The sequence below is a fragment of the Aedes albopictus genome, chromosome 3 (assembly GCF_035046485.1).
Source record: "Aedes albopictus strain Foshan chromosome 3, AalbF5, whole genome shotgun sequence".
Lineage (NCBI taxonomy): Eukaryota > Metazoa > Arthropoda > Insecta > Diptera > Culicidae > Aedes > Aedes albopictus.
In genome coordinates this window covers 387934050-388078228 of record NC_085138.1, presented here as the reverse complement: position 1 = coordinate 388078228, position 144179 = coordinate 387934050, and the positions used below count along the sequence as shown (strand labels likewise).

The 144179-nt window shown below is 38.2% G+C and overlaps 1 protein-coding gene across 2 annotated transcripts; it reads left to right on the top strand.

Moving 5' to 3' along the window:
* The first annotated feature begins 24718 nt into the window (after positions 1–24718).
* Positions 24719–143789, top strand: LOC109401597 (chitin deacetylase 1). 2 transcript variants are annotated; one of them, XM_029875382.2, is made up of 6 exons: positions 24719–25359; positions 64734–65892; positions 91082–91239; positions 100959–101208; positions 125683–126004; positions 141865–143789. In XM_029875382.2, the coding sequence occupies exons 2-6, from the start codon at positions 65844–65846 to the stop codon at positions 142691–142693; spliced, it is 1608 nt and encodes a 535-aa protein (XP_029731242.1). In that variant the 5' UTR covers positions 24719–25359; positions 64734–65843; the 3' UTR covers positions 142694–143789. The 2 variants fall into 2 exon arrangements, with proteins under 2 accessions (XP_029731242.1, XP_062711916.1); XM_062855932.1 differs by having other exon boundaries at positions 24968–25198.
* The last annotated feature ends 390 nt before the right edge of the window (positions 143790–144179 follow it).

The window sequence follows — 144179 nt, the reverse complement described above, 5'->3', positions numbered from 1 at the left end:
CTACTTTTTTCCGATTTTCGTTGATTTTTTGGACTTTCATTATCCATGCTAGGTATTTCTTCACCAATTCCTTTGAAAACTCCTTCGGAAGTTCTTTTATAAATCGCTTCTAAAATTTAAATAGAAATTCTTTAGACAATTTCTTCTAGATTTCTTCAGTAATTATGTAAGGAATTCCTGCAGCAGATGATTTCAGAACATTTTGGGCATTTCCGATGTTACTTGCATTGAACATTTATTTGGGAATTTTATAAGCAAATCCTTTTGAAATTTTGGAAACTTTTAATATTACTTTAAGAACTTCTTCGGTAATTTCTTTGGAAATTGATTGGGCAATTTTCTTAGAGATTACCTTTGGGAATTTCTTTGAAAAAAATCTCTGGCGGTTCTTTAAAAAATCTGTCACTGCAATCACTTTTGGAATTCTTTCTAAATTTTGTTCAGAAATTCCTTTGATGATTTTGGAAAATTCTTTGAGAATTTCTTCGATTTTTTTGTGAATGTTCGTGTAAATTTTTATAGAATATATTTCGGCAATTTATTTTGAGATTGGATTTGGCCAATTTCTTTAAAAAGCCTTCCGGAATTTCTCTGGTGATTCTTATATGAATTCTTTTGGCAACTACTTTGAAAGTTCTAAGGTTATTTTGATGATTTTTTTCTGACAATTGCTTTGGGAATTTGTCAGGAAGGTTTTCGTGAATTTTAAGGATTTTTAGAGCAAGTCCAGTTGAGAATTTCTGTATTTCCAGTTCAGCAATTTTCGAAAGCAATATATATAAATACAACTGAATCATAGAGAATAACAAAAGTAATCACGATAAAATTGCCTGAGAAAGTTGCAAAATAACTGAAAAAGAAATTGCTGAAATAAATTCAGAGGAATAGCCATTGAAATTATAGAAAAAAAAACCAAAGAAATTGCTGATTAAAAACTACCACAGAAATTAAAAAAAAACATGCCGAAGGAACTCTCAAAGAAATGTTCTAGCGAATACGGAGGCGTGGGTTCGAATCCCACCAGAACGTGTTTTTTTACAAATTCATCTCTCAATTTGTCAAATAGCAACATACGGTGCCTTGTAATCAATAAGTTTTTCCCGTTCATTCCTATAGGATTTCACTAGAGATTTGTCTAGTAATACCTCCTAGGATTTCGCTGGAATTCCAACTATTCTCGAAATTCGTAAAGGAATTCCTACAGAGATTTCTGTTGGGATTCCTTCAGCTGGAATTCTTTGAAGAAGTCCTACAGAGTACTAGAAGTAATCCAGTTGTGTGTGTGACCGTGTTTGAGCTTGTACGCCTTTTATATTGCTGCCGAAAACTTATCCGATTATATGAAGAAATAGTTCGAAAATATTGTATCACGAAGATTATTCTGTTTTCACTCGTCATAAATCAAACATTGCTGCAGTAAGTCGTACAACATTAGTTCCTGAACCGTGGATTTTCTTCATTTCTCGCCGTTGGATAAACAATTAATCGCCCGATGTATTGTGTCATCGCTTGTGTGTACTGACCGCAATCATCAAAGCAGAGCCGATTGTTTTGCCGTGGCTACTATCACCATCTACTCCTCAGTTCGTGCAGTTGCTGCGGAAAGCAAGGGTTCCCTAAACCGGTACAAACATGCCTACCGTTTGTGATGAATGCAGTAATCCAATTGCTCTCAACGTTTTAACCATTCAGTGTCAAGGATTTTGTGATGATGAGAAACGCTATCACGCTGGATGTGTGGGCCTTTCATATGATAAAGCTGTCGCATGCCTTGACGATAGTATTTTGTGGATGTGCGTTAATTGTCGTCAATTAATACAGAATGTCAGATTTCGTAAGGTTGTAAAGCATATGGAACCAATTCAAAACCAACGGGATGAAATTGACCAGCTGAAACAAGAAATATCTAAAATCAACGATACTGTAGCTAAATTAGATACGCTACATAATGATATTTCCCGCAGTGTTAACGAAGTTGTGAGTGCTGAATCTGGAATCCGTGATGTAAAAGAGATTATATCATCTACGTTGATATCGCGTAACTCTTTGGTGAATTGCCTTCCGGTTGCAAAGAATTTAGTTTGTTTGTTTCGAATATTGCGCCTGACGTCAAAGACGATGAAATTGAAAAATTGGTTTGTAAAAGACTGAATATATCGAAGAAAGTGACGATCAAACGACTTGTTTCTCCATGGAAAGACCCTGCAACAATGCAGTATATTTCCTTCAAAGTGGATTTGGATAGGAAATATAGTGATATCGCGTTAAATTCGACAACTTGGCCGCCTGGAATACGATGCAGGGAATTTAGAAACCATTCAAACTATGTTTGGAGACCGGCATGTAGTTTTGATAAAACGGATCATGTATCTTGAATAGGTGTAAAATGTGTAAAGTAAATTTGTAATTTGAAAGGTTAATATGTAAATATTGTTGGAAGTCATTTAACTTGCCTTTGTCTCTTGCAAAAAGTAATGTAATGTGTTGCGCTTGTCTTTATATTGGTTGTCTATTAGTTGTTAAAATGTATTTTTTGTTAATTAAAGTTCTAATTAAGATAGATTTAAACATCATTGGGGCACCTATCAGCCTGTTGATGCTAGAAACAATAAAGAATAATCCCATGATTAGTTTTTAGAGTAATCCATGATTAAAAACTCAAGAGGAATTCTCAGATGAGTATTTAGAAAAATCGCTGAAAAACCCTAGAAGAATCCCAGCAAGAATGCCTGGAGAAATCCGTAAAGGGATTTTTGCAGGTATCACAGTGAGAATTCCTGGAGGAGACCTAGGAGGCATGCCTGAAACATTAGAAGCAGCAGAAATCGCTTTAGAATCCCAGGAGGAATTCCTGGATGAAAGTCAAGAAGAGTTCCTGGAGGAATCTAATGAGAAATATTTGGAGAAATCTCAGGAAAAAAAACCCTTTACGATTTCCAGGAATAAACACCGAAGGTACTTCTGCAAGGCTCCTAGTAAGATTTCCTTGAATAATCCCAGCAAATTTTTGAAGGAATCCCTGGAAAAAATCATAGAAGAATCCCTAGAGATATTCCGGGATGTATTATAGTAAGAATTTCTGAAGGAGTCCAAGGAGGAATTGCTGAATGAATTACAGCAGAAATAGCTTGAGAAATCCAGCTGAAATTCCTGGTGGAAGGCAAAGAGGAGTTCATGGGAGAAAATCTATGAGAAAATTATGAGCGAATTTTTGGATAAAATATCTTGGATTAAATTTCCTGGAGGAATCACCGGAGAGCTTCTGAACAAATCCCAAAAAAAATCTCAGGAGGTATTCTTAGAAGGATTCTGAGATGTATCATTGTAGAAATCTCAGCAGAAATTGCTGGAGAAATTTCTAGAGAAACCTCATCAGGCATGCCTGGGGGGAATCTAAAGAAAAATCCTTGGAATACCTAGAGCAGGGGTTCCCAACCTTTTTGAGGTGGCGACCCCCTTTAAGAATTGTCGAAACATCCGGGGCCCAATGAAATTTTATGGAATTTTTTTTTAATGAAATGAACGAAACCGAGTTTTTTTTTTTGGTACAGTGACGTAGCCAGAAACTTACTGTGGGAGGGATTTTCGACGGTCAGTGATACGTTTTTTTTCTATTCGACACTCACGTTTCGTAAACAATGATGTCAGTAACAAATTTTGAAAATGACGTATAATCAATGCTACACCATTGATTATACGTCGTTTTCAAAATTTGTTACTGATGTCATGTACATTCAATTTGTCATAATTGAAAAATAGCGGCGCAGCCGAAAATTTTTTTCTTCTGAAGGCGTTTTTACTGAAAATTTGTTCCTAAAGTTTTGGCTTTTGGGGGTGGCGGTTCACAAAATTAAAAATTTGTATAATTTGCACAAAGTAGAATAAAAATTTACCAAGTTTTTGGTAACTTCGCGGCCCCCTTGGACTGGCTTCACGGCCCCCCAGGGGGCCGCGGACCACCGGTTGGGAACCCGTGACCTAGAGAAGTCCCTGCTAGAACCGGTAGAGGTATTCTGGAAGAATATGTAAAGAAGGCCCTAAAGGAATCGCAGGAGGAATATAAGGAATATATGAAGGATTCTCAGAAAGATTTATCCGATATATTCCAGCCGCCACTATGCTAGGATAAATTCATATAGGAATCTCTAGAAGAATTTCTGGCCATATCATAGTAAGAACTTCTGGAGAAATTGCTGGTAGAACCACAGGAGGAGTTGTTTCAGATATTCTTGGAGGAAGGCCAAACGGAGTTTCTGAAGGAATTCCATGAGGAATTTCTGGAGAAATCTTTAGATAAAATTTCTTGAGGAATTCCTGGATGAGTTTTTAGGGAAATCCCTGGTAGAACAACCAAAAGAATTTCTGCATGAATTCCAGGAAGATTCTTTGGTAAGATCCCTGCAGAAAAGCCAGGAGAAAGCTCTAGAAGAATCCGTAGCATAATTTCTGAAGTACCACGGTTAGAATTTCTGGAAGAAGAATAGCTGGAAGAACCGCAGAAATTGCTTGAGGAATCCCAGCTGAAATATCTGGAGGAATTCCCAGAATTCCGGGAGGTATCATAGAAGTAATTTCTAGAGAAATCCTTGAACCAGGGATGTCGGGGGTATCCTAAGAGAAGATCCTCTAACAAATGCCTGGAGGAATACCTACAGTTCTCCTTGAAATAATCGGTAGAAGTATACTGGAGGAATCCCTAATGGAATCGCAGGAGAAATCACAGGAAAAATGCCAGAAGAAATCTTTAGAAGTATTTCTGAAGGAGTTTTAAAGGGAATTGCTTGAAGAGTTCCAGCTGGAATTCATGGAACAAGGTCAATAGAAGTTCTTCGAGAAATCCCTTGTGGTATTTCTAGAGGATAAATCCTTGAAGAAATCTCTGGAAGAATCACCGAAGGGATTTTTAGATAAATCACAGAGAGATTTTCCGGAAGAATTTCCAGAAGAACTTCCCTAGTAGAATTCCCAGTAGGAATTGCTGGAAGAATCTTAGCTGGAGTTGCTTGAGGAATTCTAGCCACAATTACCGGAGGAAGGCCAATATAACCTCCTGGAGGAATTCCATGAGAAATTTCTGGAAGAATCTCTGAAGGAATTCCTAGAAGAATCACCGGAGAAATTGCTTGATCAATCTCTGCAGACATTTCTTGTATGTACAACCCCATCAGGAAGCAGAATCCTAAGGAAAGTTTATTGAAGAAATATCGGGAGGAATCCATAAAGGAGGCATAGAGAAATCATTGAATAAATATAGAAGTCTGTTCATTGTTCTTACCAATATCCAAAACGGCAACACGTACAACAGTTGTATAAGTAATTATAGGTTTGTTTATGTTTTGTTTAAATGTGCCATCAATATTGGAATTATTGTGTGAAGTTTTAAATTTTAGGTGCCAGTCAAGGAAAAATTCTAGGGGGTGCCAAATTTGTTCTAGGGGGTGCCAGGCACCCCTGGAACCCCCCCTAGCTACGCCAATATGAAGGCAGTATAAGTTGGAAAATGACCCATAGATTCTAGTCATAAATTTTGACGAAGCAGTATTTGATCACAAGGATGACACGAAAGCCGCAACATTGAATAAGTGCCGCTAATAAATAGTAATAATTACTATTATCACATGGATGAACTGCAACTAGCTGTTTAAATTTTGGGGCTCTAAAGCTGATTGAAATCAGTTGATCAAGGATTTTTAGTGATTGGAAAATTCGTCCGAAACAAAACAGGCGTTTCGTTCGCGTTTTACATATGCCACTGCATTTTCATATACATAGATGAGAACAGTGTGATGAACCTGTATTGTTGTGCTATTCGACAATATCCGATCTGCATTTTTTTAACTCTTTGGTGTAATGTATTGGGAACTTGCCTCATGCACTTAATCTAAAATTATTTCACCAAGTGAATATCAGATATGTAAGTAATTGTAGTATATTCAGCTGTAAAACAAGTTAGAAAAAATATTAAGTTAACTTTCAATTGTTCCGTGGCAGGGGAATATAATCGTCAGATGCAAGGTCAAGATGCACTCGTTGAAAAGGATATAGCGGAATTTCATGGGTCGTCATCGGTGGGGATAGTTGACTTGCGCTATATTCCATACAAGCATCACAGTTTCGTACAACGGTCGTTATTTGATCAGCCATCCCCGGCCAGTACATGATTGCTCTAGCTGAACGTGATGCGCTCGATGCAATCGCTGCACTACCCAGTAAACCACATATCGCATAAGGATGTGTGTTCGAAATCGCAATTTATATTGTCAAAAATCGGAATCGGTAAAACATCCAAAATCTTACTGTACAAATGACGAAACTCATTGTATATGAATCGTCATTGCGATTCCTTAACGACAACCTGTGTTGGAAATAAATTAAGCCATAAATAACACGATTCGGAATCGCTTCATGTGGTATTATTTGACAGATCATAGGGTACGTGTACCAATTATGGCACTACCTAAGGAAAGCTATTTATACAAAAATAACAAGAAGACCAACAAATGTCATCAATAAGTTAAAAGACAGCTTAGTTCCCATACTTTACAGGAAAAATATAGAAACGGAGCCAAAACTACTTTTAGTATTTATTAGAGCGTGTGCCAATGATAGGAACCCTGTACCAGTTATGGTTACATTTTTTAACTTCGGTTCCTTTTCGCACTATTTGCATGCATTCCTTATGGGGTTAGCCATAACTGGTGCACTATGGCGAAAAAGGGTGCAAGGAAGCCGAAATTTTAAGGAAAATGATTTATTTCTACCATGATTTGAGGAAAATGTGGAGTTTAAATGAGTGCGACTATCTTTTGTAAACGTTATCTGTTGTTCACAAAATTTGTCTTGTTGATTTACATCGTTAAAGGGTGAAAATCAACTATAGCGAATAATTGGTACTATAGCCATAATTGGTACACTTACCCTATATAAGGTAGAAAAGTATTGAACGAAATCGCAGTGACTTGATGCAAATTGTTCCCCAAATATAATGCAATCATGAAAAAATAACAAAGCATATGATTGATAACTAGTTAGAGCATTCAATTTATTCTGTTGGTGAAACTCTTCCTCCAAATGCACAGCAAAAACTCACCGGATTCAGACTCAAAGACATAGTATCCAGTGGAGTGCTACTCACTTCAAATGCGGAATACCTTCATAATGGGTAGTTCCACAACAATGTTCGTGCCTACGTTGGAAGTCATCCACTTGGGCGTAGTTTGATTATAAATATGAATCAAGCTTCACCTCTCCCAGCAGCGGAGTGTTTCTCTCAAACCATGGCAGTACTTACTTTTTTTATGTTGAATTATGGGTTCAAAGAACTATTCAATTTCTCTATAAAATCCACTAACACTCCACAGTTTTCAGCTTTTGCCTCACCGGAATTCTGGAACGGTTTCAATATGTTCATAAAATACCAAACTAATGAACAATCACACCTAATTTGCACTGCGATACGGAACCGATCGAGAAATATGCACAAGCATCTGGATTACTGTGCATGGCTGAAAAACGGGTGCCTTGTCCGGCTCCGAATGTTACCGTTTAACCTGTGAGTGTTCCGGTCGTTCTTGTCACTGAACATTGCTTCGATACGGTGGGTTTTCAGGGGCTGATGGTCGAATTGAAGGAAGCACTGATTACGGAATACACTTTCACTGATGATACTGATGACCGGACCGATTAATTGATTCGCGGGACCATAAATTAATGCACTCTCGTCCGCGACGACGACGACGACGACGACGGCGACGGCGATGTGTACTCGATACTAATGATGTAAACAAGACTAGTCATAAGTGTCGCGATTCAAACTCGCCGCAAGTTGTATAAAAGGACGGGCCAAAATACTTTATCAGATCAGAGAAATTTTGAACAAACTCGCAATGACTTAGCTAGATTTGTGATAGTAGTCAAGAAGCTTTAGTTTATATTGACCATAGATTACTCCCTCTTCAAGAAAGGCTAGTTGGTACTGTGGTATGGTATCAGACTCAGACTCTCGAGGTTCTGGGTTTGAGACTGGGTTCCACCAACTTTTTTTTTATTTCTTCGGTAATTTAGGGTGTCGTATTACTAATCATTGAAAGTCGTTGTTTATGTCATCCCGTCGATATTTGTGGACATCGTATTACTAATCATAGGAAGTTCGAGAGCAGTCGTCGGTAGTATGTATATCGCCTCCACTTTGGTCCGGATAAAGCAGTTTCGCGCAGTTTATACGAGTGAATAGGCTCTTATATGGTGATGCATAACACCAAAATGTTAACTGGGTAACTTCTGCCGAAGAGACTTCGCCACAAGGACTCGATACTCTTTGAAGATCACTCTTCCAATGACCGATAATTCGTCCTTGGCAGGACTGAACATTATCAGTTCGTCTTGCAGTTCATCTTTTCTGTCCGGCCAACCTACTGCCAAAACGTCCAACAGCTTCCGCAACAGGGGATCCTTTTTAGTTTCATCTGCTATTTCTGCAAACCTTCGTCCGTGATATCAGAGTATTCGACCACGTTTACTTCCGCAAAACGCTTGAACAGTTTTTCTGTCGCTTTCAACTGAAACACCATGCTGTTGTCATCATTGTTATCTGATGTATTCTCGACAGCGGTTCTAGAGAGCAAGTCCGCAATGTACATCTGTGACCCTTTGCGGTACTGGACCACTATATCATATCGTTTTAGGGCCAACATCATTCTCTGCAATCGAATCGGCGCCGTGTGGATTGGCTTTCGGAATATTTCGACGAGTGGCTTATGATCTGCCTCTACGATGACACCTGATTTCCCTGCAACCTATTAACCCGTACACCACTACTGGCTTGTCACGTTGCAGCATAACACATCCAATTCCTGATTTGCTTGCGTCGCACTGAATGACCAACTCCTCACTCGTGTCGAAGTAACCCAAAACCGGTGTTGATATAGCTAGGTGTTTCAGCTTTTGGAAGGCCGCTTCAGCATCTTCGTCCCAGGTGAAATCTGCATCCTGTTTCAAAATCCTTCTAAGCGGAGCGCAGACGTCTGACAGCGATGGCAAAAACTTTCCTAGGTATGTTGCTAAGCCTAGAAAAGTATGCAGCTCCTTCTTATTGGTTGGCGTCAGGATGTCCAAAATCGCTTTGACCTTCATTGGATCCGGTTTAACCCCGTGTTCCATGACCGAAAAACGGCACCTCCGACAATGCTAGCTTCATTTTTGTTCGGTTGGTCCTCAGTCCTCGTTGCCTGAACCGCTGTAACGCCGCTCTTAGGTTGTTGTTGTGGTCTTCAAGGGCTTCGGCTTTAGTTTTCCCACAACCAAAAATCAACATGTCGTCTGCCAGACATCTGATACCTTTTAGCCCCGCAATCAGTTGCTGCTGCGCTTTCTGGAACATTTTTGGGGCCACGGAGATCCCGAATGGCATTTGGTTCCACTTGAACGTTCCCTGTGGCGTCCAGAACGCTGTAAGATCGGAACTTGCTGAATCCAGCTTCATATGCCAGAATCCGTTTTGTGCATCCAACACCGAGAAAACTTTAGCGTTTTGTAGATCTGGCAACGTTTCTTCAATTGTGGGTATCTGATGTCTTGCTCGCTTGATTGCTGTATTCAGCTCCGCAGGATCCAAACACCAACGAAGTTTCTTGCCGCGTTTGACTAGCACCAGGTTGCTCATCCATTCCATATGGATGACGCGAGTTCTTCGATTTTATCGCGCAACTCTAGGCGCAACTCGTCGTTGTACGCTACGGGAATCCGTCTAGCCTTCTGCTGCACTGGTTTAACCATTTCGTCGATTTCGATTTTGAACTCTCCGTCGAAGCAACCATCGCCTTCAAAAACATCGCTGTACTCGTTGACAATTTCCTCTTAGCTGTCCTAAGAACTTTGACTTCATCTACGTTTTGGATCTTGATCACCCCTAGTTGAACGCAAGCTTCAGCAGACAGTAGCGGTTTCTGCTTGATTCTGACGACGATGAACTCTAACACTTCCTTCTTGTTTTTCAACTTTATAGCTAGCTGCGTTGCTCTAATCGTTTCAATCAGCTGTCCACCAAAACATCTTAGATTCACTGCCGTAGGGTTGATCACCGGTTCAGGAACCACTCTTTGCAAGTCTTTCAAACTTATAATGTTGACACTCGCTCCCGTGTCCGCTTGACAGATCAGTTTCTTCGCGTATCCGGCACCCACTTCCAGGGTAACGCAAATTCTCACTTTTTTCCAATTTCACATGTTTCTCCACACAGAAAATATCCACAATGATCAGTTCTTCAGCATCAGAATCTTCGCTACCACTGGAAGATATTTCTTCTTCGACTTTGCGCACTGTACTGTTTCTCTTCTTCTTCATGGGTTTCCTGCTCTTGTTTCGGCAAACTTTTCGGAAATGGTTCGTTTTCCCGCAGCCATTGCATTTTTTCCCAAACGCTGGGCAATCTTCCTTGCGAGTGGGATCCTCCACAAAAATAGCACTTCCCATCTTTCTTCCGTGTAAGCGTCACTTTCAATGCTGCTCCTGACGTGCCTTCGCCTACGTTACTGCCCACATGTAGGCGATCATAAGCAAGGGAGAGATCCTCAATCCTTTTTTCCTCCTTGCATTTTTCCGCCATGTCGTTCAACGACAGCGCCTCGTCCCTCAGCAGCTCCTTCCTTAGGTTCCGATCCAGGATCCCTTTGACGAATTGCTCCTTCAACTCATATTCCTTCTCGTCGTCCCCATACCTACTTGCAGTGTTGAACTTTTAGCTTGAGACGTTTGACGTAATCATCAAGAGACTGGTTGTGTTGAACCATGTTGTGGAATTCCGATCGCTCCGTTCGTTTCTCTCGTTTTGGAGTGATTTTCTGTTCCAGTTTGTCCAGGATAGCGACTGTTGATGTTTTCTCTCTGCGCATCTGTCAACTCCAGATCTTCAACTACCAGCATTTCCTCAGCTCCGAGAATAGACATTAGAATCGCTACCTGCGTAGCAGCAGGCTTCGCCGTGATACCAGTGGCAAGCGCATAGTATCCCCAAGGGGGGCTCCGCATGAAGTTCTCTCCTTCTCTTTCACTCTTACATAAATTTTGTAAACAACAAGGCCAAGAAACGTCAAAATCCCATACAAAATCAAAACACTGCAGTGCCCTATTGCAGCTTAAACGTTCTGAAAGTTTCCTCCTACTTCTCGTCGAGTTGGAGTGGTGCTGGAGCTGGAACGTTCATTTTTTCCCATTTGCACTTCAACTTGAAAAATTCCACTGTCTAGTCGTAGTTTGTAGCTGATTTCAGCAAATGTGCTGATTTTTCGGAATATTAGACCGTTCAAAACGCGAATATTTCAACCACTTCCGGCACCATGTTGTATAGTAAACAAGATGGCGTGCTTGGTTGGTATATGACTGCCTGTTGTTTATTGATTTTGAACAAAATTTCACAAAAAATGGTTTCTGCAAAAGTGGAAAACATTTTCCAACTCAAAAAAAATTCAGAAGATACCTTGATCCATACTCTACATGTGCACGAAAACCGATTTTAAAAATATAGCGCCGTTATTTAAAAAAAATAAAACCGAAGAAATGAGAAAATGCTTCCAGTTTCGCCTTAAAAGCTACGATTTGTAATCTATTATGTCCAGTGAGTCTTTTGAAAGTAACAATGGTTGTTTTTATCAACTAACCTTCATAACAGTAGGGAAGCTCTTCTTCTTCTTCTGCTTCTTTATGGCTCTACGTCCCCACTGGGATTTGACCTGCCTCGCTTCAACTTAGTGTTCTTAGAGCACTTGCACAATTATGAATTGAAGGGCTTTCTTTGTCTGTCATTGCATAAATTTGTATATTGTGAGCCAAGTACAATGATACGCTATGCTCAGGGAGTCGAGAAAATTTTCTCGGCTGGAACTGGAATCGAACCCGTTGTCTCCGGATTGGTGATCCATAGCCTTAACCGCTAGGCTAACTGAGAAGCTCATAATATCCCAAAAATATATAACAACGCTTGTTGTTCCTCTAACTGCTTTGATAAGTACAGTGGATTATGTAACACTACTTAATAAAGTAATGGCAAAAGTTATTATCACAAGTGTAGACCTGAAGCTTGTAATGTCAGGAATGTAGTATACGGGGACATTCTTTCACGCGCATGATAAAGGGACCGAGTATGTCCGTAGTCAAATCTAAACTGATACTTTATTTCTGTTATTACCGTCATCTTCACTCAACTCAGCTTGAGAACCCTTTCAGAGGGTTCGGCACTTTTACCGAGTGGACTGGCCACTACAGTCCTTTCCCCTTTAGTTAAAACTATTTACAATCAATTTGTTTGGAAGATCTTGTAAAACAAAACAGTAAATTAAATTACACAAATTTTACGAATTTTCTCAGCAAACATTTCGAATGAACGGTTTGAATTCGAGATCTGGGAAACAGATTATTGACTTCTTTACAGCAACACATTCATGCAATTATCTTTTCATTATACAATAATTAAAACATATTACATATTCTTTCTTGATAAATCTGTACACTATTGAGATGAGGTTGCAATTTTCCACCGTAAACTTTTCACGATTGATTCACTCATCCTCAGAATCTGATTCTGCATCCATAAAAGATAGCTCCAAGCACGATTCTGAGACCATCCGTCACGAATTAAAACTGCAGCGAAATAATAATCCTGTTCCTAATCTCAGTAGCAGCTCCTCCAGCATATAGACGAAAACTTCGAATGCGCTCGATTCGTTTACAGCAACAACACAACAGCCGCCCTCTTCTACATATGTATATACACTGGAACCTCTTTTTATGCACATGGCTTTGACTGCATAAATTAAAAATGTGCATAAATTAAAAATGTGCATAAAAAGAGGGAAATTTATGCATAAATTTAGTTTGGGCTTCAATTAGAAAATCTAGTTTGCGAGAACAGATCTTGCTCCTGGGCAGATGAGGTGGGGCTAAGGGGGTTTTCAGAATGTTCCCAGAGAGCCCAAAAAGGGGGTTCCAAGGGGCTTCAGGGGCGTTTTAAGGTGTTGTTTCGGGGGGTTTGAGGAGCCTTACAAGGGTGTTCTGTCAAGATTTTTTGGTATTTTCATGGGATTACGGAGAATTCTGGGGTATTTCAATAGTATCAAGTGGGTTTCAGGGGCGTTCCAAAAGGCTTTAGAGGCAATTCAAGGGATCTCAGGAGACTTTGAAGGGCGTTGCATGAGGTTTGAGGGGCGATTTAAGGTATTTCAGAATCTGTTCTAAAACTTCCTGAAATGCCTCAAAAATCCCCCTTGAACCCCCCGGCGACCCCATGTAACGCACCTGAGAGGCTTCGAAACCCCATAGAACTTCTCCGTAACGCTACCGTAACGCATCTGAATCTCCCGAAAATGCTCTGAAACGTCTTGAAATGCCTCCAAAATCCCCCTTAAACCCCCTCGGACCCCATGTAACGCATCTGAGAGGCTCCGAACCTTACGAAAACTCCTCGTAACGCTTATGTAACGCCTCTGCATCCCACCGAAAATGCTCGGAAACGTCTTGAAATACCTCCGAAATCCCCCTTAACCCTTTGGAGCCGGATTGTTTTGCCTTGGCTGCCGCAATATCGTTGGTCTCGAACACGTTTCTTATGCTCGGTTTCATCGCCGGGGTCATATTGACCCCTTCGGCTCCAAAGGGTTAAACCCCCTCGGACCCCATGTAACGCACCTTAGAGGCTCCGAACCCCACGAAAACTCCTCGTAACGCTTAAGTAACGCCTCTGCATCCCGCCGAAAATTCTCTGAAACGTCTTAAAATGCCTCCAAAATCCCCCTTAAACCCCCTAGGACCCCATGTAACGCACCTGAGAGGCTCCGAACACCCCGAAAACTCCTCCGTAACGCCTCTGAATCACGCCGAAAATGCTCTGAAACATTTTGAAATGCCTCCGAAATCCCCCTTAAACCCCCTCGGACCCCATGTAACGCACCTGAGAGGCTCCGAACACCCTGAAAACTCCTCCGTAACGCTTCCGTAACGCTTCTGAATCACGCCGAAAATGCTCTGAAACATTTTGAAATGCCTCCGAAATCCCCCTTAAACCCCCTCGGACCCCATGTAACGCACCTGAGAGGCTCCGAACACCCCGAAAACTCCTCCGTAACGCTTCCGTGACGCCTCTGAATCACGCCGAAAACGATCTGGAACATCTTGAAATGTCCTCCTAAACCAAAACCCCTAAAACGCCTCCATAACGGCTTTGAAATCAGCCTAAAATGCTCTGAGACTCCTGAAATGACTCCGAAATCCCATTAAGACCCACTCGGAGCCCATGTAACGCACATGAGACCTTCGGAAACACCCAAAAACGAACCTGTAACCTTCCTTTGCTCTCATCTGTAAACACACCCCGGTCGCCGTTGCAATAGTTCCTGTTATTATTAAATATTCTTATGCACAATATTGGTTCTGAGTAGCTCTCCCTCTTTTTATGCAGGGCATAAAAAAAGGTGCATAAATTAAAAGTGCATAAAAAAACATGCATAAAAAGAGGTTTTAGTGTATCACCAAAACCAGTGGCAAATGGAATTGTTGCCTACGTGCTTTTGCAGGCATAATGCAATGGTTTCGTATCTATCCGCATGCAAAACCGCCGTTCGAAGCAATCAAAAATGCAACAGTCAACAATAACTATAAAATGCACCAAAACACCGTGCAGCATCCACGAAATGCACTTTCTCATGCTTTCCTTTTTCCTCGAGCAAAAAGTCAGATATGTACTAAAATCAGCACACAGGCGCAAATCATTTTACCACCCAGTTGATATATCATACATTGTGGCACAAGTGTATTGTCAACACTATCACACTAGCAATGTTATAATGCAATGTTAATGTGGTTGCGATCCTCTCTCCGTCTCATAGATCAAATGAAAAAAGTATTCAATAGAAAGTGTACCCAATAAAAAAAAGGCGGCGTAAAAAATGGGGACAATAAAAAGTCCGATAATGCTATTGAATATAAAAATCGTACCAATAAACAAAAGAACGTTTCTCTGTCTAAAAATACAAAATGGTTATCCACAAACATCACGCCAAAAGTATAACTAATACCGGGGTCGTGAAAAAAAATGATAAAAATAACAGGTACTCTAACACAAGAAATTTTAAAATCATTTAAAATACACGTAAAAATCAAATTTGTACCGAAAAAACACTCCAAAGGCACTAATTACCGGTGGTTGTGAAAAACACAGTACAAATTTGAACATTTCTTCTCTTTCATAAAAAAAAATAAAACAAAATGGTATACGCCAAAATTACGAATCAAAAGTGTCACAACAAACTTGAGGTCACTACTGCAATAGTAGGGTTTTTTTATGAATCATTCGTACAAAAAGGTGGACACAAATACTGCACAACACTCACTAAAAACGATGTTGACCAAATAATCACGCCAAAAGCAGAAAAAACAATGGTCGTGAAAAGTACGAACAAAACAAAAAACACATTTATCACGTCCACGATAAAAAGCATCCCAAAAAATACATATTTATAAGATTGGGAAATGCACAATATAAAAAAAACACTATAGCACGCTTATCACCAACATGTACTGAAAAAATCACGCCAAAAGTGAGCTATCACCGACGGCCGTGAAAGGCACAGTACAAAAATTGAAATGGTATCATCCCATCCTCGTCGCCAACTGTAATGTCAGGAATGTAGTATACGGGGACATTCATTCACGCGCATGATAAAGGGACCGAGTATGTCCGTAGTCAAATCTAAACTGATACTTTATTTCTGTTATTACCGTCATCTTCACTCAACTCAGCTTGAGAACCCTTTCAGAGGGTTCGGCACTTTTACCGAGTGGACTGGCCACTACAAAGCTATGGTCTCCGGAATAGTGTTGTTGATCTGGAATATCTCAAAACTATCTTGGAATGACTCATGATATGCCAGTGGGATTACAGATTACAATTTAAAGTTCATTGTGAGAATTACTATTGTTATTATCAAGAGCTAAACTTCAGGACAGTTTGGACGACTAGTTTGGTCCAGTCACCGCGATTGGTTATGAAACGTTACTCAGTATGTCAGATATAGCTGATGTTACGATTGTAGACCTGAAGTTCTGATTTCAAAGATCGTTTGGCTGACCGGAAACATTCCCATAGTAGTGTCTCTAAATGACATTTGAGGTTTCAAGAGCTTCACGGATTCCAAGAGATTATGCTATGCTATTGTTTATGATTGAAAACACATAATGTTTTAATAAACCAGCCTGTGGCAGAAAGCCTCACTAGTAAAGAAATAATAATAATTTATTATATAACAGTTTGGACGGTCCTGAATGTCCCAAAGGTATATAATAAAAAAAAAATAGACTTCAGATTGCTCCAGTAACTGCGGTTTATTATGCAGCGTTTCTCAGTATAACAGATATGGACATTGTTACGAGTGTAGACCTAGTAGTAGAGCTTCGCGGATCCCAGCAGATTATGCAATACTTTTATTTATGGTGAAACCACAAAAAGTTTTTTTTTGTAGATTAGTAGGACTTCATTATAGAACAGTTTGGACGAACTTGAATGTCCCAAAGGTTTATAATTAAAAAAAGTAGACTTCAAATTGGTCCAGTAACCACGGATAAAAATGCAAAGTTACTCAGTATAGCAGATATGGCTGTTGTTACTAGTGTAGACCTAAAGTCCTGAACTCCAAGGTAGTTTATCTCACCTGGAATATCCCTGTAGTGTCTCTAAATGACAATTGAGATTTCAAGAGCTTCGCGGATCCCAGCAGATTATGCAATACTATTATTTATGATGAAAACACATAAAGTTATTCTTGTACATTTTAAAGACTTCATTCTAGAACAGTTGGGACGACCCTGAATGTCCCAAAGGTTTATAATAAGCTAGTAGGCTTCAGATTGCTCCAGTAACTGCAGTTGATTATGCAACGTTACTCAGTGTAACGGATATGGCTACTGTTACGAGTGTAGACTTGTGAGGTAGTTTTGCTGACCTGGAATATCCCTACAGTGCAGTGTCTACAAATGACTTTGTAGATGTTAAGAGCTTCACGGATCCCAGTAGGTTATGCCATGCTGTTATTTGTGGCGAAAATACATGAAATTAATCTTGTATATTTGAAGGACTTCACTGTAGGACAGTTTGGAACACCTAGAACATCCCAGAACAAAAAACGTTTTGATATTCTTGACGTAACCCACGTCCAAGTTAGCTTTTAGAGCAACTGGTATGTCAATTATTTAGTTTTTTCAAATATTATGGTGTTCAGGATGTTCTAGGTTAGCAATGGAGTTCTTTTATCTGTATTGACGAGATTTTTAACCCTAGGCTAGTACATCTCGGGACCCACGCTTTACTTCCCTTCCGAAGGAAAAACTCACAATTTGCGAGTTTGCCGGGAGTGGAATTCGATCCCAATTCCTCGGCGTGATAGTTAAGTTTCCTAACCATCCCACCAGATTCGCTCCAACATTAGCAATGAAGTTCCAAACCAAATACAAATATTTCCGTTTTTCCTATGTAGAGAACTCAATTTGCTAAAGACAGTAATCTGTTTTATCGAATGGGTGAATTTATATAGCCGTTTTCTCTGTTGGGGTCATTTATGACCCCTCCAGTTCCAAAGGGTTAAAGGGACAGTTTAACTGCCACCTTCTCTCATTTTCGAGTTTAATAGACAGGTAAAGTTGAAAATCGAAAGACTATGAGGAAGTCAAGGAAATTTCGATTCCCCAAAAGCTTGCATGAAACACCTTGCATACAACACTCACAGTATGCTGCTAGAGCTTTTATCAAGCTTTGAGGAGAAAATGCTGGCACTAACAACTAAAAGCTGGCGAGGTTGGAAAATACACGTCAATATACCAAATTCTAAGTAGGGTTTTTTGCCCTATTCCCGGCACAACATGTAAACAAAAATATTTAGAACCTAAATTCACAACGAAACGACTGTTTTCAACCACTTCTTCCGTCTGAATCAGATACCTTATTGATTGAACTTGTTGTTAACAGTGATTGTTGTGAAGATTTTCTGCCGGAAAGTTGATTTTGAACGAGTTTACTGCACCTAGTCCAGCACCAATTCTCGGCATCAGTGCCGAACTTCCAGCAAAACCAAATGGGAAATCACTTGGGCACCCATCTTTGTGCTGCCGAAGTGCACCCGTCTGCGAGTAATATTTGTTGTGAGCACTTGTGCGGCTTCAGAGTGAAAGTGTAGCTCATTGACTGTGGATTCCGTTGCGAAAAGGTTGCGGGAGACGATTACCTACGGAAGGGCGTTTGGAAAATATGCGGCAAATGATATTTTGATTTGTTTTGCTGTGAGGTGCCGGAAATTGACGCGGGTGCCGAAGTAGTTCGAAACCCTACTTCAAATAAATCGGGATAGAAACCTTGCAAAGATTGTATTCGCAAGAAAACCGGATAATATAGTATAGCCAGTCCCTTTCGTTGTGGTAGGACCAATTGTAGGAGTAATGATAATTTATCAATTTTTCGACAAAATTTGTAGTAACTGTCATTTGTAATGGATGTATAATGCATCAATTATGAGACTGAATATTTTTTGCGTTTTAGATTTACTCAAAAACCTGTTTTAACCCTCGAGCGATCGCGCTGTTGTATTGTGAACAACTCGTTAAAAAAATCGATTTTTGTACTCAGCAGTAGCGTGGTGCTGACGGTGGTGGTCAACAGCGCGAGTTAAGAAAGGTTAAACAATTATTTTGCTTATTATTTGTCGCTTTTCACCTACTATGATGGGGTGGTATGGCAGTTTTTCTTTTTTGGTGGGTTTCACAAAAAAAAAAAACAATTTTATGTTGTAACCAGGGATGCCAGATGTTTTTTTATATGTATTACATTTGTCAAAAACCGTATTAATCCACCTAGTGGTGATAGTGTCTTTCTCGTCGAATATGTACTCATGATTTTTTCGTCGATGTAAGCATCCTGAATCCTGTGAATAATTTATTTATAAATGCAAGAATCCAAGCCATCATCGAGTTACTGATGGCACATATTTCCGGTGTTATGTTCAATGCATAGGAAGAGTTGAAAAATATCAGACCTCTTAGTTGACTGCGCGAGGAGCGCAGTTGGATCAAAATATTGCGCAGCAATTTTAGACGCAAAAGTCGATTGAATAGCTTTGCTCAAGGTTGATGCGATTAAATTTCAATTTTCTCATGGAATCCCCATTCTACTGTATATTTACACCTCAGGAATATAAGAAGATGTGACTTGATGAGCCTGCATCAGTTTTGTCAAGATTTTGTTACTTGACTTACACAAATTTATCGCTTGCATTGATTATTTTCACTGTTTTACAACTTCCTGTGAGATACTCGGAATCGGTTCTAAGACTGTACCTAATGTCTCAAATATGGTCTGAAACTAGTCTCTTGTTAACTGTTCAACAGGTTTTCTGAAAAGCCGAAAATTGATGTGCATGCATGGATTTGATTCATTGATTGATTGATTGATTTATCTTTATTTGAGAGACTTTCAGCCCTTGGCTCGTGATTTGATTCATTTTACATTTTGGTCATTCTGGCAGGACATACAAAACGGGTTCTACCGGTAGTCTCTAATATGATCTGAGAATATTATTCTTGCAAACTGTTCATCAGGTCATCGAATAAGCCGCGGTTTGATATGTCGCATGCATGGGTTTGGCTCTTATATGCATTTGACCACTTCCAGCAAGACACCCGGAACCGGTTCCGGAATACTACCGGTTGTCTCAAATATGGTTTGAAACCATTTTCTTGTTAACCGTTCATCAGATTATCTAAAGAGCCGCGATTTTATGTGTTGCATGCATGGATTTGGTTCACTTTTACATTTGACCACTTCAGGCGGGACATTCGGAACTGGTTCTAGAGCACTACCGAGAGTCTCTGTTGGCTATTTTCCTGCTTACTGTTCACCAGGTTATCGGAAAAGCCGCTATTTGATGTGTCGCATGTATGGGTTTGGTCAAGGGTTTGGTTCACTTTTATATTGGACCACTTCCGGCGGACAATCCGGAGCCGGTTCCGGAACACAACCGATAGTTTCTGCTGTGATTTAAAGGCTATTTTCCTGCTTACCGTTCTTCAGGTTATCGGAAAAGCTGCAATTTAATGTGTCGTATGCATGGGTTTGTTTCCTATCTACATTTGACCACTTCCGGCGGGACATCCGGAGCCGGTTCCGGAACACTACCGGTAGTCTCTGCTGTAATCTAAAGCTATTTTCCTGCTTACCGTTCTTCAGGTTATCGAAAAAGCTGCTATTTACTGTGTCGCATGCATGGGTTTGGTTCCCATCTACATTTGACCACTTCCGGCGGGACACACGGAACCGGTTATAGAATACTACTGGTTTTCCTAAATATAGTCTGATTCCATTCTATTGCTATTTGTTCATCAGGTTACACAGCGCAACATTTTTTTGTCTCAAGAGCAAACTTATGTGTCTCCGAAGGATTTTGGGCCGCTGAACCCGAATCCGGGCTCAGATTTGCTCCAACACGTCACAATTTTGAGCTATACCTCAATTTATAGGGCAAAATATGCGATTTTGGGCTTTTTTGACTGCAAACCATTTAGCTTGGAAATATTTTTTTTAAGCAATCAACAGGTTAATTGGTCAATTAACATCTAAATTAACGACTCATGCCAAATATTTCGTTTTACGAAATCAAATTTGATAGATTTAAGCATTTTATGTTAGTATGAAAACTTGCATGCAACTTTTGGAGGATGACTTGTATGGGAAATATCGTACCTAACATAAATCGCTTAAAACTATTAAATTCGATTTAGTAAAACGAAATATTTTGCATGAGTTGTTAATTTAGATGTCAATTGACCAATTAACCTTTTGATTGCTTAAAAAAAAATTTCCTTGCTTAATGGCTAGCAGTCAAAAAAGCCCAAAATCGCATATTTTGCCCTATAAATTGAGGTATTGCTCAAAATTGTGACGTGTTAGTGCAAATCTGAGCCCAGATTCGGATTCAGCGGCCCAAAATCCTTCGGAGACACATAAGTTTGCTCTTGAGACAGACAAAAAGTTATTTTTTGTTACGCTGTGTTATCTATAGAGACGCAATTTGATGTGTCGCATGCATGGGTTTGGTTCAATTTTATATTTGGCCACTTCCGGCGGGGTACTCGGAACCGGTTCCGGAACACTACCAGTAGTCTCTGCTGGGTCAAAGACTATTTTCCTGCTCACTGTTCATCAGATTATCAAAAAAGCCGCTATTTGATGTGTCGCATGCATGGATTTGGCTCACTTTTATATTTGGCCACCTCCGGCGGGACATCTGAAACCGATTCCGGAATACTACTGGTTCAGATATGGACCGAGAGTATTTTCCTGCTTACCGTTCGTCAGGTTATCGAAAAAGCCGCGGTCTGATATGTCGAATGCATGGTTTTGTAGCATTTTCATATCTGGCCCCTCCCTGGGGTACCGATCCGGAACACCTAAATGGCCATAACTCCGGAACGGCTGAATCGATCCGAACCATTTTCAATAGGAAACAATGGGACCAGATTCCGCGTCGAATGAACCGTCGGTCATAAAAATCGGTTGAGGTTTACTGTCAAAAAGTGATGTGAGTTTATTTTGTACACACACATACTCACACACACACATACACACACACACCCACACACACACACACACACACACACACACACACACACACACACACACACACACACACACACACACACACACACACACACACACACACACACACACACACACACACACACATCCCCCGAAGTAGTCGCTTCTAGTGGAATCCGGGGGAAGCAGGCACTGTAGACCTTGGTGGAGGTTAGAGGCGTAGGGTTCAGAGTTCTCTTCTCTGTTCTGAGTCCCTCACGAACTGGCACGCGATGGACGAAATCGGTAGCACTGGTCATGCTTATCGAACGCGTGTCGGGAAGGCAGAAAGGCTTTACCACCAGTTAAAAAAAAAATTAAAAAAAAAAAACACACACACACACACACACACACACACACACACACATACATACATACACACACAGACATCACCTCAATTCGTCGAGTTGAGTTTATTGGTATATGTGACTCGACCCTCCGCTTCTATCAAAAAGTCATTTTTGGAGTGAACATATAGCCTTTCCAGTACACTTAGTGTACGAGAAAGGCAAAAACCGTATCCCATACAAAATCCTGAGGAAAAATCTGCATCCCGTACAAAACAAATAAAAACCATACTAAATCAAAAATTTGTATTTCATATAAAACGTAATCTGTACTGATGTTCAAAAATCTGTATACATGGCAACCCACAACATTGAGCCTAAATTCGAATTTCGCAGTTAGTATAAGTGCGGGATCGTGAATAAAACTGCGATGTTGCATCAAATCGATCGGTGTCTTCTGCACACTTATCCAGCACCTTGTAATGCATAAGTGCACAGAAGACACCGACACGATCCGATGCAAAACCGCAGTTTTATTCACGATCTCGCACTTATACTAACTGCGATAGGGGTCCAGTGGGGTGGGAAATGCGCAATATGAGAAAAGCGTCATTTTGTGCCCAGTTAGCTATGATGAGATCAATAGAAGTGGAGGCTAGAATTGGCGGACTAATGAAAAAAAGTTATTCCCCATTTGTGATTCTTATTGTTCTGGTTCCAATAACAATGAGATTTAGAGCTCACAAAAGAATTCTTTCAAAGCAATATTCCACAAAATTCTCTGTAGCAAAAGTACTCCCCGCGAATAATGCTGTTCGCTATGTAAGCGAATAGATTCAATTCCCAACTGCACCACAAACAAGTTTTCATCAAGTCAAAATGAATCATTTCGTCATCCCTTATCTGAGCAACTGCTCTAACGAAAAATTTTTTGGATAACAGTCCACAACTGCACAAAATGAATCATCTCATATCCCAAGTAACAATGAATGCTGAATAGTGAGAATATTAGCTTAACATTGGCTGATTAGCAATTCTTCAGACCAATATTCAGCTGCCCATGTATGCTTGTTCCATCGCTTTAATCAGCAATACATAGATGGCTGAATATCAAGTTAAAAAGAATATTATTCATCTGTGTAACCAGCTTTAAAACATACACCAACATGCCTTTAATCGAACATTTTTTGACAGCTGACCCAAGCAATGTTTTCGTCGTCCATATAGCTTCTTCAGCCTCAATACAGGCTTAGTTCAACTTATGTTATTAATTATTCAGACACAACAAGCAATGCTCTCGTTTTCGAGTATATGTACACAACCGTGTGTGGTGTAGGTGCTGAGGTGAGCGCTTATAAACCAGAAGGTCCGAGATCTGGGAATTGGAGTTTCCCCTTAGATTAATTTGTACATTCATGTATTGTTCTTGAAATAGAAGGCCACAAATGGTAAAAATAAGTTTACAAAAGTGTTTCTTTTAATTTTTGACAACAACAAATAAATTTGTATGATTACTGATTAAGCGCATATTAAGCCTTGAATCAGCCATTCAATGCACCTCAAATCAAGACCAACAATTGAAAAAGCCACATAAACATTTTGCGAACAAACACGTTTCTGTCCACTTGAGGCCTTCTGAACTCCACCCACACACCTCACCACCATCGGAAAACGCAAGCATCAAGCTTTCTGTTAACGGTGGTGAGATGCGTGGGTGGAACTCAGAAGGCCCCAAGTCGACAGAAACGTGTTTGTTTACGCTATGTAGATGCGGACTTTTTATTGTTTTTCTTGATTAAAGGTTCATTGAATGGCTGATTCAAGGCTTAGTATGCGCTTGAAATCAGCTAAATAAAGGTTGAATAAAATCACCAAAACTAGATGTTTCGGAGCTTAATAAACGATTTTACATCTCGTGCTCAGCTTTTGTTCAAATGCAGGCTGCTTTAAATTAGTTGGAACAATGATTGCACTTCACACTTAATTTTGATTACCGAGTTCGGTAATTTTTTGACGAGATTAAAACTGCTGAGCACCGAACTCGTTCAGCAAAAATGCATTGTTTACCTTTTCCATACGATTTTGACAGTTGTTTTACTGAGCCTCAGTAAAATCGATTACCGAAACTACCGAGATCGTACTGCTGTTATAATCTCGTCAAAAAAGTACCGAACAGGCAATTCAGAAATAAGTGTGTTAACAAACAAAAATTTCAATGACATGACAAAAGTTCTATCGCCGAAAGTAGAAGGAATCCAGTATTGTAAAATGGCGCAACTTATAAAATCAGTTCCGAATGTGATTTGATCATTTAGGAAATTGGTTCCCTTATTAAGCAAGTGGCTCCTATTTTCTCCTACTGTAAGGACATTGTGAACCTACTTTAAAATGTCTATCATGTTGATATGTTTTTTGTTGTGCTGTCAGTTGCCATGCTGTCAGATGGGTGCAGCAAGTTTGACTGCAACGAAATATCGTAACTAGGCTGCGTACTTTTCAAGCTTACCGAAGACACCATCCAATAATGCGACACCTAGTGTTTGAACAAGTAAACCGGATGGAATATTCCAATATTCAGATTTATTACGCAGTAACATACCAAATTGCGTCGTAGAGAATAAATCGGTGCAGTATTGTATTAAGAATAGCGAGAAATGACTATTGCAATAAAATCTCTCTCTTAAATTAGCCAATAGATGAGATTAGCGCCGCAGCGATTAGGGTCTGCCCAATCTAACTCGCGTCGGGCTGATCATTATTGTGGAGTGCGTAGTACCAATCAGTTGGAAGATTGAAAGTTTAATTCCAAATTTAAATCAAGTGAATTCTTAGTACTTTTTACTAAACTCGAATTTTTTAAGATAAATTTGTCGAGAGTTGGTAGAAAAATACCATTTGTGCTTTGATATTGTAGTGTGTCCTAAATTCAGGACCATCAAGCCCGTCAACGTGGGCGGTTAGTGCGGAGTGACTACGGACCGGCGTCTGCGTGAGCTACGTGCGTCGTAGTTTGAATCGCCAACCGACGCTACGCCTAGAGGACGTCGATTGATCCGTTCGTCCTTAGAACGAAAGCTCACCTCTCGTCACCTTGCTGTTGCGACAGCCGCATGCAACATAAATCGGCGCGTGTGACACGACTCGTACGCCAATAAGTCGCGTGGTGTCGACCGTGTTCTCTCAAAACGGAAACACTCCACAGAACTAGGGGATATCTGTACCCCGAAAAGGACACCTGCGCGCGAGTCTGGTGAGTGGTGCACTTGGTTGGACCCGTGGCAAGACGACTTTGACGCACTGGTGGGTGAATTTGGCTTTGCAGTAACCGTTGGAGGACAGTGTCGCGTCGAGAGTTTGGCCGTGTCTTCTGCAAACCTGAGGACATCCAACACGGGATTCTCCGAAGAAAAGGTCAGATCTGTCCTTCAGTTGCTCGAAAAGTTTCTAGAAACAAATGCAATTATTCGAACAAGAATTAAAACGTGACGTCACACACGGTTAGGAATTAGGCTTTCCTTAATTTAATAAATTAAAATCTAAATATTGCTCGATCATTCCTCGATAAATTGATCGCTTTTTTGTTATTTCGTGATCGTTAATTTTTTTGAACTGAATTAAAATTACTTCTAGTTTAGAACACACTCCATTTTGCCTACGTCACGAATATTTTTATTAGATTTAAGGTTGGTATTTTCCTATTAGTTGCTAAGCTTCTTTCTTATTGTTTGATTTTTGGGATTTGTAAATATTTTTCATAGTTTTTAGGTTGGTTGGTAAGTACTGATTGGTTTATTGGCTACGACGTTTTGGTGTGTTGAAGTGCGACTTCGGTTCTGGTGGAACTTAAACCTGCCCTGAGTTGGCAGTCTCATCCGGGTGAAACTTAGCAGAGTTAACGGTCCTTCTGTAGAGGAGGTGGCGCTTAAGCCGCTAGCTTTTGGAACAGGACGGAACGTTACACTACGATAAACAAAGGATTTAAGTGCTGTTTGTTTTGTTTATTATTTTTGTATTTTTTTGAGAAGTGAGCACCCATGAAAACAAAAACAACGGAATCAATCGGTGCCGTAATCGCTTATTTTCGAATAGAATGAACATGGAAGCGTGAGATTACTGATGGCACACATACCCTAGTGAACAGTGTCAAGATATGTTTGCATAAAACATATTTCTAGAAGCCAGGCGACAAATCTACGGAAAATCTTTTGATTTTCCCGTGAAAATTGCCAACTTCCGGTTTCCTCCAAAGATATTGAGAAACACATGGAGGCGCATGGTTGTTGATGCGTACGCTATCCATTTTTGGGGTCATTCAAATATGACAACACTATCGTTTAGGAGCGAGGGGGTCTGTAAAAGTGTAACACTCCATTTATAGAGTATAAATACAAAAAAATGTGTCAGAGGGGGGAAAGAGGTCGGAGATTGAAGGAGTCGTCATTGATATTATCGTCATCATTTAAATTTCCAAAGTAGTTTTCTCGTTCAAAACACAATTCCATTTCATTTACCAACTAGAACTAGTACATTTGCATAAAAAAAATTTGTGTTTTGAACGAGTAAACTACTTTTGAAATTTAGCAATGAGCAATTGTTATGAGAGCGGTTATCGTTCGCTAAAAAGAAAACCGACTTAATGGTCGGGACAGTATGGCCTCGGACGTTGTGATCCAGCTCCGCGATTATCATATGGCAATGAAATATACAGCTGGGGATAACAAAAGCGCTGTCCATAAAGTTCAAATTTGACTGAGTTAGAGCGGAAAACATACGAAAATAGAAGCCACCGCCCAAGTGGCGCGATTCCCTACTATATTTTCGAAATTTGTATGAGGCGTAGACTTTGGCTAGACCCTCCTTTGGCCCCCCCTATGAGTCTACGTAGTTTATCGACAGACCCCAAGGAAGTATGCCTCTATAATATTGGATAATTTCTTGCATTTTCAACTAACTGCTTTTACAAACCGGATTAATTTGTAAAGTCATAGATAATTGCTTAATTCCACTATTAGGTACGTACTTTGTCCTAATTGGCGCTATGCCTATGGCTCAACTACAAAGAAATCTAAAACAATAACCTTAGCATGAATCATACTATGCCGATGAAGTGCATTTTGCATCAGCCCTAAACCGTTCATATCTACTGGGTAATTCATGCTTCCTTCGGTCTGTCAAAGCTGCATCAATTGCGCCAACCGCAACGCTGCCATTGCAAGCAAAATGGTTAACAATTCGTGCCGAGCATCGGTAATTCTGAATTCAAATCAATCTACAACTTCTCTATTAGGGGGTCTTCTTTAAGCCTAACCTAACGAATGTATCATCATCGGCAGTGCACAGTGGGAAAAATGATAATTAAAATCGTCACAGGACGATGAATCCGAGCTGGATGGAATTACACTGCATTTTGACGCTATGTTGAATCAACATCGCAAAAGAATCGCAAAGCTGGCTACGAAAACATGGTCTTTTACGTATTTTCAGATTTTTCAAATATTTTCAGTATTCAAATGTAAAGGTATCATCAGCTGTAGTGTTTGCTTCTAAAAAGTGCCAGTATCACAAGTTTACAAAATAAAACGAAAGTCGTGAACTTCTGTCAACGACCAAAATTTTTGAAGCACAATTTAGTGTTGATTTCGAAACCGACCTTCAAAAAAATTAAAGTAGAACAGTTATGGAGTTTTACCTCAATATCGAGTTTTGTAACTTTTCAAAATATGTGATTTACTAAAATTCAAATATATTGCGTTTTGTTCAATCAATTTTAAATCTTTTTCCATAAATTATAAGCTGAATACAATACCATTCGATCATCTGAATACAGGTTTTGCGTCAGATTGATGAAATTCAAGATATTGGCGAGTTTTGGGGACAATCTTCTTAAATTTTAGCAAAATTTCCAAATTTTTTTGAAGAAATGTATTTTTTTCAATAAGAAAAAACGAACTTAAAAATTCTTTCTTAACGTTTATTTGACATATCATATGTAGGCGAGTTACAGTAAAAAATTCAGCTCAATCGGAGCATTGATTACGGAGAATGAGATGTGTGAAGTGAGCGACTTTTCTTAAAAATAGAACAAAAATCGATTTCAAAACATCAACGTTGTATGGGAAGTCGAAAAATTTTCCACTCTACTGTATTTTTTTTCCTTCGCGTTTTCGAATTCAGGGCATGATTCTACACCAAAAATGACCATCAGTTTACCGAGTTCAAAAATGCTGTAAACTAGTGTATTTAAATAATTTTCCTTGTATTTGGTTTCGGTGACATCTATTTACATTATTCAGACCTGCCTGTACATCTTAAAAAAAAACCAAAATAATCCACCTAGTGGTGATAGTGCCTTTCTCGTCGAATTTGTACTCATGAACTTTCCGTCGACGTTAGCCAAAATGTTCATGAATCCTGAAAACACTTTATATAGAAAAGCAACAATTTTAATAAAATCACCATCGATTTGGGAAACTTATTGATGGTACATATTCCGATGTAATGTTCAACAGCAAAACAGAGCTGAAAAATAACAGACCTCTCAGATGGCTGCTTGACCACCTTAACCCAAGTCGTGTATTGGGGTCATTATGACTCCATTCCTACGGCACTACGGCAGCGGGGTGAGCGTCAGCTAATGCATGAAGAAGGTTTACTTTATTCACAATCACAGATCATTTTGTGATCTTCGCCAATGTTCGTCTCGTCGCCAGTTCTGGAACACGATCGGTTCTCCCAAATATGGCCTGAGATTGTTTGTTGGCTAACCGTTAATCATGTTACTGAATAAGTCATTTATATGTCACATGTATTGGTTCTCCTTTACATTTGTCCATTTCTGGCGGGACACCCGGAATCGATTCCGTAACATATTGCTGTGTGCATTCGAAATGCAAATATCAAATGCGGTAAGATTTTCTATTAAGTAACCCGATGTCAGTGGGAGCATTTGAATCCAAGGTTGGCGGTAGTTTTGGCTATGGTTGCTAAGTTGCCTTTGGTAACACTGTGTTACCGCATTTGAAGCGTATTTGGGCACCGTTTGCATCTTGAACGCACACAGCAATACTGATATGGCTTGTGTCTATTTCCATGCAACTGTTCATCATGTTAACTAAAAAGCCGTGGTTTGAGATATCGCATGCATGGGTTTGGTTTCACTTCCGGCCCGAAACCGGTTGCGGAACACTACCGATAGTCTCTTAAATAGTCTGAGCCTATTTGCTTGCAAACGTTTATTAGGTTATCAAAAAAAGCCGCGCTTTGCTGTGTCGCATGCATTTGTGTGGTACAATTTTATATTTAGCCGCTTTCAGAGGGAACCCCGGAACTAGTTTCGGAACTACTGACAGTCCATAATGTGGTCGTAGCATTCTTCCTTAATAATCGGTCATCAAGGTGTCGGAAAAGCCGTGATTTGATGTGCCGCATGCAAAAGTTTTGTCAAATTTTATATACGGCCACTTCCGGTGGAACTCCCGCAACCGGTTCCGTAACACTACTGGTTCAGATATGGTCTGAGTTTTTTTATGCCAACCTTTCATTATCAAAAACCCGTACTTTGATATGTCGCATGCATGGATTTGGTTCACTTTAATATCTGGACACTTCCGGCGAGACACCCGGAACCGGTTCCGGAACACTACCGGTTCAGATATGGTCTGAGACTGTTTTCATGCTAACTGTTCAGCAGGTTATCAAAATTGCCGCAAGTTTGATGTGTCGCATGCATGGGTTTGAATCACTTTTATATTTGACCACTTCCAGCGGGACATCCGGAACCGGTTCCGAAACACTACCGGTTCAGATATGGACTGAGTTTTTTATGCCAACCTTTCATTGGTTTATCCAAAAAGTCGCGCTTTGATATGTCGCATGCATGTATTAGGTTCCCTTTTATTTTTGGACACTTCCGGCGGGACATCCGGAATCGGTTCCGGAACCCAACCGGTTCATATATGGTCTGAGACTGTTTTATTGCTAACTGTTCATCAGGTTATCGAAATTGCCGCAATTTGAAGTGTCGCATGCATGGCTTTGGTTCACTTTTATATTTGGCCACTTGCGACGGGACACCCGGAACCGGTTCCGGATTACAACCGGTTCAGATATGGTCTGAGACTGTTTTCTTGCGAACTGTACATCATGTTGTCGAAATTGCCGTTATTTGACGTGTCGCATGCACGGCTTTGGTTCACTTTTATATTTGGCCACTTGCGACGGGACACCCGGAACCGGTTCCGGATTACAACCGGTTCAGATATGGTCTGAGACTGTTTTCTTGCGAACTGTACATCATGTTGTCGAAATTGCCGTTATTTGACGTGTCGCATGCATGGCTTTGGTTCACTTTTATATTTGGCCACTTCCGGCGGGACACCCGGGACCGGTTCCGGAACACTATCGGTTCAGATATGGTCTGAGACTGTTTTCTTGCTAACTGTTCATCAGGTTATCCAAAATGCCACAGTTTGATGTGTCGCATGTATGTGTTTGATCCATTTTTATGTATGGCCCCTTCCAAGGGTACTGGACGGAGCACCTAAATGGCCATAACTCCGGAACGGCTGAACCGATCCGAACCATTTTCAATAGGAAACAATGGGACCAGATTACGCGTCGAATGAACCGTCGGTCATTATAATCGGTTGAGGTTTACTGCCAAAAAGCGATGTGAGTTTTTTGTACGCATACGCACATACACACATACATACACACACACATACACACATACACACACACATACACACACACAGACATCACCTCAATTCGTTGAGCTGAGTTGATTGGTATATGTGACTCGACCCTCCGAGCCTTCTATCAAAAAAACATTTTTGGAGTGAACATATAGCCTTTCCAGTACACTTAGTGTACGAGAAAGGCAAAAACATTTTAACAATAATTCTGTGGTATCGAAGATTTCAATTTAGTGGGATTTTTATAATTTTATTTAGTCGCACGGACCTATGTTTCTCTAATTCATGGTTGTTTGAAAACTATTGAATTATAGAAAATTATCTTCGTTACAAATAGATTTTAACCACGTTTTGCAGTTAAATTCCGTCTTGTGCCACTCGGTGAATAGGTTGGGCAGTACAGTATTTAGGAATTCTGTATGTTTAGCCGCTTGCATCAGAACAGAAAACCAACCACCGTCGTTGCCTCCAGCCAGGAGTTTTGGTGCGGCAGTGAGAGATGACTCGATGACATTTGTCTCGGGGAAAGAATTAGCTTCATCACTTCGTCATGTAGACTGCACACCATCATCGCAGTTAGGTATTACAACAGGTGCGGTCGGAGTGGATGCAACAAATCGACAAATGGCTGAGCAGAAACCGAAGGAAGTGCCACCTTCCTCTGATGTTGAGGCATTAGGTATATGACAGTAGTGGGTGCGGGTGGTTGTTGGTTTGAAGACGACCGAAACAGTGCGCGAAACACATCCACCGTGGAAGATTGCGGCAGCGTGGCGCCGCGCGCTGCTCAGTTGCGACACATTGAAAATGTTAATCATTTCGTTATAAGGTGGCTTTATTTTTTGCATAATTTGTGCATACTGTGCGATTCGATGCCGAGACAGAAACTTGCGCCTCAGTGAATTTTGTCTTTGGGTTGATACTTTGAGAGTTTTGCAATGGATTGGTGATGACACTAGTGGAAGTGCATTGTTCATCAATTAAATATGATGTAGTGTGCAATTGCAACTAAGACAAGCAATCCTTCCCTTGTAGACACATTTTTGGCTATCTCAGACCCACAACCAATCATCAATCAGTATATTATTTCCGTTTAATGGCTACGACAACTACATTTTTTTTATCCTCATAAGATGATTTTTTTGTGATGTTCGCGTCTCATCGCATTTTTAAACAGTTTGCAAATTTTGTAAGTTTTTGTCATTTTTCATAAGAACGACTTTTTTAGGAATCTTTTGCAAATTTGTTTATGATTTCATTATTATTTCCTTTGGATATTTCTCATTAGAGCTTTCTATTATTTTTACAGAAATTTAACTGTTTTTCAAGAGATTCTGTCAGGATTTTCTTAAATATTCGATTTTCCAAAAAAAAATGATTTAGAGGTTCCGCCAGAATATACAAAGTTTTGCAAAAAAATGAAATATTGTCCATATACTTAAATTCAAATATCTTAGCTTCTAGACAATGTATTTTAAATTTTCTTTTAGGGAAATGACACATAAAAATAGTACTATCACTTATCAGATGAAACTTTCAAAATTGAAAATAAAAAATCGTGCATGTATTTTTTTCTCAAATTTAGATGAAAAAAATATCAAAAAAGTCCTTTTATTAACATAAAAATGGATCTGCTGTCAATATAAATATAATATTTCAAAAGCTTGATCCATCGAAAAATACAAAAAATATTAAAAAAAATTCAGAAATTGAAATTATATTACGAAAAAAAGCTCTTTTTGAGAATTTTCATGAAAAAAGGCCCTTTTCCAAAAATCGCCCTAGTGGAACCTCTAAATAATGTTTTAGAAAATCGAAACCTTCTACAAATATGCTTAAATATGCATATTGACTTTTCGAATATCGATTTTTTTTTGAGACAGTCTACTCCGGGCATTCTTTTAGAAAATAGATGAATTTTGATGAGAGATTCAGCCAGGAATACCCCTATATATTTCATATTAAATTGCTAAAGTAATTCCACCAAGGGTTTATCAAGCAGTTTTTCCAGGTATTGCTCAAGAAATTTCTTCCGCGACATTTAAGGATTTCTTTGGGAATTTCAGTATATTTTTTTCAAATATTCCTCCAGGATTTTTTCAAAGAATATCTCTAGTGATTTCTTCAGAAATTAGACAGAAGATTTACTCAGAACATCCTTCAAGGATTCGTTCAAAAGTTCCTTCACGAAATCTTTCTGAAACTTCTTCAGCATAGATATTTGCAGAGATTCCTTCAGTAGTTGAAGAATTAGTCTATTAGTGTCAACCAGTGTCATAAGAGATTCTTGTTTTTTTAGAAATTCAGCTTTTACAAACAATTTTCTGTGATTCTTCGTAAATTCTTTCAGGGCTCCTCCAGGAATCCTATGGGTAATTCTCGCTGAGACCGGCCCACTATTTACACCTTGTCTTCAAAAATGTTTAAGGTGCCGATTTTCTGAAAGCCCTCACTAAAAAAGTAAGAAAAATGCATTTGGTTACTCAAATTGATGGACCCCCCGTTAGTTTGAGCCACAACAATGTTTGCAGACCCCTCGATTTTAATCAAATGGTGGCTCACTCAAACCGTTATAACTCAAAAGTTTCTCCGAAAACCACCTCAAAACGAATTGCTGTTGAAAAGAGGAAATATAGAGCTACTATTTACAATAATAAAAAAATGGGTCGGCCATATTGATTTTGGCCGCCATCTTAGATTTTTATACCAACACATTTTTTTTCGCCATGAGGGCAACCACCGATTTTCAAAATCTTTGCATCAATTGAAAGCTGAGACATTTATACATAACATATCAAAAAATTAGAGATGTCTTTTCTTCTTTCAAAAGTTATCTGCTGTTTTGTAAATCATGCCACTTTTGCGCACTGGGCCCAGTGCCGGCTGTTTACATAAATGTAGCGTTATTTCGCAGTGTTTACGAACACGAATTTAAATCCTGAGTCCACTAATGGAAAGCTGAAGGTTTGAGCTTTTCAAAACACTATAAAAGTTATGAAAACAATGCCCCCATCATTGAGAAACAGTCAAAAACGGAAACAAACCTCCGATTTGGCCAAATTTTGCGGCACGCGCCTTTGTGTATACATGCAGGCGTAAACTCGGATGCTGTTGAATGTCGTTGCCGGTGCGCATGGAGATGTATGGAGAAAACGTGGCTTAATTTACAAAACTGCAGATAACTTTTGATAGGAAAAAACCAGATTAATCCACCTAGTGGTGATAATGCCTTTCTCGTCGAATATGTACTAATCCTGAGAATACTCTAGAACGGAACAATTTTCTTCTTTTGTCACACTGCTCGTTGACTCGTCAATGAGGGGGGGAGTTGATAAATAATAAATGTATTTGATGAAAAAAATACCCAAACAATTGAGCAAAACCGCTTAACCCATCGAATTTGGAAAATAAATTTTCTGGAGGACTCTAATTTCACCTTAAATTTTCCCATATAACGTTGATCCATTTTACTGTATTATTACGCCTCTTTAATCTAAAATGCTGCGATTTGAAAAGATCGCTTTAATTTTTATCAAGATTTTGTACTTTCACGCAAATGTATCGCTTGCCTCGATTTTGTTCACCTTCGTAATTTCAGCGATGCATCCAATCCTGATTCTGCAACACTGCCGGTAATCATAGATGTGGTCAGAGCTTGGTTCAGAGACTCCTGCTGCTCGTTTATCTGGTTATCGAACATGTTTGATGATTTGATATATCACATGTATGGGTTTGGGACTCTTTTTAAACTGATCACTTCCGGCGGGACACCTGGAAACGGTTCCGGAACACAACCGGTTCAGATATGTTATTTGTGGATTGATCAGTGACAAACAGCTTGTTTACCGTTATACGTTTCGATCTACTATTCTTCGGTCATCATCAGACGCATTCAGCTGGATTCACCTGAGTAACGCGGACTCTACCCCTTTTTGTTTTCAAGCAAATCATGAAACACGTTTTATGAGTTAAATTGATTTAGCTACATATGTCATTTGGGTTTCTCTTTTCTCCGGATTTTTCTCTCTGCGCTCTCTCAGAAGAGAAAAACCATGTTCAAGCTTGAATCTGTAAACAAAGTTTGTTAAAAAAAAATAAGACGCGGACACCGTCTTCAGCCAGAGGCTGTAAAGACTGAATGAAACTAAATACTAGACAAGGGACACACGCAGCATGCACCAGTGGATACGGAGAAGAAACTATTCTCACGAAAAGTTTCATCGCCCGGAGCGAGAATCGAACCCTCACCCCATAGAATGGTGCGATTAGAAGCTTCGTGACCCTAACCGCACGCCTACGAGGCTTCACGAAGATAATTAAGATATTTCCTGCAGTTCTTTATCGCTTATTTACGATTTGCACAGCTTCAGTGCCGACTTGTTTTGTTAGAATGTGTAGACATGGGCTGCAATGCGGTGCTCCGTGAAAGGTTGCCGTCGAATTGATCACGTTAGTATATTATTGCTTCTCGGCAGATGTGTCTCTAATCAATATGAGAGATAGAAAATGATTTAATCGTATGTGAGATACAGTTTGTTTACAAAAAAAATAAAAGTTTCAGATATATATTTTTAATTCCAATATATTACAACACTTCCTAATCGATCACACAGGTTGAGCATTACCTCAATCTGCAATGTTTGGCTCCCGATTTAGGCTCCCGCTGAGAGAATAAATTGAGTCAGTCCGCAAGACCGAGGGATGCACCCTATCAGTTTCGTATATTTCAGTTTCGTCAGTTTGATATATAAGCGGTTCAGATATGGTCTGAAACTATTTTCCTCTGGTTATCGAGAAAGCCGCTCTTTGATGTGTCGCATGTATGGGTTTGGTTCACTTTTTTAATTAGCTACTTCCGATGGGACACCTGGAACCGGTTCAGACAAGGTCTGAAACTATTTTCCTGCTTACCGTTCAACAGGTTATCGATAAAGCTGCTATTTGGTGTGTCGCATGCATAGGTTTGGTTCACTTGTCTAGTTGGCCACTTCCGGTAAGACACATGGAACCGGTTCCGGAACACAACCGGTTCAGATATGGTCTGATACTATTTTCCTGCTTACCGTTCATCTGGTTATCTCAAAAGCCGCAATTTATTGTGTCGCATGCCTGGGTTTGGTTCACTTTTTTCATTGGCTACTTCTGGCGAAACACCTGGAACCGGTTCAGGAACAGAACCGGTTCAGATACGGTGTGAAACTATTTTCCTGCTTACCGTTCATCTGGTTATCGAAAAAGCCGGTCTTTGATGTGTCGCATGTATGGGTTTGCTTAACTTTTTTAGTTGGCTACTTCCGATGGGACACCTGGAACCGGTTCAAGAACACAAGCGGTTCAGATATGGTCTGAAACTATTTTCCTGCTTACCATTCAACTGGTTATCGAAAAAGCCGTTATTTGACGTGTCGCACGCATGGGTTATGTTCACTTCTATATTTGGCCACTTTTGGCGGAACACCCAGTACCGGTTCCGGAACACTACCGGTTCAGATATAGTCTGAGACTATTTTCCTACTTCCCGTTTATCAGATAATCGCAAATGCTTTGGTTTGATGGGTCGCATGCATGGGTTTGTTGCATTTTCATATCTGGCCTCTTCCTGGGGTACCGGTCCGGAACACCTAAATGGCCATAACTCCGGAACGCCTGGACCAATTCAAACCATTTTCAATAGGAAACAATGGGACCAGATTCCACGTCGAATGAGCCGTTGATCGTTGAAATCGGTTGATATTTACTATTCAAAAGTGAGGTGACATTTTTGTACACATACACACATACACACGCACACACACACACACACACACACACATACATACATACACACACACATACACACACACATACATCATCTCAACTCGTCGAGCTGAGTCGATTGGTATATAATACTTGGCCCTTCCGAGGGTTCAATCAAGATTTCATTTTTGGAGTGAATATATCCAGCTTTTTACGCTATCTTGAGGGGTGATTCGATTTTGACAATTCTTGCCGACAGCCCTTGCAGCATCAAAGCTCATCAGAGTAGCCGTAAATTTCAGTTCAACTACAGCAAAATGTCAAAAATTTTCACCTTCGATGTTTTCAAGTTTATCTTCCAGTTTTATTTCTGTATGAATTAAATATTTTAAAGCTTTTTCTTTTGTTTTAGGTCCACGATTGCCACAACCATTTTTAATACCGAAACAAATGGTATAGAACATGCAAAGGATGTCGAAATAAGAAATGATTTTGTTCCAATGATCGCAATTCTATCAACTAAAAAGACAAATCCCAATTGCTCTAACCTTGTACCGCTTACCCAGTCAATCTATCGAAATAGTAGGTTGATGTTTTAATTGAATGCATGAAAGTATAATCGTATAATACCGTAATTATGTGGTGAAATTCTACCAAATTGGAATGACTTTTCTCTAGCTTTAGCTTGCTAGAAGAGGCTGGGAGATAGGATTAAGTTATTGAAAATAAACCATGCTTGATCAAGGTCTCAAAAAGTGGTCAATTTATATCATAACCACTTTGGCCACCCAACGCATTTAAAAAAAGGTTTCCAATAAAATCGTGTACCAATATCATTACATTAAGCAACGTTGCCCTAACGATCCTTTCCAGCAACTTAGCTGTTCCAGAATGTAATTGGTCAATGCAATTTACCTTCCGTAACTCACGCGGTTGGCCACCACCGCCAGCACCACGCTAATGCTGAATACAAAAAGCGAGATTTTCTTCAAACTGTTGTACAAAATACAACAGCGCGATCGCTCGAGGGTTAATTTATTATGAAATCTTTCTTCTCTGAATCTCTGCATAGAAAAAAAAACTCAAACTAGAACTCAAACGAGTTTCGCGCTTCAGGTTTTTTGGTAACCAAATTATTTTTCTAATACCCTCTACGTTTAGCCCTACGTTTAATGTAGTTATCCGCATGTTTAGGATTTATATGTAGTATGTTCCTCGGTGTGTACTGCCGAGTGAATGGATGGATGATTCGGCCATTAGAACAACATCATTTGGCCCATTATAACGTCAGCTCATGGTTTCATTCATCTACATATTTGATTTCATTCATTTCGGTACCACAAGTTGTGACGGCAATTACGAACCTAAAATCAAAGAAAATTAAATATTATTTAGAATCAAGTCCTGCACAAAAACTCAAGCAAACAACAATGGTGAAAATTTTTGACGTTTTGATAGAATTGAACTGAAATTTTTTTGGCTACTCTGATGTGCTCTGCTGCTGCAAGGGTTGTCGGCAAGAATTGTCAAAGTTGAATCACCCTCAGCATAGCGTAAAAAGCTGGATAGCCTTTCGGTACACCTTGGTGTACGAGAAAGGCAAAAAGACATCTTTAATTTTTTGATATGTTATGTATAAATGCCTCAGCTTTCAATTGATGCAAAAATTTTGAAAATCGGTGGTTGCCCAACTTTTTATTACTGTAAATAGTAGCTCTATCTTTCCTCTTTTCAACAACAATTCGTTTTGAGGTGGTATTTGGAGAAACTTTCGGGTTATAACGGTTTAAATGAGCCACCATTTGACCAAAATCGAGGGGTCTGCAAAAATGGTTGTGGCTCTAACTAACGGAGGGTCCATCAATTTGAGTAAACAAATGCATTTTTCTTACTTTTTTAGCGAGGGCTTTCAGAAAATAGTGGGCCGGTCTCAGCGAGAATTGCCCCTATGCAAAATTTTATCAGAGGTTACTTGAGAAATTTCTAGATTTTTTTTGTACTGCTATTACGATTGTTTCAGTTATTTCTTTCAGTTATTCCTTCACGGATTTCACAGAAATATCTAATGAAATTACACAAAAAATACCGGAGAAATTTGTCAAGAATACCTTAAAGGAAATTCCAAAGGAATTTCTGAATACAGCTCTGGAGATTCTAAGAGATTCCTTAAAAAAATCTCTGAAGCAATTTTGAAGTAATTTTTGGAGAAGTTTCTGTTGAAACCTCTGGGTTATCCCTGGAAGAACTCCTTGAGATGACTCTGGAGGAATTCCTAGAAAAAAAAAACTTGAGGAAAAAACTGAAGGAACCCTTTGAGATAGCTCTAGAGGAATTCCTAGAAGAATTTTATGAGAAACTTTTGGAAGAATTTAAGGAAAAAATTCTTGAGGAGTTCCGTTAACAAATCCCTAAATATAATTTTAAAGGACACTTTTGAGGAACTTCTGTAGTAAAAAAATCTGGGAGAGTTCTTGAAAGAGTTTGTGCAGAAAGCCAAGCAGAAAGTGCTGACAAATGTGGTGGAGGAGTTCCTGAATAAATCTTTATATACATTTTTGAAGGGATTCTTAGCGGGTGTTCTGAAGAAGTAAGAACTGCTGGAGATACTTCTGGATGAGTTCTTATAGGATTTCTTGTAAAATGTCTGCAGGCATAAGTGGACATAAATCCTTGAAACATTTTCCAAAATACGCTAGAGGAACTTTCAGAGGCAACCCTGCAGAAAGTTGAAACAAATCTGGAAGAATTCTTGGAGGAATCACTAAACTATGCTTCTGAAGAAATTATTTTTTTCGAAGTAATCTCCAAAGGAGTGCCTTGAAACGTGGAGAATGTTTCAGGAGAAACGAAACGAAAACGATCCGGAGGTGATTTCTGAAAGGATTCCTGGAAGAATCTCCGCAGGTATTCCTGAAGTGTCCCCGGAAAAAAATCAGAAAAAAAATCCCTAAGGTCTCAATGAACCCCAACAGATGTTCGTGGTGCACTTCCTAGAGGAATGTTCAATAAACTTCGGAGACGAATCTCGTGAGAACTTTCTAGAGGGATTGCTAAAGAATTATTTTAGAGAATATCCGGAAGAATTTCAGAAAGGAACCTCTTAAAACATCATCAAAAATTTCAGAAAGCATTCCTGCCAAGAAAAACTCAGATTTTTCTGTTAATGAAATGGTTTCAAACACTTCGGGTTGAATACTTGGAGGAACCTCTTGAGAATTTTCTGCAAGAATCTCTTGAGGAATTACTGAAAAAATAACTGGAGTAATCTTTGATGAAGTAGAGAAACTCCTCTACAATTTGAAAAGGAATTTCAGCAGGAATTGATTTTTTCGTAGGATTTTTTTTATTCCTTGGCACTTAATCTAATTTACAGCTCCTTTGTCCATAAGAGCACTAAGTAAGCGATTCCAATTGGCAGTCGAACTTACATTCTGTTCAGCGCCGAAATGTATTCTATTCTGCTATATCGAACTACCCAAGTAACCACGGTGCTGGAGCCTTATTGCATGCAGATATACGGTGTACTTAGAGCAATCATTACTTTACATGCAAACTTAAAGTTGATTTAAAGTGGAAATGGGCAATTATGCGACTGCTTCACGATTATACCAGTATAATCTTAATTTGATTCTATAATTGCCCATCAACCTTAAGTTTGCATGTAAAGTAATGATTGCACTAAATACCCCAAGTAACACAGAAAACATCTTTGAAAATCAAAATTTCCAAAGTTGTTATATAAATGTGTTATAAGCGGATTTGAAAACATCTTGTGTTATAATAAAGCATTATTTATGTTGGGTGGTAACAAACAACGAAAAACAATTAGTTGGCTTCATTATGTTTGAAATACGTAAAAAATGCATATGCACAACATTACTAGAGCTTCTCACATTATTTACCATTGTATCATGAGAGTGTTCAATGTTTACGTTTTTTCTTAAATATATTCCGAGACTTTTATCATTATGTTGCGGTCAATAAATTGCCTTAAATAACACACATGGACCTAGAAAGCTGGCCCTGAGCAGGATCGAGTTCCCGCTGAATTTCAAAAATAGCTCGATAGCTCAGAAACAATACATGCATCCGCGAAGCTGAGTTCTTTTGCAAGTGGTTTTACAGCGGTCAATTTCGGGTGACTACATATTCCATCAATGTCCTGTTTTCACATTTCGTTTATAATGTAATCTCGATCTCTGATCCACTTTGCCGCCAACACATTTAGGTACAAACATGGAAAGCATCCAAACGGTGCACCGCGGTGTGCTTAGTGTTCTATTCCATTTTCACTGATTTGACGGCCCGGGACACTATTTCGGTATGCGGTGTGTTGCTTTCATTGATAGTATCGACAAGCTGCTGGCCAATTTCCACAACTCGGGAACCACGTATATTATCGAATTATTCAAAACCATGTTCCGAAAATGGTTTCTCAGGGTAAACAAATCTCATAAGAACTACACAATGACAAAGAGCTTCTGGACCGTTAGAGTAATTTGCGGTTTATACTCTTGAAAATATTTTGACATTTTGACAGATGTAGCCGACAAGCAACATGTTGTAATTTAGTTATTATGGCGTATTAACAATCATATATGAACAAAATTGAAACTGATATTTAAGTTTGTTGAAAAGTTGCTACCCAGACGTTTTTTAACCGTCATAGCAAGCTCATTCACAATTTGTTTTCAATCGAACCAAAAGTTAGTAGAAGCATACAGTAGCGGTTATGATTATGGGAACGTAAAAACAATACATTCTCGTTTATATCGATTTTAATCATCATTAGTCTAGTGTCTTCTTCTTCTGTTTCTTCTTCTTCATCTTCTTAGTGTAACGTCTCCACTGGGACAATACCTCCATTTTGCATGTATATAATATATTATACTGTACCAGGCATAAAAATATTCTATGCTTAAGGAAGTAAAAAAAAACTTTCATATCAATATGTAAACAATATGTAATAATAGGGGAATTCACTAAACAGCGTAAACCGCTATTATCCTGATTGAATACATTTTAAATACTCAAACATGTCAATAATCGGATCATCATGGATTACGCAGTTGATTAATTTGTTTAGTTAATCCCCTAGATGCAATAATTTATAAAGGAAATTATTTTTTTTAATTCATGCTTTCATTTATTGTTATATTTTAAGCTGTTCTCAACATTTTCGAACGGCACTGTAAGCTTCTCGAGTAATCTGCCATATTGATTTTTCGCGTGGAGTGGAAAAAAAACATGCAAAACAGCATCTTATTGCTAGTTATTGCCACATTTTTTAATGTGATAGAATGGCGCATTAATTATGGACGAGTGGAATGACAAGTTTCACCAAAAATCTTCAGGCGCAGGTAAACCAACACTACACTACACGTTTCTAAGTAAAGTCAATTTCATAATTTATTTTTTTGCCAAATATAATCTACTTTATTATTTGGCAAGCATTTTACATGTTAATGGTGGTAACTGTCTTCCCATCGGAAAAAAACATTTTGTAGTTTTTTTTTTGCGCTGGGCTTTCTTTGTGTCATTCTGCATGTTTATAGTCAGATCCCTTGATAGTTGTTTTATACAAGGATTCTACAAGTTATATAACTATCAAAAAGCTTAATTATAAAAGATTAAGTTGTATGCTTAATAAATATTTTCTGTTAGTTATATAACGTGAAGCTAGCTTAATTACAACTTATGAGTTTGATAGTATTATATGCATATTCTGCAAGCATTTATAGTTGAGAAATAACTTAATTGCAATTAACAAATACATGAAAGTATGTGGGAACGTACCTTGAAAGCACTATTACTGTTTGAAAATACATCTTATATAACCCGTAGGATGTTCTATAAGCCGCCATTTTTTGCGCTGTTTTGATTATATAAGTGTTCGATATTAAGTCAATAATACAAGGAAAAAACAATCGATTATGTATGAATCGTGAATTTTGAACTGATATATAACTAGCTGTGTTACTTGGGACACCGTATATCTGCATTCAATAAGGCTTCAGCACTGTGGTTACTTGGGTAGTTATCTTTGTGCAGCTTTCACTATTAACGGTGTAAAAATTTCAATTACTATCGAACTTTCATGAACCTCGAATTTTTCTTCTCAGAATGTCAAAATTTCGGCTAAATAATTGAGATTTTGACACCGTGGTAAAATGATGAGCATCCAAGTTTTCCGGGTTCGTTAGAGCTAGTTGCTTAGATGAGGATCAGGTATCAGCCGCTCTTTTGACATTTGACAAAAAACTGCAAGTTCCGGGGCTGAACCCAAGATCATCCGCTTATGACGCGAACGTGTAAAAGCTGCGCCACGGGCCTCGGCTCTTTTTGAAGAAATGGCTGGGTGGAAACTGGAGAAACGTCGGCCTAAACATATTGAAGAGTTTCTGGAGACATGATAATTAATCGACTGTATGATTTAATTAAAAGTTTTTGGCAACGCAGTCGCTACTCACGGCGACCTATATTTTCCCAACGTTTCGACACTTGGTGTGTGTCTTCCTCAGGGGGTACTAAAATTTTAATGTTATGGTTGTTTGAATTATTTGTGTGTTGGAATGTTTAGTATTTGTGATTGACTATTCTTACGACGTTATTTGTCTTATTTTTGGTTTAACTATAACTGTCGGGTTGCTTATTTTTTAGTACATTACAGATAGCCCACACAACCATTTTTAGAAATGTGCCACATCACAAAAACAAACCATACAGTCAATAGAAGAACAGCAGAAGACAGACTTGGCAGCACATACGCAGCAGTGTTGCACGACATTAAAAGCAAAAATGAGCAAAATTATACTAGAAGTGAAGATAGCATAGGTAACAGGGACTCAACTATTCCGATAGGACTCGTTAACCAATCCATGAGTTGAGGAACCGAAAAATAGAAAGATTGCACCATTGTACAAGCTGTGGTGTGAGAAAAGCGGAATATTTAAAGTGTAAGATTTTCAAAAGTAAATTCAACGGTAACTATAACATATTGAAACGTGTCCAAAAAATAAGCAACCCGACAGTTATAGTTAGACCAAACGTAAAACAAATAACGTCACAAGTATTTTAAGTCACATAAACTGGGATGGTAACATAAGGCTGAATTCCAAAAGGCTGAATGCACATAAGGCTGAATACAAAAGGCTGAAACTATGGATATGTAACAAAAGGCTGAAATTACAAAAGGCTGAAATAACAAAAGGCTGACAACATGGCAAATTCCAAAACTTGAAATATGCATAATAATGAACTCTATAGAATCTGAGCTGAGGGTTTAATGATTTAAAAGATGGTATTACACAAGGTATTATATTTTCCGGAATGCTATTCCCCGGAGTGGCATTTGCCGAAATGTCGTTCCCGTTGGTGCTGTGTCATTATGCCGAAGGATATCAGGCCTCAAATGCCACTAAGGCGAATGGGTTATAATGATTTTAATGCAAAGGAGGTTTACTAGGCAGCCTAGTAGAATGGTTAAATTATGATCTATGCATTTACTTCGAAAGAACAGCCTTCTAAAAAAGCGGGAAAAATCTCTAATGGAAGAGTAAGTATTGTGGCCGCAAATAGTACAGTATAACGACCAAGCGGAAAGGTTTGATGATAATATCTGCATACTAATAACTCACCCGTGAGTGATGTTTCCTTCTTTTAAAAATAGGCTGTTCTTTTGAGGTATTTGCATATATTCAGTGTTGGCATTCTTACCAATGTGTAAAATGCAGCGAGCTTCTGCGTGCGCATATTCCTTAAAAACGATTCATCGGAGATTTCCCCTTCTTTTGAACATAGGCTGTTCTTACTGTGTTTGAATGTTATAGCTGCATCTTTTTTATCAAAGGTTTTCCTTCTTTTAAAATGTTGGAAGAACCATAATTTAAGTTCAGGTGTTGAAGCTGTTTACTTTTTACCAGATGTTTCTCCTTCTTATAAAATAGGCTATTCTTTCAAGCAGTATTGTATTCGAACAGAACGTGAGCCAAAAATGAACTGTACGCTTTAAATTTTTTGGTCGACAAAGCATTGAACTTGCCTGTCGGAGCTTTTGCTGCTTAAGAGCGCCCGCTCGGTTCCCATTCGACTCTGAGTTCACATGCGCTTATCTTCATCATTAAATCCTATGTGTCTTCTTTCCTAGGACTAGAACCTTGTGCCGCATCTACATGTTTGGACGTTATTATGTTATGTCACAGGGAATTGCATCATAGATCCTTTGGTACGACATTGTGGTCTCGGATATTGAAATACAGCTCCAGGAATTTAGATTTTTCGAAACACACGATGCGATGGTCGGACTGGTTCACTCTTCAATTAAAGGAGATTGAATTAGCCCAAAAGATTGCCAAAATTGAAGGGTGAAATGGCGCAAATATGACGATTTTAGTATCACAGATACCAGGGTAACATGTTAGTCAGCATGCTACGGGTTCAGTCCTTTCCAGTTCATGACGCGCTCAATTTGCATGTTCAAATATATTTGATCGCAGTGTGCCGAGTATGAACTTCATTGCAAATTGAACGCGTTCACACTGCAGTGCTGCAATTCGGTTCTGAATTCTTATGCGCACAACATTGGGGAAAATAGTTTCTGTCGATATGTGATGCCAATAAACCTGTTTAGTCACCCGCAGTTCCTTGAGAAACTTAATCAAAAATGGCCAACTGATGGACCGACGATCAGACTCTATTGGTTTAGGCAACTTTATGATTTTCGATAATTCATGCCAATAACTCCGTTACTGTATTGTATTAAATCATATGATTGGAAATCCGGATTTTCCAAAACCCATGTTGACCGGACTGGTACGCTCAGATATGGTTCCAATAGCAGAAGAATTTCTGAATCTAATGAGCTCAAAATGTTTGAAATCTGTGGAAACAGGTAGGGAGGTATGGCCATTTCAGTTTCGCAGATTTCGCTAGTGTTCAATTTAGAGCTCGCACGCGTTATAAATTTAGAACTGAACAAAGTTCAAACATTTTTGAGCAACAGTTAGGTACAATAGTTTTTGCCTCAACTACCGCTTATTAACCGAATTACCCGAACAATTGTTTACATCTAAGACTCATTCAACCTAGTTTCCGAGTTGACACACATAATACTTCAAACGAGTGGAAATAAATTGTTGGCGAAATCCTTTGTCAATTTGAGCTAAAATAGTTTAGTATTAGCGGGGTATTGGCCGATATGATACTGAAGAAAGTAAAATAACATAGACATTATGATACCGAAATCCATAACATTATGTTCTTTTCATCAGTTAGAGTTAGCTCACGTAACCAGATGTCCATTCGATGAATAGTCAAATCGATTGAATGTCATATACTTCCTCGTCCGTAAAATGGGTTTTGACCAAATGACCGTTTGACCAAATGTACGTTCGAGCAAAGATTCTTTTGTTTCCTATGATCATTTTCAAGTCGAGTCAAATGTTTATCAAAGACCAATAGATTAACCATAAATGTCCAAAATGTCATTTCATTCGATTCTCTACAACTTTCAAAACTTTTCAACATGTTGATATCTTTCAGCCTTTTGATATATTTCAGCCTTTTGATGCTTTCAGCCTTTTGATCATTCAGCCTTATGTGTTTCAGCCTTTTGATCATTCAGCCTTATGTGATTCAGCCTTTTGTACGTATCCCCATAAACTAAACATACCAACAAACACTTAATACAAACAACTATTAAATAAAAACTTTAGTACCCCCTGAGGAAGATACAGAACGAGTTTCGAAACGTTGATAAAATAAAGATCGTCGTTAATTAAATGAAGGCTGTGTAGCCGAAAACTATTAATTTCTGGAGACATTTCTACATGAATTCCTGGGAAAATCTTTAAAAAAAGATTATACGCTCTCTTTTTCATCCTGCTCAAAACAAAGAAGTGAAGTGATTGTTTTGTGTCTTATGTTTGTATTGTTTTAATCGCATAAAAAAACAAAAGTACGGATGATGATCAGTCGAGTCAAGTACAAGACACTGAAGACGACCTTACAGTTGAGGTCGAAATACGTATCTGTCAAAGGATGCAAATTCTTAGTGGAATTCAAAGGAACCGTACTTAACCCGATTTTCTTTTTATTTAAAAGTACGGAACCAATCTGTGCCTTAATCACTTGTTTTCCATTCCAGGGCCCTGGGTCCCCACATTTCAGGGGCCCCACAAAATTTCAGCTCACGAAAAAAAGTTTCACATTTACATTCATTTCACAAGAAAAAAAAATATTGCAAGAAACTTCTCTTGAATTGATTACTGTCTACTACCAAGATGTATGTGATAAGTTGTGATTATTTTGAGAAAGACTGCAATTACTTGTCCTATTCATTAAATTTTAAATTTTGCCTCCAAAACTTTTTTTGTGCAAAATACCGGAAATCCTGAAAAAAATAAATCTTCGACTGAATTCTAGAGGAAGTCCAAAACTTGAAGTTGCATAGTCAAAAAACTTCCCGCTGTATTTTTTTCTGCTTATAGTTTTTGAAAACATTTTGAAGAATTTTCTTTAGCATTCTTGGAAGAGTTAAAGGTTTTTTTTTAGAAATTCATAAGTATTTTTGGAATTCTTGAGTTTGATTTTACTTAGGCCGCTTACGACTTACTCAATTTGGAGAACACCGCAACTTTTGAATCATTTATTAGAGGAAATCTGGTATGAAGTTCCGGCAGATTATTTTGAAGAGTTATTTTTTATAAGGAAATTAGCTTACTGAAATAAGGTTGAATCCATGGCGAGCTCCTGATTAAAGCCATAAATTCCTTAAGAAAATTTTAGAAGAAATTTGTGAAGAAATTTGTTAAAATTTTGTCCAGGTTTTTTTTTTGCTGAACATTTTCAAGAAATTTAATAGGGTATACTATTGGAAATTAAGTCAGAAATATCATCAGGAACTTATCGTGGATTCCCACCCAAATTTCTTCAGCATTTTCTATTAGAATTTCCTTTTTGATTTCAGAGTTTTGTAGACCTCCTCTAGCAGTCGTGTAAGAACAAGTATTTGTTGAGTGTTCATTCTTTATGGTGATCGACCAGCAACTTTTCCAGAGATTGCAGCAGAGATCTACTAGAAATTCTCTTTAGATTTCGAAAGAACGACACCACTGATTGCACCGATTGCACTACAAACTCTGGCATTGATTTCTAGTATTTTGAAAGTAATGTAGACTTTGGCAGCTGCTCCATTTTTCTGATAAAAGTATACTAGAAATGTTATCAAGAGTACCAACTATTATCAAAGTAAGAGTCAACAATTTTATTTGATTTTTTTAAATAATTGTCAAAGTTTCCCCTTTAATCAACAAACCTGAATGTTTATGCAAATGCATCTGCATCATTACTCTCAAAAAACCATGGTTGAACAGTAGGTATCTGATCATTTCACTTCTTTAGCTTCCATTTTTATCACCCTCATTAACGGCTACGATAGTAGCCCATGCCCACTAGCCAGAGGAGAGTGATAATAAATTTTTATGGAACCAATTTGGGTCGGACGGAATGGCAAAACAGGTAGGTATTTTGCATTCGCTGAAGGTCACCACAGCGCAAATTGGCCAGCAGCGCGATGTTGGCGCCACCGAGTTCCGATGCCGGGTGCTAGCTTATTATACAAGACTTGGCCTTGAATGAATACTATCACCCGATTTTGCACAGGAGGAATCTTATAACACCCCGATAGTAGGTAGCTCTAATTTACCCGTCCTTGTCACCAACCGAAGCAGATGACCCGGTAGTCGGGCAGACGACAGGACAGGTTTTTTTTGCTGCCCTCAATTCGAATATTTCATAGCTTGGAATTAGAGGTGCGACGGCGAATTGCTAATGACTATGAATTTAGTGGAGAGATGATGATTTCTTAACTTGTGTGATACAGTGCTGTTGCATGCACGTTGATTTCTTCAGCTCACCAGCCAAATCCTTGAACTAAACCGGAAGAGTATTCCTACCATTGGAAACCACTTTTTTTCTGGCCATTAACGACCGTTTACCCGATGTCCCGAGAGTGACCTGTTAAACAGCTCCACCCAGTTCTGAGCTAAATTATGATATGATTGCTCAAGTGGAACCTGCCACGTAAAAAGAACGGCGTGGCGCTTCCGACAGCGAAACTTGACTCTGGGCACCGCGTGTTCATGAGAGATTGTATGAATCGTAAAACCAATCGAATTGCTCGAGCGATTAATTGTGAATGGAAGCTACCATTTTCAGTTAAAACAGCCTAAACCAAAGGAACTGAGTGGTCATTCAACTTTGACTGTCAGATTGATTTTTCGTCAGTGTTTAAGCTAAATTGACATAAAACTTACTCGTTAGATCTTCGTTTTGTCCGCATTGTTGCTTTTTGCAATCACCGAATGTTTACAACGTTTAGAAACTCTAGTATTATAAATCACAAAGCGTCATTCTAAAATGATAACATTTCTTTAGAACCTAATGTGATACCCTTAAACATACTAATAGATAGATACTTGTTTTGATTAACGAGGCTTTCTTTTTTAAAACTGGTTATTTAGAAATAAAAGGTACAATTAGCAGTCAACGCTCTGAAAACCACTTTGCATATTCAATGAGCTTGAATAAACATAGTAAATTAAATAATAATAATAATAATGTAATAGCGTTCAGCCAATCCTCAGCTCATAAATAACATTGTTGCTCTGAAATTCTGAATTGATTTCTGAGAAAAGCTAACCTTTAGCAAAGCCCCTGAAACCACACGTGTACTCTATACTACTCGGCCGTACACTGTCACATTCCGGAGGCCATAATGAAAAACAAGAATCAGGAAGCCATTATCATTCACCGTCATGATTGAGAACACATTCTAGCCAGTCGATCGAGGACCAGTCCTCGTCGTCGTCGGCAGCGACAGTAGCCTTCGCTCGCGGTAGGAACGATCTTGTTTGCCCGGTAGAGAGTGAGAGTGGTGAAACCTGTTCGATTCCACTAGGGGGAACCCTGTTGGCAACAAGTTGGATCCCCTTTTTCCTTTTTCTGGCTGACGTTACGCCCCAACTTGGATTGAACCTCCTTTTCAGCTGTGTTCTATGAGCATTTCCACTTATGCATTTTGGCTGGACCAATTGGGAAATCGAACTCGTCATCCTCAGCACAGTATTACTAAATACGTGCGTCTGATCGCTTCGGCTACGTGAATCCCCGGTTGTCCCCGAATTCCTGTCGTCCACTTCTAGGGGAAGGTGATACCCTCTAACCATCGCGATTCCTGATATCAGTCAACCGTATCGTAGCCACGTTAACTTGCCCCGCAGCTTAGCAGGTGCCAATTCAGTAGACGATGTATGTGGAAAATGAGATTCAAGATCGGTTCACCTTGAAATAATAATGCTAATCAATAGAGAGATGTATGTCGTCGCCCCGGACAACCGGCGACCAGGATCAAGACTTAGTAGACTTAGTAGATAAAAAAACTCTACATCAGGTATACCAGGTTATAACCATCAGCTAGTTGGTATTTGGGAAGATGGAAAGAAAAAAAACAATCCTGATCCATAAGAGTAAAATGCCATCGGTAAGACGACGCGACGACTCACGTTTGCTAAGCGACATCTTCAGTACACTGTCTGACAACGCAAGTTTACAGATTTTTTTAGTTCAGAATCATGTTCAAATTTCGGAAAGTTGAAGAAAAATATTGCAGTATAAGAGTAATTCTCACTGAGACCGGCCCACTATTTACACCTTGTCTTAAGGACAAACGCCTTGACATCCCGGTTCAACAGTGCATCAGAACTTCAGACGCATAAATCTCAAGAAGCAAGCTTCAAACAACAGTGCATTTTATTATTCTGTTCTTGCTCACTTGTGATTAGCCTAAAATGAAAAGCTCAGCTGCACTGGTTTTGTTTACGAAGAGATTTGTGCTTTCAAAATCGTGAGTAGGTATCAAAGTCGGCCATTGTGGCGGCCATTTTGGGATTCTAACAAGTCTGTCCTTAAGGTGGCGATTTTCGGAAAGTCCTCCTCAAAAAAGTAAGGAAAATGCATTTGGTTACTCAAATTGATGGATCCCCCGTTAGTTAGAGCCACAGATTTTTTTGCAGACCCCTCGGTTTTAGTCATATGGTGGCTCATCTGAACCGTTATAACTCGAAAGTATCTCCAGAAACCACCTTAAAACGAAATGTTGTTGAAAAGAAGAAAGATAGAGCTGCTTTTTAAAATTATAAAAAGTTGGGTCGGCCATATTTGATTTTGGCCGCCATCTTGGATTTTTATGCTAAAACATTTTTTTCACCATGATGGCAACCACCGATTTTCAAATTTTTGCATCAATTGGAAGCTGAGACATGTATACATAACATATCAAAAAATTAGAGATGTCGAGAAATCCATGGGTTTTGTCAGGAACATGCCATAAGCTACATCCTATGTGCAGAAAGAAAATGAGAGTTTACTTTTATGATGACCACAATAAACCTAGCAGTGTCGTAGTTTCTGCTTTTCCTCCATCGGGTGGCGTTACTAATTATAATCGAACGGATCGCCATCTGTTGAGAGCTTGAACAGTTTTATTGTGGTAATAATGAATGCCAGAATGTTTACATATCGGAGAGTTTTGTTTACTCCTAAAATCTGACTTTATGGATATCTTCAAGAATACTATAAAACATTACATCAATGGTTTTCATAAAAGTAGTTATAAAACTGTGAGTTTTAATTATTACTTTCAGGTTATGTTTAGTTGGCGATTCAGTCATGAAATTGATTGAAAACGATGATTAAATTTTCATCCAACGTTTCGCTTCGTATGGAAGCTTCTTTGTGTCAATTGTTGACGCACTTCCAAAATAGATAATCCATCCAATGTATACCCTGCTATATTAGTGCTTTCCGTAATGCTACCATCCCCAAAACAAATTACTCTACCAATATTGACATTTCAACGTAACGTAACAAATCCGACTAGACAAAAAAACAATACAAGTTGAGTCCCTGAAGAAGCTTCCATATGAAGCGAAACGTTGGATGAAAATTTAATCATCGTTTTCAGTGAATTTGATGACTGAATCGCCAACTAAACATAACCTGAAAGTACGCCTACAGTTGTTCAGAACCAGAGAATTTAATTATTACTGTTATAAAACCCTAATAAAATCAAACAAAACCAATCAGCAATGGACTTGTTACTTGGGTTATAGAGCCGAACAAAACTTAAAATGTTACTTGGGTATAGTGCCAAGTTGCAAAATAGTTATTTATGCAACAAGTTGCAAAATGATGATTTTTTCAGCACGAGTCGTACATTTATCCAACGAGGCTTGCTGATTTGGATAAATACGACGAGTGCTGAAAAAATCCAGTTTTGCAACGAGTTGCATACATTTTTTTGCCATTACGGAAAATATCCATTCAATATGATCTTTTCTAGCTGCACAAACATGTATCAGAAGGAACCACGTGCGAGCATCCATGCTTGCCAGCGTAGGTTTTTGTTCGATCAGGTAGGCTGTGATGTAGTAGTTGTCAACAATAGTCCTGTTCAACGACGTGGTAGGTTGAACTTGCTCGAAGTTGCTGTATCCTACTCTTACACGTTTGTTGACTAATGGGTAAGAGCAAGATGCAGCAACTTCGAGCAAGTTCAACCTACGTCGTTGAACAGGACAAATGTTCGAGCTCCCGGCGTCAAACAGTTGTGTGAAGCCATATGAAAAGTCGATTCTGCAAGAGCCTCTACACACATAACATAAGTGGAACTCCATGGTCAGAGCGAAGGAAAAAGTTGTATCCTTTTCCAGCACGCGAAACTGTTATATCTTTCATAAAAGGCATCGAACTGTCATTTGTTTTGGTAAACAAAAAACATCTGATCCAACCAGTATTCCAGTTTTGGCAAAGAATACAGGAACGAAGATTGGCATCTGAAATATGCGCAAAACTAGCTGCTGGAAATCCACTTATTCATTGAAATCTTCGATATAACACATCCACGGTTCACATATCGATCTTCCTTTATATTTAAAGTCATAAAACGTATTTTTGACTTGAGTTTACAAAGTTTTATTACAATTTATGTCCTAATATAGATCTCCTCGTGCTGCCAGTGTAGATCTATGAAGTCTTTGTTTTACTTCACAGCAATGAAAAATGGTATACATACTGAAAAATAGTATGGCAATAATGTTATAATAGTCCTGTTCAACGACGCAGGTTGAACTTGCTCGAAGTTGCTGCATCTTGCTCTTACCCATTAGTCAACAAACGGGTGAGAGTAGGATGCAGCAACTTCGAGCAAGTTCAACCTACGTCGTTGTACAGGACTAATGCATTTGACATTTCGATGCCCTGTATACCAGCGTACGAACTCAGAAAGGCATCAACTTTTTGAGTCAGAGTTCCTCTTATGTTATGTGCTCTACACCTAGTTTGCAATTTGAATCGGGATTAGAATCCGGATTCCAGCAGATTAGTGGATGTAGAGGTAGTAGCAGAATCTTCGGAAGCGCGGCAGTAAGTGAAAAGTGCGTTAGGCCAGAAGTACCGAAAAGGGCTACTTTTTAGCACTCTTAAGGGTACCGAAAAGTAGTATTTTTCAGCACACTTGCATCAGCGGTGAAAAGTAGGCCATTTCAACATACTTCAGCCAATTGAAATGTCCTATTTTTCACAATGTCATGGCAAAAAAGTTATTTTTGAACAGAATCAGAGTTGAAAGCGTTATAGTGGATTTGGAAGAAAACCGAAGAATGAGCATCGCTCAAACTTCACTGCATTACTAGCGAACTTAAGGTGAGATGAGACGACTCACCATGGTACTCAGAAACATTTTTCCGCTGTAAAAACAAAATCCAATTTCACACAAAATTACGGACTTGCTAAATTATTGTACCCGTGCGCTTACTGTTTTTAGTAAGTAAACACTTTCTAGTTTGCGTTTTCGCAAAAAAAAAAAAAAAATGCCGAAATAATTTGTCCTATTAACAGCGGCTAGCATACGGTTTCACCTTAACCACCATTTGGTGCTCACTCACGCAAAATTTGGCGCGCTCGCACTGACAGACCCCCAGCTAGGATAAAGTCGTGATTGTCGACACCGCGTCGGACTGAAAGCGAAAACATCAGGGATGCGTGTCGGGTCGGATCAGGAATGACAGAAAGTTCGCTGAAAACTTCGCTTCGCTAGTCGAACTGGCGAACTCCGATTTGGTGCTGCGAGGTCAATATTGTCTGGTCAAAGTCTACGCTCCACACAAATTTTCTTATTTTTTATGAACTATAGTCGACGTAGATAAACACAATTTGGTCTACGTTTTTCAATGAACAATGTTCATGAACGGCCCTTTGCTGGAACTGTTACAGAACTTCATGCTGAGGTTTATGCTGTAGGCTTCCTGATGGGATTGATTCAGGAGTTCCTGGGATTTCTCAAAAATTCCAGAAATTTTTGCTGCGATTCATTCAGCAAATCTTCCATGCATTTTTTATAATATTTTTTGCAGAGATTTGTCCTGGGGTGCTTCCCTCATGTGTTTCTTGGGATTCCTTTAGAAACTCTTACTGGTATTCCTTCAGATGTTTTTGCTGGTATTCCTGCGGGACTTTTCCCAGGAATATGTTCAAGAATTCTACTACGGATGTATCCAAAAGTGCCTGTGGATATTTCTTCGATAATTCAAACTAGAGTTACTCTATTGATTCGTACATGAATTTTCCTCTAAGGATTTCTTTAGAAATTATGCTATATATACAGATTTTTTGTATTATACTTATTATCAATACACATTACGTTTTATATGAAATACAGATGTTTGAGTAAGAAGAGTTAATTTTTATTTTTTAGTATGGGCTACAGATTTTTCCTCCGAATTTTGTATAGGATGCGGAGATACATTTAGGGGCTTCTTGAACAAAGCTTTTAATTCTCCAGAACTTCATAACACAATTTATCTCAGGGGATTTCTGGGGATTGCTCTGTAACCATTCACATAGGGCATCTTGTGGTATTCCTACACGAATTTCTCTTGCTTTTGCTTAAGGTATTTCTCTTTCGATTTCTTTGACAGTTTTTGACAGTTCAAAATGACATTTAGAATATTCCAATACAGTCAGGTTGTTTTACGCGGCCACGTAAATGAAAACTCCATAAAAAAAAATCATCGTCTTATTTTAACATAATTCGTCGAGAAATTGGGAGACTTTTTTTACGTGGTTTTTTGAATTTTGAACTGCGTTTTTTTACGCGGTACGTATCCCCCGCGTAAAAAAAAACTTACTGTATCCTTCTATTTCATAAGATAAAAAGATTTCTAATGTATGATGATTTTAATTGTGTAAATCCAAAGAATTTTGAGCTAAGTGCAGACAAGCCTGCCTCCAGGAATGGCTCTAAATGTTTTTTAAGGGTTCCTCCAGAAATGTCAACTGACATTTTACCAAGAATTTCTCCAGTGTTGTTTTTGCTTTGTTTCTCGAGGCAGTCTTTCACATAGATACTCTCAAAGATTTTTCTTGGTATTCCTGTAGAAATGGTGCTCCCAGTATTGAGTGTGTGCCACGGACACGCAGCAGGGGATGTTTTCGATTTAAAATACTTTAGAAAACAAAACAGAAAGGCAACCTCAAAATGAAAGTTTTATAAACTCTATATTATATTGTGTTTTGATGGAATCAAATTTTTCAATAGCCTATTGTGTTATAAACTAGATGCAGGATGATGTTGAAATAACAAAAAATTGAAACAAAAAGTGCATTGATCTAATGAAGATAATACCTTATTTTATTATAATTAGATCAAAACAAGTTTCAGGATTACTACTTTTATTAGAACTTGATATAATTTTGTAACAGTACTATCTTAATGTTGAAGATTAAACACTTAACCTTCCGTAACTCGCGCGGTTGACTACCTGCATCAGCACCACGCTAATGCTGAGTACAAAAAGCGAGATTTTTTTAACGTGTTGTACAAAATACAACAGCGCGATCGCTCGAGGGTTAATTATATTACAATGAGTTATCATATAACATTCATAACATAATGTGATATAATTGAGTTATAGTATTTTGAAAACACTAAGGATGTTGAACATGATTAATTATATAACAATAAGTTATATGAATATCATTGTTTGTTATAATTATGTTATATTTTAGTTTCAAATTTCTAGTCGGGACGGAAGCAGAGCCAGATACACTCAACAGCTCCACTTCCGCTGTCGTATACTGTCTTCTATAGACCACACGGTAAAAATTCTGTACGCTCGAATCAAGGGAAAAATCCCTTAACTATTCAACAAACATCCTAAGCAGCATGATCACAAATGCTTTTTCCTTTGGATGCTGTCACACGCTATGTCCAAAGGGAAGTATTATGAAAAGTAAATGTACCTCAAAGTTTATTCGCTAGAACCGTATTTTTGGACCTCTAGATTCAGAATATGTGCGATTTAAAATAATCCATCTTGGGTTTTTTCCCATACATTTTTATATGGGATGAAATTAACCTTAAAATGACTTTTTTCGCCATTTGTATGGGAAAATAGGAAAAAAATCAAACAAATCGAAAAAAATCGGAAAACCCAAGATGAAATATTTTAAACCCCACTGATTCTGAAACTAGAGGTCCAAACCTACGATCGCATGGAATAACATTTGAGGTACATTCGATTTGCATAATACTTCCCTTTGGACATAGCGTGTGTCAGTGTTGACTTGAAAACCAATACAAACACACCCGATAAATAAACTGAAAATCACTTCGATTTGCACTACTGTACAAAGCTAAGCTATACTATCCGAAGTGAATTTGACAGATACCCCTTTTTGCCTTTCTCGTACACCAAGGTGTACCGAAAGGCTATATGTTCACTCCAAAAACGAAAATTTGATAGAGCCTCCGGAGGGGTCAAGTGTTATATACCAATCGACTCAGCTCGACGAGATGAGATGATGTCCGTGTGTGTATGTGTGTGTGTGTGTATGTATGTGTGTGCGTATGTGTGTGTGTGTGTGTGTGTACAAAAAAAGGTCACCTAACTTTTAGATAGTAAACATCAACCGATTTTAACGACCGACAGTTTATTCGACGCGGAATCTGGTCCCATTGTTTCCTATTGAAAATGGTTCGGATCGGTCCAGCCGTTCCGGAGTTATGGCCATTTAGGTGTTCCGGATCAGTACCCCAGGAAGGGGCCAGATATGAAAATGCAACAAACCCATGCATGCGACCCATCAAACCACGGCATTTTCGATTATCTGATGAACGGGAAGTGGGACTCAGACTATATCTGAACCGGTAGTGTTCCGGAACCGGTTCCGGGTGTCCTGCCGGAAGTGGCCAAATATAAAAGTGAACATAACCTATGCATGTGACACATCAAAGAGCGGCTTTTTCGATAACCAGTTGAATGGTAAGCAGGAAAGTAGTTTCAGACCATGTTTGAACCGGTTGTGTTCCGCAGCCGGTTCCAGGTGTCCCGCCGGAAATGGCCAATTGAAAAAGTGAACCAAACCCATGCTTGCGACGCATCAAAGAGAGGCTTTTTCGATAACCAGATGAACGGTAAGCAGGAAAACACCTTATCTGAACCGGTTGTGTTCCGAAACCGGTTCCAGGTGTCCCGCCGGAAGTGGTCAATTAAAAAAGTGAACCGAACCCATGCATGCGATACATCAAAGAGCAAAAAGAGGAAAAAGTTTCATACCGTATTTGAACCGGTTGTGTTCCGGAACCGGTTCCAGGTATCCCGTCGGAAGTGACCAATTAAAAAAACTGAACAAAACCTATGCATGTGACTCACCACATAGCAGCTGTGCGGAAAACCACAGGGCATTCTAGTGACATTGACGGCCTACACAATAACGTAGATCGTTGATCGCTCAAAACGAGGAAAAGAGGAATAGATAAAAAACAATGACAATTATAAAAGTACTCGCAATCTGAAAACATTTATTTTGATGAATATTTTCTAAAAACGTTGTGGAAATCTTTTATAATTCAAAATTAATATTATAATCGAACACAAATCGAAGAACCCTGATTATTATATGGTAAATTTATTAGCAGTTGGCTCTCCAATTGATATATAACTAACACTACCTATTCTAGGGAACCGATTGTAGAATTTAAAACTAGTTGATTTAGGGACGTTCCAAGAATTGGACTAAAAATTGAATTTAGCCTATTAAACTGAAAACGTAAGTAGAATTGAATTACCTAAACCATAAAACATTAAATTAAACTAATTTGATTAGGCTACAACATCAGCTAGTGCACCATACCCGAGCCATTCGTAGCACGAGGTGGAATTGAGAAGCTATCAATTGTAAGTAAACCTAAGTACATTGAACTAAATTATGCTAATTGCTAAGAATTTGAATTACAGTTTTAGCTGCTACTAAGCTGCTCAAAAGAGGTGGTACATACTTATTTCCAAAGGTAAATCCGAACAGCAGCTTTATCGATAACCAGATGAACGGTAATCAGGAAAATAGTTTCAGACCATATCTGAACCGCTTATATATTAAACTGACGAAGTTGAAGGGGTGAATCCAACTGAATGCGTCTGACGATGACCGAAGAATAGTAAGTCGAAACGCGTAACGCTTAAAACGAAACTGGAAGCATTTTCTCATTTTTTTTTTGGTTTTTGATTTTTTATTAAATAACGAATCAATATTTTCAAAATGGGTTTTCTTACACATGTAGAGTATGGATCAAGATATCGTCTGATTTTTTTGTGGTGGAAAATGTTTTTCGTTTTTGCAGAAACCATTTTTTTGTGAAATTTTGTTCAAAAATGGTTTCCGCAAAAACGAAAAACATTTTTCAACACAAAAAAAAAAACCAAAAGATACCTTGATCCATACTCTACATGTGTACGAAAACCGATTTTGAAAATATTGCTTCGTTATTTAATAGAAAATCATAAACCAAAAAGTGAGGAAATGCTTCCAGTTTCGCCTTAACAAGCTGCTTCCGATATTTGTCACCGATAATTACCAATCAATCCACAAATAACATACCTGAACCGGTTGTGTTCCGGAACTGGTTCCAGGTGTCCCGCCGGAAGTGGCCAGTTAAAAAAGTGAACCAAACCCATGCATATGAAACATCAAATCATCATAAATGTTGGATTACCAGATAAACGGGCAGCAAGCAAATAGTCTCTGACCACACCTAAGATTACCAGCAGTGTTGCAGAATCAGAATTGGATGCATCGCTGAAATTACAAAGGTGAATATAATCAATGCAAGCGATAAATATGCGTAAAAGAACAAAATCTTAATAAAAATTAAAGCGATCTTGTCAAATCACACCATTTTAGATTCCTGAGACGTTATTATACAGTAGGATGAATCAACGTTGTATGGGGAAATTTTAATTTTATAGCATCAATCACACACACGGTTGGAATTTGAATGGGTGTTTTTTTATGAGAAATTTTACTAGCTCGCACTTTTTTTATTGTCAAATTTTACTTAAATCTTATAACCAATGATCATGAAATAAAGGCTAAAGTGTGCAGAAAAAAATTTGCCGAAAAATCTTGATATTGATCGGCATCCAGTGCTAGTGAATGTGGTCAAGCAGTCAACTGAGAGGTTTGATATTTTTCAGCTCTGCTTATACGTTTAACATAATACATAACTTCGGAATATGCGCCATCAATAAGTTTCCAAATTCGATTATGGCTTTGATATAATTGTTGCTTTTCTAAATAAGGCTGACACAAATTTCGATTTTCTCTCAAGTCAAGAGGGATCCCCCTTGGAAATTTTATTCGGAATTCATCATTTTGAGGAAGGGCACAAATAAATAGGAGAGATCGGGGCAGAATGGACACCCGGGGCGAAATGGACACCCCTATTTTTGCCGAAACCGTTGACTTTTATGCTAAACTTTTAATGCATAAGTGTAAAGGAACAAGTCATCGTTCTATTTTTCAAAAGTACCATTCATATGCCTCATGTATACGTAGATTTAGCAATGGATAAAGTATTTTATTTGTGATTAGAATTTACTCAAAATAGAATTTTCAATGTTGTAGACGATTTGGGGCGAAATGAACACTGGCAATTACGAATGGATGTACGCGCATTGCATACTCTAAGGCGTTTAAGAGTGTTTGGAAAAAAATCAATTGGATTATTTTAGCCTAAAGTATATTAAATCAACTTTGATGTTATGTATACTTGTCTAAGATGAAGTATTTTATTTGTGGTATCGATCTCCGTGGGCAAATTACTTAACTGATCGATATTAGGGCTTGTCCATAAACTACGTAGACTCTTAGGGGGGACGGGGGGGTCTGGCCAAAGTCTACGCTCCATACAAATTTCGAAAATTTTGTATGAACAAAAGTCTACGAGGAGGGAGGGGGAGGGGCCTGAGATGGCCGAAAAAAAAAGTCTACGTAGTTTATGGACAGCCCCTTACGCAGTTATGCCCCGATGGGTGTTCATTTCGCCCCGCACCTTCACTGCCAGCCCTAAAAAACACACGATTTACAATTCATTATTTCTTCACAATAAAGACATTCTACCTGCTGTAAATGATTGAAATACGTAGGAAACAAACTCAAGTTGTAAGCCAACTGATAATATGTTAAGTTTTTCTCTGGTATATTTTTTTTAATTTTAAAGTGAAATTAGAGTCTTCCAAAAATTGTCTTACCAAATCCGATGAGTTAAGCGGATTTGCTCAATTGTTTGGGTATTTTTTCATCAAATACAGTATGCGGCAGGAAAAAATGCGAAAGTGTTTTTCAACTTCAAATCTCATTTTCGTCCATTTGACGTTAAACAATCTATGTTTCAATGTTTCATGATCTCTAATAGGCTAGTTTTCTGAAAAGTAAATTAAAAATTTTCTCATTTTGGTCACTAACCTTTACAGGGCGGCGCCTGAAGCTGAAGACTATCAAAATTTTCAAACCGCAGAAAAGTACACAGGTCGCTAAATTTCGTATCTGATAAAACAAAATGTTTAATTTTCTCTACAATATCATCAAATATATGTACTTATTTCATCTAGTATGTGAATCTACATGGCTCTGGATCAGTTTGGTCTGGTTGTTCATCAAATTTAAGCTAATTTTGTTACTGTTATAGTCATTTTGTTTAATGACCATTGGGCGCGCAGTTTATTGATACCCGCTTATTAGGCTTACATTATCACGTGTTAAACATCAAATTTGTTCATTTTTATTTTGCAGTGATAGAATATAGACAATGACTGATACACTGTCATGAAAAAATAATCATAAATATCCCATATTTCGCGTGTAATAGTGCTTTGAACTTTTCGCATTTTTTCCTGCCGCACCCTGTACATTAATTTTTTATCAACTCTACTCCCCTATTGATAAGTCAAAGAGCACTGCAACAAAAGAAGAAAATTAGATTTGTTCCGTTCTAGAGTATTCTCAGAATTCAGGAACACTTCAGCTTATGGCTCTTGAGTACATATTCGACGAGAAAGGCACTTTCACCACTAGGTGGATTAATCTGGGTTTTTCATGGTAGGGTCGGATCTACAGCCAATTTATGAAAAAAAAATAGACATGAAAATAAAAGGGCTCCGATATCGCTAAAATTCGATAAGAATGATCTTTACCAAAAAAAATTAGACCCACATTTTTTTGCCACTAGGGTGGCCATTTTAAAATAGGATGGCTAAAAAAACAACATTTCTCATTTTTTATCTTCAAACCGTCGTAACTTTTGAACCAATTGACCGATTTAAAATCTTTTTTCACAAATGAAAAGCTTATTAGCTCCAGATTTCAAAAAATATCGTGAAAAAGTATTAGTAAATTTCAATATGCAAAAATGGTCAAAATATCTGTTTTTTTATGATTTTCACAATGATGGACCACAACGACTAATTTTTTTAACGAAAATTTCCATTTTTGTGCTCATATACGTATGAAATAACCATTCGTATCTATCACTTTAAATGACCGTTTATTTTATTTATTATTTATATACTAGCGAATTCCCCTGCTGCAGAGTGATAATCTACCATGAATATATTCAGACATTCCTTCAGAAGTTCCTTCTGAATTCCTTCATAAATTCCTCCTGAATTTCTTCTTAGATTCCACCCAGAGTTCTTTCTGAAATTCATTCAGGAGCTCCTTCTGCAATTCCTCTATGAGTGCCTTCTGAGATTGATCTAAAAGTTATTTCTAAGTTTTCTCAAGAAGTTTCTTCGAGGGATGCCCACGAGCTCCTACTGGAATTACTCCAGTAGTTTCTTCAGGTGTTCCTCCAGGTATTAATTCTGGGAATCCTCAAGATTTTTTTTTCTTCGCTTTGTCAAGTAGTTCCTTCAAGGATTTCCTTTTTTGAGAATTCCTTCTGCAGTTCCTTCTGGGAATTCAAATGTTTCAAATGTTTTTTTCTGTGATTTGTCGAGAAGTTCTTCCTGAGATTCCTCAAGGAGTTTCTTAGAGTCTTTCTTAGATTCCTCCAGATTTTTTTTTCGAGAATTCCCTTATAAGTAACTTCACGGATGCCTCCAAGATTTTCCAATACTTCGGTAGTGAAATCATTTTATGGAGGAATTCAGTAGGAACTTCTGAAGGAATGCCTGAAGCAATTTATGGAGGATAATCACTATGCAGCCAGCCCGTGGCTGTATATAAATATAAATAAAAAAAATTGCCCGTGTAGTTGCCGGCTTAGAATAGCACTACGGACCACCTGTTCCGGGGGTAAAAGTCCACCAAACAGGTAACCCCAATCCAAGGTGTCAGGCGACCCGTGCTGAGGGATAAATGGTTGAGGGGGTTTAAAATATGCTCGATCTTTAACGGAGCCCGTAGCGTGGGTAAGATCACCTTTTTGGGTTGCGTTGCGGCGAAAGATCTACCAAACCAAACCCTAGTCCTAACTGTTTCCAGCTAGTGGAACAGCACATTTGAGTAATCAAAGGAAAACACTTTGGTCCTTATTACATTTCACACCTTGTTGAAAGTGATAGGTCTCGGTTTTAGGTGTGGCCGAGATGGATCTTGAAACAAGGAAAAATGGGTTAGTATTCCTAATCTTTTATTCGGTGTTCACTGGTTTGAAACAGAAAGGACTAGGGTTCCGATGCATGGTCAATATCGGTATCATTTCTTGACGTTCTCGTTAAGGGATCCGATTTTGACTGAAAAAGAAGCGTGTTAAATGCGGAACCTATCAATCAGAATCCTTCCTTGCGATTATGTTGAAAATGACTACTGTAACAAAACCGAATACTTTATAACTTCTCAATGGTGATAAAGTAATACGACATGCACTATACAAAGGACACGGGGTATACCACAATAGATCAAAATAGTGGTCGCAGTGGTTATGTCCCGAACAGAGAAAAAAAGAAATAAAAAAATAATAAAAAACGTCAATTTTAAAGTGACAGGTACGCATGGTCATTCCAGACGTATTTGAGCACAAAATTTGAAATTTTCGAAAAAAAAACGACTTGAAGTACAATTCTGATTTTTTGATATAGTATGTAAAAAAAGTTGACCATTTGTTAAAAATATTAAAAATGTATAGTTTTTGTAGTCCAACATTGTTGAAGTCATAAAAACATGATATTTTGACCATTTTTACATATCAAAGTATTTTTTTTTTCTTAAATCTAGAGCTAATAATCTTTTCATTCGAGCAATTGCAAATTGGTTCAAAAGAAGTGATGACGGTTCAAAAAAAAAAAAAAAGAAATGCCGTTTTTGGACCACCCAGCCTAACGGCAAAACAAAAATATACAGGTCTAACTATTTTTGGTAATGATCACTGAATTCCTCTACAATTCGCAAAGTCGAGTTGATGCCCTTTCTTATACAGAGAACGGAGGAGACCATCCAGCCAACTAGCAGGAAGTCTTTGCTCCACTCAGCTCGGCCGGAAGTTCGACCAATTCAGTAGCATTGTTGTTTTCTGATGGCTGTTTCGCCCTCATCTAGCGTTGGAAGTTCCACAGCCGTCCTGTCCATCGTCGACGATTCAAAATCTGTATGTCGCTCTTCCATTCCCACCGTTCAACAATACCTCGGGGTTCTCTTTCCACCTGGCGCCACCATTGCTTTATTTGTCCGTAAGTTTCCATCACAGTCGTTGCACATCACGGGAGAAGGCGCTATCTTTCTCCGCATACCATTGACAGCTGAGTGAAATCTCGGCATTTCATTCTGTTGCACACTCTTCGTTCTTCGACTACTCTTGCATCCTTATATCGCTCCCTGCTCTGCCTGCCGGGTCTCCGACACCAGTATCCGACTTCTGGCAACATTCTTCTTGACCTGTACCCTTTGGCACTCGTCGTCGAACCACCCGTTCCTAAGGTCGTCTTTGAACAGTGCCCATCACCTCCCAGGCTGGCATACTCATCGCTCCGTGGGTAGACTTCCGAAATTAAAAGTGTTTAGACTATCACTCTCTTTGATCTCACTTATTTAGCTTCAGCTTGTCCAGCTTCTGGTGATATGCAGCCAGCTACCGTACCGTCTGCTGAAAAATCAAACACATAGTTCCAAGCATAGTTCACTCTTATTTCTTGGGGAACGGGGGTGGTGTTATGGGATGACTTTTTACAGCCATTTTTCACTTAAGGTCATTTGTGACCCCTCCGACCACAAAGGGTTAGGAAATTTACACTGAATTCTGTTTTACACGACTTTTTTACGCGATTTTATTTTGCACGATCATTTACGGAGGGCATGTGTGATTTATCGAAGTAACGCGAACTTTTTTTTACGCGACCGTTTTTTTTTTTTGCGTGGACGCATCCATCGCGTAAAAACAGAACTGAGTGTATATAAAAAGAGTTGACGCATCTAAATCTGAACTTTCAATTCATATGTGATAACTGCGGTGCAGTGCGCCAGTGAAACCTGATATGTATCAGTGGAGACCTTTCAATGATTGCACAATGCACATCTTCATCAGTAGATGTCTGCAGTATTAGCTGCGGTATAAAATTCGTACATCGTGTATAGATTTTGTAGCCAAATTACTTACGGAGTAGTAATTTACATGGATGAATAAAACCCCACGAGGGAATTTTGAAAGTGAATCAACCAGCTTTAATCGTTGAAACTTACTGCCCAAACATTTGTAAATGAAGAACCACAGCGACCAGTTCAAAGTATGTTTTCCAGAAAACATGTTTCCCAAGTTCCTCCATGATCGAAGTCATCATCGAGTCTGCGGAAGACCGGTATGATGTCGCCCCCGGGTAAAACACACCCTGCTAGTCAATCCATCGCATCGAGATAACAATTATTGGTGTTTCGTGTTCGATTTAATTCAGACGCCTTTGCACATATCACGACATACCGTGGTGTGATTCTACAAGAGCCATGATACCATCATTGATTTCTTTTCAGATATTGTTCAACCAGCAACGTGTGATCTCAAACGCATCTTTGAGCTCCAACACTCGACATAGCCGGGTATCGCCATCACCTTCATTCACGTTATCCAGCTGTGAGGAGACTTTGCAACACTCGCGAGCTCACTCTCCGAGCTCCACGCCGGGTGCTCATCGCGAGTGTCACTTCCCCTTCTGGTCCCCAACGAAGTACTGCGCGCCATATAAAAGCGTGATTCTTACCGGACGCTCTCTTGCGTACGCTTAACAAGTTCGGCGTCGTCGAATCGGACGCCACCAGCAGCACAATACCACAAACCGCGGACGTGTTTTATTTCTCGATTTACATATCGTATAGTACCCTCACCCTCATCAGGGAAAAATCTCTCTCTCGTCTCGTGGGGTGCTCACTTGGGGTTTTCTCACTGCGCGAATCGGTACTACTCACGCCGGCCCACTTGCTCCCCCGAAGATTCGCGGCGCGACTCTGCTGCAGCTGCTGCTGATCCAAAAAGGCAGCCCTAGTGGCCAACCAGTGCCAGTGTGCTTTCAGTGTGATTCAGTGCCTCAACGTCTTCGCCAGCATCACGCTCTCGCCCCAAGGCGAAGCAACAGCACCAGAACGAACCACTACGCTTGGTGGTGAACGGCTTGGACGACGACGACGACGCAGAAGAAGACGACGTCGCTCACAGGTTTCGGTTCGAGCAGACTGAAGAAAATCCAGAAAAGCAGAAAAGAAGAAGATTAGTAAGAAACCGAAAAGGATATTTTCCCCGCTAGCAACTGCGACCAACAGCCCAGTGTGTGAACACTAACCGTGTGGTGTGTACGAACGGTTCCCAGACCCCTTTTTGGTGAATGTGTAGTTCAAGTGTTCGTTGATCGGGAGCGAAGAATTCGGAAGATTTCGGTACAAAACCGGGTCCGCGCGGCCGGGAAGATCGACGAGAAGGTTGTTTCGTGGATTTTTCTCGTAGTGTTAAGGTTTTTTTTCGTTCCGGATTCGGTCCGGATAGTTTCGAGTTTTTTTTTTCACGAACTGCGCAGTGAACAGACCGTAGAGGGCGGTTAAGAGGGCGCACACAGACACATACAAACACGCACGCAGCGGAACGGGGAAAATATGGTGAAGTTCTTTGCCTTAATTGGCGTCCTGGCACTTGTGGCTTCGGGTGAGTACTCTCTTGAAATTGTGAATGGGTTGATACCATTTGGAAAAAGTGTGACTGCGATTATAGTATGGTTGTGTAATAGTTGCAGCAACATGCAGTATTTGTTATTAGTATAAACTCATAAAAAGCTAAGGCAACACAGTTGATTTACCGAAGAAAATTTAGTATAACTTCTAATATTTTGAGATCTTGAAAAACTTCAAAAATAGTATGCTAGCTCAGAATAATAGGCGCAAAATGTTATTAGAGACAGAAGTGATTAATTGTAACAAAGTCTTTTTCATATTTTTTTTTACTTTTTTTTTTTAATTTTTATGTTTATTGTTTATTTTATTGGGCTTTATTCATAAAGTGTTGCACTAGTATACCTGCTTTTAAAAAATGTATAAGCGTGTACCCTGAACATATCGAACTGTTATGAAAGACTTCTATGATGAGCTTACGACGAACTTGTTTTGTGTGTTTTGATTACCAAAGTGTACACGCAGTTTGCTCTCCAGAACAAGAGCTAAATTAGAGATTCTTGGAATTATTTACCTCTTGAGTGGTGTTAAACCTATTCCAAAATGACGATAAACCTGAGCGTGTTAGTGTTTTTTAACTCACTTTTGAAAACGGTTTTCCATTTTTTAGTAAATCTCTTACGTTAAAAAAATAAAAACGTTGAAAAAAAGGAAAAAAAATCTAACAATAAATAAAGGATTTCAGCTCCTGAAACAACACTTTAATGAAATTCTAAGGAAAAAAGAGTCAAGACATCATCAGCTTAAGAAAATATTTGAATACTTTTGGAATTCCAATGAATCTTAAAAAAATCACATGTTAAGGTATTTTTTGGGTACTTTTTCAAAAACTTTTTGTTATGGAAAAACTACTGAATATGCCCAAGCAACACATATGTTACAAAACATTACATGCGGCCGTTAGCACAGGTTTTTGGATCCACGCGAATTATTGCCAAGTAATTCTAGTATTGGGAGAACTATAGCTCCTGCACAACCAAAAACCTTCGCTACCGTGACTCTCGTGTGACATAAATACGTTCTGCTGAACACGTCGCTTTACAGAGAAACAGGAAGCTTCAGGATAGTCCCAGTAACTTTACCTGAAACTCCAGAACTTTATCATTCCAATAATCCACTATCCGACCACAAGTAAATGCTTGGATCACATGAGCTGTTGATAGCATGGTAGTAATAAGAAGTGAAATTTAAAAAAAAAATGTGTTCGATCATCATTGTAAATCTGTTCCAGTTGTTACACTATCGAACGTCCAAAAGTTTAATATTGTCCTGGTACTAGAATTATAGGATAAGTTATGCTGTTTTTATTATAAATTTTCTATGTTTTTTTTCAGATATTTCATCTCTTATTCCTACCAAGTTTATTACAGTTCATGGAATTGATAACATAAAGTAGTACGCTTGTTGTTGTTCCTTCTGAAAGGGTGCATCAACCATGCAGTTCGACGAATTTTTCAGTTGTACCCACCAGAGATGGGAAATGTCATGAAACTGTATTTTGTTATTTGCTTATTTCGAAAATTTTGATTAGTGACATCATTGACTTTCCACAATTCACCTGCCCAATAAATTGGTGATGCTCACGGGTGACATTTGGCACAGGAAATAGTGGAAATTGAAAAATGTCGTTTTTCCATTATATTACGTGAAATTTCCCTTTCCTGGTACCCACATTTAGCTGATGTGGTCTAGAGTAGCATGGCTGTAGCAAAATATCGTCATGGAGTACTTAAACAACCTCAGATGTAGTAATTAAAAAGTCTTCCAAAACTTCCACTTAGATTTGTTGAAATTCGATGTATTTTTTATAACTAATTCCTACAGAACCTATTGGAAACTCTAAACATAGAGTTCAACACTAAGTTCCTCTATCACCAGTGGATTCCAAGATTCGAAAAGCTATTATGAACTTGCTAGTAATAAGAAGTAAAATACCAAAACCAATTAGATCGTAAAATGTATGTTGAATAATTCATCAACGTTGAGTCAGAGTGGACCAAATGTCATTTTTTTCTGAAAATCAAGATAAACGACTTTAAAGTTTAGATCTATCACGTAATAACTAATGTATTTCTTGAAGAAATTCCTTAAAAATCCAGTTTTCTTATATTTTGCTATATTCTCCTCTTATTAAACGACGACCACTTGGCGTATAGCAACACTAGTTACTACAATGACCAACGAACGACAAACAACCTTACCATTTTTTGATGGAATAATCGCTGTTGTTGTTGGATTGATTTTATTGGAACAAGCTTTTAATTTTCATACTTGTTATTTCACCTCTTGTTACTACCAAATGTATGGTAAATGTAGTTATCAATAACATGTTCTGATATGGGTTTAGTATTTTTTGAAATATCTACTGCCTTATTTGATTTGGTGATTCCTAATTTTCGGATTTTTTATACACAGAGGCATAAAAGTCAACCGAAAGATTTCCTTAATTTTATTATTTTTATTTTCTTTTTTTTTTTTTTGATTGATTTGCAATGCTGACACTCAAATACATATTTTCGTCTGCATTTTATGATACAAAAAATGAAGATGTTTTTAAAATAAAATCTTAATTTTCATACGTTTTCGAAACATTTGTGCCAATATTTCTTTTTTTTTAATATTTTAATATTCGTGTAATGTTTAGGAAGAAAAAAAAACAGTTTAGTGTATCGAAAACTATCTCTTCTCTTTAGAGAACTTCGATAGATAAAAAAAATCTTGATCTTTTTGCATAAACCACTAGTAAAAAAAGGGTTGAAAATAACAAACAATGTGATATGCTATTTCGGAGGTAATCGCTTCCAGTCTAATGCTCAAAAACGATTTGCATGTTTTCATCCGACGTTTCGGACTCATTTGTTGGGCCTTTTTCAGAACAATAAATTGGGTTTCGCTTTCTCGTTAAAAGCGTGCAACATATGCACCTATGTCAGACAATTGCCCTCTTCGAGGCGCCACTTTAAAATTGCAGCAGGCCCTTTGCGAGAAAACTAAAATAGGCTCAATAAATGTGTCGGACGAAGACATAAAATGCGTTTTAATCCTTTGGAGTTGGGGTGATGGAACCGCATTCAAGATCAGCGAGGTTGTGGCAGGGTTGGCAAAACAATCTGGCCCCAAAAGGCTAAAGAACAACTGACTGGAAGCCATTACTCCGAAATATTAAAAAAAAAAACTTTGGTAGAGCTTCAAACTTTAAACGGAAAAAGGGAAGGAAAACACCTGATCCGTCATTGATCGCTTCACGCGATGATGACGAAGGATTCCTCAAGAGGTCTCAGTCTGTTGAACAGAACATGGGACAATACTTGAAGCAGTAGTTAAAGTTTTAAAAAAAAAACACTTCACTACTGCAAAGGAAAAATTAAAACTGAAAAACTTTCAAATAAAATTTGGAAAGGACGAACAGATTCCTCAATTTCACTACTGTGCTTGATACTACAGAGACAGTAGCTTGAAGGACAATCATTTGTAATAAGCTTACGCTAATCTGTGCATTTTCTTTTTGATTTCATAGGCATTTAAGCCTATCCAATCTATTCTGTTGGTCTTCCCATATCATTATATGAATCTAGAAGATTGACTGATATAGCTAGAACGACAATGAACTCGTCCTCCCAGCAGCCTTATTGTTTTTCAGCTCGTTAAGAAACTTCTAAACTTCAGCCAGTGATGGTGGTTCCACTGCTTGACCGTCGCCAAGTCCTAGGTCATTGTTACCATTCAAAAAGTGCTGCTTCCATCTGCCTGTCACCATAGTTTATGTCTGTCTGCAAATTCCCTTTCCAAATTTGGCACATGAATAGCACTGGCGCAGTTTTATGCCTCGCATCATTGACAGCTACATAAAACCTCCGCATATCGTTCCGATCCATGCTTTCCTGCGTATCAGCAATCACACTCTCTTCGTTCTACCTTCTCTTGCTGCGACAGATTCCCTTCATCTTTGGCCTTGTCACCATATAGCGCTCTCTGTTCAGTTGAATATCCGCTTACTAGCATTCGAATCTCGGCGAAAATCTTCTCGTTCATGAATATGATTGGCACTCCTCATCGTACCAGCCCATATGTTGGTATCGCTGCGAGCCGGTACATATGACCTCTGGCGCTATTGTTGTCATACTTCCATGAACCTCAAGTAGCAGTTACAAGTTAAAGATTCTGAAAGACCATTAGAACTACCCAAAAACTAAACTAAAACATTTTAGTTTTAGGACGGTTCTCAGAACACCCTCGGTCTCGTCTAATGTCTAATTGTTATGGTACTGTGCCACAAACTCTTTGGCTCGCAAACGTTGGATACTGTTGCGAGACATTCGAAAATCTATGGTACTGTTTCAAACTTTAAAACGAAAACATGGAAGACACCTGATCCGTCATTGATCGGCTCTCACGAAAACCAACCTGGTATATACTGGCGTATAAATCCTCAAGAAGACTCAGTCTGTTGAACAGAATACGGCACAGTAGCTTGTACGCCGAATTAAGAACAATTCCTTTCTAATTAGCACGTGCTTATTTGTGCATTGTCTGTAGACTGAGCATTTCAGGCCATCCAACCAATTATGTTGGGAGTTTCTTCCTCTTCCCAATATTTTTATATGAATCTGGTAGATTTGTTGATACTGCTGCTCAACAGGCATCTTGTCCTCAGTCGTGCGGTCGGTCACCACAGTCAGCACCATGCTGATGTTATGTGCCACAAGCGAGTTGTTTTCAACGTGTTGTACAAAATACAACTGCACGACTACTGAACTACTGATCAATCAAAGTTCCTGGTTCCACTGACTGCTTGTTCGCATTTAAGTTCTAGGTCATTGTTATCATTCACCGAATCATCGAAATGCTTCTTCCTCCTGGTTACCGTCATTGTTTTGTCTGTCTACAAATTTTCTTCCCGGTCATTACAGATGACGGACGCAGTCGCACAAAGTCTCCGCATATCATTTCGATGCATGCTCTTCTGCGCTTCTGTAGTCACACTCTCGTCGTGCTGATTTTCCTTGCTGCGGTAGATTTATTTCTTATTTGCTATTGCTAAGCTGCAGCGCTCTCTGTTGAGTCGGGTACACCGACCGCCAGCATTGGAGTCCTAACGGAATTACTCTCGGTCTTCATTGATTGGTAGGGTAATTTTCCAATTGTTGTTGCACGGCTAAAAATTCGCCAATTATTGCACACCGCATGAGAATAACATGGAATGTACAACAATAGGCGAGTTTTTAGCTGTGCAACAATTGGAAAATTACCCTACTTCTCGTCGAACCAGCTTTTACTTTGGCATCGCTGAGGAATACCATTAACCTTTTGCACTACTGTTCTAAGGATAAACTGCCATGAGCTATTGACATCGCCAGATCCGCTGGTCTCTCCTATTCTTCCCAAGTAATTTAGACTCTAGAAGGTCTTTATACCCATAAGTGAAAAATCATGTTGGTCTTATGACGGTTCTCAGAGCACCCTCAAGACTGATTGGTCTTCCAGTTGTTACTTTGATATCATCTAGCTTGAGATGGCACTGTGTAGCTATCCCTTTGGCTGACGATCGTTTGATATTGAAACGTAAGGTTTTGATTGTTTCTTGAACCCGTGACACACGAAGCTCTTAGTTATACAACTGCGGAAATCTTCAGAAGACGTCAGAGTCCCAATTGAAATGCTCCAGCAGACAAAAAAGTAGAACGAAAAGCTAATTTTCAGCATCACTGAACTGCCGTTCTTCTGTAAAGTGATGTAGGCGCCATTCCAAATTTGGACGTCTTTTGGTATATATCAGGTTAAATAATAACACTCTGGTATGTGTGCTATATTAGGATATAAGATCTACAGGTATTTATGGAAGAAAACATAGCGAACGATCAAGAGTTTGATGAATAATAATCAAAAAATGTATTAAACTGGTCAATGTTGCTTACGTCACTTTGCAGAAGAACGGCAGTGGGCTGTTCAACCATCTGGATATCTGTGTTTCGACTGAACTGCCAATAAGATTTTTATAACAAATCCTCTATTTTTACTTTGTTTCAAATATGATCAAACAAGCTTCAAACGCGTGTCGGATTTATTACTTTACACCTTCTTACATACCTATGACAGGTTACATGTACGCCTTAAGCAAAAAAATGCAAACTCCTTCACTCAAGAAAAAAGTTGTGATTTTATTGATTACCCATTCGACCGGGTAAGTGCAAAAATGTTGTATGCGCTTGTGAAATTGTTTTACTCGCTCATTAGAGGTAAGTAGCCGGCAATCAAATGGTGCGGCGTTGCAACGCACCATTTGATGTATAGCACGTCAAATAAACGTTAGTTTTTTTTTATTAGAGAATAAACGATCCACGCATAGCATTCGTATTCATACATTCGTTGGTTTTCTTGCACTACAAGCAGCAAACACGATTTTTTTTACGATTCAATTAGTGACATCACACTTTAGTTTTTTTTTGCCTGGCCAATGCTGAATCTGGTCTGATAGCTTACACTTAGCCTTGCATTACCACCTTAACACAGTCATATTCGCTATGATCTAATGGTGTGTGACTGCTTGATTGAATTCAACTTGCATCTTCTTCTTCTTGTGTGACGTCCAGCCTGTATTTCCGCTCAGTGTTCCACATTTGTTACAGACTGAGAGCTTCCTTTGCCATTTACTAATTTTTGCATCCATGCGTACCGGGAATCGACTCCAGATATCTTCACTGTGGGCTTGCTGAAACCCACGCGTTCATCGCTTCGGATTCATGGTCACTTTGTGTTATCTTCATCTTCTTCTTTATGGCTCGACGTTCGCATTGGAACTTGGCCAGGCTCTCTTCACCTTAGTGCTCTTTGAGCACTTCCACAGTTATTAATTGAAGGGCTTTCCTTACCTGACGTTGCATGAACTTGTACATTGTGTGGATGTACAATGATACATTATGTCTAGGGAATCGAGAAAATTTTCCCGACCTGAACGGGAATCGAATCCGTCGTCTCCGGATTGAAAGCCTGTATCCGCAATAATCGGGACACAAAAATACAGCTGCTTCTCTGCAATAGATACATTAAAATTTCTCACATTTGGCCTAATAACATCTTAAGATGGGTTCATTTTACCTACAAAATTTCATGTGAATCGGAGCAGTATTTTTTGTTGTAGCAATGATAAAGAAGAACGTGCGCCATTAAATTTTGTACAGCCCCTAGTTTTGCTTGTCAGCGCTGTAACTTTTGAATTTGGCAAAGGAAATGGCTGAAATTTTGAACCTGAACCTCTCAATCTACATTTGTTGCATAGGCAAAATTTCAAAACAATCGATGCACTATCAACAATTTTACAGTCGAAACATGTATTGGGACCGAACGTGATTTTAGCCCCTCAGATAGCAATTACTCAGTACCCTGTATTGTTTCGATTGTTCTATTGAAAGTACTATACCAATTATCATCAAATTTTGCAGGCATAATAAACACATAATCAACTACCTTCTGTGAAAATTTCATGAAAATTGGCAGAGAAATTCAAAAGTTATTAATAGGCAAACATCGCACATGAAAAACACGAAAAAATTTCACTAACACTCACCCCTATCAACACCAGCAGCTTTCAAAATAATTGATCAAAGTTGATGAAATTTGGCAGGAAAGTGTCTATGTAAGTATCATAACTGCTTACGAAATTTTATAAATGTCATCGCAGAACTTTGAACTGTAGCGTAAAAGAACCATCTATTATGCGAATGAAAATTGGTCATGATTGTACAAAATGCTTTAAACCACGTCTGTTTGTTTTTCATCCACAGTTAAAAGTAATGCATCGATTTTTATGAAATTTGGCACAAACAATAAACATACTCCAAAGAGTTCTCAGTCAATTATTTGGCCAATTTTATGGATTCATTCCAAAGCTACCAGCCATACTTATGTGTCCCGATTATTGCGGATACAGGCTTTAGTCCCAACCACTAGACTTACTGGCTTACCCAAATCGTTTGAACAAGTTGCAATTGCTTCTTACTTTCCATATAACGATCAGAACTATTCCTACCAAAAATGCGTAGATGTGCCATGTATTTCTATCCTTTCAAAGTTCTTCTATGTTCATTAAAGAGTATCTTTCGTGGAATGGCGAAAATATCGATTATTCTTTCGTTGATTCTGTTCTTTTCAATGCAAGAATTACAGCGCAAAATCGATTATCTAGCTGGCTGGCATGGATAAACAACGTTCACGTAGACGTAAATACACACATCATGGTATAACCCCCAATCACCCGGGTTGCAACGAGCCAAATAACTTCGCTGACCCTACTATTATGTCTGGAGCTGTCGTCGGGTCGGTTACAGCCATCGTTCGCGTCGAATGGTTCGTTGGCCAACTGACTGTTTGGATGTGATGCAATTTTGTTTTCTTCCTTCGAATTTTGCTTCTCAGTCGGAACGGCCCCATAACCTTCTGTCCTGGTTTGGAACTGGTTTGGGTGCCGTAGGTGTGTAAAAGGCGTTGAGATTGACCTGAATAATTTGATCAAATGAGTGGAGGGATTGTGATCATTTCCGACAGAAGCCGGTACATTTATCATTGCACTTTTGGTTAATACTGTAATGGATGGTAAACAGCAATCTGGGAGTTAAACTTCCTAAAAACCATCATAAAACCATTGGTTCACGACGGTTTCACTTATTTTGTTTCTGGACTTGGTTTTACGGCAGATCTCAACATCTTCCAAAACTAATGAACTGATTTTTTTTATGTGTTCTGTCCGTATCTGAGCGTAGTTCAAAATCACAATCACGTTCCCAACAAACATTATTGCCGTACAACAACGATTGTACACAACAACACGAGCCTTCAATAAATGGACCAGGTAAAAAAAAACAATTTCCGTACAACAGGTGAATAAGCCGCTCATAAGCTTAAGTTCTAAAATTTTGGCTGAAAAAGTTGTTATTCAGCTGTCGTTGCTACTTGCGTTATGCTCTAAATAAATAAGGGGTATTCAAGTTGCAGTTATAAAATCAAACCGTTAAAACTCATTTTTAGGCTCAGCCTCAATTAACCCGTGATAAAACCCCTATAGAATCCGGTAAAGGCCCACCCTACAGGAGGTTGTTAAAACCATCACCTTAGGGGCTGTCCATAAACCACGTGGTCATTTTTTTGGGACTTTTCAACCCCCCCCCCCCCCCCCGCGTGGTCATTAGTCCATACAATTTTTTTTATTTGTCCATACAAAATGATCATTGGCCGAAACCCCCCCCCCACCCCTCATCACCACGTGGTTTATGGACAGCCCCTTAATCCCGCAGAAAGCCTTACATTTTCCTAATATTCTCGGTAGTGCATCGTGTTGTTCTGAGGCGTTTATTTATACTACTCATTTATACCCGAGCAGGAATGAATAACTGACACATAACTGGAGCATACCAAAGTCAGGTATCATACCTAAACCAGGTATTGGTCGGTTGTCCAGGTATTGAAAATAACTTATTTTAGTATTTCGTAAGTATTGATAGAATACCTCAACGAGTTATTATTTTGGTTTTGAGGACTGATTGAGGTATTATTCAATTATGGAAAAATCACTATTTGTATGGAAAAATCACCGATTATTATTTAGGTATTACCATACCTGAAGTCATTATTCGCGTGTTATGCACAGGAAACACACCAGTTATTATTTTAGGTATTTTACCTCTTATGCAGGGCTTCTTAATACCTCATTCAGGTTGTAGGTATTCGGTTTTCCATACCTGAGTTTGTTATTCTTCAGATATTTTCTCCTGCTCGGGTACAACTTATTGAATTCATTGCTTTAGGATCGATGCGATATGTCATGCGTGCGGACTTATAAAAAGCTTTTGGCTTATGTTTATTGAGAAACACATTGCTTGTGTCGTTAAAACTGTTTCATAATGCTTCATTAAACCTAAAATTGTTGATAAAATTCATTGTAAAACTTCGATAAATAATGTCTAAGAGCAGAGAATATAGAAATTGTTACTGGGGTACGGGGAAAGCACTAATTTTTGCCGCTTCATGCAAGTTTAATTTTTTATGTATGAAGTAACGAAAATAAAATAGTTATTTATGTAACAAGTTGCAAAAAGTTGATTTTTTCAGCACGAGTCGTACATTTATCCAACGAGGCTTGCCGAGTTGGATAAATACGAAGAGTGCTGAAAAAATCGAGTTTTGCAACGAGTTCCATACAAAATTTTATGCAATGATTTTTTCATAATGCAACCCATTTGAGTTGCATAATGTTCATAATGCAACTCAAATGAGTTGCATTATGAACATTATACAACTATTTTTCATTATGCAACTCATTTCAGTTGCATAATGAACCAGTTCGGAAAAAAAGGCCATTACGATACCAAAATGGGTTATATAAAATATAAATTATGATACTGAATTGCATAAACAGAATTTTAGGGGGGGGGGTGTGCTTTTACCCTAATTCATTTACCAACTATTTTTTTTTCAAGAAATTTTGCTAATTTCGATGAAAAGCAGTTGAAACCACTTGAAGAACTGGAAATTACAGAAAGGATATATTTCATATACCGTCGATGGGGGTGACAATGGGTCTGGGGGGTGAGATTGGGTCAAAATGAAGAAACATAAAATTTGAAATAACTCGTCAACTATCGCTAATTTATATTGAAAACTTTATATTATTTCAAAGAGGAGATGTTTTTAAACGTCATGATGCAGAATAAGATGTTTAGCAATAATCGTTTTTTTGTTAAATTTGTGGCTAAACTTATGTGATGAAACTACTAGTAAAGCACTCTGAAAAAAATTCTCCTTCGCAATGTTCCACACAAGCACCTCACCATGAATTTTCTTATAAGTAGTTAGTTGTAGGTACTACCTGGTTGATGCAACGAAAAAAGTGGGCTGTTAATGCACTTTTTATTTAAAAATTCAATATTCTTGACCCTATGTCTAAATATTAAGAATGGGGGTGAGATTGGGTCAAGCAAGTTATCGACTGCACATTACCTTAACTAAAAATTCAACTTGTTATCCAGTACCCAATTGACTTTAAAGTGGTGCCATGTTTACCGTATCTTCATAAAATCACGTTTTTTTTTTCTCGAAAGTATGTCGAAGAAGCGTCAAGCGAGTGTGTTCATACGTTTAGTGCCTAAAATCATTTATAAATATACACCCATGCGTTTGGACAGCTCCTCTAATCACCATCTAGCCTTTAGTGTACTGCATATTTGTTTAAATGTTATTGCCAGAGAGGGTCTAATAATGTGAAATGTTGTATAACATAATATTTGAACGACCCTCTATCTTGAGAGGCCAATGATCATGTGCATAAGAGTTTATAACGGAGGACTTGGTTAAACATTTCTTTTGCAGTATACTAAAAATATCATGTTTTTTTCAATTAATCTTTCAATGCGTCCTTCCCTCATTGTAATCTTCCTCCCTCCTCTCTTGGAGGTTGAAACTTTAAATGAGGATGATTATGGTGGCTAAAAATGGCGATACAACATACAAACGTTATTTTATCAAATTTCAACCATTTTTTCGGTTGTATTAGCCCTTTTAGGTGGATTTATCATCTTTTAAAATTACCTAAATTAATATTCGTCATGGTTACTTTGTATTTTGAATAGATTTACTGGATATGATCAAAAAAATTAACTTATATTCTTAGATAGGTGACTTCATATACTTTGACCCAATCTCACCCCCTCTAAGGGGTGAGATTGGGTCAATTTTCAATCATTTGTAGTTTAGTAAGTAATTCATATAATGTGATACTTTCTTGCTAAACTTTTATTACTATATAGAAGAGTATACATACCAAATAAAAAGTTATTCCGACTTCAATTGCATTTGTTATTTAACCAACAATCTTTGAGTATCATTTTTTGACCCATTCTCACCCCCAACGACGGTATCTTATCTCAACATTTTAACGAACCAGTATTCAGTGACACTACCCTAAGTTTCATTTCATGCATCAGAAAACTTTGAAAGATAATTCAAACTATAAACTACCAAGGGTCTCCTTCTTTTTCCATCGCTGCTGAGAATGGAGCTCCCTGGTATTTCGTTATAGGCCAAAGTCGAAAACGCTAGTTTGAGTTTAGCTGCTCCCTAATGAGCGTTTTGCCCCCTATATGTTTCTAGCGACCAAAAGGTAACACGTGAACGTTATTTTTTATTATTATTGTATGCTTGCTTTGGTAAATTTGAAGTCATGTGGGCCAAAAGAAATGTTTTGGTCAGATAACGAATCAATGGATCAAAATCGGTTAAATATAAATATTGGCTATGATGAGCAAGTAAAACATCTGAAATTATAAAGGCAATATAAAAATTTGAAATTTTGTGAATAAAACATTTTTTTTTCTCAAAAATTGAACGTGTTACAGATATCCTTTGGTCAAATTCTGAATCAGTGGATCAAAATCTACCTATAAAATGTAAATATTGGTTAAGACGAGCAGATGAAAAAAAAATAAAATTTTGTGAATAAAACCCTATTTAAAAATAAAAAATAATTCAAATACGTGTTACAAACGTTCTATGGTCAGATTGAGAATCAGTGGATCAAAATCTGTTTAATATAATAATTATTTGTTGTGATGAGCAGATACAAAATTTAAAATTATAAAAAAAATAGTTTATTTTCTATGAAAAAATTGTGTTTATTATGACCCTATTTTCTCGAAAACTGTACGTGTTACAGCAATTCCGAAGTCAGATTCAGAATTAGCGGACCCAAATCTATCGGAAAAGGAACAAGGGTTCGAAGTGCGTGAAAAAAGTTTCAATTTTGTCGACTAGTGTTATCGAAAGCATTTTTTTTAGATCCGGGAGCTCCGCTTGAGAAAATCGTGAAAACATTGTACTAAAAGTTTGAAGTATATATAATTTACATTATTCTAAAGGAAGGGTGAACGATTCTTAGGATTCATTTAGTCATAATTAAAAAAGATACATTTATTTATGCAATTCAGTATCATAATTTCTGTTTTATACTACTTATTTCAGTATCATAATGACCTACTTTTCCGTACCGGTTCATTCAGCAACTGAAATGGGTTGCTTAATAAAAAATAGTTGCATAATATTCATTATGCAACTCATTTGAGTTGCATTATGAACATTATGCAACTCAAATGAGTTGTATAATGAAAAATCATTGCATAAAATTTTGTACGGAACTCGTTGCAAAACTCGATTTTTTCAGCACTCTTCGTATTTATCCAACTCGGCAAGCCTCGTTGGATAAATGTACGACTCGTGCTGAAAAAATCAACTTTTCGCAACTCGTTACATAAATAACTATTAATGAACTTCTTGTAAACTTGAACGTTAACCCTTGATAATCACTTGTTCTGGTAAAACTTATTGAACTAATTATGAAAAAATGTATATTATTGAAGAATTGTCAGAAGAATCCAATTCAATTCTGAAACTCCATATTTTTTCTGGTAAAGAAATCCAGTTTAAGTTGTGTTGAAGAATAGAGGAATTTATAACGAAATTGATAGATCCGTTACGAAAAGAATATTACTTTTACGGTTTGTGCTGTTCTACTCGAAATCTTTAAAATAGATGACGAAATTTTTTTTCTAAATTTTGGAAAACGACAAAATTCAAAATGTTTAAGAATTTCCAAAAATATTTTAAAAGGTTTTGGAAAATGTCTGAAAAAGTTTCATTGAAATTCCTAAATAGTTTCACGGAAAGAAATTTAAGATTTTTTAAGAAAGTTTAAGAATCACGGTTTGCCTTGTCTTGTTTGCCAAGGGTGCCATGAAAGTATGCTACGACTCTGGTTATAGCACGTTCTACTTCTTCTGCCGACAATCAGATTCTCTTACTATAAGTGATTGTTTGTAGGGGGCCGCATCACAACGTCCGAGGGCATACATCCCAAATGACTTAGAATACAGTGCGCCAGCGCCACTACAGTTGTGCCATCCATATAATTATTCAATGCAGTCTCCATCAAGTCATAGGTCATTGCTACGAATTGGCAAAGAACTACACATTGGGACGTGAAAGGTCCCCCAGCACATTATCGTCGTTCCAGCCAAACCTTCCATGCACGGAATGGCATAAGGTTAATTCATAAGCTCCACTGAAACGATGATGATAATGCAATAAAATCTTTAAATGTCACCCTTCGAAACGTTTTTTTTTCTTTTCTTTTATGCTCCAAGGCGATCGAAATCTTTAGGTACTCCCCTAGATTGAACCCGAACCACAAAATGCTAGGGTGCGTCGCTTTGTCGATCGACGGCGATCTTTACAACTTGAACAACAAACAGACAAAACCCCGACTCAAAAAGGATGGTTTTGACGAACGGTGCGGCGACACCCCCTTCATCCATCGCCGTCATCGAATCAAGACACGACTTTCGACGATTATGTTCGCTCGATGCTCGATGCTCGATGCAATTCAGAAGGTGATGCAAGTTCTATACTAGAAGGTGCTGCTGCCAATGATGATGATGATGTTGTTGTGACATATGAACGTGAAAGACTAATGTTTTCACGGCATTTGATCCTTTGGCATTTGGGTGCTCCGGGCCTAGCTAGCATTGCTGATGCTCACATAAATTGGCACCTTCTTGCGAGTCGTTCGCCGCGAATGAAGCTGTCTGCTAGCGCACACAGTGGTCCACATGTATCCAAAACCATGTAATAATGCTGTATTCTGGTCTGAATTTTGCTGAATTTCGACACAACATTGCTGATTGTCAGTACAAATTAGTAGAATGCTTCTAGCGCAGACAAAAAGGGAATACTAGATATAGCCTCTAGCGTGTGCAGTGCATCTTTTTCTTTTTTTTCTCACTCACTCTCGTAAACAAACACAAGGAAGAGAAAGATAAAAGAGGGAGTGCTTGCTCTCTCTTTTATCTCGCTCTTTCTTGTGTTTACCTAAGATAATGAGCGAGAAGAAAAAAAAAACTGCGCACGCTTGTACATATAGCGCAGAGTTACAGTATACGGTATACTTAATGTAAGTTTACATCATCATCACGTGAATTTCCTCGAACGAATGGCACAAATTCGTTTTCTGTAACGTTTTTGGGTTTCAGAAACAGTTGGTCCTAAGGTCCCTATCCACCGTGATGGGGCTGCCACCTTTAGTATAGCATTTCATATTCTGCCACTGAATGAACACAGAACAGACGCTGTTTAAGTCACACTGCCTTGCTTGACAGACGCTCAAAAATGGTAGAAGTTTACACTACCGTCATTGAATTTTACATGTTACGTAATGTGCATGAATTTACGCTAAATTTTCATGATTTGTTTTATCTGTGTAGTCATTTTCAGTATTTCAGGAATTCAACGCTTTAGTTAACAGTTCTTCCCGTGGTAACCACTGTGCATTGGTTCAAACCAAGAGAACTAATTTAGTATGCTTCACGCTTACCTCAGCCAGCTGATGGTGCATCTAATGAACACTGGTTTTCGCGAAAATCACAAAAAGGATTGGCGGCGCGAAAGCCCTCCTAAGTGTTCCAACGATGTGCCGCGAATAGAGATTGCAGTTTTACTTTTCGCAATTACCAGTTTCGATGGGATGTCGAAGCAATCAGTGAGAAGAATTTATTCGATGCCTGCCAGAGTCAAAACAGAGTTTTCTACACGTGTGCAACATTGTATCGAGGTTGCCGTCCGGTCGTTCCGAAGCCGTAAAGATTAGGAAAGGTGAATAGGGAAGGTAACGAGTGCACTCTTGAAGCGAACGAAGTTGTGCGCTGACATTTGCCTTGTGCAATCGTTATTAGGCTTAGATTGCTTGTTGCTCCCTGTTTCTGGCATCACACATACAGGGGGTGGCCAAAATGTTTGGGATAGGCAACTTTTTTTCTCCCACAAAAAAGTTCAACATGCTCTAACTTTTCATAGAGTGCATTAAAATATCTCAAATTTTGACTGTTTGTCAACCTATTATATGTGCATGATTAGTACAAATCGATTGAATAATTTTTCGCGAAGTGAGAACCGTTCGGGTAAAAAACTATTTTTTAGACAACTCATTTTTGAGCTGTCATATCTCGGAAACCAGCGAACCGAATTGAATGATTTTTTTAACGTTTATCAACAATATATTGATACTTAATACAACGTTATAAAATGTAATATTTTCTCACGGCGAAATAAGTTATACCGGGTTGAAATTTTTACCCATATAGAGGAAAAAATGGCAAATTTACAATACCACACAAAAATTACTAAATGTGTTCTTCCTTCAATTTAAATAGGCTCTAATATATCTGATTTAAGATAACTTGAGAACAGAAGTGGAAAATCTTTGCACATCAACACTATAATTTATTGACATTGACATAAAAAACCTAGATAATTTCACCTAGTGGTGATAGTGCCTTTCTCGTCGAATATGTACTCAAGAGCCATAAGCCGAAGTGTTCCTGAATTCTGAGAATACTCTAGAACGTAACAAATCTCATCTTCTTCTCTTATCACAGTTCTCGTTGACTTTTTACGGCATCATCAGCATCGGCAGCCATGTTGGATTTGTGGCTCGAAATTTCGAAGTGATAATTCTCATAATAAAACCCATTCAAATTTCAACCGTGTTACAGAGCGCGAGGGCTCAACCAGTTGCATCTAAATTGTGCCTAGTAATTTCAACCGCAAAAGGGGATTGATGCTATAAAATTAAAATTTCCCCATACAACGTTGATTAATCTTACTGTATAATTACGTCTCAGGAATCTAAAATAGTGTGATTTGACAAGATCGCTTTAATTTTTATTAAGATTTTGTTCTTTTACGCATATTTATCGCTTGCATTGATTTTGTTCACTTTTGTAATTTCAGCGATGCATTCAATCCTGATTCTGCAACACTGCTGGCCATCTTAGGTGTGGTCAGAGACTATTTTCTTGCTGCCGGTTTATCTGGTTATCCAACATTTTTGATGATTTGATGTGCATATGAGGGTTTGGTTCACTTTTTTAACTGGCCACTTCCGGCGGTACACCTGGAACCGGTTCCGGAACACAACCGGTTCAGATATGTTATTTGTTGATTAATTGGTAATTATCGGTGACAAATATCGGAAACAGCTTGTTAAGCGTTACGCGTTTCGACCTACTATTCTTCGGTCATCGTCAGACGCATTCAGTTGGATTCACCCCTTCAACTTCGTCAGTTTAATATCCATATAAGCGGTTCAGATATGGTCTGTAACTATTTTCCTGCTTACCGTTCATCTGGTTATCGAAAAAGCCGCTCTTTGATGTGTCGCATGCATGGGTTTGGTTCACTTTTTTAATTGGCCACTTCCACCGGGACACCTGGAACCGATTCCGGAACACAACCGGTTCAGATAAGGTATGAAACTATTTTCCTGCCTACCGTTCATCTGGTTATCGAAAAAGCTACTTTTTGATGCGTCGCATGCATGGGTTTGGTTCAATATTTTTATTGCCCACTTCCGGCAGGACACCCGGAACCGGTTCCGGAACACTACCGGTTCAAATATGGTCTGAAACTACTTTCCTGCTTACCATTCAACTGGTTATCGAAAAAGCCGCTATTTGATGTGTCGCATGCATGGGTTATGTTCACTTTTATATTTGGCCACTTCCGGCAGGACACCCAGAACCGGTTCTGGAACACTACCGGTTCAGATATAGTCTGAGACTATTTCCCTACTTCCCGTTCATCAGATAATCGCAAATGCCGTGGTTTGATGGGTCGCATGCATGGGTTTGTTGCATTTTCATATCTGGCCCCTTCCTGGGGTACCGGTCCGGAACGCCTAAATGGCCATAACTCCGGAACGGCTGGACCGATCCGAACCATTTTCAATAGGAAACAATGGGACCAGATTCCGCGTCGAATGAACCGTCGGTCGTTAAAATCGGTTGATGTTTACTATCTAAAAGTTAGGTGACCTTTTTTGTACAAACACACACACATACGCACACACATACATACACACACACACACACACATACACACACACAGACATCATCTCAGCTCGTCAAGCTGAGTCGATTGGTATATAACACTTGACCCCTCCGGAGGCTCTATCAAATTTTCGTTTTTGGAGTGAACATATAGCCTTTCGGTACACCTTGGTGTACGAGAAAGGCAAAAATACATTATTTCAAGAAAAATCCAAAAAGTGTCAATCCATGATAACTTTTTTTAAAGTTCAAAAAGTATCTATGTTTTAATAGTTTGTGACGCATTTGTATATTGTTAGTGTACGTTCAAAATTTCATTCAATTCGGTTCACTGGTTTCCGAGATATGACAGCTCAAAAATGAGTTGTCTAAAAAATAGTGTTTTACCCGAACGGTTCTAACTTTGCGAAAGAGTGATCAATCGACCCCAAATTTGTACCAATGATGCACATATAATAGGTTGACAAACAGTCAAAATTTGAGATTTTTTGATGCACTCTATGAAAAGTTATAGCATGTTTAACTTTTTTGTGAGAGAAAAAAAAGTTGCCTATCCCAAACATTTTGGCCATCCCCTGTATTTCAACTGCAACGGAGCCTACTGTAAAATAATTGTACGAAAATTTTCATATTTTTGTTTTTTCTTTATCTATAGTTACAATTGGTATACACATACCAAAAGTGATTGAAATTGGATGATTCCACGGTTAATATCTGCGCACGTTGTATGGAACGAACAATTACCGACTCAGGAAAGTGAATTGAATTGACAATCGACTTCGATTGCCTTGCTACAAAGACCTTGCTAAAATGCCCTCATAAGAGCAGTACCAGTGATGGTAAATGTCAAGAAAATGTAATTTTGTTATTTTATAAATTTCATTGACCCAATTAAAAAATGTTTATCATAGACCTTCCATTACCAACTAGCATTATAGATTGGTAATGCTCGGGGACAATTATTGGCATAAATTGAAAATGTCATGAAATCTTTTTCCATGAAATTCCGTGACAGTTACCATTCCTGGGCAACATAGTAAAAACTTTTGGAAATTGAAAATATTTTCCGTTACAATCCAAAGGCAAATTTGATGACGAGAAACGATCCCTGCAGATGCGTTCATATAATACCAAACAAGAGATTTCATGGGATCGTGAATTTATGATAGAATTTATGATTATTTTATTTTTTTTGTAATTCCAAACACCAAAATCAAGATTTTTCATGGTATTAATTATCTATTATTTAAATGGAACCATTTAAATACACGAACACCGTCGTCAGCCAGGGGCTGTACAGACTAAACGAAACTTAACATTCGACCAGCGACACACGGAGTATGCACCAGTGGATACGGAGAAGAAACTATTTTCACGAAAAGCTTCATCATCCGGAACGGGAATCGAACCCTCCTCGCCCCAAAGCATGGTGCAATTTAAAGCTAGGTGACCCTAACCGCACGGCTACGAGACTCCATACTGGATTACTAGGCAAAATTTTGAAAGAACTTCTAAAAAAACAAATATTACAATTGTGTTTTCCAATTTTGATAAATTAAATGATTTTTTTTATTTTATACAAAAGAGCACCTTTCTGAGCCACTATGATTTTGTTCAGAATTTTAAAACTTTATTGTGGTACCAAAAATAAATTTCAAAGAAATTTTTTGAAATCACCTTTTGACAGCTGGGCAACTGCTTGACAGCTCCGTCCAGTACAAAATGCGACGAGGGGTGATTCGACAAATCGATCGCATATAAACTTCAAATTGATTTTTAAATTATTTTTATTGGCTTTCTCAGTCTAGGGAAATTCAAAACGACTACTTTTGTATTGCCCGACGTTTCGGCCCGTATTTAGGCTCCTTCAAAGGTAAAACTGTCTGTCGTTCTTCGTTAACGTCGGTCAATACAAAACTAGTCGTTTTGAATTTCCCCAGACTGAGAAAGCCAGTAAAAATAATCAACAAATTTCCAGCCGAAATTCAAGTCATTGATTTTTAAACTTATGAAAATTTGGATTTCGGCTCCGTATGGCATGCAGATTAAGATAATGAAAATATCTTAACACCGCTAAAGAAGCCATAAAAATTTCCAAAAGAATTGGGTTTTTTGAATTTTTCAAAATATCGGTATGTTGTAGCAAATTATAGCGCAAAGAATTCTTAGTGTCTTCTTCTTTTTCTTGGCTCTACGTTCTAACTGGTTTGAGAAATCTCACGTGCCATATAAAGATATTTGGGGTTTCATACAAAAAAGTCTTACAAGGTAGGGGGGGGGGGCGGGTTAGGTGGTATCAGAAAATAGTAAAAATATACTTACCTAATGAATGGGCAGCCTCGTTGTGCTATTATTGCAAACTGGTAATGTTATGTTGCCTTGATTTTGAATATTTTTTTTGAAAATTTTCAATTTGCTTTTCGTGGTTCCTGTATGCGGTAAAAATGGAATTTAGATCAGCTTCATAATATAAAAAACACCGTTAAAGTCTCCGGAATCTCTTGTAGGCAATGCACAGTGGTTCCGCCTTAGGTCATACATACTTCCAAATTGACCACATAGCAACTGTATATCATTGCAACATGAAGCTCAATTTTCATCAAATTTATGCCAAGACTTTTCGCAGAGCTCAAGAAAGCAGATGTTCTTGGCTAGACATTTCAATTGTTTTTTTTTATAATATCAGTGGTTTTATAATACCCACCTCTCCCTATGACAAAATCTCAACCAATCGACATGTATTTGGTTGATTGTGTTCGATTCTTATAAAGTTGAAATCGATGTTAAACATAAATTTAGATGCCATTCGTTATCATTTAATTCGAATTGGCTGACTTGAATATTCTTTCCACAATGTATACAAAACTGACAAAGTTCAGCAAGCTGGAAAACATGTTTTCTCTTCCGATCCCTTCGGACCTTTATCCATAAAGCTTTCCTATGATCTGAAACACTGATTTACTACTGGCAAATTCAGCTGTGACCGTTTGTGACGAGATTTGTGCTAGTCACTTAAGTGCCGAACTTTGAAAAACTTACAAAAACCTCTTGTATTTGAGGCACAAAACAATTTTTCCCAGCTTTAACTCTCTCTATCTATTATATTTTGTGTATAGCACTATTCTTAAGCAGTTGTGGGTACCGTGTACCGCCTTAACTAACATTAGTATATACTGATGAGTTGGTACCCGAAACTGCAACATAATGAATTTCGGCTTCGTTAAGCAAAAACTCGATTGAGCCTAATATTTATGAAAAATACAAAATGTGCATCAAATTTAACGGTTTCATCATAAAACGAGAGAAAATTATATTTATGATCGCCCTCATTTGAGGATAGAATCAGTGTGGTAACGTAAGATTTTAGAAAATTCCATTCTAGTTGCTTCCGGATTAATAATAGAAATTTGGAAAACGTTCCGAGTCAATTTCTGAAAGTACATCTAATGAGCTGGTGGGATCTCTTCTGTACCAACTAGGTAGTATTGAATAATCATTCTAGATGAAATACATTGGCGAACATTGTTTTTTTTTCTCTTTATTACGAGATTTTTAAGCTGGGGCTAGTTCATTTCGGCTTCACTTCCCTTCCGAAGGGACAAACCCACATTTTGCTAGTTTGTCGGGAGGGGGATTCAATCCCAGATCCTCGACGCAACAAGCATGTGCTCCAATTATCCCACCATATCTGAAATATAGAAATTATTTGAAAAAATAATCAATAAAGCCTCGTAGCCGTGCGGTTAGGGTCACCAAGCTTATAATCGCACCATGCTATGGGGTGAGGGTTCGATTCCCGCTTCGGGCGTTGAAACTTTTCGCGAGAATAGTTTCTTCCCCGTTTCCACTGGTGCATGCTTCGTTGTCCGTTGTCTAATGTTAAGTTTTAAACAGTCTGTACAGCCGAAAGCTGAAGACGTTGTCCGTGTCTTTTTAAATAACTTGAATAATAATGGACGGCAACATTTCCGATAGAAAGTGGCTTGGCAAGACACATTGATTACCTATGAAAACAATCTTGAAGACTCCTTCAAATAATTTCCAATTTTTTCAAAAAAACTAAATTTTGGTGATGATTGTAAATATTGTTTTTAGAATCAATTTCTTGTAGTTTTGAACGAGTGATTTTTTTTTTTTCGTGAAATTACTATCAAAAACTAAGTAAACATTTATATTTTTTAATGCCTGCAAAATCAAGAAATGTTAGGTTTGCTGAACTGCCCATATTCGCATAACAGACGCAAGCGCCGATGTAATTTTCAACACACTATTGAAATATAAACAATTAATTATGGAAAATTTCAGATTTTTTTCACGTTAACATCAATTCAGCGATTATATTTTGTGCTCTATTGAAAAAACTGGTCAGAATTATTCACGTGTGATAGATATTAGCTTGTGAATGTGGACATTGTCAATGGTGGTTATGTTGACTATGCGATCATGGGCAGTGAAGATATTTTCACGAATTTTCCAAACGAATTTTATCGCACATTTTTTTTTTAATTCTGTTTATTTTTAAAAAGCATTTTTGGTAGCATGCATGGCCAAATTATTTCTTGGCATTTTAGAGATAGGTTTTCTTGAGGTGCTTAAAGATTTGTTAACGAATTTGTGAAATAAACTTACAACAAATAATAGAGAAATTTGTATTAGCTTCATGAACCGTTTTCAAGATAATATTTAGTGATGTTGCAGTAGGTTTGAAAAAATAAAATAGAATTGATTTTTAAAGTAGCTAGTGGAAAACTCAAATAAATAAAATTTATGAACTTGAAGTTATGGATTCTCTAAAATAATTATTGAAACTGTAAAATTCAAAGAATAAGTTGACATTAAAGTTTAAAAAATAGCAATTTTTTAAAATTGTCTGATGAATCCACTGGAAATATTGAGAGATATATTTTTCGTTTTTTTTTTGCTACGAGTTTTCAGCAATATTTTAGTCGAAATTGTGAAGAAATTTCTAGCGGGAAATGTGACAGACGAACAAGAATTTTTTTGTAGAATTTTTGTAGAAATTAAATGAAAATTGAGCTTTGATTTAATATCTAAAAGATATACCAAGAATCTAAAACCGTAGTCCTAAAAAATCTTATGGTGAAATTCTCGGAAGATTTTCTGCGAAAGTCGTGAACTTCTGTCAACGATCAAAATTTTTGAAGCATAATTTAGCACTGATTTCGAAACTGTGCTTCAAAAAATTTAGAGTAGAAAAGTTTTTGTGTTTAAGCTCAATATTGAGTTTAACATTTTTTTAAAATATGGAATTTAATAAAATTCAAATATCTTGCGTTTTGTTCAACAAATTTTTAATCTTTTTCTATCAATTAAAAGCTGAATATAATACCATTCGATCATCTGAATGCAGGTTTTTTCGTCAGATTGATGAAATTCAAAATATTGGTGAGTTTCGGGGACGATCTCCTTAAATTTCAGCAAATTTTCCAAAAATATTTGAAGAAATGTATTTTTTTCAATAACAAAAAAACAATTTAAAAATTCTTTCTCAACGTTTATTTGACATATCATATGTAGGCGAATTACAGTAAAAAAATTAGCTCAATCGGATCATTGATTACGGAGAATGAGATGTCTGAAGTGAGCGACTTTGCTTAACAATAGAACAAAAATCGATTTCAAATCATCAACGTTGTATGAAAAGTCGAAAAAATTTCCGCTCCACTGTATTTTTTTCCTTCACGTTTTCGAACTCAGGGCATGATTCTACACCAAAAACGAGCATCAGCTTACCGGGTTCAAAAATGCTGTAAACTAGTGTAAGTGACTGAATTTCGCTATTGTGTCTGGGATGTCTTACTAAAGGAATACCAGAAAAGTTTTTTTATTATTAATATTATCAATCCCAACTATGATTTTGCTTTAAGTTTGAATTTAAGAGAGCTTTATTCCAAAAGCGTTAGCTACATAAGCTATTATGCTACTACTTTTGTTAGTATAATCAACGAGAAGAGATTTCCATCGTATTCGTTGATTTTAATTGAGGTTTCTGCTAGATTTTCAAATGGATTTGATAAGATGAAATTTTTTAAACATGGGTTTTGCGTCGGATTGTTAGAAGTCCAGATATTGTCGACACGGTGTTTGTGACAAAAAAAATTATCGAAAAAAAAATCAGCACCGCTAAGTCACCCACCAGATGAAAGATAAGGGCGTCCTCTTTCATTTAAGGCTAAGAGCGAAATGTTCTATCGGGGGGTCTAGAACATTTTTTAATTTTTTTTTGTGATTTCTAGAACAAATTTCCAGAAAAAATACCTATTTTTGGGTACTTTTTACCCAAAATGTGTGTGAAAAAAACAACCCCTGATAGAACATTTCGCTCTAAGCACCAAATGAAAGCAAACACCCTTAGCTTTCACATGGTGGGTAACAGGGATACTGTTTTTTTTTCTTAAAATTTTGCAAATTATCAAAACTCAGCTTTTTTTTTGGGCAACTTGGTTATTGGTTATGGAGAATGTGGTGTATAAAGTGAGCAGCATTGCATAAAAGTAAAACAAAATTCGATTTCTTATCGCTAGTGTTGTATGGGATGCCAAAAAATTCTGCTCTACTGTATTTTTTTTTCCATCGCGTTTTCGGACGACGAGTCTACACTAAACATGATAACCATTGGCTCACTAAATCCAAAAATGCTGACCAGACAAATGTAATTTGTCTGTGCGGGCACGGCATCACTAACCAAAACACCCCAAAACCGAATTGTTTACTGAACCAATTATCACCACTTATTGTTTACAGTACTCGTTTACCAAAAAAAAAATCCGTTATTGTTACTCCTATTAGATAATTTCATCATACAATCCGTACTGTTGAGCAACAATAAGCCGAACGTAGGTACCTTACCGCCACAGACTAATTCGATAATTTGAAGTGGTTGTATGTTCCCATTGAGATGTGGTGATGATCTCAGCAACGATTACCACCAAAATGAGGTAATTGATCCGAAAAAAAAACAGACAATGACGATCCAAATCGGGGGCTCTCACACGGTCGGTGATCGACCATCACCATCATTCCCGACGACAGCTTTTCCGGTGTGTGTGTTGTGAATGAGCGATTGATTGAAGGATGCATGCACTGTACTACACACGAGTGTCATTTCGAATCTGGTACCACCGAGACCTACTTATTCAGCTCAATTCAAATTTCATCGACAACCCATTGACTTCAATTGATTTGTGTGTGTTTTTTTTTTCTCATGTTTCTCTGCCTGAACAGCCACGGCCACCGGGCGAACGAAGCGACAGTCGGACGAACCCAAGAAGGAAGAGTCATTCGAAAAAGAGCTTTGCAAGGACAAAGACGCCGGTGAATGGTTCCGATTGGTAGCCGGCGAGGGCGACAACTGCCGTGACGTCATCCAGTGCACATCGTCGGTAAGTGCAAAATTTAATAATAATTGGTGGCTGCTTGGAATGGATCGAGCCGAACGGGGGGGGGGGGGGGGCATTCAAGTGTCTAATGATGGATTGTTTGGACCGCATTATGAATGTGCATACTAATGGAGGAAGGCCCTTTTAAGGTAGACTGTTGATGAAGAGTCGATGGTGCTTCATAATGCAATGGTACTTGTTCGAATCTAACAAGAAATATATTGTTTCAATATAATAGAAAGAAGTAGAATTTCCTTGAATCGTGCACTCCTTGTTTCAAGAATTTTGATTGACTCCATGCATTCTGGATGCAATATGGCAACAGTAACAACGTACCGTAAACCGAAGTAACATTGATCAACGGGTAACATTGATTTAATTGATCATCCCTATAAAATGTTCAAAATAGTTATTTATGTAACAAGTTGCAAAATGATGTTTTTGTTACAGCACGAGTCGTACATTTATCCAACGAGACTTGCCAAGCTCGATAAATACGATGAATGCTGAAAAAATGAGTTTTGCAACAAGTTGTATACAACATTTTTTGCCATTTGCATGCTTTGACAGATACGGGACGATTCATTTATTACGTCCATCGTTTTTCGAGATTTATAACCCCCCCCCCCCTCCTCTGTCACGCTATTTTCCTATACCTTATACACATACTGTCACACTTTCTCAGACCCACCTCCCCCCAAAATGTTGGACGTAATTTTTGAACGTTTCCTACGTATTTGGACCTTCACTGTAAGGCCGGCTTCAGTGGCTCGTACTTAACTCGCTTGTCGAACTCAAATCGAGGAGCTAAATTCAGCCAACGCTGTTCTACCTGTATAGTGTATATGCACCTGGCTATTCTTCCATCGCATCGCTGGAAATTAAATGGCTGATGAGTTAGCTCGCACTGGAGCATCACATTACTTCATGGGTCCTGAGCCAGCTATTCCGGTATCGAAGTGTTGTGTAAAGCTTCAGATTGATACCTGGGCTGCTACCCAGTAAAAACAAAATTTGAATAGTTTGAATATCGTCAAACAAAATTGTATTGTACTGAGCCATCTCGCTAGGGGTGGCGAAGTATCTAGCTAATCTGTCCAAAGAGAATTGCAGCATGTTAGTCAAAGCATTGATTGACTGGTCGACTCAGCTATCAAATGGCGAGTATTCAAGTAATTTATTCATTTGTGATAAGCAGTTTTTGCGCAACTGCGTTTCCAAGGGGTAAAGAGCAATAGGCTTCCTTTACACTTTATGCGTTATCACATGTGATCACTGCAGTTCCTTTTTCATAGCGCTGTTTGAACTTATTGGGTAGTGCCCGAACAAATTCCCCTACCTATGCTTTTCACCATTCCATCCTTTATTTCTTTCGAGTTATTGGTTTAGTATAGAGGACTGCTTGAATTATGGAAAAATTACTATGCACATGTCCATGGAAAGATCAACGATTTTTTTTGGTGTTGCAACAACATTCACGTGGTATATATATAAAACACACACCAGTAATTATCTTAGGTATTTTACCTCTTAGCAGGGCTTCTTAATACCTCATTCAGGTTATAGGTATTGGGTTTTCTATACCAGAGTTTACTATTCTACAACTATTTTCACCTACTCAGGAGCCCAAGCAGGAACAAACAACTGCCCTTATTATTGCAGCACACCAAAGCCAGGTATCATATCAAAACAAGGTATTGATTAGTAGTTGGGATATCAAAAAAAAGTTTATTTTGGTATTGTGTGGGTATTGCGTCACCGGCCTAAAATACTTCACTGAGTCACTGGTTTGGTATTGTAGAGTGGCACAGTATCATAACGTCCGAGACCATAATGTCCCTGGACTTTATGGCGCGTTTATCCGGGGCATGACGTCCGATCATGCAGATACGCCACAAAGTCCAAGGAACGAAGGCATATAGGATGTTGTGACGCACCCAAATTTTCGGACGTTATTTCGCATAAAAAACGCGACTTATTGACCGGGACAGTATGGCCTCAGACGTTGTGTCCGGCCCCCTGCTTGAGATATTCTTGGTAGAAATAACGTAGAAATTCCAGCTGCAATAAATATATTGAGAATATTAACTGAGAGCTTCCTTTGCTATTAACTATATTGCACTTATATAGTGTGTGAGAAACACAAAGATACTCTATGTCTAGGCTAAAGAAAGTTAAGGAAATTTCCTTTCCCAATCAGGAATCGAACCCGTCAGCCTCAGCATGGTTTTGTTGAATACCCGTGCGCTTACATCATCGGCTATATGAGCTCTTAAATTGGATCCCATAAGAGTCCAAAAAGCAAATGAAACCTTTATGAGAAATGGGAGTGTGTCCAGGTGCATTTTTGACTTGCATTTTCAAGAGCATGGAGCTCGTTATCCTGAAAACGCACCGAGCTTAAAATTTTACGCAATATTGACTACGAGTGAGCAAGCAATAACTAGAATTTTTAGCTCTGTGTGTAGTTTGGATGACGAGATTTGTTCTTTCGATATTTTCAAGGTCGCCATTGTGATGACCTTCTATGTACCTACTTTGGTACCCACTCATACTTACCTTACTTAACGGTCAGACTAAGGCCTGAGTAGCCTCTGTTGTACGTAGCCGTCGTCTCCATTCTACTCGGTCCATGGCAGTAGTGTGTCTCCAGTTCCGCACTCTGCTAAGAGTTTCCAAATCATCCTCCACCTAGCTCGGTGCACACCACATCTTCTTGCACCGGTCGGATGAATCTCGAGAATCATTTTAGTCGGGTTGCTATCCGACATCCTGATGACGTGAACCGCCCACCGTAGCCTCCCGTTTTTAGCGGTGTGGACGATGGTTGGTTGTGGATTCAGCAACTGATGCAGCTCGCGGTTCATTCGCATTTTCCAAGTCCCATCTTTCATCTGCACTCCTTCGTAGATGGCAAGCTGCACCTTTGGTTCGAAAACTCCAAGGGAGCGTTGGTCCTCGGCATGTCCATGCTTCGTGCCCATAGAGGACTACTGGTTTTATCAGCATTTTGTAGATAGTTAACTTCGTGTGACGGCGAACTTTATTTGATCGTAGAGTAGATCGTAGAGCAGAATCCAAAGTAAGGTCAATTTCCGGCCATAATGCGTCTTTGAATTTCTCTGCTGGTGTCGTTAACGGCGGTCACCAGTGATCCCAAGTATACAAATTCTTCAACCGCCTCCATTTCATCACCGTCGATAGAAACTCGAGGTGGCGGGCGCGCTGATTCCTCCCTGAAGCACATTAATGACTTATCCGATTCGCCTGGCTTCATTCTTCAGTCGGATGTACGTTTCCGCCATCGTCTCAAATTTATTATATATACTATTATCAACGAAACCACGCAGCTAAACGGACTTCGTGAAAATCGTTCCATTCGTGTTTATCCTCGCTCTCCTTATTACACGCTCAAAAGCAATGTTAAACAGTAAGCACGAAAGACAAGACGAAAGACCATCACCTTGATGCAACCCTGATATGTGTCCCTGATACTCGAACTGCGCACATCACTCGATCCATCGTCGCCTTGATGAATCGTATGAGTTTATCTGGGAATCCGTATTCGTGCATAATCAGCCATAGCTGTTCTCGATCGATTGTATCATACGCTGATTTGAAATCGATGAACAAGTGATGTGTGGGCACGTTGTATTCGCGGCATTTCTGCAACACCTGGCGGATGGCGAACATCTGGTCCGTTGTAGCGCGTTCACCCATGAATCCAATCTGATATTGCCCCACGAACTCTCTTGCAATCGGTGATAGACGGCGGCATAAAATGTGAGAGAGTATCTTGTAGGCAGCGCTCAGTAGTGTGATCGCGCTTTAGTTTAGTTTTTGTAGATGGGACACACGATACATTCCACCCACCCCACCGGTAATACTTACTTCTTCCTCCCAAATCTTGGTAGTGATCCAATATAGTGCTCTCACCAGTGCTTCTACATCGTATTTAAGAAGCTCGCTTGGTAGTTGATCTGCTGCAGCGGCTTTGTTGTCTTTCAACCGCTCAACCTCCTTCTCAATCTCTTGGAGTTTATGGGGAGGAAATCTTTCGTCCTGCGCACGTACTAACTCCTACATTTGTTACCACGCCACCTTCGGTGTTTGCAACGTCGCCATGGAGGTGCTCCTTGTAATGCTCACGCTCGCTCGTGAGAAGATTCCCGTGATTGTCTCGACACATGTCGACTTGTTGCACAAAGACTCTGCGCGTTTCGACCCAAAGGTGTTGGCCTTTCTCGAGGATCGTAGTCCCAACCAACAATTGCAACACACAAGCATGCATGCTGAATTGTTGCTTTACAATAATAATGATAGCTGAATTAAAATTCTGCTATACACATTACTGTACAAATGCTTTTTTTAATTGAAAAGATGGCCAAAGCATTCGTACCGGTATTAACAATGATAATTTAAAACACTTTTCAAGCGTTTAGTAAGATTTTTGTTCGACTTGCAGTAATTTCTTTGCGAAACAGTTTAACGAGAGCTTTTTCTGCTTTTTGTTAGGTTCATGTAAAAATTAGCACATGTATCTATACCATGTTTTTTTCACAAGTCAAATAAGCGCTTTCATTTCATCATACTTCGACTCAGAAAACAGAATGAAAAATACGTGTGTTTTATCATTAGCTGAATTAATGTTTTGTTCAGTTATTAATCATAATGTTCTGTGCTAGTTGACCACTGATGAATAGGAGTCGAAGTGGTATCATTATTAAACCACAGGAAGTTTATGTTTTAATTTGGCGATTTTTTTTTCAATTTTTTATTCAATAGACCAAACGTTACAAAACTTAATCCTAGTATGTACAGTTAGCAAATATTCATAAATACACCGAAATGTCTTTTGAACAAGTCTTTGTTATTCCATCTTTTTTCTCGTATTTTACTTTCAAAATGATAAAGTGATCCTGAATCAAAGTACATTAGATTATAAGCCATAGCTTCTGTACACAGATATAATCCAGCTTTCTGGTTCAAGGCTTTTTTATTTATTTTAGTACATATTATTTCTTCTGGATCCGTGATTTTTAGTTTCATTTTATTCTGCATTGTTTTTGTAACCCAAGCCCATATTTTCTTGGAACGTATACATTCTTTAATACGATGTTTCGAAGAGTCTACTTTTCCACATGATTCACAAATATTTGATATCGTTCCACGAATACCATGCCGGAGCAACTTATCTTTGTAGGGTACAATATCGTTGAATGTAACAAACATGGCATGTTTTCCATCTGTCGATATGAAACCATGCTGCATATTTTGCCATACAGTTTGCCAAATGATATTTGGCAGCTCTGTTTCAATTTTAGGAACTATGTTAAGGTCATTTATTAGACTTTTGTAGATAAGGTTGCATGTGTTGGATCGATCATATTGCCTTTTCTCTTCTGCTAGTACTATCCATTCGCGAGTGTTACGAGGAAGTTTATTGTTCGTTTTCTGCGCTAACATAAAATTATCTACAGGGTGTTCCCCTTGAATGAAAATTAAGTTTTTAATGAACAACGCCTTCATTTTCGATTCTACGTCTATAAGAGACAAACCCCCATTTTCGACCGGTAGGTATAATTGATGCATTCTTACTTTGAAGATATACGAATTAAAGAAAAACTGTTGACATGTGGTTCGTATTTGAGCGATTTGTTTGTTCTCAGCTGGAAAAATCTGAGCAACATACCAAAGTTTCGAGATAATATAACAATTGAGCGATTCAATTAATCATTTCTGAGATAGCGCAGAAAGGAAGGCATGCGACAGGCAATCGACGGGTCTCGAGTTCGAATCTTGATTTAGGTAAATTCATGTGTAGTTATTAAATCGCAATAGTTGTTCACAGCATAAGTGTCAATCATGAACTCTCGTGGAAATTGAAAAATTTTGCATTTTATTTATTTTTAATCATTTTTGCTAAAGCTGAATAACAAATTTACTATATAGTTGTAAAACGATTTAACAACAAACAGTTAAGTTGGTACCCAGTATCATTCTGAATTTATTCGTCGTAAAGGTGCTTGTAAAATAAGTGATTGTTAGTTAGACACCCTTATCGTCTGCCGTGTAGATTGTTGCCTAACCATTTATCGTTACCAGTGCCGTAAAAACCAAACAAAAATAAAAATATTTAAAAAAATCATTCAAAAAAAACTTGTAATAAAGCAGCACGCCAAACACAAACGGTTAGGCAACAATCTACATGGAAGACGATAGTTTCTACCACCGTTGAGAAAGGCCAAAACTCGTTCTCGTTCTTCTGTTTTGATACGTAATACAGCATACGCTCGAAGTTGATATTATAAGATTGAATCACAGAAACGCATACAGTGGTACAAATTCGTATAAACGCACATACTTCTTATAAAATTCTCTCCAAGTTGTTGCATAATAAAATTTATTGTAATAGTTCAGTGATTATCACTAATAATAGTAATAACAGAAATACGTATAAATATTAATAAATTAGTAATACTGTGTCAATAACAATTGCACGAAAATCGGAAAAAGTGCGTTTAAATGAATTTTCCTGTAAAAATTAGATAATTATTCCTTAATAAAATACAACGAATTGATGAGAATTTCTGGCAACTAGATTGTATATTAGGGGTGGTGGGGGTAAAGTGGACAGGTGGGGTAAAATGGACAGGGTACAGTTTCATGGCTTTTATTGTTTTTCAAAATGTTTTTACGATTGAAGCTTATGCCTAAGCATGAATCATTATACTTTTGCTGATCTTGACCATTAAAATCAAATAAACCTCTTCAAGATGACAAAAACTTTAAAAATCACGTGAAAAATCGGAAATGATGTAAAATTTGCTTATAATTGCTAAGGTTTTCTCGTAAGTTATTTTCAAATTATAACAAGTTTTACACCCTATACCAATAAAGCCCACGTAGAAGAATATATTTGACCGAAAAAAAAATTAAGTTTTGTAAAAAAAATGTTTTGGGAATAATTTTAACAAAATAAGACCGGTGGGGGTAAAATGGACAATCGGTTCAAATTTCACCAAAACTTCATATATTTTATTGCAAACTTCAGAATCATTAGCCGTCATACCTATCGTGAGATAGTTGAAGTAAAAAGTTATAAAAAAATATTTCATGTCAACAAAATATAATTTTCATCCAAAACAGTGCTTGTTTTTTACACTATTTTTACAATAATTATTTAAGTGTGTTTCAAAGTTTGAATTAAAAGTTTGAAAACAACAAAATAGAGGTATCGTATGAAATTTGATAGTTTGTTTTTAAAAACATAAAAACAATATGCTGTTACATAACTTTTAACGACTTGTTCATTTTACCCCATCGATTGTCCATTTTACCCCCACCAATTTTTTTCACGCTATTTTGATGCACGATTTGGTGAAGAAAATAATCAAAGAAAACAATATTTTTTGGTGGCAATCCCTTACAAGATTTTTAGAGTATATCATTTCCTTCCATGTTACTCGGAAAAGCAGATGGATTTTGCCGCATTTCCGCGGGAAACGACCAAAATGCTTAGGTTGTCCACTTTACCCCCACCACCCCTACGTGAGTGGTTATCAAAATATATACCAACCAAAAGCAGTTGGCCTTCAAGTAATGTTTGTGGTTCAAATATCAAGTGCGTTTAAACGAATTTGTACCACTGTATCAAATTTGTTTTACATTAAATGGAAAGAATGCTCAACAAAAATAGAGTTCTCGTTTCGGTGACAGAACGACGGAAGATGATCTGATATATCTCTTTGTAAGCGGTATTCAAAATGGTGGTCTTAGTTTCCCAGATCATGACTTGCAGGTGGCCAACATTTCCGGTCCCAACTTGTTTAGATCAGCTGCTTTTTTGGTTTTGTATTGGTGAATAGCATCTTAACTTCTCTCGGCGTTGGATTAGAATCGTTTCTATCCTCTGCTGTACCGATGTAATAGTTTCGTCCGCTTGTCTAATCTCCTACGTTCTTACTCGTCATACAGATGCGCATTGAAGTGGAACTTGACACAATAACACACATAAATGATTGATCATTGAAAGTTATTTAATAGGACGCGATCGATGAAGTACTAGATTTGAAGTAATGAGCTGAATTTTTGTATGGTGAGAAGGTAAATTCTCCGTTTCTGCAAGGAAATGGTACAAAAAGCGTGGGTATTATGATTCCTAGTCTAATTTGATGCTGATTGAGCAAAACTTTGGAAAACTGTTCGGTTGAAGAGACAAGAAATGGAGAAAACAACAACACAGTTTTCCAATATTTTGCTCAAACAGCATCAAATTAGACAAGGAATCATAATACCCACGCTTTTTGCACGCTTTCCTTGCAGAAACGGAGAATTCACCTTCTCACCATACAAAAATCCAGCTCATTACTACAAATCTAGTACTTCACCGATCGTACTCTATTGTCGTGACATACGTATGCAATATCGATGTTGTTTTTGTTTTACGCAATATATTGCAATAGCTGACCACGTCAGTGTTGAGCTTATGAACGACTAAAGCAAAAAATCAGAAGGTATCTCCCGAGCCATTCCAAGCTTAAGCTTTTCCATATAAAGTTGGACCACCCTGCTGAAGACATATCAGATCACTTAAATCTATTCGAAATGCACCCTCATTGAAAAATACGATCCTCGATTAGTTTCAGCCGAGATTTACCCCGTTGAATAACCAGCAAAATGTTTCTAGATGAACTGATAAACTGAGATTTGCATAGCCGACCTAAGGAAATAAACTAAGTGCGTAGATCACGTTCTTGAATACTATCAACTATTTGCAAGTCGATCTTCAAAAAAATCTCATTATTTAAATTTCAATCGTTCCTCGCATCTCCACACAAGGTAATTCCATTCAAATTTTCCTAATTTATCGCAGTTTGATTTTGTTGATAAATACAAATTCCACATTAAATTCTGACACGAAGCTTTGTAATAAACCATGGGCAATGGGCAGAGCAGCCACTTACCCAAATCAACCGCTCAATTTTCCTTGGCACCACTTTTGCCAAACCTCTCCCATGAAATCACTAATTAGTTTCACATGCAACATTTGCACATTTGCTACGCTACCGGTCGCTCACTCGCTAGCATGTTATATGATGACATCCACAAAAGATTTCCGCCGCCACAGCCAGCCTAGCCGGTGCAATATGTGGCTCCACGCTGGACGTTGTAGCTAGTGACTGACTAGCGAAATTTATGTGCGCGCTTTTACGACCTTGAATGAATGCGCAAGTCGCAATTTTTCACACTTTTAAGCAGACGCGGGTATAAAAAGACGAACGGCTAACGATCGCCGATTTTCTTTTAATTGCTCATCAGAGGCGGTGCGGTACGCCTTGTATTTCCACAGGCGGAACAAATGGCTGCACGGGAGTTTGAGATGGAATACTCACTAGACAAAAAAAGAAGTGAATTCTGCCCAAGGTTTTACGATAGAAGTCGTTTTGTAAAAAGAGCGTTAATCCTTCAGGTATTAAAGACAAGAATTTATATATCAGATATCAGTATTTAGTGGAGCATTTTATCCCGACATCCCCTAATGGACGGTGCTTCTGCTACTACCTATTCAATAAATAACTCAATCTCGTAAAATTAATTGAGCGTGAAACTCTTCCGACAGGCATGGGCTTTTATCTTGATCCATAAATATGTGAACACCCCTGGAAATTTATTAACCGACACCTTCCTCTCTTCTTTCCCCTCTATTCTTATCCAAACAGGGCCTGCAAGCCATCCGATGCCCGGCCGGTCTGTACTTTGACATCGAGAAGCAGACGTGCGACTGGAAGGACGCCGTCAAGAACTGCAAGAACAAGAACCGCGAGCGAAAGGTCAAGCCCCTGCTCATTACCGACGAGCCGCTCTGCCAGGACGGGTTCCTGGCCTGCGGCGACGGTAACTGTATCGAGCGGGGTCTGTTCTGTAACGGTGAGAAGGACTGTACCGATGGTTCGGACGAGAACTCGTGCGGTAAGTGTTGCTGTGCAATAATTTAATCAAGCAGAGAACCGTATTGCGCGCGCTGTTGGGGAGTTCAGTTCATGGGTTCAACGGGGTCCGAAAGGGGTTCAAGGTCTAACGCTTTCGTATCGATTATCCCTCGAAAGACTTGACGCGGTTTATTCCATACGATGATTCAATACATATACGATTGTTTGTAGCTTTACATCGGTGAAACAAGTTTAGAATCCAATCCAATCCATCCCAAAAATAACGCACAATTAAATACTCTAGGGAATAACTTCAGGATATTCTACAGAAACCCGGTAGAAAATTGTACGGAACTCTACAAACTGGTTCTGGTGATTTCCATGAACGGGATTGCGATGCTTGGGATTTTTGTAAGGAGATCCTACGGAATTCCTCCGAGGGATTCTAAGGAATCTCTCCGAGGTATTCTTAGGAATTCCTCCGAGGGATTCTAAGGAATCTCTCCGAGGGATTCTACGGAATCTCTCCGAGGGATTCTACGGAATCTCTCCGAAAGATGCCACGGAATCTCTATAAGGGATTATACGGAATATCTCCGAGAGATTCAACGAAATCTCTCCGAAGGATGCTACGGAATCCCTCCGAGGGATTCTACGAAATCTCTCCATAAGATTCTACGAAATCTCTCCATGAGATTCTAAGTAATCTCTCCATGAGATTCTACGAAATCTCTCCATGAGATTCTACGGAATCTCTCCATGAGATTTTATGCAATCTCTCCATGTGAATCTACAGAATCTCTCCATGAGATTCTACGGAATCTCTCCATGAGATTCTACGGAATCTCTCCATGAGATTCTACCGAATCTCTCCATGAGATTCTACCGAATCTCTCCATAAGATTCTACGGAATCTCTCCATGAGATTCTACGGAATCTCTCCACGGTATTCTTCGGAATCTCCATAAGAATCTTAGGAATCTATCCATGAAATTCTTCGTAATCTCTGCATGAAGTTCTGTGGAATCCCTCCGAGGGATTCTACGAAATCTCTCCATGAGATTCTACGAAATCTCTCCATGAGATTCTACGGAATCTCTCCATGAGATTCTACGGAACCTCTCCATGAGATTCTACGGAATCTCTCCATGAGATTCTACGGAATCTCTACATAAGATTCTACGGAATCTCTATATGAGATTATACGGAATCTCTCCATGATATTCTTCGGAATCTCTCCATGAGATTCTACGGAATCTCTCCATGAGATTCTACGGAATCTCTCCATGAGATTCTACGAAATCTTTCCATGAGATTCTACGAAATCTTTTTTTTATTTTTTTTTGTGTATTTTAACTTATGCTAATTCTACACTTTCTACGAAATCTCTCCATGAGATTCTACGGAATATCTCTATGAGATTCTTCGGATTCCACTCATGAGATTCTCCGGAATCTCTCCATGAGATTCTTAGGAATCTTTCCATGAAATTCTTAGGAATCGCTCCATGAAATTCTTAGGAATCGCTCCATGAGATTCTACAAAATCTCTCCATGAGATTCTACGAAATCTCTCCATGAGATTCTTCGAAATCCACCCGTGAGATTCTTCGGATCTCTCCACGAGATTCTTAGGAATCTTTCCATGAAATTCTTAGGAATCGCTCCATGAAATTCTTAGGAATCGCTCCATGAGATTCTACTACGGAATCACTCCATGAGATTCAACGGAATCTCTCCATGAGATTCTATGGAATCTCTCCATGAGATTCTACGAAATCTCTCCATGAGATTCTACGAAATCTTTCCATGAGATTCTATGGAATCTCTCCATGAGATTCTACGGATTCTATCCATGAGGTTCTACGAAATCTCTCCATGAGATTCTACGAAATCTCTCCATGAGATTCTACGGAATCTCTTAATGGGAGCCTACGGAATCTCTCCACGATATATTTCGAGATCTCCATGAGAATCTTAGGAATCTATCCATGAAATTCTTCGTAATCTCTCCATGAAGTTTTATGGAATCGCTCCGAGGGATTCTACGAAATCTCTTCATGAGATTCTACGAAATCTCTCCATGAGATTCTACGAAATCTCTCCATGAGATTCTACGAAATTTTTCCATAAGATTATATGCACTCTCTCCATGATATTCTTCGGAATCCCACCATGGGATTATTTGGAATCTCTTCATGAGATTCTTAGGAATCTCTCCATGAGATTCTACGGAATCTCTCCAAGAGATTCTACGGAATCTCTCCGAAAGATTTTACGGAATCTCTCCATGAGAATCTACGGAATCTCTCCATGAGAGTCTACGGGATCTCTCCATGAGATTCTACGGAATCTCTCCATGAGATTCTACTAAATCTCTCCATGAGATTCTACGGAATCTCTCCATGAGATTCTACGAAATCTCTCCATGAGATTCTACGAAATCTCTCCATGAGATTCTACGAAATCTCTCCATGAGATTCTACGAAATCTCTCCGTGAGATTCTACGAAATCTCTCCATGAGATTCTACGAAATCTCTCCATGAGATTCTACGAATTCTCTCCATGAGATTCTATGGAATCTCTCCATTAGATTCTATGCAATCTCTCCATGAGATTCTACGGATTCTATCCATGAGGTTCTACGAAGTCTCTCCATGAGGTTCTACGAAATCTCTCCATGAGATTCTACGGAGTCTCTCCATGAGATTCCTGCATTGGAATCTACGGAATCTCTCAATGGGAGTCTACGGAATCTCTGCATGAGATTCACCGGAACCCCTCCATGGAAATTTACGGAATCCCTCCATGGGATTCTACGGAATCCCTCTATGGGATTCTACGGAATCCCTCCACATGGAGGGAATTTTCTTGTGAAATTCTATGGCTTCCCCTTAGGAGCTTTTGAGAAATACCTTCATCTTTCGAGAGGGTTTTTTGGAATACATCTAGTAGATTCTACGATACATCAGTAAGCGATTAACAAAATCCCACAAGGTGATTCGATGGAATATCCTAAGGATATTCTGCGAAACAACTCGATAAAAGTGCCGAACTCTATTCAAGGTTCCTCAAGCTGGATTGGGTGAAGATGACCGTATAATGACAGAAATGAAGTTCAGTTTAGAATTGACTACGGAGATACTCGGTCCCATCATCATGCGTGTCTCCGGAATACTATATTCGTGAATGGTACACCTTCAAGACCTTTTCAGGGATTTCTACGGAATCTCTCCAATATATTCTACAATATTCTACAATGCGGAATCCCTTCAGGACATTTTATAGAATCTCTGCGGAGAAATCCCATCAAAATCCAGAGAATTAAAAAAAAAACTTCGAACCTCAAATGGAAACTATGATCTTTTCTGGTAGCGTAAGGTACACTATCTTGGTCAGCACGGCACACTCACCAGATGTGCGCTGATCATGGAACAAGTGTCTAACTGCGATCGCAATAGGTCAGTTGACTAGCGGGCCACTACACAGTCTAGCACGGCAAGCACGGCAGCTGCTCTCTGCACGAATGCTATGCTAGTCGACAAAACCTCAGTCCGTAGATTCAGGTTTGCTAGTTTCGCAGTGTAAATTATAGTCCGACTTTGCGGCAGTAGCGGCAGCAACAGCCGGTGAGCGAGCGTGGTATCTATTAGGGGGGAATCAATTGGAAGGCGCTTAAGAAAAAATACATTTTCAAAAAGCTCAAAATATAAAAACTGTGCATGATTCATCGATAACAGTAGTTCAGAGCTGACGTATTTGACCCTTTCTAAGGCGTGATTCATTTTACACATTTTTCCCCATCGCGCGTGCGGCTAGGCAAATATTTGTTCAAACGAAAGCGAAATTGTGCACTCCGGCAGCTTGCAGGTTCAACTTTAACTGGCAGCTCAGTGAGACGGTATGGCGCGATAGCAGAGAAGGTCTCTATTCAATCTTGTCCAAGCTGATCGAGACTCGTTGTTGGATTAGGAGGCTGAAAGACTAGTTTTCCACGTCCTCCTCCATTGCACCTCCAATAATGTTGTTAACTGGGTAATCTTTTCAACTCGATCAGTTCTCCATCTTACCTGCCGTCGGCATAACGTGGTGCAAATTGCCTGATAGCTGATGGGTAATACCTAAGCTAGTCAGGCCTGTACACTGAAATATTCAAGCAGGTTTGTAGGTTACGGTGTTGCTAGGTTGCGCGGGTTTTGTGAAAAACTGTCGTAGTTAAATTTAATATATTCGGTGGAAAACTATAGAAATCATGAAATAGTATTCCAGAATGTAATGGTGCCATTTTTGGATGTACCATCCTAATCAGATAAACTCTCTAATTCCCAATTTTTTATATTTATTCAAATATGTATCATTTTTCATCATCTAAAATCGATTTAATCATGTTTTGGAAGGTGATTCCTTTTTAATTCGCGATTTAGTGAATCTTGGTTTTTGATTTTTTTTTTCATTTTTTTTTTTTTTTTGAACATACTTTTATATTTTTCCCGGAAGCCTGAGATACCGATTTCTTAAAATGATTTTTTTTTTATTTTATGATTATTGTTGGAATATATTTACTTTAATTTTCCGAGTTACTTGATGGATAAAAATTTTAGAGTGTCTTCAACTCCCCTAAACTTTTTTAGAATGATTAATTGATTGGGGAATATTTAAAATATGTTAAATGTAGCCCCAGTCAACCAGTGATCGTATAAGATGTTGAATAAGATGTTAAAGTGGAGGCGATATGCGTACATTTTACATGCGCCTAAATGGAGGCATGCACGCATATGGCCTCCACTTTATCATCTTATGCAACATCTTGTACGATTACTGGTTGTCTGGGGCGGTTCAATACAAAAGAAACAATGACATCTGAAAGGTGACCAAAAATCAAAAACCATTTTGAGATGTACAGAACAGTCCTAAATATCAGCCAAAAATATACAAGTTTTGATTGCCCAGGAAAGAAAAAAATAAAAATAAAATGCTCAAACTATACCCCGTCTAAGGCGGGGTTGGGTTTTAAGGGGTGAAAGCAGCAATGAACGTTAAATATATTCAAAAGCTGACCTTCCTGATGCAAGTTCTGCTCAGACCAACGAGATCCAAGAATTATAAATACGAAATCAGGATATTTTCATTGTTGCACTTAGGCAACTTATCTACAGGTTCGAACAGTGATCTAGAACATTTGTTTTTCACTACAGCCATCATATCCGTTAACTCGTTTAAGAAAGCTTCCTTTCAGAGCCTCCTAAACGACGGTATCCGGAAGAAAATATGGAGAATTTCCAACAATAATTGTTAACAAAATATCTTGTAGACCATGATTAAGAGCTTAATTTTTGATCGTGACTTATACTGGTAGGATTTTTAACTAATTTTCTCATTTTTAAACGGTATTCGGAAATAACACATTGCACAGCTCTTTAGGGAACATAAATAACGAAAGTAATGAATTTTTATTAATTGTCAATATTTTGATGCATTAGCACGTACTGATTTCAGATTCGTGCCTCATTTTTTTAATGGAACAGTTTTTGAATTATAACTGAAAATCAAGTCCAAAAGTTTGGGATTTACCAAAACTTAAATACCATGCGTTCGATTCCCACCGCTGCTGCTGGCAGGAAAAGTTTTGTACTGTGTTACTGGCCGAACATACTGCATAACCCGTTGTCTTGTGCTGTTCATCCTTCAACCAGCAAAAATCTCACTGGAAGCATTAAACGATTCACTTTATTTTATTAGATTAGTATGTGGAGCGCTACACAACTTCTTCTTCTTCTTTATGGCTCTACGTCCCCACTGGGACTTGGCCTGCCTTGCTTCAACTTAGTGTTCTTTGAGCACTTCCACAGTTACTAATTGACTGCAATTGCATGAATTTGTATATGCCCAGGGATTCGAGAAAATTATCCCGACTGAAACTCGCCGTCTCCGGATTGGCGATCCATAGCCTTAATCACTAGGCTATCTGGAGACCCCACACAACATTTATGATAAATATTATGTTAAATTTTTATGAAATCACACAATATTGTGAGAATGTTGAAGGCTTATAACTAGAAATAAATCTAAAGTCTTGCAAATTGCTCCGCACAATGGTATCTGCGCCACACATTTCTCTTGAATTGTATGCCTCCATAAAATCCTCTAGAAACTTTTCAAGGAACTTCGCCGATACATTGTCCGATAATCTCATCTTCTATTTTATCAAGGATTCTCTCCAGACTTGTAAAAAAAGCCTACAAATGCCAAATGTCGACTTTTGCTTAGGCTAACCAAGCCAAGTGGAAATTACAACGTTTGATTGCTTTGACATTCATATACACAACAGAAACACGTGCTTGAAAACAAATTGAGATTTGAATTTTGAAAAGAAATCCACGTGCTCCAGTGGGAATCGTACCCACGACTCCCAACTCGCCAGACGGTGGCACTTCTTTCCTCCAAGCTACGGAGATACTTGACCATCTCCATCCCCTGATGTTAGATGTTCATCTAATTCTATCCGAAGGAGATTTGGATTGTGAAAACGGAACAAACCATGTGTATTAGTGGAATCGAGTTCAGTTCTGTGCCTTCGGGGGACGGATATGGCCAAGTGGCTCCGTAGTTTAGAGGAAAGAAGCGCCCGTCCAGCGAATTGGGAGTCGTGGGTTTGATTCCCACCGGAGCACGTGGATTTCTTTTCACAATTCAAATCTCAATTTGTTCAAACACGTGTTTCAGCTGTGTGTATGAATGTCAAAGCAGAAAAAAAGTCGTTGAAATCCAACCAAAATAATGTCTATTGATGTCGTTTTCAATTTCATCAAAGACTCCATTTTTTTTCATTCTTCTCGCAGGTATTTTGACATTTTTTTCCATAATTTTGCGAATGATTTGCGAAAATTTCTTAACTATTTAACAAGATCTTTTCATAAATTTCTTCAGATGTTTCCTTAGTAGATTCTTCAGACACTCCACCAAACAAAAACTAACTCCACAAAGTTTCAAATATTGCCCATTGACTTTAGGGACTCCACTTCCACAAAAGTTGTTCGGTTTGCTAAAACTTCCGTGTTCTTTTAGAGATTTCATGATTAAATTCTCCGGAAGAGCTGCTTCAAAACATCTCCAGTGAAAATATTCCCGAATTTTCCCGATATGTATACTGGAAAAGTGTCTCTGTTGTTGTCGCAGAATCTCAACGAGAACCACATGAACGCCATTGTAAAGAATATGCCTTATCAAATCTTGGTATGCATTCTAATGCTGAAAAGGCATGAGCAGTGTTGAAAAAAAATCATTTCGACATATCTAAATTCAATCACCTGCAACTCATTCCTAAAGCTAAACATGAACATATGGTGTATAAAAACTTGTGCGGCTAGACCGGTTCTACAAGAAAGTCACGGAAATCCCGCTCTATCTCCAATATTTAAGGTAAATGTCACCAACGTTCTTCGAAAAATTCCAATTGATAATCATGATGAATATCTATTGGCATTTTCAAAGGTAGCCGATGGAATACACCTTAACCCTCTAATACCCAACACCGCCTTTAGACGGGGTATAGTTTGAACAATTTTGTATTTTTTCTTTTCTGGGCAATCAAAACTTTTATATTTTTGGCTGATATTTTGGACTGTTCTGTAATATCTCAAATGGTTTTTGATGTGTTTTAAAGCGTATTTATATTTATTTTAAATCATAGAAATAAAAGAAGTTTTGGTCAGCTTTCAGATTGCATTGTTTCTTTTGTATTGAATCGCAACAATTAACATATTTCAAAATTTTCCTTAATCGTTCTATTATAGTAAAAGAGTTTAGAGAAATAGAATACACCCTTAAATTATTTTCCTTAAAATTATCTGGAAAATAAAAGTTTCCATGAAAAAAGTTTAATATATAAATAATCACAATAGTCATAGAATCTCAGAATGTTTTCGTCTTAAAAAATCGGTATACCAAATAGGCTTCCAGGAAAAAAAATAAGTGAGGGGTTCAAAATTAAAAATTTGAAAAATCAAAAACCAAAATTTACAAAATGGCTAATTGAAAAGAATCACCTTCCAAAACATGTTAAAATCGATTTTAAATTACGTTAAATGATATAATGAACAACATTAAAAAATTTGGTATAAATCGGTTAAATATTGGAGATAGAGCGGCTCGAAATGACATTTTCAGCACTGCGCATGAGAGACTTTCGAGCCTATCATACAACTCATCAAACCCGGATGATTTTTTTTTATTTTATCATGCTTAGAAAACTCTACCTTTCAAACAAATAACAAAACAGCAATAGCCCATCAACTTTATTGCTGTCTCCAGTTTTAACTACCATAAAATGCAACTCCGTATGCTGCTTGCATCACTTCACCAGACGCTGCTGCCGAGGCTACCGTTGGGCACCCTTTCGAGGGCATCCAACCTTAAACCTGACGCTTGATCATGGCCCATGATCATACTACTGTGCGCGCAGTGGCCGGTCGTATAGGTCAATTTTACATAACCCACGCCAGCCAGCATACAGTCTGATGTAACCCCTTGTGCATGTGGGCATCATCAACCGATCCTCACGGGTATAAGGGTATGACCGCATCACTTTCCCTTTCGTACCCTTACACGGACGTTCGGTCGCTGGAGCCGTCGTCGGTGTTACCCATAGATCGTCCACTTTGATTGTCCGAGTTGACAGGGTAGCGAGCCGTTTTTCGAGAGCACTTCGTGCTTTCACATTTCGCACGGACTCGAGAGGTAAAGTGCAACAAGAGTCCCGATAAGTGCCGGTGCAAAGCAGTTGTTGTATAATGAACTTCGCGACCGACAAAGTGCAGGGTCATTAATCGTTGGGCGCTGTCTTACGGTATACAATGACCCCTTCCGTGGACCCAGTGTTGTGTTGAAGTGTTGATAGGTCCGGCTGCACCACGCCACAATCAAGGCTTAATTACGCGGAAGGACTCCGTCGTTGCGCGGCATAATCAGGAACTCCGTTCAATCCGGCGAGTTCAAAAGTTCAAACGCGATTTACGAGATTGCAGTCAGTACGACAGATCGCGATTGATGGTGAATCTTCCCCGGTGAACGGTTGATTGTATCGTCGTCCACGAGCACCAGAGGATCTTGGATAATTTATGTAAATTCCAGTACCGTTACATCCATCAAATCGGAGAGCAACCGGGCAATTGAATACAATGCAACCAAAGAGCACAGCCACACAGGTATTTAGGTGCGGCGGTGGTGGTGAGGTGTGGACGGACCCACTTGATATGCAACGTGGTGCGCTGCTGAGCTGGTTGGTGGCTTAACGGAGGTTTCGTAATCGTATTCGAAAACGGACAGGATGATGACGATGACGACTGTGTGGTTGATGGCTGCTGCTGGTTGGTACTACAAACAGGTAGTAAAACACTTGTTTTGCATTTTGAGCAATGGCGCGGCTGTCGACGGTACAACTGAAGTGGCCGGTTAACTGTGGCTATGGGTAGTATTTTGTCACGATTAGTTTTTTAATGAGGTGTAACTGATTGGTTGGTTCGTTGTCGCTTGAATCAGCAAATTGTGCGAGTGGTAATTGTAGCTTTGGAGTGGTAATCATATAGCATGGGTTCGGGGTAATAACTGTGTTTAGTCAATTAAAAGGATCTCAGGTTTGGTAAACACATAGGTATGCACCGGCAAGGTGTGCCTGTGAGGCTTTCGGTCTCCACCCGAAGAACTTTAATTGAACCTTCCTTTGTGGTTGAAATCCGGTTAAGTAATCCTATGTAGTTCATTGATAACTCGTATTCTTCGAAAATGGTAATATCCTGATTGAAACAGACAATAAACCAGTGCGGTCATTAAATTTAACACTGAACTAGAATGATTCTCACAGGGCTGAAAATCGTCGCCGTACGATCAAAAAAGTCGACGACGAGAACGAAAACTAGATCGTCATCGTTGCTCGTTCCACATCGGATGACTCATTCAAGCCATCGAATCGTCATGAAGGGCTTGCGTCGTGACGAAAACAAAATCTTCATTCGTTTTGTTTCGCTCTTCGTCCAAGTGCGTCTAGCCGACAGAGTCAATGTTGCCACCAGCAACACACAAAAAAAAAAGATTTTTATTAAAAAATAATTCCATCTGGAATCAAACAACGAACCTCTAGATTGCCAATCCAGCACTCTCACCAACTGAGCTAGTGAGGTTTCACACCACCGTAAGTGCCGAAACGCCAACAAAAGCTATTCCCAGTTGGCGTTTGCTTGGCCCGTCGTCGCTCGTTTCCAGGGAACAAAGAGGACGACGAAAAAGTTGGTGGGTGACTATTTATGATTGAGCTTCGTCGTGAAGCCCGCAGTCGGCGACGAAAAGGCTAATCGTCACCGTTGTTCTTTCGGACGAAGATTGTTTTATTGTTATCTTCACGCAGTGGTGACGAGAAGGACGATTGTCAACCCAGCCATAACAATATTTGCATCTTTATTCAAGACGTATTAGGGGTACATTAAACGTTTCTATCATAGAAAATTGGAACTGAAATGATACAACTGAAACTTCCGGATTTCCTAACAGAATTCCTAAAGATATCACTAAAGGAATTTCTAGGAATCCGATTGTAAAATGTTTGCAAAACATTTCAAGACAAATGTCTAATAAAATAATATCAGTATTTTTAAGGGAATTACAGGAGTCATTCCATATAAAATTCACGGAAATCTAACAAAATTTCCTAAAAAAAATACCATAGAGAACTTTCTGGAGATATTATAAGATAATTATAGAGATAGATTATGGATGAAATTCTGGTGCAATTCTTGAAAGAATATTTGTAGGTACCCGGGTAGAAGAGAATATCTACACACTAAGAATAAATCGCCGAATTCTGTGAAATTTCACCGAAATCTCAACAGCAGATTTTTCGGTAAACTGTTCGGTGATTTTTTGATTCACCGAACAAACTGTAAAGATTGAAAATGTTCATCTGTCAAATTCACCGAACCTTTCGGTGATTTGTTTTACAGATTTTCTGTGGATTCGTTGTTTGTTTCTGTAGATTTCGCAGAACGTTATGAGAATTTTCTACAAATTTACGGTGATTTTGCAAATAAATTATTTACGTTTAATCGAACTATTCTCAAATCAAAAGTCAGAATCAAAATAGGTGTTTTTCATTTACTTCCCGAGTAGGTGGAAAAATCTGCTGAATAGCATATTCAGTTATGATTGATTGAATTACTGAAGAGCAAAAACTGATATTGGTTTGATTGATATAAGAGGTAAAAGAACAGAAATAATAGCAAAATCTAATATGGTGAACTACTCAATAATAGCTCGTTAAGATATTACAAGATCAAAACAATAGCAGACAAGATTTGTCACATTTTTCTAGAAAAAAAAAATAAAAAAATGGCAGCATCCAGCATCGAACCTACGACCTTAGGATTTACAGGCGGCGATGCTTGCCACTCAACTGTGGTTCGCTGTTGTAAATGACATGGGAATAAGAGCATGCGGTTCTTCGTACTCACAGCTCAGAAAGGGACACATGGCATTCCACTAACATTGAGCCATTTCTATGGGTGTATGTGTTCCATTTCGTGCAGAAGAGCTAAATTTGTTCTTATGTAGAAATTTTCAGCTATTTCGACAAGAACAACAACTGATATCATATCACTTTGAGCTATTCGTGAGATATTCACTAGATTTTTGAATAACTCATCAAAATCACATCGAGCTATGACAGCAAAAAGTGTTCGATTTGAGATATGATTTAGATATTCTCTTCTACCCGGGTTTCTATGGGTGTATGTGTTCCATTTCGTGCAGAAGAGCTAAATTTGTTCTTATGTAGAAATTTTCAGCTATTTCGACAAGAACAACAACTGATATCATATCACTTTGAGCTATTCGTGAGATATTCACTAGATTTTTGAATAACTCATCAAAATCACATCGAGCTATGACAGCAAAAAGTGTTCGATTTGAGATATGATTTAGATATTCTCTTCTACCCGGGTTGAAATGGTTTTATTTATTTTCATGCTCAAATGCTAAACACTGCGAGGGCACACAAATTAACGGCACGAAAGTGGCTGTTCATGGGATGTTCCAATGCACCGCACTACCGCATCCGACCGAACACTTCAACCCAGCAGAATCAACAGTTTATAGGCCTGCATGACAAAAAAAGAATTAATAATAATGTACAATTACTACTTACGGAAAATTCCAACCAGTCTCTTGTAACGCTGTTGGAAATCGTCCAATCTTCGAATTTTCACTTTATTATAGCAATGACTGACATACTCTCACGCAAACAATAAGCACCTATCAATTTTCGGCAAGTTTCGCTTGGCAATATGGTCGACAACTGATTTTACAGAAATTCGGTAAAAATCACAGCGCACGGTGAAAAAGTTGAGGTTCACCGAACTGTAATGTAAAAGTTTCATAGATTTTAGTGAATTGTTTGCGTTCACCGAATTTACTGTGAAATTGTGACAGCTGGATTGGAAAACATTGGATATCACAGAAAGATCTGTAAAAACATATTTCACAGTTTTAATTCGGTGAAATTTTTCACCGAATTCTGTGATTTATTCTTAGTGTGTAAATCATATCTCAAATCGAACACTTTTTGCTGTCATAGCTCGATGTGATTTTGATGAGTTATTCAAAAATCTAGTGAATATCTCACGAATAGCTCAAAGTGATATGATATCAGTTGTTGTTCTTGTCGAAATAGCTGAAAATTTCTACATAAGAACAAATTTAGCTCTTCTGCACGAAATGGAACACATACACCCATAGAAATGGCTCAATGTTAGTGGAATGCCATGTGTCCCTTTCTGAGCTGTGAGTACGAAGAACCGCATGCTCTTATTCCCATGTCATTTACAACAGCGAACCACAGTTGAGTGGCAAGCATCGCCGCCTGTAAATCCTAAGGTCGTAGGTTCGATGCTGGATGCTGCCATTTTTTTATTTTTTTTTTCTAGAAAAATGTGACAAATCTTGTCTGCTATTGTTTTGATCTTGTAATATCTTAACGAGCTATTATTGAGTAGTTCACCATATTAGATTTTGCTATTATTTCTGTTCTTTTACCTCTTATATCAATCAAACCAATATCAGTTTTTGCTCTTCAGTAATTCAATCAATCATAACTGAATATGCTATTCAGCAGATTTTTCCACCTACTCGGGTAATGCCCACAAAAAAAAAAAATAATACCTGGTGGAAAATTATAGACCAGTATTTGGTAGAGTTCTCAACCCGATATATGTGCAATGTAAATGTAGGATTCGATAATTTTCAAATGTAGAAGAAACCCAAAAACTAACCCAAGCAGCACACAGGTCACAAAGGAGTGTTAACAGCGCAGGTTTTTGGTTGGACAAGAGTCATTTTCAAGTTATTTTGCCTTTGGGTTAGAATAACTTGAAAATTACTCTTGTCCAACCAAAAACCTGCGCTGTCGACACTCCTTCGTGACCTATGTGCTGCTTGGGAATAGTCACTGATATTTTGATGGTGTAGTTTTAATATTTTATATATTTCTATTTATTGATGAGGTAATTGATTTACGTAAAATCTAACGTGGAATTAAGTGCGCTGAATAGCGGATCTGATCAGCTACTCAGCGCACTAATGTCCGACGTACGTTAGGAGAAAAACATATATTTGCGTTGAAAAAAAAATCCGGTTTCTACTCGTCAATAGAAGTACTCAAAAGTTATTACATGCGATATCTCAGAACCTAGTTAATTTGGAATAATGATATCTTCGGCAAAGTTGTTCAGAAGGTCATGAGCAATCTATAAATTCACTAATAAGATGATGATATTGCCATTAGGTGGTGTTAGTTATCGAGAAAAATTTTAAATTTCCCGTTCTTGAGATCAAAAGACACATCCCGAGTAGGTGGAAAAATCTGCTGAATAGCATATTCAGTTATGATTGATTGAATTACTGAAGAGCAAAAACTGATATTGGTTTGATTGATATAAGAGGTAAAAGAACAGAAATAATAGCAAAATCTAATATGGTGAACTACTCAATAATAGCTCGTTAAGATATTACAAGATCAAAACAATAGCAGACAAGATTTGTCACATTTTTCTAGAAAAAAAAAAATAAAAAAATGGCAGCATCCAGCATCGACCCTACGACCTTAGGATTTACAGGCGGCGATGCTTGCCACTCAACTGTGGTTCGCTGTTGTAAATGACATGGGAATAAGAGCATGCGGTTCTTCGTACTCACAGCTCAGAAAGGGACACATGGCATTCCACTAACATTGAGCCATTTCTATGGGTGTATGTGTTCCATTTCGTGCAGAAGAGCTAAATTTGTTCTTATGTAGAAATTTTCAGCTATTTCGACAAGAACAACAACTGATATCATATCACTTTGAGCTATTCGTGAGATATTCACTAGATTTTTGAATAACTCATCAAAATCACATCGAGCTATGACAGCAAAAAGTGTTCGATTTGAGATATGATTTAGATATTCTCTTCTACCCGGGATTCCACGCACTTCTACACCGCGGTTTTTGAACTTCATCGAACGATATTTCCGGGCTCCTGCTGTCGATTTAGATTATTTTTGCACTAAAATGAAGAAAATTATTTATATTCCTCTAATAGTATGGGAATTGTGGGTAATATGAACAGGGGAGTAAAATGAACAGGGTGATGTTTTACAGCAATTAGCGCATTTCTGCATGTTTTAACGATTGGATTCTGTGTGATAGCGTAGGGGAAATGGGGGTAAAATGAACACCCTAAGCGTTTGGCGTTGTTTTCAATGGAAATATGTAAAAATCATTATTTTTACCATGTAATATCGTAGATGGGATTATGTTCTAAACATTCTATAAGAAAAAAATGCTCAAAACTACAACGACTCATGATTTCATGAGCCTAGTATACCGCATTTAGTTCACAACTGGACTGCGCACTGAGCCTCCATATGTGCGAAAAGTAAATAAAACTGCGCGATTGCATCAAATAAAATTGATGTCTTCGGCGCACTATTTCTTCGATGTATGCTGAATAAGTGCTCTGAAGACACCAAGTTGATTGGATGCAATCGCGCTCTTCTATTTGCGTTTTCGCACTCGTAAAAACTAGTGCGATAGTCCAGTGGTGACCTAAATGCGCTATACATTTTCGTTTTATAAAAATACACCATGATTTATAATCATAATAGTAGAATCCATTGTCTCGTAACGCTACCAATGCGTTACTTTTTTCCTGAAATCATAAAGCTAAATCATATTTTTGAGATTTTGAATCATGGTTTCGGGTGCGCATCGCTTATGAATCTGACAGATTTTCTAGGACCATGAAGCTTAATCATGTTATTGAGATTTCGAATCATGGTTCCGGGTGCGCATCGCTTATGAGTGGTAGATTTAAAAAATAAATTGCAGCCATTTCGGAGGTGATTTAATGATGACCCAAAAGCAAAATATGTTTCTATAATAATTACTATGAAGAATTTCCAATAGCACAGAAAGATGCGATTGGAATGGTGCTGGTGTCGTTTGACCGGAGCAGGAACGAGGCCGTAACGGAATCGAACGGATCCGGGGCGAGGAATGACAGCCGCTGCTGGTTGAGCTGTAATGAGAATGATGGCGTGCAATCGGATGTTACTTAGAAAATATTTTTTCAGTCATTAGGAAGAAATAGGTGCAGGAATAAAATCGGACACTGCCGGAACGGTGCCTGCCTCGTTTTTTATGCGGCCGATACTATGCAGTCGGGATGGGGCTGGTGTCGTTAGACGGCGCCGGAGGTAAAACAAACGAAGTCGGAACGGAATTGAACAAGGAATGGCAGTCACGTTTGAGCTAGAACAAGAACGATGGTGTGCAATCGAATTTAGAAATGAGTAAAACAACGTAAGAAAACATTTTCGACAGATTTTACTTACCAGTTTCTTTGAGAGAATGGTTTCACGAAGAACACACTAGAACGCTAATAACACAAAAAAGTTACATAATTATTGTATTTAAAACTACATTTCAATTAAAATAATGGCTTTTTTTTCATTTTTTCCACCAACCATCAACGATACCACACACTGAATGACCACGTTTTGACAGGTGTGCGGAGTGCGCGTAACGCTTGATAATTTTCATGAGTTCAAGCTCATAAAAATGGTTGCATTGAATCATGATAGGTATTAGTTGCTTAGATTATGAAATTATGATTCGTGATCATGATTTCATAAAATGACAATTCGTTATGTTTTATGATTTGTGAATCATGAAAACAGGATCAGATTTGTTTCCGTGTATAATTTCGATATTTTCAACTGCATGTCAGTAAATTTGATGTATATTGTATGTGCTACGGTTTTGAAACTTCTTATATAAAGTTTGCAATGTACTGAAATAATTAATTGAAAATAATGTACTAAAACAGGCGGATTTTCTAATAACAATCTTATTTTGTTGAAGTAAGATATGTTTTCTCAACTTTTTACTCTATTTATGTAACGATATACGTTAGAGATTTCAGTATACCGAGTTTGAACAAAATCTTGTAAAAATTATGTAAAGTTTGAACCAACTGTTCATTTTACCCCCAAGCTCTGTTTGTTTTAAAGTTACTTCTAAAATTTTATTAAAAACAATAACTATTTTTTTTCTTCGCTAAATATTTTGTTTTAGGAGTAAATTATTAGAATATAGTATCACACATGTAGAAAATTTCGAATATTGGACGAATTGACCATAATTACAATTAGTTTACATCAGTCCATATTGTTTGTATGATTTTCGCTATTTTCCTCATTTTAAAGTGGTTTAGTTAATTTTTAAGTCCAAGATCAGCAGAAGTACAATGATTTATGTTGTTGCATAGAACCCAATCGTTAAAATATGCAAAAATAGCCTAAATACTGTGAAACACCACCCTGTTCATTTTATCCCCCCCCCCCCTTTTTCATTTTACCCACAATTCGCTTAAATCATTATACTTCTGCAGATTTTGAAATTAAAAATTAAATAAATCACTTCATTATAACGAAAAGTTCAAAAATCACGTGAAAAATATGCTCTGATGTAAAATTTAACTTATTTTTTTTTTTTCCTTTATTGAATACATAGCTGAAAAGTTAATACAAACTGTGGTCAGCTACAAAACTAGGGAAGCCACTCCTGTTCAAGTATCGCTATATTACCTAAACTTAAGCTAAATCACTTAAAACTAAACTCCATTCTCAAATACATATTTTTTTAGATTTCTTTTAAAATGTACAATGTTTGTTTCTTGTTTGAGGAATTGCGGAAGCAAATTGAAGTGTATTACACCGGAATAAAAGATGTTTCTTGCTGCTAGTTCAGTTCGAGGCATACTAGTGTAAATTCTTTCTCTTTGTCTAGTGAAATGCGAGTGTACTTCTGTTGCTGGTACTAATTCAAAGTTATGTTTGATGAATCCATTTTTGATTTTGTAAATAGTATATATAATGCTATATTTATGTAGATAATTCAATGGTAAAATACTTGGTGTGTACAGTTCGTTTGAGGGAAATAAAACAGGCAAGCATTTTATAATTTTAATAACTCTATTTTGAAGTACTTTCAATATATTTAGATGGTTGCTTGCAGCAGAACCCCAAAGACAAATAAGATACGTAAGATGAATTAAAGTCCATTCGTATATTTGTCGCAGATTATGACATACGTAATGTCATACATATTCCAATAATGTACTCCCAAAAGACAATATTCAGTTGAAAAAAATAATTACGTTATGCTTTCAATACAATTTTGGGAACAAATTTAAAATCAGCACGACTTGGGGGTAAAATGATCAGCTGGTTCAAACTTTATTCATTTTTTATAAAATTTTGTGCAATCTCGGTAAACTGAAATCTAGAATACATATTATGACAAAACTAGAGCAAAAATTGAGGAAAAATATATTTTACGCATATAAAATAAGATTTTTATCCTAAAAACCGCTTACTTTAGTACATTTAGTACTTCAGCACATTCCAAATTTTATATCAAAAAATTTAAAAGTGTAGCATATAAAGATTACATTGAATTTGTTGACCTACACTTGAATATATCGTAATTAAGCATTTAAGCTAGTTTTTGAAGACATGTTCATTTTACCCCCATCGATTGTTTATTTTACCCGCACTATTTTTGATGACTCTGTTTTCTTAATTTTTTGCAATCGAAAATAATGTAAGAAAATTGTATTTTTTATCAATATTTTCTTCCAGAACTCTTAGAATATATTACCATCTACGATGTAACGATTTTGTCATATTTCTATTGGAAAAGACGACAAACGCTTAGGGTGTTCATATTACCCCCAATTCCCCTACTCGAAACTTTGAAAACTGCTTCGAGTAAGTAGCAAATTTCTTGGCGTTTTGTTGAAATTTTTCATTTTGTGCGATGGTATCCCGATACGCTGTACTTCTTGATTTCTTTGGATTTTTTTTTTATTCTTCATCACTTAACCTAATTTACAGCTCTTTTGTCCACTAGGGTACTACGTGAGCGATTCCAATTGGACGCTGCACTTCCACTTTGTACAGCGCCTAAATGTATTCTATTCTATTCTACTTTATTGTGCTTCTTTCACTCGTCTACCCTGTCCATGGTAGAATGATGAGCACGATGATTGCTGATGTGTGGCTGCTGTTCCTTTTCCAGTCCAATTGGGGGTCCATTAAGAGTTGCGGTTCGCCGATATCCAAATTCCGGGTCCATTAGAGCTATATGCTCTAATGCCAGCTGCTCTCGGGGGAAAGAGCAACCGACGAAAAATTGCAAGTGCCGGGGCTGGGTTCGAACCCATGACCATCCGCTTATGAAGCGAACGTGTGGACCACTGCGCCACGGGCCCCGACTTCTTTGGATTTAAAAAGGTTCAATTCCCAATTAGAAGGCATAAATTGAATCTTCTATTCAAATCTGATCGTTCGATATGTTGGTTAGCATGTATAACAATTTTTGGAAGCAAAAGTTTGATTCTCGCGCAAAACGTAACACGTGAAATGTGTCAAAAGCACATAGATAGCGATAGTTTATCTAAACTTTTACACTGTTCTATCTCGGGATACAAAGCGAATAGAACAGTTTCGTTATCGTTGTTATCGTTGTTGTTGTCAAATTCGCCATTAGGTGTCGTAATTTGTCATGTAAAGTCTTCAATTGCTGTGTCTCGGGATGTCATGTCTTCTTCATCCAAGTTCTGAAGGTAGTCAAAAACAATCTGGCAATACACCAGATCTGCCGTGGATACAAATGATTGCAATCATTTCAATTTTATCGAAATAGAGCAGTTTCATCAAAAATTTCGTTTATGAAATTCAACTCTGGGATGCCTAATTGAGTCAATACAGTGTTTTCGAGCGTCACATTGTACCTAGCCATTTTTGCCAAGTATGAATGTTTGACATCGTATCCCATTGCGATTCATTACAAATTTTAGAAAATCAATTTATTTTTGTCTTTATGAAACTCAATTTTCATGAATTTTATGTCAATCAGTAGCTAAACAATGAAAGATAAACACCATGTTTCAGCAGAAACTCGTTTACTTGAAATTGTGTGTTAGCGCATTTCATGAGGTGGGTCAAGTCGATCAATGTTACCCCGCTTATCAATTATACCCCGTTTTACGGTACATGAAGAAATATTCTGAGTAATCCCTGTAAGAATTTCTCCTTGAATTACAAAAAAAATCATACAAGAATCTGGAGGAATTCCTGTAAGATTTTTCTGGAAGAAACCCTGAGTAAATTCCACGAGACATTCCTGTGGAGATGTCTAATGGAATCGCTATAGATATCCATGAATGAAACCCGAAAAGATTGGTTGAAGTAATACCTGTACCAGTGGAAGACTTTCTAAAGAAACTGTTGGAAAAATCTGAAAAATTTCTTAGAGGAATATTTAATGCACTCCCTGGAGAATTTCTTGAAAAATCTTTAGAAAATTTGATGAAAGCCATCCTGAAGCGATATCTGAAGATTTTCTAAAAGAGTTCCTGTCTAAAGGAAGCGAACGAGCAATTTTAAGAATAATTCTGGGAATATTTTCAAAAGGAATGCCTTGAAAATTTTCAGACGGATACTTTGAAGGAATATCTTGATGAATCCCTAAATGATTTTGTAATCGAATCGCTCAAAGAATTGGTGAAAGAAACATCGGAGGAGTTTCTGAAGGAAGCATTGAAAGATTTCCTCTAGGAATCATAAAAGAAATTGCTCCAGTTAGCCTAGTAGTTAAGGCTATGGATCGCCAATCCGGGTTCGATTCCCGTTCCGATCGGGATTTTTTCCTCGACTCCCTGGGCATAGTATATCATTGTACATACTTGCATCACAATATACAAATTCATGCAATGGCAGGCAAAGAAAGCCCTTCAATTAATAACTGTGGAAGTGCTCAAAGAACACTAAGTTGAAGCGAGGCAGGCCAAGTCCCAGTGGGGACGTAGAGCTATAAAGAAGAAGAAGAAGAAGAAGAAGAAAAGAAATTGCTGAAAGAATTTTGAATTTCTGATTTCCTGAAAGAATCGCTGAAGAAACTTCTAAAGACATTCATTTCGCATGGAATCCGCGGAAGATGTTTATAGGAGCAGAAATAGGGGAGATTTATTTCACACGCATGAGGCATGAGCAATGTAACAGCCATCAGGGTTTTTATTGTTATGTTTGTGAGGAAGCAAATTGATTCGCAAAATCATATTGGTAATTTAATTATATTCAAAAGGGTGGAGTTGTTGTTGTTATTTATTTATTTTCGTGAGTCTTTAACCTATAGTCATTCGACTCACAAAAGGGTGGAGTAAACAAAGTATCAACAAGAAAACAACTTACATTTTGGGAAAGCTCAAAGCAAATTGCTGAGGTATTTTTTGTTATATTTATCAGGGGGCAAAACACTTTGAAAAAAATATCGCATGAAAACTTTTTTTGTATAGGAAATTATTTCTTAAATTCTTACATAGGTAATTTTACTTATATTTTCATATATATTCAATTCATATATTCAAAAAAATCAAGAATATTTTCCAGGAGTTTCTTTTTGAAAGACGCGGACACCGTCTTCAGCCAGAGGCTGCACAGACTGAATGAAACTTAAACACTAGACAAGGGACACACGGAGCATGCACCAGTGGATACGGAGAAGAAACTATTCTCACGAAAAGTTTCATCGCCCGGAGCGGGAATCGAACCCTCACCCCATAGCATGGTGCGATTAGAAGCTTGGTGACCCTAACCGCACGGCTACGAGGCTCCACTATTTATTTAGGTATATTCAGGAGGACAAAAACAAAGATTTTAAATATCTCAACAGAAATTTTCCCAACGCAATTTCAAAAAGTCACAAAGATGGGTTTGCATTTTTTTGTAGGCACATTTGTTAATGAAATCTTTTTTTTTACAAGCAACAAGTGGCAAGAAAAATTTCCAATATTAAAATGAAGAGTTTTCTCACAGGTATTCCAATGGATTTCAAGGTTGCAAAGAACTTTAAGAAGGGCAAGTTGCTAGGAGATTTAAAGGAAAGATCATGTTGGGTTTCTAAGGAGGCATTTCAGAAAGATTCATAGGATTTTCAGCGGGTTCCAGAGGCGTTACGGGCATGGTTTTGAAGGTTTCGGAGGGTCTTCAATGCGTAACAAGAGGTCCGAAAAGGTTTTCGAAAGCATTTCAGTAAGTTTCAGTGGATTTTCAGCGAGTTTCAGAAGCGTTACAGGAGCATTTTCAAGGGTTAAAAGGGTCGCAGGTGCGTTACAGTTTCAGGGAGTTTCAAAGGGCATTTCAGGAAGTTTCAGAGGATTTTAAATGAGTTTTGGAGGTGCTACAGGGACGGGTTTGGACGTTTGTGTAGGTCTCAGGTGCGTTACGGAGGGTCCGTGAAGGCTTCACAGTGTTTTGGAAGCATTTCAGATAGATTCTGATGACTTTCAGGGGCGTTACAGGGGCGTTTTCTAAGGTTTCGGAGGGTCTCAGGTGCGTTACAGGGGTCCAATGCTATCTCAGGGGGTTTTCGGGGTCATTTCAGGAACAGAGGATTTTTTAAATGCGTTTTGAGGGATTTCGGAGGGTCTCAGGGCCGTTACATGGGGCTTTGAGGGGGCTTCACGGGACCTACAGGTTTTGACAACCCATTTTTGATCACTGTCAAGTGAGCTTCATGGGGATTTCAGATGCGTTCTATAAACCACGTGGTCATTTTTCTGGATATTTTGAACGACCCCCCCCCCCTTGCGTTGTCTTTTGTACATTCAAAAAAAAAATATATAGGAGGTTCTAGTGTTTTATGTTACTGCAAAAGCTTCGGAATCTGTAGTGCCATGAACAAAAGAAATGTAATTTGCCGGGCCATGGTGCTCAAAATTGCTAATGTCTGCGACAAGGTGGGCGAATGCTTGGGTTGGCGTTTGAACATTGCGCAAAAATTCGCGCGCCTGCACCACCCCCTTCGGACTGACTCCGCGCGATGATGATCGACTCGTCCACAACATGCGATCGTGCATGTTCTGGTGCCGTCAACCAGTCAGTGCTGAGTGCAGGCAGTGCAGTGGTTTCGAAAGATTCTTGCTGCATTCTTTCGAACGTAGCACCAGCACAGCATGCATGGCGTCGTTCGTAATGGGTTTCATGAACCGTGGCGTGGTTTCATCCATGGCTGACGATCAGTTCTACCACATTCACGTGGATGGGTGCGAAGTGTGGTGGCTCCACCCGGTAGTTAATTGGCAAGTGGCGGGAGTGAATGTACGCTTAGCAACCAGTGAGTGAGCAGCACAACAGGACGTCCTTGATAAGGCGGTTTTATTTCCTTGTCCCTCGTGAGGATGGATTTATGGCAATTTGGCAAGAGGCGGTTGCCATGCGATCACTGCTGTGTTGTATTCAAAGGCTATTGTTTCGCTAAAACACATTTCCCAAAATAAAACTTACTGCTCTTCATAATACTATATGTAATAGCTTAGGATGTTATGACAGAAACAAACTTCCCCACATCGAAAGTGAATCGAACTCGTTGAAAGAGAAGTGAGAAAACACGGTCACACATTTCAATTTCAAGGACAGCCACCTCTAACCGGCTTCTTCCTATACCTCTTGTTGGCACAAGTTACGGTGTAGCGCGGATTAGTTCGCTTTCTTCATCATCTTACAAGCAGCGCGTTCAGCCGATGCGCGTGCAAATTCACGGTTACCGCGGCCGTCTACCATCGACCAAGGACCGGACCACTTTCAGCGCTCGTCAACCAACAGATACTGAGTGGTCAATATTAACGACCTTATGCAAATTAACGCGTTGAGCGTGATAATAAAATATTCAAACAGTAGATGTAAATTCTTTTCGGGTCATTGTGTCATCTACGTTGAGAGTGAAATCCGTTGCGAAATGCAAACGGGTGCTGCACGACACGATAATAATCCATTCTACTTTTCTAATCAAAGAAAAATACGTTTTCAATACATACTTCCTGACGTGAACAAACCAACAAACGACAACAAACCAACAAGCATCATAGAAGCAAGCACTGGAAAAGTTGTTGGGAGTACATATTCACATATGGAATAGCAACCTGCTAGAACTAGATTTATGGATCAGTGACTTCTGTCCAAGTGGCACGCCCTCTCCCTCCAGACTAACCGGATTGCGTATCAAAAGTTGTTTTTCTTCCTGTTCCTGAAGGCTTCAATTCAGGTATTTTTTTTCACAATCGACTGGAAGTCCAAAGTTCAAATCGCAAACAATCACTAATCACTGGAATAGGGTACAGTAACCGTTGTAAAGGAGTTCAAGCGAGATCGTTAAAATTTACTGTCATTAATATTGCCGGCAACCTAATTGAAATTCTAATTCACTATTACCAAAAGATCTTAGAGTTAGAATGGTAGATGCGAAGGGTAGAAAGAGATAGAGTTTTGCTTGCTAGCATCCACATGGGCAAAAGCAGCATGAATTTGAGCTGGTACTATTTCACTGCTATTAGGAACATATTTGCTCGTAGGTAAATATGAGTTACTGAGTTACGAGCACGATTAACGAAACAATTCATCTGCCGGCCGTGATTCATCAACTTTGTTAATGGTAGAACTGCCTCGAAATTTTTACTTATAGTTGCCCTTTAAAAGCCATTTGCAGCTATCATAGCCATTTGTGCACATACCTGGTGGTAAAATTTATGAATATTATATTCACCGCCCCAATAAAAGTGTTGTTACTTCAGATAGGTCTCGTAGTGCTGCGATAAATCATTCGCCCATTGTTGTACAGCTACATGATCTCGCTCCGTCGTCCATGGTACAACACCCCTCTCCCCTTCCAATCAGCGCACCTAAGCCGACAGCTACACAAAGCCAAACGCAGCCTCCCTGTCGCACAGCACGCCTGTCAATCTTGCGTTAGGCGGATTTGCGTTGTTGGACCTTGAACTGAAAATTGCTTTGCCGACTTGGAAGCACGCGACACGACAAATGGCAAACATATGTATTCATCCCCTCATTCTCCTTCTCTCCCCCTTCACAGATATCGAGAGCGATCCCAACCGCGCGCCACCCTGCGATCCCACCGTGTGCGTGCTGCCCGATTGCTTCTGCTCCGAGGACGGTACCACCATTCCCGGGGACCTGCCCGCGAAGGACGTCCCGATGATGATCACCATCACGTTCGACGATGCCATCAACAACAACAACATCGACCTGTACAAGGAGATCTTCAACGGCAAGCGCAAGAACCCGAACGGGTGTGACATCAAGGCGACTTATTTCATCTCGCACAAGTACACCAACTACTCGGCCGTTGCCGAGACGCACCGCAAGGGACACGAAATCGCCGTGCACTCCATCACGTAAGTTGAGCTTTGCTTTTTTTATTTGCGGAGGGGTGTTCCACTTACTATAGAAAGACAGCTGTTCAAAGGCATTGCATATTTTGCCAATATCATTTGATGACTTTGAACAACAGAATTCCTTTTCACTACATGCAACTACATTCCAGCTGGATTGATGCTTGTTTTATCAGCTTTGTGTCCCACGGTCATTGAACAATAACTTCATTGCTAAGGTTACAAATGTGCATTTCCACCGAAAATGACGACTTGTATTTTTTTGCATATTTCATGACCAAAACGAACAATTTGCATCTTCAGTTTGCCATTTTGACTCTAACGTTACTTTTGAGACGGGTCTAATCAAAACATCAGTGAAAATTAAAAAAAAATGTATCTCTGAAACGGTTTGTCCAATTGATTAGCTGTCTTCGGCAATATTTTAGACAATTCATGGGACTATATGGAGAACGTTACATTGTACAGTAGTAGACATCGGTTTAGCCGAGGCATATTTTTTCTATCTTTTTCAAAACTGTAATAATTTTTCGGTTTTGGAAGATCTTCTAAGTAATTTGTATATCGTAATGAAATGAAACAATATATTTTTGATTTCATGGTTGTAAAATACAAGAAAAATAGAAAATTTGCCTAGACATTCGTTTGACCGAATTATACAATTTTTAGATTTACATAATAAAAACTATCAAATTTCAAAACATATCCAACACAAACGTTTTGTACGGTGACCTACATTATAGATCGATTCGTAAATCATAAATTTGATCGTTTCGGAAACGTTGCCATATTAATTTTACATGCATTTTCATATAATTATGACATAAAATTGAAAATGTTTCCAAATTGAAATTTTCTGCAGCTATTTGCATCTGAAGTGATTCAAAAGATTCTAATAAAAGTACCATAACGAGAGCAGGTCGCAAATCTATGGTCCAGATCACGAGATATACGGCATTCAGACTGAATTGGAAGCTCCTTAGAACACTAGCGCCACGCAGTGAGTGATTCTCGAACTAAATTGGTTTCTATGTGAAAGCTCCTAGTCTTCTGAGCAACTTTGCCGAAGACAGTATCCTTCTAGGTTGTCCAGAACACGAGATATACGACGTTCAGACTGAACTGGAAGCACCTTAGAACACTAGCGCCACGCAGTGAGTAATTCTCAAACTAAATTGTTTTCTATGTAAAAGCTTTTAGTCCTCTGAGTAACTTTTCCGAAGACAGTATCCTTCTAGGTGGTCCAGAACGCGAGATATACGACGTTCAGACTAAAATGGAAGCTCTTAGGAACACTAGCGCCACGCAGTGAGTGATTCACGAACTAAATTGTTTCCTATGTGGAAGCCCTTAGTCTTCTGAGCAACTTTGCCGAAGACAGTATCCTTCTAGGTGGTTCAGAACACGAGATATACGACGTTCAGACTGAACTGGAAGCTCCTAAGAACACTAGCGCCACGCAGTGAGTGATTCACGAACTAAATTGTTTCCTATGTGAAAGCCCTTAGTCTTCTAAGCAACTTTGCCGAAGACAGTATCCTTCTAGGTGGTTCAGAACACGAGATATACGACGTTCAGACTGAACTGGAAGCTCCTAAGAACACTAGCGCCACGCAATGAGTGATTCTCGAACTAAATTGTTTCCTATGTGAAAGCTCTTAGACTTCTGGGCAACTTTGCCGAACACAGTATTCTTATAGTTGGTCCAGAACGCGAGATATACGACGTTCAGACTGAACTGGAAGCTCCTAAGAACACTAGCGCCACGCAGTGAGTGATTCTCGAACTAAATTGTTTCCTATGTAAAAGCTCTTAGTCTTCTGAGCAACTTTGCCGAAGACAGTATCCTTCTAAGTGGTCCAGAACGCGAGATATTCCACAACTACTGGCAAAATGTAGTGCTATCCCACATGTCCGATATGGTGCCCTATGTAGCAGATTCCCGGTGGCCAATGTTCCCGGAACCACTATTTCAACATATCAACACATTCTTGACGAAATTATCTATCAAATAAGACTTTGGTCATTTGAATTGGTGAAAAAATCATCATTCTATAAGAGTTTGATTTTCTGGGTCATAATGACCCCAATGCATTATTCGTAACTTTTTTTGTGGCGCCATTTTGGTTTCACCTTAAAAAATTTTTTAAAAGACTCGTTTCTGCAAAATATTAAAAGTCAAGAAGTTTCATTAAGATAAGTTAACTAACAAAAGAGATATTAATGCTTGAAATCGCGTTTTGGGTCATAATGACCCTAATGCACGACGAAGGTTAAAAAAAATGTATCTCAGAAACGGTTTGTCCGATTGATTAGCTGTCTTCGGCAATATTTTAGACAATTCATGGGACTATGGGGCTGTCCATAACCCACGTGGTCATTTTTTTGGGACTTTTCAACCCCCACCCCCCCCCCCCCCCCGCGTGGTCATAAGTCCATACAAAAAATTTTATTTGTCCATACAAAATGGTCATTGGCCGAACCCCCCCCCCCCCCCCTCATGACCACGTGGTTTATGGACAGCCCCTATATGGAGAACGTATACACTGTACAGTAGTAGACATTGGATTAGCTGAGGCATATTTTTTCAAAACTGTAATAATTTTTTGTTCATTTTTCGGTTTTGGAAGATCTTCTAAGTAATTTGTATAATGTAATGGAATGAAACTATAAATTATTGATTTCATGGTTGTAAAATACAAGAAAAATAGAATATTTGCCTAGACATTCGTTTAACCGAATTATACAATTTTTAGAATTACATAATAAAAACTATCAAATTTCAAAACATATCCAACACAAACGTTTTGTACGGTGACCTACATTATAAATCGACTCGTAAATCATAAATTTGATCGTTTCGGAAGCGTTGCCATATTATTCTTACATGCATTTCATATAATTATGACATAAAATTGAAAATGTTTCCAATTTGATATTTTTTGACATGAGTTATTTGCATCTGAAGTGATTCTAAAGATTCTAATAAAAGTACCATAACGAGAGCAGGTCGCAAATCTACGGAAAACAAAGACTTTATCAGAAAAATTGCCGCAAACCTTCAAAAAAATCACGCATTTTAGTATTGTTTTGTTGAAATATGATATCACTCGCAAAAATCACAGCGTTTACAACTTTCATGTCTTCTAATAGCTCCCAATAACATCCAAACTGTATTCTGACTGCTGACGAAAAAATGTACAGTTTAATTCTAAGAAAAGTTATTACTTTAGATGTTCGAGGATTCGTCTGTTTGGATGTTACGATTAGTGGGAGTCCGGCTTTGCAGTCTAAAGTTCTCTAGAACGACCGTTTAGTACTCGTCCCTACGTTTCGGCAATTATTGGTGCCTTCTTCAGGGGAACTGGGGGGGAGGGTATTTTTAAATGTTGTTTTGTACAATATCTTAGAATCTATACTTACAAATCATAAATATCGTTCACCGTCCAATGTCTTTGCTAATAATGTTTTTTTATTCTTAATCACTTAACCTAATGTTTTAGCTCTATTGTCCACTGGGGCACTACGTGAGCAATTTCAATTGACAGCTGCACTTACATTTTCATACAGCGCCTAGATTCTATTCTACTTTATCGAACTGGTTGCCTTTCTGCTGCTTTCACTTTTTCTACTTTATACCTAGTAGAATGATGAGCACAAGGATGATGATGGATGGCCGTTGTTCCTTTCCAGTCCGATTGGGGGTCCATGATGAGTAGCAGTTCGCCGATGTCCAGGTATCCGGGTCCGTTTGAGCCATGGGGCTCAGAAGAGGGTCAGTGTCAGTTGCTCTCGGAGGAAAAGCAACTGACGAAAAATTGCAAGTGCCGGGGCTGGGAATCAAACCCATGACCATCCGCATATGAAGCGAACGTGTGACCAACTACGCCACGGGCCCCGGCGCTAATAATGTTGTCGTGTTATGTTGTGGTATGTTGTACATATGCTGTGTAATTTTGGAATTTTTAGTGATTATGGATACAGTGGTTTTTCGATTTTATCATGGTCAAAAAAAATTTTACCGTGAATTTAGCGAAACCGTGAATTTGGCGAGATAAAAAATAAATGACAATTTTAAGTTAAAAATCAATAAACTGCAAAATGTTTGAATCGTAATTCACAGGTTTAGTAATGTGTCAATGAAAGTATTGTTTAGGCGCTGTCCATACACTACAGAGACCCATTTCGGGTCATATCCAACAACCATCTTCCCCTTTTCGTTCTAACAAAATTTTGATTTTTTTTTATGGACCGAAGACTTAGGCCAGATCTACCTCCCCCTTGAAGTCTACGTAGTTTATGTACGGGCCAACCGTGATTAGAAGTCAAAACTTACAAGGACATTGTACAATTCTCGCGCTTAGTATCATACAGGCGTATCTACAATGATCGTTTTCTGTTTATCGATTTTCTCTTTTGTTAATAACTTAGTCGGCAAATTATTTTCGGTTGTTTTCGTTGTTCTAGAAGCTAGTACTAGTCCTCCATCACCGTAACATTCCAAGATATCATCCGAATATTGAACGTATCTCTCGAAATAATCTGAAGAGAAAATCGATGAAGAAATATCAAGCATTGTAGATATGCCCGTAAGAAGTTTTTTTTTTTTGTAGAAGATAATTCAAAGTCTCTTTTATATATGAACTGTAAGAAATAATCAGACGATTTACTAAATGGAATTGCATTTATTTCAATGAACGAGGTAATGGAAACTGAAGCAGTAATCATGAAAGTGAAGAAATAACAAATGGTAATCTTGTCAAACTTGTTGTGACTTATCTTACAAAGTTTATTCGTCAAATCTTAAAAGTTTCCATAATCTAACTAATCGTTTGTGTATGAATTGCTTCCCTAACGGTTTTCATCAATTAGATATTTACAGTATTTATTTATGAAATGGTTTAATGTGCAATGACCAAAATTCTCTTTAATTTTGGTTTAAGGATATTGAGGATAATAAAGTCATTGAAATAAAAATAAAATATTTTTAATTTGTGAAAATTCTTTACTCGGTTTTATATTTGCTCTGAGATTGTTACGTTTGTATGTAAATTGTTGTGAACATTTTGTCAGTTTATTTTGTATGTTATACTAAGGTTTGTACATCTGTCCCTGAAATTTAATGTGCATTTGTAGCGCTTCAAACATTTCAGGAGTGATCCAGTACAAAACACGCAAGCCGTCCCCTAACACGGACATCAAATTGTAGACAGTCTTGTGTTGATGCCCAAATCAGGAGGCCCCCTTAGGATTAGAAATTCCTAGACCAAAACAAACTATGAATGCAGCAACAGATACTGCGAACTGCCAAACAAAATACAATTCTAGGATGACTGATGGACCAAGAACAATTATGAAACCTCGTCATCCTGGATTTGGACTTCGTTATCTTTTTAGATAACTGGGCACAATTTCTGTTGTGTGTTGCATGTTTGTGTTTTGTGCATGTGTAATGTTCCATTTTATTGTTCGTATCTAGTCCCCGATACGGAAAATAAAATGAGCATTCGTAAGGTTCCAATGTATTTGTTACAAGATTTAAAACCTCTATTCAAAGAAACCTATTCCCACTTTTTTCTCATAGTAAAGGTCAAATATTCCAGACTCTGGAAAGCCCTAATAAGTAGTTTCACAATCAGGGCCTGTCTATAAACTACGTAGACTCTTAGGGGGAGCAGGGTTCCTGACCAAAGTCTACGCTCCATACAAATTTCGATAATTTTGTATGGACAAAAGTCTACTAGGGGGTCTCAGATGGCCAAACATTAGTCTACGTAGTTTATGGACAACGCCTAACATTTATATGTTGATTTCGTGATGTTTTAGAAAAGGCGTGATAAAAACGAAATGAAAACCGTGATAAAATCGAGAGTGAATTTGGCGAGTAGTGAATAAAATGACTAGTGATAAAACCGAAACGCCACTGTATTATTAATTTTCACACACCCTGATAAACAGACTAATAACCATGTACAGGGGATAGACAAAATGATCGGGACAGGCAAAATTTTCACTTTTCAAAAAATGTTCAACTAGCTGTAATTTTTCGAAAAGCGCATCAAATATTCTAAAATTTTAACTGTAAGTTGATCAACTAGTTGTGTATCAGTGGAGAAAATTTGAAAAAGACCGGGCTATTCTGCACGAAGTTATAAAGATTCTAGAAAAAAGTATAATTATCCGATAGCCAAATTTGAGCTGTTATATCTCCGGATTCAATGAACCGAGTGCAACGAAATTTTAACCATTTATGACTTCTATAATGAACTTTGAAAAACGTTTGACACAACTTTAAATTATTAACAAGAGATAAAGTTATAGCGATTTTATTTATTTTAAGATTTGGTCTATTTTTAATATGCATCTCAATACTTTTTCAATTAATTTGTGGCTATGTTGTTACTTTCCTTCAAAACATGTTTATATTCAAGACAATAAGAGGGAATTTAAATGAACTATAATTGGCATCTTAAATTTTGAAACGATGTTGAAGTTTTCGAAAATTTGGTGTTTTATTAGAAAAATAAACTAATCGTAATAATTTTCTTCCGTATTAAGAATTTTAAGTTGTGTCAAAAGTTGTTCAACGTTCATTATATAAGTCGTAAATAGTCAAAATTTCATTGCATTCGATTCATTGAATCCGGAGATATAGCAGCTCAAAGTTGGCTATCGGATAATTATACCTTTTTCTAGAATCTTTATAACCTCGATCTTTTTCAAACTTTTTCCACTGATACACAACTAGTTGATCAACTTACAGTGAAAATTTGAGAATATTTAATGCACGTTTCGAAAAGTTACAGCTAGTTGAACATCTTTTGAAAAGTAAAAATTTTGCCTGTCCCGATCATTTTGTCTATCCCCTGTACAACAATAGACCAAACAACAACACAATCCTGCAAAACCAACTATCGGGTACTGTCCACATTCAATGTCCAGAATCTACCGTCGCAACTACATCATCCAGCCAAGCAACATAACATGCAGCATCCCACCAGCCATTGAATTTATAATCCAAATCCATAGGTTTTTACAGTGTGTATGGCAATTAAACAGTTACTATTTACTACAAATAACCAAAACCAATTCAAATGCCCGCTGTTGTAGTCAATCACAGCATTCAACAGCTGGTTTAAATAGGATTTAGATGCCTGGAGCGTACGATATCTCTCCCATGTTTCTGAAAAATTGATGGGAACGCTCTCAGTAGCTTGCTCTCCGAACACACCAAGAGATTTTCCAGTATGTATCATCTCAGACCAGCAACTGGAACTGCAAAATATGTAACTTTGAGAAATTTGGCAAATTAAGGGTCTCCCATATCGTTCCAAACCTAGACTTCAACGTGGTATAGTCTGGATCCAATTTATCTGTGGAACACGCTCTGTAGATGTCTTTGTAGAGTTTTAATGCCTGAAATATAATTATTATTAAACCACCACAGTAAATTAATTGCTTACGTTTAAAAGATGGTGGAGCTTAGGATCTCCTTCAAGAACCATCAAAGCGCCCATTAAGTTGTGACATGCTTTTCCTGTGAATCCATACGTTCGTTGCTAATGTCTCACAACAGCCATCATGGACCACAACTGTACCTTTTCAGGACTTGCTTTTTTGGCGGTTTTGTACAATGCGTTCCAAGAGTTATGTGCAAAGCAGGTTGGGGAGTGGCAGTCAATATTAACTTTTGATCCATACCGTTAACAAGGGGCTCATTTACACAACAAACACGGAGTTTCGCCTACAAGCTTAGATGTTTTCGCGTGCAAGAATGATGACAACGCTTCTTCACCATGCCGTGAGGCTAATAATAATCGCCCAACAATTTGCTTTAATTGCTGACTCGCTTCTACACATTACAAAAATGCTGCTTTATCTTCTCAATTTCTGGTAAGCTTTGTTACAGATCCGCTACACGTCCTTTGACCATTCATATACCACGTTGATTGCAAAGTTTGTAACAATTTCCTAAAGGTTTCATATAAAACGGTTCCACGTTAAGCAGTTCTGAGAATACACTGAGAAATCTCTTGGTGTGTTTAAAGATCAAGCTACTGAGAGCGTTCCCAGCGAGTTTGCCGAAACATGGGGAGATATTGTACGTCCAAGACATCGAAATCCTATTTAATCTAACTTTTGAATATTGTGATTGACTACAATAACGGGCATTTGAACTAATTTTGGTTATTTGTAGTAAATGGTAACCGTTTATTTGCCATAAATACTGTAAAAACCTATGGATTTGGATTATAAACTCAATTCACGATAACTTTTGATTTCGTAGATAAACTGTCTCTAATTTTCAGTATAAATACTCGTATACCATACGTTTCGAATGTTGAATTCCAAATTTATGAGGGACAGGTCGATGGCCACGATCGTGATACAACCACGATTGAATATTAATAGTTCAAAGAGAATTTCATTGAAAATCGCCCTAAAATTTCAAATCGCTCAAACTATCAATTCCCTCGATGAAACATTTCCAAAATTTCAGAGATGATATGTACGGTTTTAGACACACCGTGATGCGTATTTTCATAAAATCGGGTCGAAAAAAATTTTTGAAGCGTATTTTAACAATTCAAAAAATCCGTCTTGCTTTAAACAAATATAACTTTTTTTAAACAAAAATAAAATTTCTTCATCTTGACCCAAAGTGCAATAAACTGCATTATATGTGAAAATCAAATATACCGTTTTTGAGAAAACTGATTGTTAAGTTTTATTTTACGAATGAAAAGGAATATATAACATTTTTTTAATACAGTGCATACGTTCTCCATATAGTTCCGTCAATTGTCTAAAATATTGCCGAAGGTAGCTCATCAATCGGACAAACCGTTTCTGATATATATTTTTGAAAATTTTCAATGAGTTTTTGCTTAGGGTCATTTCAAAAGTAAGGCTAGAGTCATAATGGCCAACTGATGATGCAAATTGATGATCATTAAAAAAATGCTTATGCAAAATTTGAGATAAATAAATAAAATACAGAAATAAATCGATCATCGAGTTCACATGGAAATGCTCGAATTCAGCACGTTTGAACCATGCCTCTATAGTCTGGTTTCTCTCTATCATCTTTTCATGAAATCTTTAAAACTCAAAGACCATTGCAAGACGTTTTTGTGCTATTTCTGGTCAGCCAAACTATCATGAATGTTAGTACTTCTACTTGTGACAGTAGCAGTTCCAGTTACTCATTGTAACGTTGCATTAAAGAGTGTCCCGAATAAAATTGCACCACGGAAAAAGTGTATAACGTTCTATTGCATGCATCAAAATGGCTGATTTTTCAAGCAGCAACACTATATTGTTTAGATGATGATGCCATCGGAATCAGTAAAGGATCTATGGGGATCTTCGAAGCGAGAAAATAAGATTTTGGAAATCATGTATAAATTAAGAATGAAAAATGTACAGTTCTAAATCTTGAGTCAGAAATACTAAACCGATTACAATGAAAAATTTTATGTAGGTGGAGTATGTACGAAGATTTTTTTTTGTAAATTTCATTAGATCCGGTTACAGTTAAAACTTTTTGGTACACCCGATTCCTTTTTAGCACGGGTCGGGTCAATTTTGAACCGATTCTCATGAAATTCTGGACACATGTATGCACGATTAGGATGTGTACGGAAAATCAGGTCAATAGGAGGCAATCAGTGAAGTACTAGATTGAAAGTAGTGAGCTGGATTTTTGTATGGTGAGATGATCACTTCTCCATTTCTGCAATGAAATGGTGCAAACAGCGCGGGTTATATGATTTCTTGCCTAATTTGATGCTGTTTGAGCAAAAGTTTGGGTTACTGTGTTGTTGAAGTTGCAAGAAATAAATAATACAACAACACAGTTACCTAAACTTTTGCTCAACCAGCATCAAATTAGGCAAGAAATCATATAACCCACGCTGTTTGCACCATTTCATTGCAGAAATGGAGAATTGATCATCTCACCATACAAAAATCCAGCTCACTACTTTCAATCTAGTACTTCACTGATTGCCTCCTATTGGTTCAAAATTGACTGAGTTGTATTAAAAAAACGACCCGTACTAAAAACCTTAAATTTATTCTGAAGCTGTTTGAGTATTGAATTCCAGAAAAATAAGTACTCAACCGATTTTGATGAATTTTTACCACTTAATACTTAATATATTTAAAATTTATAGTCTAATTTTCAGACGTTTGATCAAACTAACAGTAAAGTTATAGCCAAACCATTTTCACAATGAGTGTACAAGATTTCCAATTTTCTCGTTTCGGAGACATCTCCATCGATACTTAACCGATTCCGATGAAATGATGATGGCATCATCTACACATAATGTAGTGTTGCTGGTTGAAAAATCAGCCATTTTTTTTGCATGGAAGTTACACTTTTTTTCATGGTGCAATTTGATTCGGGACACCTTTTATCAATCATGTTCATTGTGTTCCGCTGAATCTCAGAAGGCATTGCTTAATGCTCTTGGGTAACAGTAGTTTGCACTCGCTATAAATAGTTATATATTACGTAGAGCATCTTGCAGCTCGAAATCAACTCAGTACTGGAACATACCCATTTTCACATTTTCTAAAGGCGCACCCTGTACTTAATAACAGCAGAATTCCTTGTTATAAACCAAATATTTTTATTCTATTCTTCTCTATTCTAGAAAGAGGTAAATCCACATAAAGATGAGGCCTCAACCCTCCAACGCCCAAAAAGGAATTATTAGAGTCTTACATACTTTTTATGGGTGGGAGGTTAATTGTACAACAGAAAAATGATTATTTCACTGAACCGGTTCATTTTATCGGTTCACTTTAAAGCCAGTAGAACATGTTGACCGGTAAACATAACTTATTTCGACGGGATATTTACCGTAGGAAATATATGTTTGGAAGTGCCGATTAACTTTTGAACCGGTTTAGTTAAGAATATCATCCCACTAGTTAAGTGCTAATGCATGCAAAACATATTATGTGTGATTTTTTTTAACAAGAATGAGCAATTGTGCTAACCAGTACCGGTTACCGGTTAAATAAACATATTTTATTATTTAGTTTGAGAACCATTGAAGATTTCCAAGAAGTTTTCTAATTTATTTTAATGGGATATTAACCATAGGAGTAAAAAGGGTGATTTAGAAAATCTATCTACTCTGTATTCCAATTTGTTCTGCTTCATTTATTCCAATTTTTGGGAACTCTGCTCATTTCGGCTCTGTTGTACTCTTTTGTGCGTACATTTATCCTACATTGGTTTACCTTGTCTCTATCTGTTTTGTTTTAAACTCCCACTCTACTCTATTTACTTTACTCTACATTCTACAGCAACTCACGTGAAATTTAACAAATTCTCTTAAATTCTTCACCGCAATTTATACTATTTGAACTAGGACAATTGGTTCATGACTGCATTGCAAGAAAGTGTAAACGGTGTAGTCATGTCAGTTATTATTCTCTGCTTGACTCTACACTATTCTACTTTACTCCACTTTTACTACTACTTCTACTTCAACTCTACTCTACTCTATTTCTTCTCTACTCTATTCTACACTACTCTATGTTTTCTGATCTATAGACGGTTTTCTCGACTTCTTTCTGGTGCAACGCCACAACTAGGACAAACGCTGCTTCTCAGATCACTTTTACTCTATCTACTCTATTCTACTCTCCTCTTCTCTACTCTATTCTATTTTACTCTACTTTGACCTTTGATCTACGAATTTTTCGATAGTTTGGAATGATTAGGTGATACAAGCGCTCTCACGTCGCAAATATTAGAGTTAGAATATGGCGTCTTTGGCAATAATTGTAGGAAAAAATACTAATATACATGTTTGCCCAACATCACAGTTTATTATTAGGCTCTCCCTGCAGAGGGAATTTATGGGCTTTTCAGGAGGGTCCTAGGGGGGTTTCGGAAGGCAGGGGGATTGATGGTTAATTTCATGGGGTTTAAAAGAGTTCCAGAGTGGTTCCAGAGGGGATTCAGAGCGATTCCAGAGAGGTTTCACAGGGTTTCAGCCGAGTTTCAGGAGGGGTTTCATGAAAGCTTCAGAGGGATTCAATAGGATTTGAGAGAAGTTTCATGTGGCTTTCAGTGGGGTTCCAGGGAGGTTTCAGAAGGATGTTAGAGGTTTTGATGGGGTTTTATGAGAGTTTCTAGCTATTTACAACGAAAGGGTCCTTAAAGATATTCAGGATACATTCAAGCAACCAAGAAAAGCCAATACAATGAAATGAGTAGGCAAGGAGGTCTAGTCCTCACTACAACTTCCCACGAAACCTTTCTGAAACCTTAATAAAAACGCCCTGGAAGCCCCAAAAGTCTCAAGGCCGTAGCGTGCTCTTGACCAGGTAGGTCTCCGCCATGGGCGCCGGTCTCAATGGGACGCCAAAAAGACCTGAGACTAGAAGTGGGCAGAATGGAGCTATTTCACATTCGCATACTGCCAGGAATGCACACTGTGCATTCCTTTATAATTTGTTGTATCGATTGCACTTTGCTTTTGCAATGCAGATCTTCATGGAACATATTTCTTTTCAACTGCTTTTTAACTCCAGAGTAAACCTTCGGAAAGAACTTTTGGAAAAGCTTATTGATCTTGACATAGGGAATAGAAAAAAAAAACAAGATCGTTGAAGAACTCGTCGAAAATTAAAAAAAAAACCTGAAATTTCAGGACGCATTTCTAGAAAAAATATGCCAAAACAGTATGAATTCCTGAAAAATATTTTGAATCAGTTTCATAAAAAAAAAACATTTTTTTAAGAATGATGCTTGTGTAAGAGAAATTCCAACAATGAATAATGGTATGTTTTTGACAAAACAATGAATAATGGTATGATTTGTCCCAAATTCGCATTCGCATTATTTTGGTCATTAATAATGCGAATGCGAAATTTGAGACAAATAAAAGGTCAATTTGCATAATAAGTTCGCCATTTTGACTTCTACCACTAGAACTTTTGAGATATATACCTAAACAAAAAAACAGTGAAAATTTTCAAACATATGTCTAAGAAACGGTTTGTCCGATTGGTGTGCTGTCTCCGGTACTATTTTGGACAATAAATGGGACTATGTGGAGAACGTGCACTTGAAAAAAAAAAGTTATTTTTAAAATAAAACTTAAAAATCAATAATGTCAAAAAATCGTTTTTTTGATTATTTTTTTTTACAAGGGAGTGCCCCTTTCCAGCGGGGGAGGGGTCTCAGACCATGTTAAGAACCTTCCCCGGACGTCAAAACTCCCGCATACAAATTATCACGTCAATCAGTCCAGTAGTTTTAGGGTCTATAAGGGTCAGACAGACAGGCAGAAATTATAGATAGTGGACATCTAATGCAGTTTATTGCACTGTGGGTCATGGTGGAGAAATAATGGACATAAAAATAATAAAGATGCTTCATTTTTGAAAATTGTTTAAATACGCTATTAGACATTTGTTGGACCCAATTCTATGAAAGCACGCTTAATTTGCAATAAAAAGGTTTGCAGCAAAATGTTGCTATATGCTTAGATATCTGAGATACAGCAATTTTAAATATGATTTTACTACAACTTTTGGTCATATTCGAATGCTTTTCATGTCACGAAGGGTTTTACTTATTGCACCGTGGATAAAAGCGTAAAAAATATGGACTGACATATTACAGCAAAATAAAAGAAACACGAATTAAGAGCAATCAGTTCACGAAATGTATGAAATGGATTTTAGATACTCAAATATGGTATTCCATTCTATATGAATGGGAATGGTGTTTATATGTCACGATTTGCCGCGACGACACTGCTGCATTCGTATAGGGCTCCGACGTTTTCGAGTGCAAAAATATTGCGAAAATCCGCCAGGAAAGCAGTAATTTTAAATTTACTTTTGCGGGGCATTTCACTACAGAACTTCATGTCTAAATTCAGTTGGTGTTAGTACAAGGTTTGCCGGGATAGCTTATTAAAAATATAAAAAAAATATCGGTGTCCGAAACCTTGCTTAAGGCGAAACTGGATCCATTTCCTCACTTTTTGGTTTTTGATTTTTTATAAAATAACGAAGCAATATTTTCAAAATCGGTTTTCGTGCACATGTAGAGTATGGATCAAGGTATCTCCTGATTTTTTTTCCAGATGGAAAATGTTTTTAGTTTTTTCAGAAACCATTTTAAAACAAAATTTCACAAAAAAATGGTTTCTGCAAAAACGAAAAACATTTTCCACCTGAAAAAAAAAATAAGGAGATACCTTGATCCACACTCTACATGTGCACGAAATCCGATTTTGAAAATATTGCTATTATATTTAAAATTTGTGATTTGTGTCGTCTGCAGCTGGCCAATCAAGCAGTCCATATTTTTTGAAAATTTTCAATATTTTTATGCTGAGGGCTTCCCCAAAAGTAAGGCTAGAGTCAAAATGGTGTACTAGTGATGAAAATTGTCTGTCATGAATGCAAAAATATCATTAATGGATAAAAAATCTTCATTCTCGTTGGGAATATTCTCATGATATAAAACATATTTATCACTCGTTTGGTATTTTTTTTTTTAAACTCATCTATCAGAATCTAAAATAACTAGAGGAATTTGAAATCTGTGGAAACAGCGTTTCATAAAATTTTTGGGAATACTTGTGATTATTCCTCACAATGATCCCAGTGGAAATTCCCAAAAAAATTCACATAGAACTATTTAGAAAATTTAAGAAACTTAAAAAGATGCGTAAGAAATTCTATGCGAGACATTAAAAATGGGAAACCTTGAAAAAATAATAATTTCGAAAAAAAAGGTGCCAATATGGGTACTTGCCAAGGGCAACGTGGAACCACGCTACGGCTCTGAAAGCCCCCTGAAACCCTGTTGGAAACCCCTCTTGACACACCCCCTCTTCAAACCCCTTTGAACTCCATGTAAAACGACCCTACCTCCTTAAAACCACATCTAGCATTCCCTCCATCCCGAAGCCACTATTCCTTAAGATCCTTGGAACAACACTCCCCTTCCCTTCTCCCCATTCATTAAAACTCATTAAAACTTGCATTCTCCCTTAATGCGTACTGGACACCCGTTTGATCCATTAAGAATTAACTTTAGCTACTTTTAAATTATTCGGAGACAAATTGTGCCACCATTTTTTCCTTTATTTGAAACCCCTTCTGAACCATTTCTGCACCTAATCCCCTAAATCCATCTGAAATCATCTTTAGCCAACCTTAAGCCATTGCATGGCTCCTTTTCCCTCATTTCTTCAAGGTTCCCTAAGACCCCGTTATGTCTCTTTAAGGCTCAAGCATCCGTCATCATTTTTTAGAAAATAAAAAGCAGTTTTCTCGCTGTAAATCAAAGCGACCATGAAAATATATTCACTGCATTCTATTCCTCATGTGGAGTACAGTGAATATATTTTCATAGCAATGACTTTTGTTTTGAACGAAAAAACTGCTTTCAAATGTTTGATGATGCCGATGATTTCAATAACGAATTTTTTAACGTTAAACCCCTGAGATCAGTTTTTATCCTGCCCCTCCTTGAGATCTTTTTTTGCTATTTTCCTTTGAATTCCCATAAATACCCCTGATTATTTTCCTGAAATACCCCTGCGTTGCTTTGTTCCTCTTTGAGGCCCTCTATTGCCCCCTTAACCACAATGAACAAAAATGTTTATGTTTCGTTAATATATAATAAATGTGGGACGAAGCGGTAAATGCGCGGATATCCAGCAAAACCATGCTGAGGGTACGATTCTCAGTCGGCCCAGATACTAGTCATAATTTATTCATAATTTAACAATCATATCACAGAGGACCACACATGCAGAGCCGAGTCATCAAATAAACAACCAAATTCTTTCTCTCTCCCCTACCCATAGCCACAACGATGACGAACGCTTCTGGTCCAACGCTACCGTCGATGACTGGGCCAAGGAAATGGCCGGTATGCGTATCATCATCGAAAAGTTCGCCAACCTGACGGACAACTCGGTGGTCGGAGTCCGTGCCCCATATCTGCGAGTCGGTGGAAACAACCAGTTCACCATGATGGAAGAGCAGGCTTTCCTGTACGATTCGACCATCACCGCTCCGCTGTCCAACCCTCCACTTTGGCCGTACACCATGTACTTCCGTATGCCTCACCGCTGCCACGGTAACCTGCAGAGCTGCCCAACCCGTTCGCACGCCGTCTGGGAAATGGTCATGAACGAACTGGATCGCCGAGAGGACCCGAACAACGACGAATACCTCCCTGGATGCGCTATGGTTGACTCTTGCTCCAACATCCTGACCGGAGACCAGTTCTACAACTTCCTGAACCATAACTTCGATCGTCACTACGAACAGAACCGTGCCCCACTGGGACTGTACTTCCACGCTGCCTGGCTCAAGAACAACCCCGAGTTCCTCGACGCCTTCGTGTACTGGATCGATGAGGTGCTGTCCAACCACAACGATGTGTACTTCGTCACCATGACCCAGGTCATCCAGTGGATCCAGAACCCACGTACGGTATCCGAAGTCAAGAACTTCGAACCATGGAGGGAGAAGTGCGCCGTCGAGGGCAAGCCAGCCTGTTGGGTGCCTAGCTCGTGCAAACTGACCTCCAAGGAAGTTCCCGGAGAAACCATCAATCTGCAGACTTGCGTGCGTTGCCCCAACAACTACCCATGGGTCAACGATCCCACCGGTGATGGTTTCTTCTAAGCCCAGTCCGAAGTATTTGCGAGGGGCTCAAACTCTACCTTAGGAAACTTCTAGCTAACTCCTTTTTTTCTGACCGTTATCTGCTTTGAACTATTTTAACTATGATTTTTACAACATACCTAGACTATCGTTAAGCCCCTCGTTTGCCTCACCCTCTAATCAGCTCCTTTGTTGAATGGAACAGAAAAAAAAGACTTGATAAGGTAGAACCCCCATCAAAATCAAATCATCTAACAAGCCGGGGTTTCTGTGAAATGTTCGAACATAGTGAAATGTGAAATCAATGAATCGCGCGATAAACCAACATCATCATTGAAAGACATGGAAAGGCCTAGGACGATTCCCTCACGAGAAGAACCCCTCTCAAAACAATCTCTCTCAATAAAACAACATCCATCAACAACACCGAACCAACAACATCTTCTCGTGACCTGGGGAACGCCCAATCAAGATTCGAATGGAGATACTTGAGAGAACAAAAACATGCTGTGGATATATTTTTTGTGTCGTTTTTAATTTAATTTAATTATGAAAGCAAATGAAAACAAAAAACAATCGCAATCCTTATTGTAATTGAAGTAAAATGAAATGTTTATATTTTTTAAACGTATTATTATGTTTTGAAACGACATTTTAACTTTAATTGCTGCCTTACTCTTCTCCAAGCTATACATTTTTTATATTTGTGTAAAATGTAAATACTGTTCAACTGCCTAATTTTAAGTGATCTTACTTGATAGAACAAAAGCAAATGGCGAAAGACAACGAACAAAACTCACTTTTTATTAGCACTTTGACTGTAAAACGTTAGGGTAGTGATTTGAATTGTTCTTCCAAAATCTACTACAAGTTATTTTTCGGATGATTCCTTCCAAGTTAGGCTCTTCATCGAGTAAGACCAACGTTCGAAAAGAAACCCTTAAAGAAGGGCGAAAAATTGCAAAAAAAAACATGAAAAGATCTGAAAACACAAGAAAAAAAGTTTTGGAAAAAGAAAATTCACCGAAAATGTAAACGTTTTGACTCCCCCCAGTAAAGAAGGGGGTTTTACTCATCGTAATAAGTAATAAATTAAAAATTTAATAAAAACTGAAAACCAATCTCGTACTGATTACTCCGAACACCACAAACTCTCCCTTTCACCCGTACAAGACCATCGGCCTCGATTCTTCTATTTGTTTTTCCTCCCAACGTCCAGCAACGCCAACAATCAAGCGACCCTATTCCGAAATCGACCTAACCACTACCTTGCTGGGGGGCAGCCCAGATTGCCTTGCGGAGAATGAGATGTGGCGGAGGCTGTCCCAGCGAAAAAAAAGTGTAATTTTCTTTCTTCGCCAATAGGTATGATCGCGGCCGCCAAGGTGATCGGGTTTGCCGAGTTGGTCTGCGGTGTTCCAGTCAGCCCGACAGTTGCTGATCGTTGTTCAGCCATATTTCCAGCTTGAAACCACTGGCTATCACCGTCGCCGTCATCCGGGTTGTC

Coding starts and splice junctions, on each gene's coding strand:
- LOC109401597 (XM_029875382.2), top strand. CDS start 65,844: ATGGTGAAGTTCTTTGCCTTAATTGGCGTCCTGGCACTTGTGGCTTCG. Junction 101,209..125,682: donor TTCGGACGAGAACTCGTGCG/GTAAGTGTTGCT, acceptor CCCCCTTCACAG/ATATCGAGAGCGATCCCAAC. Junction 126,005..141,864: donor ATCGCCGTGCACTCCATCAC/GTAAGTTGAGCT, acceptor CCCTACCCATAG/CCACAACGATGACGAACGCT.